This window comes from Pistacia vera, unplaced genomic scaffold, assembly GCF_008641045.1.
Source record: "Pistacia vera cultivar Batoury unplaced genomic scaffold, PisVer_v2 Contig291, whole genome shotgun sequence".
NCBI lineage: Eukaryota > Viridiplantae > Streptophyta > Magnoliopsida > Sapindales > Anacardiaceae > Pistacia > Pistacia vera.
In genome coordinates, this window is record NW_022196103.1 from 20912 (window position 1) to 142807 (window position 121896).

The window sequence follows — 121896 nt, forward strand, 5'->3', positions numbered from 1 at the left end:
AAGAATTGTATTTTGGTGTGGCTTTTTTGAGATAAGCTGGTTTTCCTGGACTCTTGACTCCAAATTTTCTTTTGGAATTCCATCGCTTAAGTCGCGATTTATTGATTGCTAGTTAATTGCCGACAAACTAAAAAATGTAAATTATGAACAAAGCAAGTACTGAATAATACCTCTCTTGTTGATCAAGGTTTCGGCCGTAAACAACCTTACAACAAATGTTGTTCATAGAAATAAATATAACCTGAGCTGCTTACTGGTAAAACCTTCGCAAGTGCTCGACGTTCTAAGCTCGCATTATTGCTTCGCCGTTGAGGCGTTCTAGGTGGAAATATCCAAGTATGAGCTTTTCAGAGATCTTGAAAGGACCTTCCCACCTAGGTCCAAGTGCCCCCAAGTTTGAGTTTTAGGTACGTTGGACGACCTTCCTAAGAACCAGATCACTCACTTCAAACTCTCTGTTTTTGACTTTGGTATTGAAATACCGCTTGGCCTGCTGTTGATAAGAGGCGAGCCTTAACTGAGATTTCACCCGATATTCTTCGATCAGGTCCAACCTCAAGCGAAGTAGGTCTTCGTTGGCTTCTTTTTCAAAGATTTGTCTTCCAAACGAACTGATTCCTACTTCGACCGGGGACTATTGCTTCACATCCATAAGACAAAGAAAACGGGGTCTCGCCCGTCGAGCTCCTGACAGTCGTTTTGTAAGACCAAAGAGCTTCCGATAGCTCGTCGGCCCACCTCCCTTTAAGGTTGTTGAACTTCTTCTTTATGGTGTGCTTGATTACTTTGTTCATAGCCTCTACTTGTCTGTTGGCTTAAGGTCGGTAGACAACTATAAAACTCTTTTTGATGCCGAACCGCTCGTAAAAGGTCCTGAAATCTTTGTTGTCGAACTGCTTCCCATTGTCAGTTATTATTGCATGGGGAATTCCAAATGATGCTCTTGTAGACAAAATCTTTCAGTTTGTTCGACATTATCGTCGCCAATGGCTCAGCTTCCGCCTACTTAGTAAAGTAATCTACGACCACAACCGTGAACTTAACGCCCCTTTTTCCCTGAGACAAGGAGCCAATAAGGTCGATGCCCTAGATCGTGAATGGTCAAGGGCTTGTCAAAGTGGTCAATTCTTGCGGGGGAGCTCACAGAATGTCTGCAAATCTTTGGCATTTGTCACATCTACGGACGTAGTCTGCCGTATCATCATAAACTGTTGACCAATAGTATCACTGGCAAGACACCTTGTAAGCTAGAGATTTGCCCCTTGCGTGGTTTCCGCAAATGCCCTCATGTATCTCTCTTAGAACATAATTTGCATCTTCGTGGTCAATACATCGCAGCAATGGTACATTGAAGCTCGCTTGTACAGTTTATTGTTGACGAGCGTGTATCGAGCTGCTTTTGTGCTGAGTGTTCTAGCTTCAGTTCTATTCTCTAGTAGTGTGCCATCTTTCAAGTAGGCGATGATTGCATCTATCTAGCTATACCTTTGACTTGTGGCTAACACCGGATCTTATGAAGCAAAAATGCTTGGTTTCGGGAGGAATTTAACTGGGATTGAATCGGCCTTCTCATTGTTCATTATAGAGGCCAATCGAGCCAGTGCATCTGCCTGCGAGTTTCTCTCCCTTGGGATGTAGTGGATAGTAAAGGATCTAAACTGTCTAAGCTCGGTCTCCACTTGATGGAGGTAAGATACCATCATGTGTAATACTCAAGATGTCAAAGGTATGTTCCTAACTCAAAATAGTCCTTTAAATGTTTATTTTATGTTAAAAAGCATAAAATCTAACTAAGGGCAAAATAGTTAATTCATTTGGAATGGTATGAATCAATTATCCATAGAAAGGCTTGGGGGCAAAATGATTATTTTGCCTATGGATAAGCATTGAAAAAGTCAAGGATGAGTAGGCTTCATTGCATTTAATGGCATTAATTAAGTAATAATTATGTCTAGTGTGAAATGACCAAAATGCCCTTATATGAAGAATTAAGGACTTATGAGTTATACAATTAAAATAATTGGGCCAATACATAACTTTTGGAAAATAAATGAAATATTTTCCTATAAATAAGATGAAATTCGTTCAAGCCAAGGGAGAGAGCATTTCTTCAACATTTCTTCCATTTTCTTTCAATCTTCCATGAAACAAGCTTTCTTTCTCTAGTTTTTCAAGGAGTTTTGCATAATTTTTCAAGGAGAACAAGATAGGAGCCTTGGATCTTAATTCGAAGGGTTTAAGGTAGGATTAAAAACTTTAGTTTTGATGTGATTTGAAGATTTGAAGTAGATATTGAAGTATAATGTTATATAGTAGGATTAAGATGTAAAAGAAGTCAAAGGCAAAGGATCTGTTGAAGGAAGTCTTTAAAAAGGTAAGGAAGAACCTCCATGACTTAGGGTTTATGCTAGGGTTTGTAGATTTTTATAAAACCTTAAATTCAGGCTTTAGGCATAGAATTAGTTGATGGCAAGTGTAGTTGAACTCATTTATTCTACTTATTGTTTTGAATTCTATACATGAAGTTATGGCATTTAGTTTTATGAGTTGTTATGTTTGATTAAAGAAAATGAAGATGTATGCTGAGTGGCAAAACTTGTAGTATGGGAGGCCACATGGTGTTGAAGGTTGCTATTAGAAGTGTTGAGATGTTGTTTGCATTTGCTTACTATGTTATAGCATAATGGACTATTATGGGAATGAGATTTTACATTTCCTTTAAGAGTTAAAGACTATTAAGGGGAGGTCTATTTGATCCATAAGTTAACCTATTGGTTAACGTTAATAGGAATTGATGTGGCTAGTTAATATGAAAATTGGATTTAGTGAGCTTGGAGGTTTTGTTAACTCTGCTTCTATATTTCGACCATAACTTGAGTTATAAAAATCGAAATGAGATGTATCTTGAAGCATTAGAAAGCTAAGACAGGCCTATATTTATGTTTATGCCAAGAGCCAATTCGTTTGAGAAAAGGATGGAAAATGGCCTGAAGCATAAACTGGTTATTAAAGTTAAGATTTAACATAATCAATCTTATGATTATGAATTGATTATTAATGTATTATTGTAATTATGCCATGTACTAATGTTTACCATTAGTTAGATGATCTTTGAAAGGTATATATGGTCTAATGTTAATGCATGATAATGTTATGAAATGGCATGAAGATGCAATGTAATACATGTGTTAGATGATGATGTGAGCAAGAGGTAATGTAAATGGGTTGATAATCCATAATGAATTAAAAGTATTAAGCTCACCAAAATATGTATTTACATGCCATAAGATGTCAGAGATGCAAATAGACATGATAGAGAGCATATAGAACGATGGAAAACGCGTAGCATATCCTCGTATACGGTTGAGGAAAGATGAATATATGCTTTAGATGCTAAATAACGCGTAAGCACGTCTCTCGATGATATGAGCTCTAGATGAAATTTGAGGCTAGATGATATGAAGTGCTTAAGATGCTAAGAAAGGTCCGATCGGCTAGACGTTAAATGTTCATATGCATTAGTTGCATTACATGAGTTATGATGTTATTTACATCATGAGATGATTTATACTCATGTTAGATGATTTTAGATGTTATGTTATGTCATGATATGTGATGTGTGTGTACTATGTTTACATACTTATTTATAGTGTACACTTGATGTTTATATAGCCATGGGATAAAATGATGAAAAGCATATGAATTAGTAATAAAAGGGGAAGTATACCTAGATGTAAAAGATAAGTGATGTGTATAGATATGTTTAAATAAAGATCAAATAGTACATTTAGAATGAAACGGTCATTCCTTACTGAGCGATTAGCGCTCACCCTTTCATTGGATTGCTTGCAGGTAGACTAGAAGCGAGGGATGCTAGAGACAGCGGGACACACGTGAGGGGAGATGATTTATTGTCATCTCGATGTTTTTATCTTGATGTAAATAAGTAAATGATAAATATTTGTGAAATACCTTTGGAAGCTTCCACCCTATAAAAATGTTTTGATTGTGTAATTTATTAAAGTTTGTAAATTATAAGTTGGATCCTGCGTGACATTTTATATGCTGTTTTGGATATTATTATTATTATCCTTATACAGATTTTTTTTAAATACAACTCGTTCTCCAGACATGTATCCTCGGGATTCTCATTGAGGGATATTCAGAGGATACCTAACTGGAGGGGGGTTTTACATCTGTATTCCTTGCCTGATATTCCTTGGTAACTTGATGGACCATGAGCCGTGAGTCACTTATATCTTGATGGACTTTGCCCCCATTTTCCTAGAAAGACGAAGACCTACGAGCAATGCTCATATTCAGCTTCGTATTGGAGGTGTTGAACCCGATTCTTACGAACTCTAATTGGATCTCCCTCCAAACTTTCGAGCAAGAGCCCGCTCTGCTCTCTTCTCATTCGAGGAACCATCTATACACAGAGTCCATAGCATAAGTCTCACTCTTTGGTTCTGTTGCTCGATCTCTTTGAGGTATCTATCTCTGGCGGGCTTGGCTCGGCTTCTGGCTGATAAGGAACTCAAATATAAAATCTGCCACGGCTTGGGCTTTGATCAACGTCTCGGGATATACTTAATGTCAGTTGACTCATCTCCATTGTCCACTAGACTAGTCTACCCGATGCCTCAGGCTTCTGCATTATTTCGGAGCCCCCCCCATTCTCTCGGAGGGGGCATCTTCTTCGCCTCTCGGGATACCTCATAGATGCGGGCGATATCTTGAGTAAGGAGTGTACTTTGCATACCGCGGGAAAGGTTGCCTATTCGCAGTTATTACTCTCTGTTTCTTTAGGAATTTGTTGCGATCCCTGTCACTGAGGTCTTGGCCCCCACGCTTATCCGATGGGTGTCTTGGCTCTTATTTGGGGCCCCCCGTGTCGAGCTCCTGGCTAGTGCTACTAACAAGCTCTTTAATTGTGGTATTTTACGACATCTAGTAGAATTTGGCTAGGCTCACATGGTCTTCGCTCTGGAGCTCTTTCCATAGCTCCATGTTAGGTTGTCGTCCCTGCGATTAGGAGAGTCTGAATGGATTCTTCGGAGGCATCAGCGCACTTTGCTTGCTCGTTTTGGAACCTCGTTAAATACGAGGTTAGCAATTTGTCTCACTTTGGTGGAATGTTGCTCAAGTAGCCGAGCGGACATTGCAAATGTCTCCTGCCTAAAACTGTGAGATATAGCACGGAGAATTGTTGTCAGGAGTTGATGGAGTTCGCCTTGAGCGTTTGTACCACCTCTTGGCATCTCCGACTAATGTGATTGCGAAGCACTGACATTGCTAAGTCACTGACTGGTGTAGTCCATAGGTCATTAAAGTTGTCGAGGTGATCTTGGGGTCTTCTGTCCTATCGAACTTGCTTTTTGGTGCCTTGAATCCTTGTGGAAGCGAGGCTAGCGAACTTTCTCCATAAAGGGGAACTTACTATTTCTTCCACCAGGTTATTCTGGCGAGCTTTTAGATTGTCGAGCATCTTTTGCATGCGATCCAAGTCTTCATTTTGGTTCCCCTAATTGTTATGTTAACATGTACCTCGAGCAAGTGGGTTCGCAAGTCTGTCGCTTGCGAAGCTCCTTCGAGTCATGATGACTGGTTGGTAGGTGCTACCATGCTCATTGGTGCATTGCTCGCAACGTCGGTTATAACCAGAATATCAATCATTGGCAGATGACGCACATGGCTCGCTTCACGAGCTGTGTGAAGATCGATCTTGTCTTGGGCGTGGGTTAAAACTGACACGTGACGCTAGGGATACCGCCGACCTTCTCGATGGTGTCCGTCGCCTTCGCTTTCCCTCAAGGCTGCTTCCCCATCGCCTCCCGGGGTTTGTTTGCTCGCAGGACTCTCGTCGTGCGTGAGGAGTTGCCTGTGAGGTTGGCAATGTTGATCGCCCCCGGCAGCGACGAAATGGACTGTCGACCTATAGAATTCATACTTGTTGGGGTAACGTTGGTAAAACGCTGCTGGTCGGGGTTTGGGAGACTGGTTGTTAGTTCCTCAGCTCAGCACGTTTCGTTGAACCACCTGTGCAACCATTGTTTTGATCATCTCCATCAACTGGCCGTTCTCGAGATTTGATGTCCTGCCCCCTGATTGTTTGTGGCATGCTGAGCCGGAGGCACTTGTGATCGGCGTCTAGCGTTCTCCTGTTGCACCTCCGTGGGCGGTTTCCATGTTCTCTTGATTTTCGGTGGTAGTCTTGATCTGGTGAACATCATTGGTCCTGAGATAGGTAAATCACGGTGAACGTTTACGAGGAGTGCCAAAATATTGATACAAAAATTACACCAACCAGCGAGATCCGATCGACCTCGTAGGATGGAACTGAGTGTGGCGTGATTACTGATAATCAGCGATGAGTGAATGATAACGCCAGAAAATAAATGACAAAGAGAACTTTTAAAGTGGGTTCAGCGAAGTTAACAGCCTACATCCACTGTGTTTTTTTTTTTTATATGTTGTGAGAGCTTACAATGTAATTTTAATCCAGAATTCATATCCCTTCTCAGTTTAGGGGGTTATATACAAGATTTACATAAAGGAATGAGCGAAATTAAGGGGATTACAAATGATTTGAATCACAATTCTGATATCCTTGCGATTGAGCGCTATGATCGCTAACGATAACTGTTGATCCAGTCATTCCCGTGATATCCGAGATGTGAAATAATTTGGGGATTGATTGATTAATCCTTGGGATTGTCTGCGACTAACTGTATTGGGCTGAGCATAACTTGATGAGCTTATGCTGAGTCGATCAATCATAGTTGCCGAGATCATTCTAAGTTGAGCTATGACTCATATTGGCCCGAGCTGGTGGAAAACATGCACAACAAACTCGAAGGATGATATTAGATATATAAATGATATGACACAAATAAAATATCAAATCCATAAATGTGGAATTAATTAATAAAAAATTGTGTCACATCATACTAATATGTACATGCAATACCACTCTAACCCAAATTATATCCTTCAATTAAATATGATCGGTTTAAGTGAATGAAGTATAATCTTGAAAGTAGTGAGTTGACAATAAAGAACTAAACTGTGGTTGAAAATAATATTTTCATAAAATATGAAAAATCTTTTCCTTCAAGCAAGAAAGAGGAGGGCTTCACTGCTTGGTTTCAAGAAAATGTTAAAGAGCAAAGTCTTCTCTTTTAACCTTTCATTTTAAAATAGCCCTTATATTTGACTCACCTGATTATTTACTAAATTCAAATTAAAAAAATCACTCTCTAACTTGGTTTTAGTTATCTATATTTGAACTACTAATAATGGTTCTTGTTTTGCACAACGTACTCAACGGCGTTCAATTATTCTCATAAAAAAGTTTATATTATTATTATTATTGTTATATGTTTTCTTTTTAAACTTGAACGAATGAAAGGTTTATTGAATCCCATATAGAATTTTAAATTATATTTAACACGATTCAGTTATCTAATTCCTGATAATCACAAATGCGATCATGTCTTAAATCTAAATTATATACAGTTATACACTTGAAAAAAAAATAACCGTTATATTGTATTGAAGGATTTTAAATTTGGTAATAATTGGGGTCATTGATATAATATGGGTAAGGGTACTGGTACTTAAAAACTAATAAAAAAATAAAATAAAAAAGAAACAGTATAAAACAGCAACCTTACCGCTCCTGCTATAAATGGAACACGACTCAAAATCTAATCAGCCACAGCAACCAATCCAACCTTGAGAAACCTGAAATTGATTCATTGACAAACGCACAGAAATGAGTTTTCTTGCAGGAGGAAGATTAGCGGGAAAAGAGGGAGCATTTTTTTCAGGAATCCAAACAGCTAAACAGAATTGTAGAGAAAACCACACCAACAAAAGATGGGCTTCACCAGCTTCTTCTTCAGCGTCATGGGTGAGCATGAATTCAAAGCTGACGTGTTCCCGAGGTGTTAAGACACTCTCTGCCATCCAAGATTTTCCGTCGACCGTCTGATCCATCATCTCTCTCCACAGGTTCCAAGTGGGTTTCACCCATTGACCCAAATGTCCTCTGTCTCACCTCATGCTTTGAATCCTCTCAGGGCTACCTTTCTTTGCCGCAGGTCACCTTGGCCCAAAAGGTTCAATTTTGCCTATCAATAATGTTAAACTTGTTCTTTTACAATATCGTTGTGTTTTTGGTATCATACGAAGATTTTGTATATTTAGTATTTTATTAATTTCTAGATATAAATAACAAAATTTGAATTTAAATTCAGATTCTTTAAATTAGACTTAATAAATAAGAAGAGACTTAACAAAAGAGAGAATTATAATAAAAGCATAAAAACTTATAATTTATTAAATAAATTGGGATAGAGAGTGACATTTTGACTCTTTAGATATAGAGAGTCAAACTCACTTTTTAATTTATATTTAAAGAATAAAATTTTATGGCTCTTGTTTTTATGGACAAACTCCTTTAATAAAGAGTTTGAATTATATAAAGAGTTTTGAGATGCTTTTAGTGTTTCTGTTCGTTAATTCAGGTGGGAATTGCCCAGTCAAGAGCACTCATTTTGGCTTCAACAGCTAATGAATTAAGGCGAGACAGATATACACCCATGTAAACCCTGAGAAGTTAAAGGCCGGGCTGAAGGACTTCAACAAAGTAGGATTTGTAATCTCTATCTTTAGCAAAATTACCTCTTCAATATGACAATCTTTTTATAATGTACCATGAGTCAGTAACTTTGTAGAGTAGCTCTTTGTTGTACAATTGAAAAGTAGGTACGAATTCTGACTAAATGATTTATGAATTTACACCGAAACTAAGTAAGATAGGCTTGATTCTGTAACGAGGTTTATGTTTTAAACCAATATCTAATTATCTGTGTGTAGCTGTCAAATCCCAACAAAAGAAAGAGGTTTTATGTAAATTATAAATTATGAGTATCAGTGGCATATGACATTGAGAATTGAGGAAAATTAAGAATTTAAGTGGTGTGAAGGAACTTAGGTTGTGAGGGCCTTAGTATTTTGGCCAACATTTGGTGACTAATGTGAAGCCACTTTCTTGTTCAGTTAGTAATTGATTTGGGAACCTACAGTAAAAGTTGAATGACTTAAGTTTTGTATGTCTGTGGTGCATTTCCCTTGCGACTATACTTCTTGGTGTGGTTAACTTTAATATCATCTTATCAGGGAGTAAATCTAGCTTTAATTTTCTTTAAATCAATCGAAGTTTTCCTTAAGCTTCCTGATGCTCAGTGTTTATGTCTTTATGTAGTTGGGAAGGCCTTTGCAGTTGCAACTGTGATTATATTGGAGGGGCTACGCTATTTTTGGGATGGCAGCCTCCAAGCTTGATGCACACAATGAAGTACAGTTCTTTTTTTCCATAATCTTGAAATTTGACCCAAGGCTGTAGTAATTATTCATGCTTTCCGTAAAGTTAAAAACCTGCTACTATTTCCTCTCATCCTTGTTTATTCAACTACCTACCGTAGACTGCAAGACAGTAACTAGCTTCAAGGTGTATGCCTTTACCTGGACCAAAAATGGTTTTGAATTCCCCCAATATGACCATGTGAAAACCAAAGTATCTATGTCTTTAGAGAAGCATTGATTGAGATCCGTAAAATTCAAATGAAGTGATAGGTTGGTTTGTGTGTGGTGAGATGGCATATACTTTGAAGATGCAGCCTAAACCAGAATTGCAACCTCCATCCATATCACGTTAGCAACCTAAATGCTTTGTTGCCACAGGCGTTAGCTTCAGAGTCTTCATCTGCTTCCCTTCGCATCAGTAATAATCAAATCTGAGGTATCAGCCTTGCCAATGTGACATATCCTGTTTCTCCCAACACAACAAACAACTATTCTTTTCCTCAAAGCTGAAGCTTAGAAGGAAGAATAGAATAGTATACATATATGATTAGGATATAGAAACATTCATAGCTGAATCAAGGAATGGGTAGGAATCAGTTCCTGGGAAGGAGTAAATTCATTCAATTCTGAATGGGTAGAAAATAAGAACACAAGCCTTGCCATTGTTTGGACCAGTCAGTCACTTAGACCATTTCTATCGATGTGAAAGTGTAAGTGAAAGTGAAAGTGAAACTGCTTTTCTTTGACGTTGATATTTGTTTTCATTCTTCTAGAGGATATGTTTGTCTCAGTTTCATAGATTTCTGATGGTAGGTGCGAGTTTACATGAATTGATCTCTCTTTTTTCAGATGATGAACTCCGTCGAAAGCAAGAGACTTGGTTCAGCCAAAATTTGACATAATTAGGGAGCAATGACTCCCATAAAAACTTGGGTATGTGAATTGAAAATTCTTACATAATGATATACTTTTTTGCTGATTGTTAGTTGCTTGTGCTAACTCAAAGCTTTTGACCACAGGCAGAAAACACACAAAGAAATGGCATTTGGAAAACCAGGAAGATTTTACGGAGAAGCCTATATAAAGGAGCTTTCTAGATTTTGGGTGCAAAACACACTTAGTTGATTCATGATTTGTATTGTCATGGAATTTTTCTGTTCTTGTACTTAAATAGGGTAAAGCAAATAAGCAATTTTGCTGGTGACTGGCTGAAATCTGATATGGAAAGGGTGGGGCGCGGGGGGGGGGGGGGGGGAGTTCGTATAATACAAATGTCAATGTGGTGTAAAATTTAGAAACAAATGTTGTGTGAGTAGCCTATTGTTTTGACTTGGGGACGGTCACATTATGTATGTTATAATATGAAACTTTTCTTTGGGTTTTTACTTTAAAATTAATGAAGTTCAGTTGAGAATAATCTGAGTTATGACATCCAGTTCTCGCTAATAATGGAGTCCTTAAGGTTACAAAGTTTTCTGATTAACGCCAACCCCCGCATTATCAGATTTTAACTAACTGGGTCTTTCAACGTTATTACCAGGTGCTCTTGATATTGACTATCAGCTCAACCTTAAGCTTATTTAAAGGTTGGGTAGCCATTTTGTGCTTGGTTGATCATAGCACTTGCTTTTATGCATTTGCATCCATTTCGATAGCTTAGACAATACAGACTTCTCAGTTCTCACCAAAGGTCAAATGCTCCCTCCACAAGTTTATCAGTTATCCAAGTCTTTTTCCCGCAAATCCACTTGTTTAGCTCTTCTCTTAACACAACAATAACCAAAAAATCATGTATCTTTCTCTCAAAAACTGCAAATCTATGACCATCTCAACAAATACAGGCACAAATCTTTCAAGTGGGGCCCACCAAAGCACAGATACACTCAACAAGCTCATGGTCTTTGCACGGACCCATCTCTTGGGAACTTACTCTACGCAGAGAAGATCTTCAATTATATGAATGTCCAAGTTTGTTTATTACAATCTCCGATTAGAGCTTTTGCAAAGAAGGTAGTTATAGAAAATCTTTTTGCTATTTTATAATCTAAGAGAACATGGGTTTTCGCCAGATAATTTTACGTACCCATTTGTTTAAGGTGATTGGGTATTACGAGAGCTTAGGAAGGTGAAAAGGTTCACGGGATGTGGTAAAAACTGGGCTGAATTTGATACCTATGTCGCAACTCGTCATGGACATGTACGCTTTATTGTATAAAATGATAATTGAAGAAGTTGTTTGATGAAATGCCTGAGAAAGATTTGGTTTCTTGGAATGTGTCCATATCGGGGCATAAGTGTAGGGCATTTGAGGATGGTTAATGTTTTTCGGCGGATGCAGCAAGAGAGTAATTTGAGGCCTGATGAGGTACGGTTGTAAGCACTCTGTCAGCTTGTACAGCATTGAAAAATTTGGAACTTGGCAATGAAATCCATTGTTATATCAGTGAGAAGCTTGAATCACTAATATAATGGAAATGTTTTATTAGACATGTATTGTAAGTGTGGTTGTTTGAGTATAGCGAGGGAAATATTTGATGACATGGCAAGCAAGAATGTTATTGTTGGACTAGTATGGTGTCTGGGTATGGAATTGTGGGCAGCTAGAGAGCTAGAGAGTTGTTGACAGAAGTCCAGTTAGGGATATGTTCTTTGGACAGCTATGATCAATGGGTATGTGCAATTTAACCGGTTTGACAAAGCAGTGGCATTATTTCAAGAAATGCAAGTGAGGGTTTAAGCCAGATAATTTATACTGGTTACTCTCCTCACAGGTTGTGCTCAGGTGGGAGCTAGAGCAAGGAAGATGGATTCATGGATACATTGATGAAAAAAGAATTACAGTGGATGCAGTTGTTGGTACTGCACTTATTGAAATGTATGCAAAATGTGGATGTACACAGAAGGCTTTGGAGATATTCTATAAGCTAAGGGAAAAGGATACAGCCGCTTGGACTTCAGTTATATGTGGCCTTGCCATGAATGGGGAGACAAACAAGGCATTGGAGTTGTTTTCAGCAATGAAACAAGTCGGGGCTAAACCTGATGATATAACCTTATTGGTGTTTTAAGTGCTTGCAGCCATGGAGGATTGGTCGAGGAAGGGCGCAAGTTCTTTGGTGCAATGACAGAGATATATCAGATTAAGCCAAAGCTAGAACACTATGTGTCTCATTGACCTGCTTGGTCGAGGGACTGTTAGATGAAGCTGAGGAGTTGATAAAAAAGATACCAGATGAAAACAATAAGATCATAGTTCCACTTTATGGTTCTTGCTTAGCGCCTGCAGAATCTATGGCAATGTTGAGATGGGTGAGCGGGTGCTGGATTGCTAGAGAAAATGAGATCAAGGATTCCTGTTCATACACTGCTTGCCAATTTATATGCCCTGCTGCCAGATGGGAAGATGTAACAAAGGTGAGAAGGAAAATGAAGGATCTGTGTGTCAGAAAGGTTCCTGGGTGTAGTTCAATTGAGATTAATGGCATTGTCTATGAGTTTGTTGTTGAGATCGGTCTCATATGGAAATGAGGGAAATATACGGCATGTGGGACAGAATGACTAAGACATGTTAGGTTCAGAAGAACATGAAAGGGAAGGAGACGACCTAGTTGCCATATAACTTTTATGAACAAAATTACCTTTACGGTGCTTTCACTTGCAAGGTAAAAGATTTTTGGTTCTGTTGCAGCTATATTTCTTGGTATGTTAAATTTATGGTCTCATCGGGTGACAATAGAAGTTTTGGCTGGCTAAATGATGAGGACATGACTGAGAAAACTGTTGTTGTAAAGCTACAACAGATCCTCTTCAATTCTGGTGGGCCGATTATGAGGAGTCGAGTTAAAAAGATGCAACATGCTTTGTCAAGCGTAATTGAAGAACTTGAAGCCAAAGAAGCAAGCATGGAGCCGAGTATGCCTCAGAGGGATCCAAAAAGATTGTTAACAAGATTGAAGCCCAAGTCTAAGTTTGAGGAATTAAAGACCGATTTTTGTTAGCCCTAATTGAGTCCAAGTTGGCATCCAAGCCTTATTCATGGGGTTTAATAATTGCTATTTATGTGGGCTATTTAAGATTTATTTGGTGTAATGGGCTGGAGCTATTTATTTACTAAAGTCTAAGTCTTTTTATTTTTTTATAGTGGTTTGAATTAGTTATTAGGGTTAAGACCTATTAATGGGTTGTTAACTATTTTTGGCTAATTAATTAGTTATATATAGTTGTAGGTGGTTTTGGCCGTACACTTTTGGGAAGTAATAATTAAATATTTGTTTTTTTTTTTAAATTGCATCTTGATCTCTAGAACTCATCAAGAACCACTAATTCTTGTGGCGTTCTTTCATGAAACTTATCAATTAAATCAATTGTTGTGGGGCGTTTTAGATTTTATACTAAGATTCTGATGATAGATTCATTGGTCATGATTCTTCAAAGTCTGATTGTTCCTAGATCTTTACGTTCTTGATGCGGTTCTTCGAAATCAAAGGAGCTCGTTTACTAAACTTCCTAATGCTACTGGTTTGTATTTTGTAGAGGGGAAGGCATTTGCAGTGACAACTGTGATTGTGTTTGGAGGGGCCGCTCTGATATTTGGAATAACAACACAAAACTTGCCATTGTTTGGGTACAGTCAGTCACTTGACCATCTCCACCAGAGTGAAACTGCCTGTTGTATTTGTTTCATTCCTCTACAGGAGAGGTTTGTTTGCATTTCATAGACGTGAAAGTAGGTGATGAGTTTACATGAAGTGATCTTTCTTTTTTTCAGACAGATGAAAATCTGTCCTAAAGGAAGAGGCTTGGTTGAGCCAAAATTTGAGATAATCTGGGACCAACTGAATCCCTTAAAAACTAGGTGTGTGAAATTAAAATTTCTGATTATAGTTTCTCTACTCTTTTCCGGACTGTAATTTTGCTGATGCTCACTCATTCCTTTGGATCGCAGGCAGAAAACACAAAAGAAATGGCATTGAGAAAGAGAGGAAGATGTTAACGAGAAGCCTATTGTAAAGGAGATTTCTAGAATTTTGGTTGCCCAAAAACCTCTAGTTGATGTTCATGTATTTTTTTAAGGGTTATAAGAAAATAATCAATTGTGCTGATGACTCTTGCTGCAGATCCTGAAAAGGAGAGGATATCAGTTTGCGTAATTATTCCTAATGAAAAATGTTGAATGTTACGACGTTATGTGAGTGCCCCATTTGTTCTGAATGTGAGACACTAGCCTGAAGTATATATTTTACGATACGAAGCTTTTCTTGGGTTTTTTTATTTTAAAATTACGATCAGCTTTCTTGGTGGCCGAGAAAATCCAAGTCCATGAACGAACCAGGAAGTCCCGGAGAGAAGATGGGGAGTTACAATATATCTTCTACTATAGTTCCTTGGATATTGAATTGACATGAAAGCAGCAATATTTTTTTCTTTTTAAATTTTATGTCTTGGTATCGGCCAGATCATTCTGTTTCTAACCCGTGAAAAAGCAGGAGCCGCAGGCTCTTTATTACTACTGTAGAGTGCAGAAGGCATAAATCCTCGAGATGAAACCCTTAAGACATTTCATTCGGGGCGTGGGGTAGCCTTGGCAAAAGGTCTCATCATCCCACTCAGGGATTGCTTCATAAAATCAAAACCAAATAAATGTACAGAATCGTTTTTATAAAGAAATTCTAATAGAAAATTGTCTGTACACTGAAAGAATGGGCTGAACAGGCAATCGCCTTATGAGAATTAAAATATAAAGTTGTAAGAACCAAAATAAGTCAAGCTCTTTAGTTAACTGCTCATATCATTACTGAGTTGTGAATGATGCAATATGGAATGAATGACAAGACTGCTGGAATTATGCATCCTGCATCAAGCAAATTACAGGATATCCAGGAGTAACTTCAACAATTGATTTTATTCAATTATTGTGTAATTATAGCTCTGATTACATTCATAATTGTTTTTTTTTATTTTTTTATAAATTGAACACTTTCTAATACAAAACATACAAGACAATAGACAGATTCAGTTGAGTCTTCTTCTTCTATTCTGGCACTCTTCAGTAACACAGTTTGCTTCTTTTGCCCTTCTTGCTTATATTCTAACATGGTATCAGAGCAAGCTTGTTAATCTCGCTTTCGCCCAGCAAATCCTCTCTAGCCAGTTTTCCAGATTCTGTGAAATAAGGCACTTGGATTCTTTTCACCCAGCAAATCTATTCTAGCCAATTTACCAGAAACTGCAAACAAAACACATCGAGTTAGCTACGTTTTTCCAATTTCCAGAACCTCCAAAATCACCAAGTTTTGAGTCAAAACTTCCCTCATGGATCCAAAAGACAGCAGTCAACTCACAACTTCGCCAACATTAAACCGATCCAGACAACAAAACCAAGATCAGAATTCTAGATCGGGTCCAAATTCTGGTCAAGCCCAATATGGCCCAAGCCCATTGTCNATGTTTTGATTGTGTAATTTATTAAAGTTTGTAAATTATAAGTTTGGATCCTGCGTGACATTTTATATGCATGTTTTGGATATTATTATTATTATCCTTATACAGATTTTTTTTAAATACAACTCGTTCTCCAGACATGTATCCTCGGGATTCTCATTGAGGGATATTCAGAGGATACCTAACTGGAGGGGGGTTTTACATCATGTATTCCTTTGCCTGATATTCCTTGGTAACTTGATGGACCATGAGCCGTGAGTCACTATATATCTTGATGGACTTTGCCCCCATTTCCCTAGAAAGACGAAGACCTACGAGCAATGCCTCATATTCAGCTTCGTTATTGGAGGTGTTGAACCCGATTCTTACGAACTCTAATTGGATCTCCCTCCAAACTTTCGAGCAAGAGGCCCGCTCCTGCTCTCTTCTCATTCGAGGAACCATCTATACACAGAGTCCATAGCCATAAGTCGTCACTCTTTGGTTTCTGTTGCTCGATCTCTTTTGAGGTATCTATCTCTGGCGGGCTTGGCTCGGCTTCTGGCTGATAAGAGAACTCAAATATAAAATCTGCCACGGCTTGGCCTTTGATCAACGTCCTCGGGATATACTTAATGTCATGTTGACTCATCTCCATTGTCCACTAGACTAGTCTACCCGATGCCTCAGGCTTCTGCATTATTTTCTTGGAGCCCCCCCCATTCTCTCCGGAGGGGGCATCTTCTTCGCCTCTCGGGATACCTCATAGATGCGGGCGATATCTTGAGTAAGGAGTGTACTTTGCATACCGCGGGAAAGGTTGCCTATCTCCGCAGTTATCTACTCTCTGTTTCTTTAGGAATTTGTTGCGATCCCTGTCACTGAGGTCTTGGCCCCCACGCTTATCCGATGGGTGATCTTGTCTCTTATTTGGGGCCCCCCGTGTCGAGCTCCTGGCTAGTGCTACTAACAAGCTCTTTAATTGTTGGTATTTTACGACATCTAGTAGAATTTGGCTAGGCTCACATGGTCTTCGCTCTGGAGCTCTTTCCATAGCTCCATGTTAGGTCTGATCCCTGCGATTAGGAGAGTCTGAATGGATTCTTCGGAGGCATCAGCGACCTTTGCTTGCTCGTTTTGGAACCTCGTTAAATACGAGGTTAGCAATTTGTCTCACTTTTGGTGAATGTTGCTCAAGTAGCCGAGCGACATTGCAAACTGTCTCCTTGCCTAAAACTGCTGTAGATATAGCACGGAGAATTGTTGTCAGGAGTTGATGGAGTTCGCCTTGAGCCGTTTGTACCACCTCTTGGCATCTCCGACTAATGTGATTGCGAAGCACTGACATTTCGCTAAGTCACTGACCTGGTGTAGCTCCATCAGGTCATTAAAGTTGTCGAGGTGATCTTTGGGGTCTTCTGTCCTATCGAACTTGCTTTTTGGTGCCTTGAATCCTTGTGGAAGCGAGGCCTAGCGAACTTTCTCCATAAAAGGGGAACTTACTATTTCTTCCACCAGGTTATTCTGGCGAGCTTTTAGATTGTCGAGCATCTTTTGCATGCGATCCAAGTCTTCATTTTGGTTCCCCTAATTGGTTATGTTAACATGTACCTCGAGCAAGTGGGTTCGCAAGTCTGTCGCTTGCGAAGCTCCTTCGAGTCATGATGACTGGGTTGGTAGGTGCTACCATGCTCATTGGTGCATTGCTCGCAACGTCGGTTATAACCAGAATATCAATCATTGGCAGATTGACGCACATGGCTCGCTTCACGAGCTTGTGAAGATCGATCTTGTCTTGGGCGTGGGTTAAAACTGACACGCTGACGCTAGGGATACCGCCGACCTTCTCGATGGTGTCCGTCGCCTTCGCTTTCCCTCAACGGCTGCTTCCCCAATCGCCTCCCGGGGTTTGTTTGCTCGCAGGACTCTCGCTCGTGCGTGAGGAGTTGCCTGTGAGGTTGGCAATGTTGATCGCCCCCTGGCAGCGACGAAATGGACTGTCGACCTATAGAATTCATACTTGTTGGGGTAACGTTGGTAAAACGCTGCTGGTCGGGGTTTTGGGAGACTGGTTGTTAGTTCCTCAGCTCAGCCACGTTCTGTTGAACCACCTGTGCAACCATTGTTTTGATCATCTCCATCAACTGGCCGTTCTCGAGATTTGATGTCCCTGCCCCCTGATTGTTTGTGGCATGCTGAGCCGGAGGCACTTGTGATCGGCGTCTAGCGTTCTCCTGTTGCACCTCCTGTTGGGCGGTTTCCATGTTCTCTTGATTTTCGGTGGTAGTTCTTGATCTGGTGAACATCATTTTGGTCCTGAGATAGGTAAATCACGGTGAACGTTTACGAGGAGTGCCAAAATATTGATACAAAAATCTACACCAACCAGCGAGATCCGATCGACCTCGTTAGGATCGGAACTGATGTGGGCGTGATTACTGATAATCAGCGATGAGTGAATGATAACGCCAGAAAATAAATGACAAAGAGAACTTTTAAAGTGGTTCAGCGAAGTTAACAGCCTACATCCACTGTGTTTTTTTTTTTTATATGTTGTGAGAGCTTACAATGTAATTTTAATCCAGAATTCATATCCCCCTTCTCATCGTTTTAGGGGGTTTATATACAAGATTTACATAAAGGAATGAGCGAAATTAAGGGGATTACAAATGATTTGAATCACAATTCTGATATCCTTGCGATTGAGCGCTATGATCGCTCAACGATAACTGTTGATCCAGTCATTCCCGTGATATCCGAGATGTGAAATAATTTGGGGATTGATTGATTAATCCTTGGGATTGTCTGCGACTAACTTGTATTGGGCTGAGCTATAACTTGATGAGCTTATGCTGAGTCGATCAATCATAGTTGCCGAGATCATTCTAAGTTGAGCTATGACCTCATATTGGCCCGAGCTTGGTGGAAAACCATGCACAACAAACTCGAAGGATGATATTAGATATATAAATTGATATGACACAAAATAAAAATATCAACTCCATAAATGTGGAATTAATATAATAAAAAATTGTGTCACATCATACTTAATATGTACATGCAATACCACTCTAACCCAAATTATTATCCTTCAATTTAAATTTATGATCGGTTTAAGTGAATGAAGTATAATCTTGAAATGTAGTGAGTTGACAATAAAAGAACTAAACTGTGGTTGAAAATAAATTATTTTCATAAAATATGAAAAATCTTTTCCTTCAAGCAAGAAAGAGGAGGGGCTTCACTGCTTGGTTTCCAAGAAAATGTTAAAGAGCAAAGTCTTCTCTTTTAACCTTTCATTTTAAAATAGCCCTTATATTTGACTCACCTGAATTATTTACTAAATTCAAATTAAAAAAATCACTCTCTAACTTGGTTTTAGTTATCTAATATTGAACTACTAATAATGGTTTTACTTGTTTTGCACACAACGTACTCAACGGCGTTCAATTATTCTCATAAAATAAGTTTATTATTATTATTATTATTGTTATATGTTTTTCTTTTTAAACTTGAACGAATGAATCAGGTTATTTGAATCCACATATAGAATTTTAAATTTATTATTTAACACGATTCAGTTATCTAATTCCTGATAAACACAAATGCGATCATGTCTTAAGTCTAAATTATATACAGTTATACATTTGAAAAAAAATTAACCATTATATTGTATTGAAGGAATTTCAAATTTGGTAATTAATTGGGGTCATTGATCAAAATATGGGTAAGGTTACTGGTACATTAAAACAATAATCCAATAAGATAATTGACATTAAAAAAATAAAATAAAAAAGAAACCGTATAAAACAGCAACGTTACCGCTCCTGCTATAAATAGAACACTACTCAAAATCTAATCAGCCACAGCAACCAATCCAACCTTGAGAAACCTGAAATTGATTTCATTGACAAACGCACAGAAATGAGTTTTCTTGCAGGAGGAAGATTAGCGGGAAAAGAGGGAGCATTTTTTTTCCAGGAATCCAAACAAGCTGTAAACAGAATTGTAGAGAAAACCACCACCAACACCAAGAATGTGGCTTCACCAGCTTCTTCTTCAGCGTCATTGGGTGAGCATGAATTCAAAGCTGACGTGCTTCCCGAGGTGTTAAGACACTCTCTGCCATCCAAGATTTTCCGTCGACCGTCTGATCCATCATCTCTCTCCACAGGTTCCAAGTGGGTTCTACCCATTGACCCAAATGCCTCCTCTGTCTCACCTCATGCTTTGAATCCTCTCAGGGCTTACCTTTCTTTGCCGCAGGTCACCTTTGGCCCCAAAAGGTTCAATTTTGCCTATCATATAATGTTAAACTTGTTCTTTTACAATATCGTTGTGTTTTTGGTTATCATTACGAAGATTTATGTTATATTAGTATTTTTATTAATTTCTAGATATAAATAACAAAATTTGAATTTAAATTCAGATTCTTTAAATTAGACTTAATAAATAAGAAAGAGACTTAACAAAAGAGAGAATTAATAATAAAATGCATAAAAACTTATAATTTATTAAATAAAATTGGGATAGAGAGTGACATTTTGACTCTTTAGATATAGAGAGTCAAACTCACTTTTTAATTTATATTTAAAGAATAAAAATTTTATTAGGCTCTTGTTTTTATGGACAAACTCCTTATAATAAAGAGTTTGAATTATATAAAGAGTTTTTTGAGATGCTTTTAGTGTTTCTGTTCGTTAATTCAGGTGGGAATTGCCCAGTCAAGAGCACTCATTTTTGGCTTCAACAGCTAATGAATTAAGGCGAGACAGATATACACCTCATGTAAACCCTGAGAAGTTAAAGGCCGCGGCTGAAGGACTTCAACAAAGTAGGATTTGTAATCTCTATCTTGCTTAGCAAAATTACCTCTTCAATATGACAATCTTTTTATAATGTACCATGAGTCAGTTAACTTTGTAGAGTAGCTCTTTGTTGTACAATTGAAAAGTAGGTACGAATTCTGACTAAATGATTTATGAATTTACACCGAAACTAAGTAAGATAGGCTTGATTCTGTAACGAGGTTTATGTTTTAAACCAATATCTAATTATCTGTGTGTAGCTGTCAAATCACAACAAATAGAAAGAGGTTTTATGTAAAATTATAAATTATGAGGCATATGACATTGAGAATTGAGGAAAATTAAGAATTTAAGCTGGTGTGAAGTGAACTTAGGTTGTGAGGGCCTTAGTATTTGGCAATAACATTTGGTGACTAATGTGAAGCCACTTTCTTGTTCAGTTAGTAATTGATTTGGGAACCTATCAGTAAAAGTTGAATGACTTAAGTTTTGTATGTCTGTGGTGCATTTCCCTTGCGACTATACTTCTTGGTGTGGTTAACTTTAATATCATCTTATCAGGGAGTAAATCTAGCTTTAATTTTCTTTAAATCAATCGAAGTTTTCCTTAGCTTCCTGATGCTCAGTGTTATGTCTTTATGTTAGTTGGAAGGCCTTTGCAGTTGCAACTGTGATTATATTTGGAGGGCTACTGCTATTTTGGGATGGCAGCATCCAAGCTTGATGCACACAATGTAAGTACAGTTCTTTTTTCCATAATCTTGAAATTTTGACCCAAGGCTGTAGTATTATTTCATGCTTTCCGTAAAGTTAAAAACCTGCTACTATTTCCTCTTCATCCTATGTTATTCAACCTACCTACCGTAGACTGCAAGACAGTAACTAGCTTCAAGGTGTTATGCCTTTACCTGGACCAAAAATGGTTTTGAATTCCCCAATATGACCATGTGAAAACCAAAAGTATCTATGTCTTTAGAGAAGCATTGATTTGAGATCCGTAAAATTCAATGAAAGTGATAGGTTAGGTTTGTGTGTGGTGAGATGGCATATACTTTGAAGATGCAGCCTCAAACCCAGAATTGCCAACCTCCATCCATATCACGTTAGCAACTCTAAATGCTTTTGTGCCACAGGCGTAGCTTCAGAGTCTTCATCTGCATTCCCTTCGCATCAGTAATAATCAATCTGAGGTATCAGCCTTGCCAATGTGACATATCCTGTTTCTCCCAACACAACAAACAACTATTCTTTTCCTCAAAGCTGAAGCTTAGAAGGAAGAATATGAATAGTTATACATATATATTAGGATATAGAAACATTCATACTGAATCAAGGAATGGGTAGGAATCAGTTTCCTGGGAAGGAAGTAAATTCATTCAATTCTGAATGGGTAAGAAATAAGAACACAAGCCTTGCCATGTTTGGCTACAGTCATCACTTAGACCATTTCTATCGATGTGAAAGTGTAAGTGAAAGTGAAAGTGAACTGCTTTTCTTTGACGTTGATATATTTGTTTCATTCTTCTAGAGGATATGTTTGTCTCAGTTTCATAGATTTCTGATGGTAGGTGACGAGTTACTGAAATTGATCTCTCTTTTTTTCAGACTGAAGACTCCGTACGAAAGCAAGAGACTTGGTTCAGCCAAAATTTGACATAATTAGGAGCAACTGACTCCCATAAAAACTTGGGTATGTGAATTGAAAATTTCTTTACATAAATGATATACTTTTTTGCTGATTGTTAGTTGCTTGTGCTAACTCAAAGCTTTTGACCAGGCAGAAAACACACAAAAGAAATGGCATTTGGAAAACCGGAAGATTTTACGGAGAAGCCTATTATAAAGGAGCTTTCTAGAATTTTGGGTGCAAAAACACTTAGTTGATTCATGATTTGTATTGTCATGGAATTTTTCTGTTTTCTTGTACTTAAATAGGGTAAAGCAAATAAGCAATTTTGCTGGTGACTGGCTGGAAATTCTGATATGGAAAGGGTGGGGCGCGGGGGGGGGGGGGGGGAGTTCGTATAATACAAATGTTCAATGTGGTGTAATATTTGCAAACAAATGTTGTGTGAGTAGCCTATTTGTTTTGACTTGGGACCTAGCTACATTATGTATGTTATAATATGAAACTTTTCTTTGGGTTTTTACTTTAAAATTAATGAAGTTCAGTTGAGAATAATCTGAGTTATGACATCCTTCTCGCTAATAATGAGGTCCTTAAGGTTCAAAGTTTTCTGATTAACGCCAACCCCCGCATTATCAGATTTTAACTAACTGGGTCTTTCAACGTTATTACCAGTGCTCTTGATATTACTAACATGCTCAACCTTAAGCTTATTTAAAGGTTTGTAGCCATTTTGTGCTTGGTTGATCATATGCACTTTGCTTATTATGCATTTGCACCATTTCGATAGCTTAGACAATACAGTTCTCAGTTCTCACCAAAGTTCAAATGCTCCCTCCACAAGTTTATCAGTTATCCAGTCTTTTTCCCGCCAAACCACTTGTTTAGCTCTTCTCTTAACACAACAATAACCAAAATCATGTTCTTTCTTCTCAAAAACTGCAAATCTATGACCCATCTCAAAACAATACAGGCACAAATCTTTCAAGTGGGGCCCACCAAAGCACAGATACACTCAACAAGCTCATGGTCTTTTGCACGGACCCATCTCTTGGGAACTTACTCTACGCAGAGAAGATCTTCAATTATATTGAAGGTCCAAGTTTGTTTATATACATCTCCTGATTAGAGCTTTTCAAAGAAGGGTAGTTATAAAATCTCTTTTGCTATTTTTAATCTAGAGAACATGGGTTTTCGCCAGATAATTTTACGTACCCATTTGTTCTTAAGGTGATTGGGTACTTACGAGCTAAGGAAGGTGAAAAGGTTCACGGGTATGTGGTAAAAACTGGTCTTGAATTTGATACCTATGTCTGCAACTCGCTCATGGACATGTACGCTTTATTGTATAAAATTGATATTTGAAGAAGTTGTTTGATGAAATGCCTGAGAAAATTTGGTTTCTTGAATGTGTCCAATCGGGGCACATTAAGTGTAGGGCATTTGAGGATGTCTGTTAATGTTTTTCGGCGGATGCAGCAAGAAGTAATTGAGGCTGATGAGGCTACGGTTGTAAGCACTCTGTCAGCTTGTACAGCATTGAAAAATTTGGAACTTGGCAATGAAATCCATTGTTATATCATGAGAAGCTTGAATTCACTAATATAATAGGAAATGTTTTATTAGACTGTATTGTAAGTGTGGTTGTTTGAGTATAGCGAGGAAAATATTTGATGACATGGCAAGCAAGAATGTTTTTGTTGGACTAGTATGGTGTCTGGGTATGTGAATTGTGGGCAGCTAGATGAAGCTAGAGAGTTGTTTGACAGAAGTCCAGTTAGGGATATTGTTCTTTGGACAGCTATGATCAATGGGTATGTGCAATTTAACCGGTTTGACAAAGCAGTGGCATTATTTCAAGAAATGCAAGTAAGAGGGTTTAAGCCAGATAATTTCATACTGGTTACTCTCCTCACAGGTTGTGCTCAGGTGGGAGCTCTAGAGCAAGGAAATGGATTCATGGATACATTGAGAAAAAGAATTACAGTGGATGCAGTTGTTGTACTGCACTTATTGAAATGTATGCAAAATGTGGATGTACACAGAAGGCTTTGGAGATATTCTATAAGCTAAGGGAAAAGGATACAGCCGCTGGACTTCAGTTATATGTGGCCTTCCATGAATGGGAGACAACAAGGCATTGGAGTTGTTTTCAGCAATGAAACAAGTCGGGGCTAAACCGATGATATAACTTTATTGGTGTTTTAAGTGCTTGCAGCCATGGAGGATTGGTCGAGGAAGGCGCAAGTTCTTTGGTGCAATGACAGAATATATCAGATTAAGCCAAAGCTAGAACACTTGGTGTCTCATTGACCTGCTTGGTCGAGCTGGACTGTTAGATGAAGCTGAGGAGTTGATAAAAAAGATACCAGATGAAAACAATAAGATCATAGTTCCACTTTATGGTTCTTTGCTTAGCGCCTGCAGATCTATGGCAATGTTGAGATGGGTGAGCGGCTGGCTGGATTGCTAGAGAAAATTGAATCAAGTGATTCCACTGTTCATACACTGCTTGCCATTTATATGCCACTGCTGCCAGATGGGAAGATGTAACAAAGGTGAGAAGGAAAATGAAGGATCTTGGTGTCAGAAAGGTTCCTGGGTGTAGTTCAATTGAGATTAATGCATTGTCTATGAGTTTGTTGTTGGGATCGGTCTCATATGGAAATGAGGGAAATATACGGCAGTTGGACAGAATGACTAAGACATTGTTAGGTTCAGAAGAACATGAAAGGAAGGAGACGACCTAGTTGCCATATAACTTTTATGAACAAAATTACCTTTACGGTGCTTTCACTTGCAAGGTAAAAGATTTTTGGTTCTGTTGCAGCTATATTTCTGGTATGTTAACTTTATGGTCTCATCGGGTGACAATAGAAGTTTTGGCTGGCTAAATGATGAGGACATGACTGAGCAACCTGTTGTTGTAAAGCCTACACAAGATCCTCTTCACATTCTGGTGGGCCCGATTATGAGGAGTCGAGTTAAAAAGATGCAACATGCTTTGTCAAGCGTAATTGAAGAACTTGAAGCCAAAGAAATGCATGGAGCCGAGTATGCCTCAGAGGGATCCAAAAAGATGTTAACAAGATTGAAGCCAAGTCTAAGTTTGAGGAATTAAAGACCGATTTTGTTAGCCCTAATTGAGTCCAAGTTGGCATCCAAGCCTTTATTCATGGGGTTTATAATGCTATTTTATGGGCTATTTTAAGATTTTTTGGTGTAATGGCTGGAGCTATTTATTTACTAAAGTCTAAGTCTTTTATTATTTTTATTAGTGGGTTTGAATTAGTTTATAGGGTTAAGACCTATTAATGGGTTGTTAACCTTATTTTTGGCTAATTAATTAGTTATATATAGTTGTAGGTGGTTTTGGCCGTACACTTTTGGGAAGTAATAATTAAATATTTGTTTTTTTTTTTTAATTGCATCTTGATCTCTAGAACTCATCAAGAACCACTAATTCTTGTGGCGTTCTTTCATGAAACTTATCAATTTAATCAAGTTTTGGCGTTTTAGATTATTTTACTAAGATTCTGATGATAGATTCATTTCGGGTCATGATTCTTCAAAGTCTGATTGTTCCTAGATCTTTACGTTCTTGATCGGCGGTCTTCGCAAATCAAGGAGCTCGTTTCACTAAACTTCCTAATGCTCTGTGTTTATGTATTTTGTAGAGGGGAAGGCATTTGCAGTGACAACTGTGATTGTGTTTGGAGGGCCCGCTCTGATATTTGGAATAACAACACAAAACTTGCCATTGTTTGGGTACAGTCAGTCACTTGACCATCTCCACCAGAGTGAACTGCCTGTTGTATTTGTTTCATTCCTCTACAGGAGAGGCTTGTTTGCATTTCAAGACGTGAAAGTAGGTGATAGTTTACATGAAGTGATCTTTCTTTTTTTCAGACAGATGAAAATCTGTACTAAGGAAGAGACTTGGTTTGCCAAAATTTGAGATAATCGGGACCAACTGAATCCCTTAAAAACTAGGTGTGTGAAATTAAAATTTCTGATTATAGTTTCTCCACTCTTTTCCGGACTGTAATTTTGCTGATGCTCACTCATTTCTTTTGATCGCAGGCAGAAAACACAAAAGAAATGGCATTGAGAAAGAGAGGAAGATGTTAACGAGAAGCCTATTGTAAAGGCATTTCATAATTTTGGTTGCCCAAACCTCTAGTTGATGTTCATGTATTTTTTAAGGGTTATAAGAAAATAATCAATTGTGCTGTGACTCTTGCTGCAGATCTGAAAAGGAGAAGATCAGTTTGCGTAATATTCCTAATGAAAATTTGAATGTTACGACGTTAGTGAGTGCCCCATTTGTTCTGAATGTGAGACCTAGCCTGAAGTATATATTTTACGATACGAAGCTTTTCTTGGGTTTTTTATCTTAAAATTACGATCAGCTTTCTTGGTGGCTGAGAAAATCCAAGTCCATGAACGAACCAGGAAGTCCCGGAGAGAAGATGGGGAGTTACAATATATCTTCTACTATAGTTCCTTGGATATTGAATGACATGAAAGCAGCAAATTTTTTCTTTTTAAATTTTATGTCTTGGCATCGGCCAGATCATTTCTGTTTTTACCCGTGAAAAAGCAGGAGCCGCAGGCTATTTATTACTACTGTAGAGTGCAGTAGGCTAAATCCTCGAGATGAAACCCTTAAGACATTTCTTCGGGGCGTGGGGTAGCCTTGCAAAAATCTCATCATCCCCCTCAGGGATTGCTTCATAAAATCAAAACCAAATAAATGTACAGAATCGTTTTTATAAAGAAATTCTAATAGAAAATTGTCTGTACACTGAAAGAATGGGCTGAACAGGCAATCGCCTTATGAGAATTAAAATATAAAGTTGTAAGAACCAAAATAAGTCAAGCTCTTTAGTTAACTGCTCATATCATTACTGAGTTGTGAATGATGCAATATGGAATGAATGACAAGACTGCTGGAATTATGCATCCTGCATCAAGCAAATTACAGGATATCCAGGAGTAACTTCAACAATTGATTTTATTCAATTATTGTGTAATTATAGCTCTGATTACATTCATAATTGTTTTTTTTTATTTTTTTATAAATTGAACACTTTCTAATACAAAACATACAAGACAATAGACAGATTCAGTTGAGTCTTCTTCTTCTATTCTGGCACTCTTCAGTAACACAGTTTGCTTCTTTTGCCCTTCTTGCTTATATTCTAACATGGTATCAGAGCAAGCTTGTTAATCTCGCTTTCGCCCAGCAAATCCTCTCTAGCCAGTTTTCCAGATTCTGTGAAATAAGGCACTTGGATTCTTTTCACCCAGCAAATCTATTCTAGCCAATTTACCAGAAACTGCAAACAAAACACATCGAGTTAGCTACGTTTTTCCAATTTCCAGAACCTCCAAAATCACCAAGTTTTGAGTCAAAACTTCCCTCATGGATCCAAAAGACAGCAGTCAACTCACAACTTCGCCAACATTAAACCGATCCAGACAACAAAACCAAGATCAGAATTCTAGATCGGGTCCAAATTCTGGTCAAGCCCAATATGGCCCAAGCCCATTGTCAAAACTTCCCTCATGGATCCAAATGACAGCAGTCAACTCACAACTTCACCAACATTAAACCGATCCAGACAACAAAACCGAGATCAGAATTCTAGATCGGGTCCAAATTCTGGTCAAGCCCAATATGGCCCAAGCCCATTCTGGGTCATGGGTCAGGCACCAACCCGACAGGTCAAAATCCCTACCCAGTATTCCAAATTGTTCCAAGCAACTCCAATTGGCCAGAACCCGGCAACCCTCTCTACTCATCGGCGTCTGATGAATCTGAACTGGTGCTTGTAAAGTAAACACTTGCTGGATCTAAAAATTATGCAACATGGGCATGTGACTTCCGGTGGTCACTGATCACGAAGGACAAAGAAAGGTTCATCTATGGAACCTTTCCTTAATCGATTGAACCACATCTCCTCAAACATTGGATACGCTGTAACACTCTCGTCCAAGCACAGATTAGCAACTCCTTGACCCTAGGAGATTGCCACCGGGCTACCACAAATAGAAAATGACCAAGAAATGTGGGCAAACATAAAAGAGATGTACGGCCAGCTTGATTTGGTCAAGTTGTTCACTTTACGGCAATCTCTTGCCGAGATCAAACATAACAACTTACCGGTGACATCGTACTTTAACCGCTTTTCGGTGGTATGGAATGAGTTGGATGCCGTTGAAGAACCCCTTGAAGGGTCGACAACGATCATTCAACAAATAAAAAGCGTAAAGGATCAAGACTGATTGATCCATTTTTAAATGGGATTAAATGACAATTTTTTGCCTTTCAGAACTCAGATTCTAGCGACAACGCTGGCATCATCGCTCTGCCGCACTTACCATTTGGTTGTGCAAGATGAGAGCCAATGCATGAACTCACACGATGGCCTCCACACCAGCGACACCTCCGCATTCAACATCACACAAAAGGGGTTTAATGAAGGGGTGAAGAGTGAAAATGGTGGAGGCGCAAAAGGAGTTCATGAGTGGCTAGGTTTTCCAGAAAATGAGAGAATGGTTTTATATGGAGCCAAATTTGTTTTGAACGGCCTAGAGTCATTTGTGCAATCCAACGACTCCAACAGCTCCAAGCCCAACTCCTTTCTTAATACCTCACATGGGCCGAGTTCATCCACATCAAATAGGCCAACTTATTTAACTTCTAAGGGCCTATATCAAAACAATGGGTCCAATAGCTCAAGGTCTAATAAATTTGGAAAAAGTGCACGCTATTGTGATTATTATAAGAGGAAAAATCACAATCGTGACACTTATTGGAAGTTGCATGGATGTCCACCAAATTAGAAAACTGGATCTACAATAAATCAAGCAAACACAAATACTCCTTTGGGGACCGGGAATTTAGCACCCACGATCAATCCTAAACAATACCAACAGTTACTCAAGATGATCAATCAGCTTCCCCAAGCTAATATGACATCGGACATCCTATGCAAGTACATCTTGTTGTTTAAATTTCATTAAAGATGATATCTGGATAATTGACTCAGTGACCACATCATTTGCAATCCCAAGTATTTTAGCCATACATCCACAAAATCATCTACATATGTCCATATGCCCAATGGAACAATGGTTCCCACCACCCAAATAGAAACGGTTCAACTTACCAAAACTTTAGTCGTCCATAATGTTTTATTTGTTCTAGCCTTTAGGTTTAACCTTATTTCAATTTCCAAAATCTGTTATGATAACAGTTGTTGTTTAAAATTCTTCCCTAACATGTGAATTTCATGACCCTTTGACTGGGAAACTAATGAGCTCGGGTAAGGTTCATAACGGTCTTTACTATTGGGTCACTGATTTTGTGGGAAAATCTCCAAATTTTCTGTCTTGTATTGTAAATAATAAATTTTCTGATCGTAATACAAATCTCAATAAAAGTTTCTTAATTTTACACCAAAGACTGGATCATTGTGCTTTTGTTCCACAACCTCATTGTCCAATTTATTCTCTTGCCAAGCAATCTCGAACCACTTTTCCACACAGCACATCACACATTACTCGCCTTTTTTCCCTAGGTTCATATTGATATTTGGAGACCATATCACACTCCTAACCATGATGGCTCGTGTTTCTTCCTTACCATAGTTGATGATTTTTCTCGAGGTATATGGGTTTATCTCTTGAATTCAAAAACTCAAACACTTACCAAAATCAAGGCGTGTATCTCCATGTCAAAACACAATTCAATGTATCCGTTCAACGTATTCGAACAGATAATACCTGTGATTTCTTTAATCACCACTACTCCTCATATTTTTCATCTCTAGGCATTATCCATGAAAGTTCATGTGTATACACACACCTCAACAGAATGGTATAATTGAACAAAAACACGATGTAAGAATTCATGCTTAGAAAGGGTAAAATTGGTGTAAAACATAGTATAAGGTCATATGCATGTTATTGAAACTAAAAGGGTGAAATTGTTACCTTTTATGCTTTAGAGCTTTTGTAACTTGAAAATGAATTCAAGATCTTCAACAAATTTGATGAAAATCCTCAAAGTAAAGTTCATCCCAAGATGAAGAAAAGAGAGCCGACCATGAGAGCTCAAGAGAGAGACTTTCGATCAAATTGAAAATTAGATTAAATTTTGGGAATATCACTTATTTATATACAAGCACCATCTTGAAATTGTTCTCAAGTCCTTGAATTAATATGAATCATGTACTAACACTTAATACAAATTCAATATTATTTTCAAGTCCTTGAAATAATTTCAATTTAATATTAACTCCTTAATATTAAATCATTATTGATCCTAAGTCTTTGAAACAATTTCAATTTAATATTAACTCTTTAATATTAAATATTTGATTTAAACAAATTGATAATCAAGGCATATAAAATAATCCTATTTAATATTTAACCCATAATTGAATCTAATTCAATAATATACTTTAGTCTATCATTGAATCCAATCCAATAATGACCAAATTATCTTATTACCCTTGATAAGTGCTAGCTTCCCATGAGTAATCATTTCTCACCAATACATAAATTTGAATGCATACGTTTACATCTGAACAACGTTAACCTTTAACGATATGTATTACTCTCTCTTCTCATACTTGGTTTTTAGGTGTGACCACTTAGGTTCACTGTAACCTAGCCGTGGGCCCAATATCACAATCCGATATGTTTCGTCATAAATTTTTATGATCAAAACTCTCATCGATCATGATAAGCATCTAGCAATGCTTTATAACCCCTAAGCCACAATTAAGTTAAACTCCAATGAACTTTTTTTTGTTCCGATCATACATTTGATGTAGTAGAATCCTTCCATCGTCTAATCCTGATTAAGTATAGGTTCATGGTATGTCAAAACCCTTAACTTAATCTTTATCCAAATTGTCAATCAATACAATGGAACGTGCCATCATGAAACTCCTTTTCATATGACTATTTTGTACTTTAGCCAGAGATTTTCTTTTTCCAATGTTTATTGACATTTGTCTGGGAACTCAGGACCAAACTATTTCGAGTCAACGGATCCCATCTTGACCATCATTTGTCCTCGCACATGAATAACATATAACCAAACCGACTTCTTACACAAAACATGACTAGTCTCGTGTATATACACCATGTGAATCATATGCATCATATGTCGAGTCCAACTATAATGTCTCAGGTCTAAGGATTATTGGTACATTAGTATGATCCTACGATGTATCATTGACCACATTCTAAATGTCCATGTGATTCATCGTAATTGGTTATATTCGATAAACAGTTCACCAACATTTTATCCATGCTAATGCCCTAGTGATATACCTCTTATAATCACCCACACTAATACCATCACATGATATTCAAGCATGCCTACTATGCAATGTTATTGCCCAATTAACATTACCTACGTAGGGAATGCTTCAATGATTTGATCTTCTAAAGATCCGTATCATCTGGGCATTTCACATGCATTATAAATAGTATAAATAAAGCAGTAAACAACATGTGAAATCAGAACTCTTTCTTCCACTCTCAAAAGAGTATTTACAAGATATAATGCCCTAAGACCAATAACACGATTGGTTCCTAGGGCATACACTAACACACATATACCTCTTAGAAGTAGCCAAGGCTCTCAAACACCAAGCTAACATACCTGTTTCATTTTGGGGTGAATGTGTGGTCACGCTATGTAATACCCACATTCAGAAATATGGTAGGGATTATTCTATAGTCATAGCGAAAATATTTAACTAGTTTTATAGTGGAATTCCATAAAAGTTTTGATAGGGGCAAAATGGTCATTTCACATAGAATCACATGTTCAAGTGAAAAGTGAGTATGATAAATATAATGTATTAAGTGTACTAGCCATGAGAATAGAGTGGTAGAAAGGTTATGGACAATACACGTGATGTGATGTCGAGATAAATACGTGTTTGTAAAGTAATATAAAGAAATTAAAGAATAAGGGTAAAATGATTTTTTCACTCACAACTAGATGAAAAAGTGGTGAGTGTAAGGAAGCAAAATAATGTGAAGAAGATGATACAAATGAGGGCAATTAGGTAAATGACTAAAGGACATAAATGAAATTTCTTAGAAAATGCAAGGACAAAATGGGAATGTACACACACACACACACACACACACATATATATATATTATTAGTTATCAGGTTTCAATTGACAAAACCCTAGCCATTCTCACCTTTGGGCACGCCACCTCTCATCCATTTTCTCTCAAGCTTCTTCATCAAATTTCAAAGAGAATTCATAGGGTTTAGCTTAAATTTTTGTAGATTTTCAATCCTAAAGCATCCAAAGGTAAGATTCTAGCACAAAAGTATGTATTTAAGTTTTAAAGTTTTGAATTCTTATGTTTTTACATGATTTAGGTCCAAGAGGAAAATAATTTTAGCAAAGGAAGGTTGAATCATTAGTGTTGTGCAAATTCAAGGTAAGTAAACCCAATCTAAGCTTTAATTTGGGTAGTATATGTGTAAGTTGATTCTTGAGTGTTTGTGTATGATGTATGATGTAAGATAAGAAGTATTGGTTGTTTAGATGCTTGTTTGATGCAAAATAATGTGAAGAAGTTCAGCCAAGATGAGTATTGTTAGTTGAGCTCGAAATCGAGTTCGAACTCGAACTTGATTAAAACTTGACAAAAACTCGAAAAAAAACTCGATTATACGAACTCGATTTCCAATTTCAAGTACCGAGTTCGAGTTCAAACTTGATTTTTCAGGCTCGAACTCAATACTGTAACAATCGAGTCGAGTTCGATTTACCAGATACTCGACTTGACTCGACTCGATTTCACCCCTATACATGCTACACGCTTTTGGTTGGCCCACAGATGCATGTTCGTTGGCATGATGTTTGTATGTTAGAGCACTCTGATACAATTGTTTCATGTAAATTGTTTTCTAAGATTTACGTTTTTAGAATTATGTTTTGATTTGTACAAATGACATTAAACATTTTGCAAATTGTTTTAAAAAAATTCACCCTCCTCTCGGGATCCTAAGTCCCTTAGAGCGCTTGGATCCGACAGGGTAAGAAATACTTGAGAGTCACCCTCCTCTCGGGATCCTAAGTCCCTAAGAGCGCTTGGATCCGATGGGATAGGAAATACTTGAGAGGGGGCGTGGTATCTCCTACTAGGGGTGTTCAAAAAAATGCAAAAATCGAACCAAACCGAACTTCCAATTATCCGAAAAACCAATTTGGTTACGGTTCAAAGAAATTAAAAAATAAATTTTTGGTTCGGTTACCAGTTTGGGAGAATATGAAAAACGGTTATTCGAAACCGGTTTATTATAAAAAATATTAAATTAAAATATAAAATAAGAAAATTCGATTAATTATAAAAATATTAAATTAAAAAATATAAAAAATATTAAATATTAAATTAAAACCGATTCAAAATCGATTAATCGGTTTTTACAAATCGGTTAACCGATCTTTTGGTTAACTGAAAAACTGGTTTTCCCCTTAACTGGTTTAGTTTCGGTTCAAGAAAATTCTTGAACCGAAAAGCTGGTTTGGTTCACAAAATTGGTTAACTGATTTTGAACACCCCTACCTCCTACAGCTGATTTGGGTCCCTCTCCAACAGCTCTAGACTTTACTTCTGTTTCCATAGATCCTCACACATAGTCTTCTCCCTCGGTAGACTCATCCCCTACTCTTCCTGACAATTCTACCGATCACTCAAAATTGGCCCCACACGGTCTACCCGACCGCCTGTTGGGACAATTGATTATGTTTGTCCCATTGTTTAGAATGCCTTAAGTACCCTTTACCCTACTTCTAATAATGTCAATTATGATTGTTCTCTTCTGCCCAAGGATCTGTGTCAGTCAAATCTATGTTGATCAAGAGCTTTCTTAGTATTCAGATGTTGTTCCTCATGCACAATGGTAGTAAGCCATGGCTGATGAACTCAATGTTCCCCATAATTATACTTGGGACATTGTACCTAGGCCTCACCATCGGAAACCTATTTGATGCAAATGAGTTTATAAAATTAAGTATCGAGCTGATAGGTCCATTAAACGCTACAAAGCTCACTTGGTTGCCAAAGATTTCACTCAACAAGAAGGGTTTGACTACCAAGAAACCTTTTTCCCTGTTGCTAAACATGTAACCATTCGAGCATTCTTATATGATGGTGCTGCTATTTGTGATTGGTCCCTCCACCAGATAGATGTCTATAATGTCTTTTCTCCATGGCGACCTTCATGAGGAGATTTACATAGATCTCTCATTGAGACTTCTCTGCTAAGAGGAGAGTACCGTATGTCGGCTGCGAAAGTCCCTTTACAACCTAAAGCAAACATCTTGTCAATGGAATACAAAAATCATAGAAAAGAATGACTATGCTCTTTTCTCATGACGCAAAGGTACATCATTTATTACTCTAATCATTTACGTAGATGATATCCTCATTACAGGGAATGATGAACCTGCCATTCGAGCTATGAAATAATATCTCAATAGACATTTCCGAATAAAGGATTTGGGAGAGCCAAAAATACTTCTTGGGAATTGAGATCGCAAGGTCTCCAATCGACATATCCCTTAGCCAAAGAAAATATGTTCTTGAGCTAGTATTAGATTCTGGATTGTCTGCATGTAAACCAAGCATGATTCCAGTAGAGCAGAACACCAAACTCACAAGTCAACAATATGATGAAGAAGTGTCATCTTCAGAAATTGATTCTCCATTAAAAAATCCAACCATTTATCAAAGACTTGTGGAGAGACTGATATATCTCACCATGGCACGGGCAGATATAAGTTATGCTATTCACATCCTAAGCCAATTCATGCATGGACCAAAAGAATTCCATATGGAGGTAGCAACTAAAGTGCTCAAATATCTAAAAGGTTACCCAAGTCTAGGACTTCTTCTACCAAGATACATAGATATAATAGCCTTTTGTGACTCATACTGGGGTATATGTCCGATGACAAGGAAATCACTAATTAGTTACTATATAAAGCTTAGGGGGTCCTTGATTTCCTGGAAGACAAAGAAACAATCAACAGTATCATTATCTTCAACAGAGGCTGAATACAAAGCTATGGCAAAAACCAAATGTGAGATTGTCTGGATTCTTGAGTTACTAAAGGATTTGGAGATACAAACAGGTAAACCCGTCATCTTACATTGTGATAACAAAGCTGTTAATGACATTGCGGCAAATCCTGTATTCCATGAAAGGACAAAGCATATCGAAATTGATTGTCACTTTGTCCGAAACAAAATTCAAGAACGGGTTATCAAGACTATGCATATCCAAACTTCAGAGCAATCAGCAAACGTTTTTACAAAGTTATTGTGTAGTCGACAACATTCATATTTGCTTCACAAGCTTAGAGTTTTTGACATCTACAAACCACCAGCTTGAGAGGGAGTGATGCAATGTGGAATGAATGGCAAGACTACTGGAATTATGCATCCTATAATCAAGCAAATTACAGGATATACAGGAGTAACTTCAGCAATTGATTTTATTCAATTATTGTGTAATTACAGCTTTGATTAATTTCCTAAATCGTTCTTTATTTTTTTGTATAAATTGAACACTTTGTAATACAAAACATACAAGACAACATACAGATTCAATTGACTCGTCTTCTTCTATTCTGGCACTCATCAGCAACACAAGTTGCTTCTTTTGCCCTTCTTGCTTAGATTCTGACAGTGAGGACTATAGAAAGCTAATACTCTTGTTGTTTTTCAGTGATCTTTACATGGCTCCTCACAGTTTGTAATCCATACCTGCTCCATATTTCCATGCCTCAAGATGCCGCTTCCACTCATACTTCATCCTAGAAGGCAATGCACTCAACAATGACCTTGCAGGAAATGCAATAAGTTTTAGTCTAGGAGATAACGTGGAAGAGTACACTGAAAAGCGTATATATAACTCGTAAAACAGATTAAGTAGTACAGAATCAGGAGATATCTGTCACAGATTTACAAGATAATCCTACCGTTACCTTATCAACGGGTCTGCAAAGGTTGATAGAAACGTATAGTAACCAAGCATGAAAAAATGTCCAGACCAGTCAACGAGCACAGGGATACCAACCTGAAAACAAGCAAATACATTTGACCATGAGTGACACTACCTTTGTCGTTGAAGGCAATAGGATCACGCAAGAAGAAAGCATACTAGCCAACAACAACCAGTTTGAGATTGATGCTCAATTGTGTTCAGTTTTAAATAAGAGAATAATGCAGATTAAGTTGTGCCACAACAGGATCTTCAATCATTAATTACCTGCTTGAATATTGATGGAAGAATTTGAGGTTTACTTAGCATTACCAGGCCTAAGGTCTTGGCAAGAGGCCCAAACTTTATAACATCCTGTGACAATATAGAAATTTTTAGGAAGTCAGCATCATTATTATATTTGATTGAGTTCGTTTATATTGCAATTAGGTTGTCAGTTAAACCAATCGAGTCAATTGATGTTGAAAAATCCAGCCAAAGTACAAGGGAAATAACCTGAAGAAATGGTCTTAGCACTGGATCACCCAATCTCTAGAGAAGAGAAATGAAAATTAATTGGGCATTTCAAGAAAAAGGACATAACACAAGTTATAGAACTCACGAAGTTCTGTATTTTCCCCAACATAACGTACCTGCATACTCTGGAAATTGACATAAAGAAGCTCATTGATAAAATCTGGTGAAATATTAGACTGCTGCTTTGCTGACATTGCACGTTGAAATAGCCATGAAGCGCTTAAGTTAGGCTGCACTACACAAATTTAGTTAAAATATTTCAACAGAATCCCCTTAACCATACAGTCAGAAAATACAAGTCACCAACCATGTATGGATTCAGCAGGGACAAGCTGTATGAGTCAACAAAATCTCCACTGATTGCCTCGTATATTCCTGTACTCAAAAAAAAAAAAGAAACATATATATCAGTAATTTTCTGTGACAACTTTCAAAAATTATATATAGGGCTTAAAATTTAAATAACATGCGAAATAAATCAATGTGGTTTTACACAATATTCCCATGAACAAGTCCATCGTGTTGAATACATTACAAATATGAGAAGAAAAAAAGAGGAAAATAAATAACAGTAGAGCAAAAAGAACCTACATATTCAAAGTGATTACATTGATTTCAAGCTCCATGATTCACAGTCCTTGTGAATCAGCAAAATGGTATAATGCCATAGTAACTGCTATAAAGTACATACCTGTTGATAATCTCCCAAGGTGCCGAGTCAAACTCCCAAAACCGCCAAATGAAACAGGTGATTGTATGCCACTAGCATCACCAAACTGCAGGGAATAAAACTGTTACAGTGGCCATCCATTTCTTACGTGCCATAAACAATTGGATGCTTTATAAGTGTGTAGCATAAACCACCTGTATGACTCGATTAAAAGCAGCTGGCAATGGACTGTCAAGCCAATTCTCCCCCGTTAAGAAAATAAGATGTTAGATTTAAAGAACATTCAGTTGCCCAACATATGCAACTCAAGAATTATAAGACTGTTTTCTGCATTTATTGAGGAGATAATGGAAATCACGTATGAAGACCTCAGACCACTTAATGCAATGTATCATTACCTGTCTCGATAGGTAGGGAAAATTCCATATACAACTCTTAGTATCTCCAGATTGTCAAGAGACACTCCCTACAAGTAAAAGGTTGGACATCATCCATTATTATTATCTGAGAGCGTTAAAAAGGAAGAAAAGGAGAGAAAGAAAATAGTAGATTGTTGTTTCTGGAAGAAGAATAAATTTATAACTTGCTTATAGCCTCAAATTCAACCGAGAAGGCAGGCAGAAAAATAAGGGAATAAGTGAGAATGGGTAATAAATAAAAGATAAATTAACGATTACTCCTATACAACAACTTAGGCAAAAGAGAAAATATGAATTTGAACAATTTTTTCATCAATTTATGAAAAAAATAAACAAGTTTCGAATATACTAAAAAGCCCCAAAATCTAGTTAGGTAGAGTTCTCCTTGAACGGAAAACTATCAAATAACATAAACACCCACACCAATAACTAACAAAAATGGACGGTCATTATAGTCTTTCTGCAAAACTTAAAGAACAATCTTTTCTTTTCTCCTCCTTCTTTCTCTTCTCCGTCTTTCCCCTTTCCATGGTATGTTTTAAAACTTCTATACCTTGTTTATGATTTAAAAAAGGTTGTCCTTCAGTTGATAATATGCCTAACCAAATGTTAACTGGATATTTAGCCTGGGAAAAAGTAGCATTTGCAAAATTCTTGACTACAGAAGAAAATTAACCTGATATTCTGGCATCAAATCCCAATAGTCTTCTAACAGTTCTTCCAGTTTTGGGGATCCCAGTTGAGGATCAATATAAGTGAACATATAAGTAGTGCGATCGGTGGGACCAGAGCCAGATGGAAATGCCTGAAATTATTGTCAAAAGAGGAAACAAAATTGTGGAAAATTAAGGATAAACTTTAAAAATTGAATACCTCCCAGAATAATTGTACTTCTGAATCTCCAACTTTCTTCACAGACGAACTGCTACAAATGACATCACTTGTCAAGTTATCCTTAAAACCACGAGCACAAGATCCAACAACAAGGCATACACCATCGGGCTTCCTACCGCGTCTTATCTATAAATGAAAAGACACTGAACTGAGATTTCAAAGGTAGTTCCAGCCTGCTTGTGGGCATGACCTAGTTTTTTAGGATGGGCAACGTATGAATTTTGATACTTGACTTTCTACATCTAAGCATGAAGTTTTTCCACTCATTTGTTCCTTCTTGTTTCAACCATTACCTTCACTAGGATAAACCTAAATTAGTAATCTGTGCATGTATATACAAAAATGAAAAAGAAAGAAAACTCAATCTTGCGTAGTATTGCTCCCTGTCAACTGTATGCAATATGCTTGATTCTGAAAGGATACTGCAACACTCTATGTGAGAGTACAATTATGTATAAGAAAGGGAACCAGACCTGTTTCACCACAGGGGAAAAGTTCCCCATTGCATCAATGATGAGACGGGATGACAGGACGTTATCCTCAACAAGTTGAATGACCTGTGAAGAAAGAAGCATTCATGTAAACTGATAGTTAATTAGAAGAGGTATTTTATACAGAGTGAATATGAATTGTTACATCTTTTGTAGGTATCCAGTAGACTGATTTAGTGAATCCAGTCAAACTCTATGGTAGGAGAAAATATTACCAATTTGCGAGTGTCAATAAACTCACCGCTGCATCTTCATATATGCAAATGTTGGAGGCACTTCTACGCTCAAAGATAACCCCGCCAAGGGAAAGAAAACGTTTCTTGACAATCTCTATAAGCTTTACAGGTCTGAAATGAAAGTCAAATTAGGTTATTTGTTGCAGAGCAAGGATCATTTTCTCAGTCATGGACAAAACTTAATTTCCAAACAGCTTACAGAATATAAAAGTGCGTTACGTCTACATGTCAACAAAATTATACAGAAGATTATGGAAATAAAATAAATTTTAACATACAGAATCAGATTTGAACTTATAAACTCTCAAGGAGGAACCTTATCACACAACATAATCCTTTGCTTTTTTCAAACCAATTATCTTCTCAAAAACCAGATCAATAACATAGAATTACAGAATCTGATGCTTTCTTCATGACAAAATAAACCCCTCAAACCAAGTATGGAAATATTTTATTAGCATTAACTCAAAAGTTCTCTGATCCATTCTTCGGATTTCTAAGCCCTCTGAGGGCATTCTTCAACTAAGTTACAGCCTGATGCAGATACTATGCATATAATTCTTATCAGAGAAATCACTGACAACAGTTCTGTTTTGAGCTAATATACATTATGATTTCGACATATGGAATAGTGTTCCTATACATCAGATGAGGTCATTTAAAACAAAGGTAAGAAACATGTAAACATAAATATTTTGATTAACGTGTTTGGTATAGTAGCCATTACCAACTGACAGAACCCATAATAACTCCTAACTGTTATGGATATATATGCACACAGATTTTGGCGGATGGGAGAGGCAAGTTTGATGAATTTCAAATCTAACATTTTACAATGAATATCATCGTCTATAGTTAGAGTAAAATGCACATTGAATTTCTTTCAGAGCATCAACATATGAAATCAAAATTAATATAACCCACAATTAAATATTCCTTGTGCTTTTTTACCATTATCGGAAAATACACAATGGAAAGAATTACTCACGATACCCCAAGATTGAGAATATCTTCAACCCAGATTTCTCCCTTCCCCTCAAATCCACATCTGTTCTGCATAGGTTAAAATAGCATATAGAGATGGTATTAGGACCAAAGATATGACATAAGCCATACTCAGTAGTGGACTAGTGTTTCTCCTAGCTGTGCAACCAGTGAAAAGGACTTCCAAGCACGATAAACTCTTTTGAAAAGCATTATGTTTGGAAAAACATTTTCAGGAGAAATTTTCTTTCAGAAACAAATTGAACTTAAACACGCATCAATTATGAAGTTTTAAGAGCTTACAGGATTAAATTTCGCAGCTATAACTTGTACAATGTCATCTTCTACCAGAATTCCAGATTCTACAAGTTCCAAGAGCTCCTTCCTTGATATATTCCATTCTTGTTCCCTCTAATCATTGGTTTCAAAATGGAATGACATCTGTTAGAACACCCGACAGTTTAAGCAATTTTTTTTTCAAAACTATCTCTTGATTAAGAATGAACTTCACAATGCAGTTTACCCCTTTCAGTATATTTCTTTCCACAATGGCAACTCGAAGACCTTTAAAACTCAAGGCTGTGGCTATGAAGATCCCCAAAGTGCCTCCGCAAACTATAACATCAAATGTATCCACTGCTTTGTTGGCCAAATCAGACTGGCTAAACAGACCTGGAATACTTGACACTACCTGCTGGGGTTCTTGCACAACTGCATACGAAAAGTTAACATCACCCCACAATAAAAGAATTAGCTGTACATCGTCTGATCATCCAGCGCCAGAGAAAGAAGTAAAGTCTTACTTGTTTGAGCAGAGCAGATAGTAGACCATACCCTGTCCAGCTTCTTTAAGGCCTCGTAAGAGTATGTTCCACCAGCACCACCAACTTCTCCACTAACTGAAATGCTTTCCATTATCCTCTAAAGAGTTGAAATGACAAAGTTCAAAATCAAATAACATATGACAAAATTTAAAAAAAGAAAAAAAAATTGTGAATACTAAAACTTCCCCACTTCACTAAATTAAAAAAGTTAATTCCTGGATAAATAAAAGACCGTAGCCCGTATAATCCCTTCCATACTACTTACTCATGAATCTCAGCCATGTACACGACTTCACAAAATTCATAATTCTAAGAGAAACATTACAAAATAAATAAAAACGAAAAGAAAATAAAATAAAAATAAAAGGAGCTATTAAATCTATATCGCACGCGTTAACAACATATATAGATAGCTGTTTTATATACTATTAATACATCCTATTTAATTTTTTTTTTTTTTTTTTTTTTTGGTATTTCTCTATAAATACACGAAGCGTACCTGGGTTCTAGAGGGAGCTACTGACTGTGCTTGCAAGCACATAATTTTTTGAGCTCTCCTTTCTCTTCTCTGAATCCAAGGATTCACTGATGGACAGTGAGAAACTCCATTAAAGTGTTTTAGCTGAAGTAACACCATTACTTCTAACTATTGAAACAAAGCAAAGTCTGAAGTTTCACTCTCAATTTTCCCATCTTCTCATCTTCCTACCATTTTATCTTCAAAAATTTAAAACAAAAACTTTACTGTTATTCATAATTATGTGTAATAGAACCTGACACGTTAAAGACCAAAACTCTCTTTTGTCTTCATTTCACCGAAACACCCGGTAACTGGTAAGTTAAAGCAAGCGGGTTAAATGTTAAAGGTCACCCACCTGTGACCAAACAACCGGGTTCTTGTGGATAATCAATTAAAACCTCAACTGCAGGGTTTTAGAATAAGCTCAGTCTTGCTCTTTCATCTTCAAACTTTTCGAGATAATCAATAGAGATTAACAACAGGTAAATTCCCCAATTTTTATTTCCTTCTCTTGATAATTATCCTCTCTTTCTTCTATTTGCTTGCTGAGAAACTGGAAAAAGTAAAATAAAATGAAGTGAAAGTTTTGAGTCTTTAAAGTTTGTTCCCTTCTTATTGTAAAGTAAAAAGTATATAATCCATCTAATTTATAGCGTCTCTTCCTGTCCTGCTTTTTTCTCGGAGACCAAACAGAAGTTAACGCTTTAGTGTCTGTTTTAAGACCCGCGCTGTTTCATTTTCCGTATAAATGATTTTTTCATATTGAATATTGCTTTATTTTCTGGAAAGTAGTTTTGATCCGAAGAGTCTAAAGTTTATAGTGTGTTCTTGAACTTAACATTTCTACAAGTAGATCATTTTATGATGATTAGAGTGATGCTTAAATTGATATCAAAATCAATTCCAAGCCCTAAAAAAACAAACCTGTTTTTTGATCCAGCCTATGCATAATTCTGAACCTGTAAACAATAAAAAAAAAAATTCAATTGCATATTAGTATATGCAGCTTGGTCAAATTTTCCTAAGTTCGCATTTGTGGACTTTCTGGGTGTTCCTACCTTCAGACTTTGCAATCATAAAATCAATGTATAGTGTTGTTGCTTGTAAGAAAAAGAATGTATGCTTAGATTTACTAAACGAAAAAGAAAAGAGAAAAGAGGAAATCGTTCTGTTATCGTGTGAAGTTTAAAAGCTTTCCTCTTTGCTTTTGAACCAAACAACCATTTTCTCGAAGGTGAGAAGTAATATCCGGCAACAAAGTTCTGAAAATAAAAAACTTCAATATTAAGTGCATGAGATGAGGTTAGAATGGAAAACATGAAGTGTTCAGATGCATAGAGAGGAATGGGAACGAGCATACTTGGTGATATTTCATTCATTATAGTTTATGGCACTGTTTCCATTTGTTAATGTCTGGATCTTAGTCTGCTGAATCTATTACTGAATGCAATTAGTTAATTTACTTGTTCAAAACTTCTCTAAGACCGGATCTACTATTCTCCATTTAGGAAGGTGACTAGCACTGAAGCCAGAAACGTTCTATAGCTATGGCAAGTTTGATTACAGCCCCAACTTTCAGCCTGTTTTCCGTGAACAAAAGCAGCAGAGGCTGTACAAAATTTAATAATAAAAATGGGCAATGTCATGTTATAAAGGCAATGCGAGTAGAGAAATCTCTAGAGGAATTGTACAGTGTGAAGGTGGAACGTCAAGTGTCGCCCGATCGACTGAAGGAGCTTGGGGTTTCAAGATGGTCAATGTGGAAGACTGGCAAGTGCAAGCTGCCCTGGGACTGGCAGGTAGATCAATTAGTTTACATTGAGGAAGGGGAAGTGAGAGTCGTGCCTGAAGGGAGCCGGCGGTTCATGCAATTTCTGGCAGGTGACCTTGTGCGTTATCCCAAGTGGTTTGAAGCTGATCTCTTCTTCAACGGTCCATATCAAGAGCGTTACAGTTTCCGAGCATATGGGGATGATTAATTGTGCTTCAGTCTTATCTTCATCTGGTTTTGCCTTCAGATCTTTCTCTTGTCAATCTAATATTTTCAGTATTTAGAAATACATTTTTTAGAGTTAGAAATATGCATCCCCTACAGACAATATTTGCAATGTCATTAGTGAATGTATCAAGTGATTTCTATGAGATGGCATATCCACTCATAATCATTGGTGAACTGCTTGGGGTAATATCAAATATTAGGAAATTGATCTGATACCTTCACATTATCGAAATCATTCAATATAAGCATATATACGGTGAGATGTGCTGCTAAATCACATACCAGCCACAGTTCAAGATTTTGGTGGAACTCTGTGCATTCAAAACAATAACACAACTGTGGTCATAAGGATAGTGATGCTGGCAATGGGGGGAACCGTAGAAGGTTCAAGTATCGTCGATTATAGTGGCTCAAGCATATGAAAAAGCTGCTTCAAATTTCAACTGACATGACTCGTTTAGTTAGCAAAACGATCCCACCTCATCATCAGTTCAGTAGTTCACAGGCTCAATTGTTTTCCAAAAGATGAGTACATAATTTGGTGAAGTATGGCCTTTAAATCTTTAGCAGTGAAAACTCTAGTTAAGTGCTAAGGCTACACAAGAGCTGAATTGATGATGGCAAACTGATACCAGCCAAATACCCAAGTCAGAAGTACAACCTGCAGCTCGCCAAAGATTTTGCTCTAATCCACTACACTTAAGACCAATGTTTTAATAAGCAACCCGGGGTGAAACCCGGCAAGTTGACAGGTTTGACCGGCCACAAAACTTTTAAAATTTAGCAAATATACCCCTAAAAATTGTAGTTAAGTCTCTACAGGTTTAAAATTTAGGAAACATATCCTAAATACAAATCGGCCGGCAACTGGTTGGTAGTAGCAACACCCCAAATGCAATCTCAATCATCCCTTGAGCCCATTCCTCAAAAAAAATATCCAAGATCTGGCTGATTTCGGCCAAATCTCACCAATGCCAACGTCGACATTCCAGGCCAAATCTCACTGACACCAGCGTCGACAACCCTCCCCATCCTCATCACCTCGAAAATACTCCCTTTTCCTCCTGACCAAAACCCACCTCACCCCACCCCTGTTAGCCTCGCCAATCGTTGGCAAAAGCCGGCTGTTGCCGTTGCCTTTTTTTTTATTTCCCATTGATTCACTCGTCGGAAATCAACTCCATCGCCACCATTGCACTCACCGACACTTTCTCTTCAAAAGCTCCAACATCCCAGTCTTCAATTGTTCGTCGATCATCCCAAATTCTAGAGTTTTAGGTGAATAGGGAAATTGTTAACCCGACCCGATGAAGCTCCTGGATCCCGGTTAAACCGGTCAAGCCAAGTTTTAAAACACTGCTTAAGACTAATCAAGAGCTCCAAGAACTACACAAGTTTAAAACCGAGGTTAATATATAACAGAAAACAAACACAATCAACAAAAGCTACAGTGCGTCTTATTGGCAAAGCTTCCCTTATCACATACTAATCATGGGTCCTAAACTCCAATATGGTTCAAGGTTCTACATAATAAAATTTGGGAGTAAACGACTTTTTCCCACCCAAAGTTTGCCTTAATGACAGACACTTTTCTACCTAAAGTTTATATCCTGTTAATGCCCAAAATACACTTCACCTTCTCAGTCGACATTTTGACGAGTTACCAATACTCTGGCTAAAATAGGTTTTATGTAGTAGAGGTCGGTGAATCTAATGGCGGTGACCGATTAAATATTTGTCATCAAAATCAACCGAAAATTAGATAAGAATAAGAAACTTTTGCTTTGCGATGACCGATATTCGACGAAAAATCAAGTGGAGTGAGAGTATTTTTGTGGAAAGGATACTAGAGATTCAAATGGTGTTGACGAAGAGAATTTTCACTTCCGAAATCGGCTTTGGACAATAACAGAATATTAACTTTGAGTGGGAAATTGGTATTTTGAAACTTTTTGGGTAAGAAAGTTACCATTAAGGCAAACTTTGGGTGGGAAAAAGTCNAAGAAACTTTTGCTTTGTGATGACTAATATTCGACGAAAAATCAAGTGGAGTGAGAGTGTTTTTGTGAAGAGGATACTAGAAGTTCAAATAGTATTGACAAAAAGAATTTTCACTTCCGGAATCAGCTTTGGATAGTAACAAAATATTAACTTTGAGTGAAAAATTGGTATTTTGAAACTTTTTGGGTAAAAAAGTTAACATTAAGGCAAACTTTGGGTGGGAAAAAGTCGTTTACTCCGAAATTAAGTCTGAACTTGAGAACCAACAACATTGCACTCAGGCCACGGGCCAACATCACAATCAGTCATGAGAATTTGTATCAGCAAACACTGGTCTGTATAAATGCGGCAGAGATCTTATGTACACTTGGGGCTTAAAATTCAGCAGCAAAAAGTTAAGGAAAGTTAAACACAACTTCGGCGAAAAAAATAAGAATCTCTTTGCATAATTGCACAGAATAAATATTATCAGGTAAGAAATCCAAAGAAAAACTACAAGTATAACCAAATCCCTTATGATACACACACCTCCATGACAGGAAGAGGAACAGGGAAAAGAAAACAAATAAGGAATGAGCCGAGAACCCAAAAAAAGGAGTGACCTCGATATCCACACACCCCATCTTCGGCTTAAAACATTTAGCTGGCAGAGTCACAAAATAAGGACCCAACAGAAGTGAGACCAAACAATCCCTATAAAGCACCAATTTGCACACTCCCTTTACGGCTCACCTTGGCTAAGGAGAATAGACTCTTCTAATGTGATGCAGCTCTCAACTACCGGCAGTAGCCCGTGGACTTGTGTTGGTGGAAATGGCAACAGAAGAGAACTTTGAGACAAGCACAGCCTCATTACTTACGACCTTGGAGGCAGCCACATCTTCCAAGCGTTTCCAGGTTGACTCTCGCTTCTGCATTATCTCTTTCTCCTTGTCTTCATGCTCTTGGAATCTGGCCAAGCATTCATCAAAGAGTGCTTGATCAGCATCAGAAAATATCTTCCTGACATTCAGTGTCAAACTCTGAACAGCTTGATTCCAGTGACCCCGTGTGTTTCTCTCCAAAGCTGGAAAGATTATAGGCAGTATCACTTTACGGTTCAGGTTGATCAGATTTCTTATGTGATCGTTGTTCCACAAAAACAATGCACGTTCTGCTACCTGGCAAAGAAAACACGATAAATCAATACCCAATTCAGCAGTATCAGACTAGGCATGCACTTCATCAACAAAAAACAGAGCCGCCCTGACCACTAATATGCCCTCTAAAGTACCACTACTTGCTTAAAGAAAATAACTTCCTAGCAAAATCATATTGCCCTCTACTCCAAAATCAAACCTATCATGTTTCTGACAATTAAACTACTACATTAGACAATTCCCAACTGACCTAAAACTTGGTTTTAAGAAAATGCAACAATTCCTTTGACTTTTCAACTATCAATTAATGGTAGTCTAGCATTCCCTGTAATATAGCCTAAAAAGCTGTAATTTGAAAGATAACTGAGGAAAATTAGTTTCTGAATCAAAACATTAAAAAAAGAAAAGAAAAAAAAAGATGTCTTTTCAGTTGCAAGCTCATGTAATATTGCATAGCAAAAGCCAAATTAATACAACCTGTAGGAATATTATCTTCATACATAGAATAAAGCTTTAGGCCAATTCCATGAGCTTCAGTTTTTTGATAATGTGCACAAAAAGTTCACGAATACTATTAGTAAGGATCAGAAGCAGTTCAAATTACATAAAGTGAATTCTTACAACTAGAAAGAGCAGGGAGCCTTAAATGACTTTATTGAGTAAAACAAAACACATTATAAACACAAAAAGCACTTAAATCAGAAAATAAAATAACGCTGACTAAAGCGACATTGTATATTTCCTTCAGCTGAAAAAACTACAAAGCATGTGTAATTGCAGCAAACTAAGTTTTGGATCAAATGGGGAGATTGTTGTGTGTTGAAGAGATATCAAGGTCTCAACTGGACAATAACAAGGTAGGATGGAAATTTGACATAAACAAATAATTTTTGATTATCAAATGAGTACATTGTGTCTGAGAAAGCAATATACAATATTTGAAAGCAAGAAACAAATTGGGCATAACAAACCACTCCTAAAAACAGTCCATCTATGAAAAATTAGAGATGGACCCTAAATATGCAGAAAAAAGTTTATTATGGTACAGCAGAGTAGATTTATGATGCAAGAATCTACTGATCTCCAGTCAAGATGAGGAAAACTGAAATAGACATCTGCAGTGATCTACATCATTAAGTAAAAGAAAAATGATATACTATAAACTTTTGATTATATGTCCTGATAACATCACCTGTGATATCAATTTGTAAAGATATACCTTGTTTGCAAACAAAGAATCAACCGCATTTCTAGACCTTAAAGAAATCATGGCTTTGAAAAATATAACTAAAATGACAAAGAAGCATCTGTGACAACAACATGAAATGGATATTAGAAAACAGTTAATAGTGTCCTCAATCTACAAAAACATCCCCTCAATAAAGGGATATATTTAGGTACTTGAAGTGACCCTAGTATTGTGCTCAGCCAGCTCAGTTTTGAAAGAAAAAGGCTAATTTGATTATTGACTAGGGTATGCATAATAATTCTCACAAATTTTGAATAAGCAGGTAAGATGGCTTATTCTCTTAACGCTGGACTCATGTTTTTTGAAGTCAACAATATGACAACCTATTATTAGTGCCGGTAAAAAGTGCCACTTCACTTCTTATAATACATTAAAAATAGATAAACACAAACTTGTCGATACTCTTAAGATCAAAGAAAGCAAGTCATCACCCATCTTGCAAACTCACTTTAATATATTAACAGAACAGATAGAAACTAAAACAAATGTTGATGATACAAGAATATTGAAAAGATGTTCATATAACTTGAAACCTCATAAAATAATTTGTCATCAGAAGTTCCCCTAAAACAGAATCAGTCTCAATCTTTGACACATGCAACTTGAAAATAATAGGGTAAATAACTAAAACAACATAAATACAGAGAAAACACACCTGATTGATACGGTTATACATAATAAATATTGCAAATACAGACAAAGGTAATATCATCAATACCTGAAAATGAGAGCTGTTGAGGCAGCGACCAATTTGGCAGAAGAGGGGCACCATGCATCGCTGAAATTCTGCAGCCTGAGTAGCTTCTAGAACTTCCTCCAACTCACCAAGGAACATAACCTCCTTGGAACTATTAGTTATGGGCCAATACTTCAAAAGACCACGAATGACAGTATCAGCCAGCTTAAAATCTTTCTCCACAAACTGTGTAATACAATACGAAAGTTGTTGGTGGTACATCGATACACACTTGGGTTTGTGAAGAGGAATCAAAGCACGGACAAGGAAAAGCTTGTGCTCTTCCTTCAAAGGTAAAGCAAACCCATTAATAATACTTCCCAAAATCTCGAGCAATTCTGCAATCCCGTTATGCTTTTCTGTCTCAAAAATAAATCGATAGAAGATATTGTTGATAGCTTTCCTGATAAATGGCCGATGCACCATGAACTTGCCATAAATCCGGTGAAGAATTGTCTTCAAATACTCCCTCTCTCTTTGGTCCTCAGAGTCAAACAAATCTAACAATCTCAACACAAATGAATGGTCAATATATCTTTTAGCAAGCTTGGAATCAGTCTCTTGTGAAGCCACAAATCTAAGCAGAATTTCATACACAATCTGCAGATGCGGCCATGCTGGCTCCATAGTTGGCTCATCCTCATCCGGGTCATACATTTCCAAACCCTTATTATCAGGATTCGAAGAGGGAAATGTTCTAAACAAATTAACAGCTACCATCTTCGTAATCTCTTGCATTGCGATCTCATTGAACTTTGACGTTACAGACGACATATATTCAACAAGCTCAAGCAAAGTTTGCCTCTTTATGTCCTTCTCTCTAAGATTCTTTGCGGGGTCACTAAAATCGAATACAACACAACACATATTCAACTTCCTAATGAACAAATTATGCTTTTCCGCGCTTGAAACATCCCTAAAACTCGGCAAAGCCTCGTAAACACCAGACCCTGCTTGAGTCCCAGTTGGAACTGATTTCTTCCCCTGATTCGACTTAGTGGTTGGGGGAATAGTCCCATTGTTCATGCGAGAACCCGACTTCAAATTTATCGAATTGGGCACTTGAGATGAATTTAAAGACTCACTGTTGGAGTCATTGTTCGATGATTTTGAGGGCTTTCTAGGCAATTTACCCAATATGTTTTTGATCATATCTACAAAACCCTAACCCTAACCTTAAACCTAAATTTTCTCAAGCAACAGGAAAATTTGTCTATCTCGAAACAACTCAAAATGTACACATTTCTGTGAAGAATAACTAGAAATTAAAAAGAAAAAAAAAAAAAAAAACCTAATTGAACGTCAATAGCGTAAACGAGTCTATGCATATACAATTCAAAGCTGCGTTTTTTAAAGAAGACCACAAAATTTGATAAAAGATGGTGAAGAAAAAAGAGAAAACCGAGAGAATGAAGGAATAGAGAAGGGAAAACAACTTACATTGACGACATGGTTGAAAAGATCAGAGAAACAGCTAGGAATGAGAGAAAAAATCAAGAGAAAACCCTAGCAATCTTATCTTCAATTGATAAACCCTAACCAGTAGCAAGCTTTGTTATTTGCCCAAACCGTTTTGAGAGAGAGAGAGGGAAATTAAATGAAAAACAAGAAAAAACAAATATACCAGCAAAAAAAAACACACACACACAAAAATTTAATCAAATTTTTGTAATTATAGTAAAGATTTAAACACTTAAAACCCTCTCTCTCTGACTGTAAATTCAAGTTTTTAAAGTGGTTTGTTTAGTTTATCAAAGTAAAAGCAAAAACATAGGATAGGAGATTGGAACTAAACTAAAATTCGCAACACTTTCTTTCTAGTTTTCACTTTTCAGATGGATTTCTTTTCTTAATTTACTATTATGTCCTTGTTTTTTGAATGTTTTTGTGTGACTAGTGATTATGATGAAAAATGGACCTACGATCATCACATATTTGTAGGTGAATGGTTCCCGTCATCTGATGTCTGTGGATTGTAGATTGTGTTGACCTGGTTACTCACTGACTTCTCCTATCCTTGTTTTCAGATTTTTTTCAAATTACAATTCAATAAATAAAAAGGGTCACACCTGATTGCTGCCTCGGTACATCATTTGATTTGGTTAAATGGTCAAAGTTGATCATAATCTAACGGTGATTACTGATTCAATAACCGTAGAGCTTAAGTGGGAGGGTAATTCGACAACATTATCGGATGTCATGAAATTATTATTCATATGTAAATTGTGATAATACCCTTACTCCTAACTAATTTTTACTTAAAAAAAAGATGTTTAAAGTCATCATTTATTGAACGTAGTTTATAATAACATCTTAAACTCCAACTAAAGTTTTCATGATGAATTTAAGTCATCATTTATTAAACGTTCAATAAAATTTCTTTGCTTTAATGGAGGTTCACTTGATATGGGATGTTATAACCTCAGCTAAATTTTTTTATAGGGACCATTCCCACGATTTAATTGAACTTAATCATTAAATCATTTCTACTCAAACTTTCGGTGCAAAATTAATTAGAGAATATCCAAAAACAAAGGGGACCCTCTTCATTTTAGCAAATCTGCCACCAAACAAAATTTAATATGCACCATTTGCATCAAATTATAATCCATACATTAATTTAAATTGAAATGAATGTTTTTGTTCACTAATTCATAAACAAGTTTGAGCAACTTGGATGTGTTGACTCTAACCATGTCAAAGGCATATAACATTGTCAACCATGCTTTACTTAAGAACATTGACAAACTTTTTTTAAGGGTAGTATGGTGAGAAATATCAAGAGGCTAATGAGCATAAACTTTTAACAAGTTTCTAGAGGAAAGAAGATGGGTTTGAGGAATTGTTAATGGTAACTGATAAAACATCAGTTAAGAATCATTCTTAAAGCTGTTCATGTCATCTTTGAAAAATAACTTTATCAGGTTCAGGTCTATTATTTCTTATACAGAAGAGAATAGATGCCAACAATTTGTGTACTTTATTCCCTTTGTTTAAACATATTTGGTTTGTTCACTGTAAATCAGAACCAGAGGGCAAAAAATTCATCATGTACGGTCTACTCAGTCTCGTCTGGGAATTCAATGTGAACCCAGTTGGGGTTATTTGAAAGAGTACAAAATGAACATTTAGAAAGTAAGGCTGTATTTAGAATAGGATTTAAAAAAAAAGTTGAGTTAGGGTTATTATTACGAGAATAAGAGTTGAATATGAAAATGTATTTGGTAAATTTTTTTAACATGTTTTGTATTCTAACAAGTTAAATTGATTTTATAGATATCATCATGCGTAAACAAGGCCAATTGCGCACACGATCTATGAGAGCAATAAGTGATCCTCAAGGGCAAGGAGAGGATCAGAATGCGGGGTTAGAGGGTGAGGCTTCTACGGTCCACGAACAAGGACCCCATATAGAAGCACCCGAAGGGGGTCAGGAGATGGAGCAAGAGATCCATTCTTCTAGTAGTGAGTCTGGGATAGAGAGAGCCATTGGGAGACTGGCCCGGTTGTTTGCTCGTGCCACTGGTGGTCAAACACAAGAGAATCCGAGGAACAGGAATACCATAGAGAGGGCTAGGAAGTTAGGGGCAGAGAAATTTAATGGAGATGGTGATCCTATGGTAGCAACGAGATGGTTAGAGGGTACTGAGAAAGTATTCAAGGTTATGGCGTGTACTGATGAGGAAAGAGTGAGATTTGTTGAATTTCTGTTAATAGGGGGAGCTGATTGCTGGTGGCAGTCCGCTCGAGGAAAGTACCACAACCCCACCTAGACTGATTTTAGACAGGAGTTCCTAGATCGTTATCAACCTAGGGTTTATCGAGAAAACAAAAGGAGAGAGTTCTTGATGTTGACTCAAGGGAGTATGACCGTTGAGGACTACAGAAACAGATTTATAGAACTTGCTAGGTTCACTCCGGGTATTGTAGATAGTGAGGAAGATAAATGTAGAAAATTTATGGACGGCCGTCCCAAAAGTTTTTTTTTTTTTCATATTTGGGTCAAGGACGGACGTCCATTATTTGTGGGCGTCCGTCCAAAAGTAATGGATGGGCGTCCATAATGGATGGACGGCCGTCCTTAATGTTTTGTAAATTTTTTTATTATATTTTATTTATGGACGGACGTCCTTTAAATGGGGATGTATGTCCCTGGTATATGGACCCCAGTCCATATAATATGGACGAGAGTCTATGCGAGTGAACGACCGTCTATATTTGATGGACGACTGTTCATTAGAAAAAAAATTGATAGAAAAATCAGGCGCCTGGTACACTTAGACCGGTACACATTTTTTGTGCAAATTTTTTGGTGTCCGTAGCTTTGTTGATATAACATTTAAGAACACCATGTTAATACATATATGAAGATGTTTTCCTAGGTGGTGATCCTATGGTAGCAACGAGATGGTTAGAGGGTACTGAGAAAGTATTCAGAGTTATGGCGTGTATTGATGAGGAAAGAGTGAGATTTGTTGAATTTCTGTTAATAGGGGGAGCTGATTGCTGGTGGCAGTCCGCTCAAGGAAAGTACCACAACCCCACCTGGACTGATTTTAGACAGGAGTTCCTAGATCGTTATCAACCTAGGGTTTATCGAGAAAACAAAAGGAGAGAGTTCTTGATGTTGACTCAAGGGAGTATGACCGTCGAGGACTACAGAAACAGATTTATAGAACTTGCTAGGTTCGCTCCGGGTATTATAGATAGTGAGGAAGATAAATGTAGAAAATTTATGGACGGCCGTCCCAAAAGTTTTTTTTTTTTTTTTTTCATATTTGGGTCAAAGACGAGCGTCCATTATTTGTGGGCGTCCGTCCAAAAGTAATGGACGGCCGCATAATGTGGACGGCCGTCCTTAATGTTTTACAAATTTTTTTATTGTATTTTTTTATAGACGGGCGTCCTTTAAATGGGGATGTATGTCCCTGGTATGACCCCAGTCCATATAATATGGACGGAGTCTATGCGAGTGAACGACCGTCTATATTTGATGGACGCTGTTCATTAGAAAAAAAATTGATAGAAAAATCAGGCGCCTGGTACACGTAGACCGGTACACATTTTTTGTGCAAATTTTTTGGTGTCCGTAGCTTGTTGATATAACATTTAAGAACACCATGTTATACATATATGAAGATGTTTTCCTAGGTGGTGAATGCGTGAAGAAAGAAGAAGGAAGATAGTTGTCAAATAGAGCGGATAAAGGTGCAAGAGACAACAGTTAAAAAAAATAAAAAAAAGTAGTGAATAAGATTTTGAAAATTGTTTTATTTGAATATTAAACAAATATTCACTTTACTTTAGTCAAAATAGGTAGTTGAATACTATTCTATATAGTAAACCAAACACACCTAAATATCACTTTCAATATGAATGTGATTCAGGTTGCATACACCATCAGAAAAAGGCTGTACACGTGAGAAGATAGTACTAAAGTTTCTTGTGATGCATGCAGTTACCAAATTCGTGATGCTGGTAAACCAAAAAGTGTTCATCAAATTTTTGTGGATATAAAACATACTCGCTATAGCCACTTTCGCTCGGGCTTGGGTTGATACACACTTTCTTTCTCTTTATCACTTTGCCTTGGAAGAGAAGAAAGAAAAGTTCTTCATTTTTGGATTATTTAGTCCATTAAGTCTTAAAACATGATTGGAAGGGAGTATGTGTGGATTGAAAGAAAGAAAGAGCCCAAATTTGTTTAAGATCAAACAAACCAATTATATATAATCTCTCTTTTCTTTTTTCTTTTTTTGGGTCTAATTTAATTTTCAGTGGAGTCATGCTGGAATTTCATTACGGCCCAATTAATAATAAAGGACTGTAAGAGAATGAACAAAATGCCACACCGACTAGCCCACAAGTTAATTTATTTAACAAGATACTTGTGGCAACGAGCCAAGCCGAGTCGAGCTTTTGGCTTATCGAGCTCGGCTCGTTTACAACAGTGTCGAGCTCGAGTCTGGCGAGTCTCAAAATTGAGACTCGAGCTCGAGCCGGCTCGATATCGAGCTCGATAAGGCTGTGTTCGAACTCGACTCGGTTAACGAACCGAGTTCGAGTCGAGTCGAACGGAGCCTTATCGAGCCGAGCTCTAAACGAGCTTTTATCGCGAGCCGGCTCGGCTCGTTTACAGTCCTAAGCAGTGCCCTGTGACCTGTACGGAGTGTGGCAAACAAGAAATGGGTTCTCTACATCCCTGAAAATGAAAACTCTATTACCACAAGATACAGCATATGAAAGAACACCTGAGGTGCAAAGTTCATGAGTCACAAAACCATACCCTTCAACTCTTGAGCACAGCACCCCGTTAAACAGTTGGTGCTTATTACAAATTCAAACCGAGGAGAGGATTAAGCAAACCTAAACAAAATTAACTGAATGTCATCCACCACTTCATCATTCTGAACCATTCCAAACTATGATCAATCGATTCTGTCAAACGGTTGGTTCACTCTATACATTACACCTTTATGCCTGTTCCTACTAGTAAAAATATGTACAAAGCTGTATATCTATATCTTAATCCACTTTCAAAGCACTTGACGTAAGCTGCAACGTTAATCTTGGAATCTTCCTGCGAATGCTGAGTGTTTTCAAGCCCAAAAAAATAAGCAGAGCCATTATAACATTATTTGCAGAAATTATGCCAGCAACAAGCACGTCAAAACAAATCCATAGTTTCCCCTAGTTTTAATGTGTTGTCATGGACTCATAGGTTTACTTCTTAAGATAGATAAGCGCACTATTATGCACAGATTCTAATCACCAAGACATCACATAACAAAAAGTCATCTCTAAAGTCTAGCACACATACAAACTTTGAGACATGGTAAATTTGAAAAGCCTCTGGTTTGTGTAAGCACAGTATCTTCTCTGCACTGTACAATTCCACAACACAAAGATGAGAACGATAGCAATGCTGGAGCTAATGTGCAACAAAATCAGTACCTCCTCATCATGCATCATGATCACTTGGTCATCTTTTTCTACGCTTTGTCTCCACCTAGCAAGAAAATCAAAGACAAGACCACATTTCATTAAAAAGAGAAAAAGCAACAGCAGTTCATTTGTAATCAAGGCATGTAAACATTTTAACACAAAATAGGACACATGTAAGATTGTTCTTACAGGAATTTACCGACCCCTTTAGTAAACAAGCCAATTCTCTTGTTTTCCTTACAATACTTAAAAATAAACATATATAAGTTTCATTGGAGCTAAAATGACTGATGCATGATTATACTGGGGTTTCAAGAAATGAAATTAACTACAACTTGAAGACACCAATCTTTTGCACAACCTATGCAGCTCCCAGGGAACTATTTCATTTCCCAGAGGGCAAAACACCAACTTTAATTTACTTGTTATACATTAGGTTTTGTACAGAAACCATACTTCAACCCAGATAACCAGTAACAGAGTAAATATAGGGACACTAATCCACATCAGCATGGTTCCAAAACCTAAATGGATTTGAATCCATATAATTTTTTTTTTTTTTTTTTTTTGATAGTCCAGAAATCCTCCGCACTTGCTTTGCAAGCTCAAGTTCGAAACTAAAGCCCCTGCTGAACCCTACAATCTTTGGGAAACGGGAAACAAGGGCATTTGGCCATGCAGGCACTAACATTCAATCGACATCAATCAAGCATAGAAATAAGTGAACAGAGATCAGTGTTCTGTTGGTCACAAATTTGTCATACAAGCTTTTTGCTCCATGCTCATTTGGCACGAGACATTAGATTGAAACATGTGTAAGCGCAAAGCTGATACAATAAAAAAAAAATTGTAAAATGTTGACTCTTTTCCATGTGACACATCTAGCAATCATGAAAGTCCTTAAGAAACTGTACTGCCCATAATACCACCAGAAGGGAAAAAAAAAGAATCACAATCAGAATGGGTATTCGTCCAAGGGGAGAACCCTTTCTTAAACTTATATATCATTAGTGCCAGAAACTGGCCTGTGACTGACCTGACCTCACTCAAATGGGCCACAAACAAACAGAAATCATCTATTGCAATCAAAACTTCCACAATAAATATGACCTAAATTTAATCAGAACCCATATTAGCTCCATCTGAGCCAACAAATCTGGGTGCCACAGAGTGTCGCAAAACTGTAAAAAAGGATCAAAATGGTGGGCGAACCAACCTAACATGTGAGAGTGATACTCATATAGTCATATCTTAAATGTTGAAATAAGGAAAGCTGGAGATAATAGCCAACTAGTTTTTGTCTTGACTACAATCAACCACAGAGAGAGGAACAACAAAATGTGGACATAAAGCGCTCACACCTTAGCCTCGACAGATGGGGATACTGGGAACGCATTCAAAGATCTTTTGGCATCATCATCCGATGAACAATCAGAGCACAGAAACTGATCCAATTTTTTTGCTTCTTCGATGGTCATGCCCATACAAGAAGGATGAAACCTGAAAATATAAAAAATGTCATCAGGAAACAAGATCACCATCAATATCTTCAACATTACTACCACAGATTATATAACTTTTGAAGTAAAGAGAGCAATGACCACCAAAAGCAGAGATATAAATCTCTCACGGGCAAACTGCATCATAAAAATCAAATTACAAAGAACAAATCCAAAGAAAAGACAAAACATACTCGGGAAATTACAGACAATGCAACACGATGAAGAACACATGAGATACATTTCTCATTCTAAATTTCAGAATAGAGTACTATACAATTTTTTAGTTTACAATAAAGCCTTCAGAACAAGTTAAACTGGTATAAAATCCCATGTTAATACATTAACCATCTCATGTGATGGTTAGTTGATCCTGGATACTATACTTAATCGTGTGTCTGTGTCTTCAAATTCTCTTGAAGTAAAATGCAAAGCCAACATAAACAACCAGTTTATCAGCTCCAAATAGCTCCTAGTAATATGTCTAAGATGCAATGAATGTGAAAGTTTAAGACTCGGCACTCAAGTTCATTAAGTTAAATATCTTTCCATCATTTAGACCAACTCTTCCTCAAAGTGGCCTAAAGATTCACCTAAAATGTATAATTCCGTCATGCAATATATAATACCAATCAGATGTAAAGTACAATAAAAAAAACATATTGTCTACAATATATCTTAAATCTAGAGCCCCTTTCACATACTTAGCTCGGCTCTTCACGTAAATCAAGGTAGACACTAATTGTTAGACAAGTATAATGCAATTAAAAGTCTCAAATCTTCATAAATGAACAAAAAAAAAACCCTCACTATGTAAGTTGAAGTGTAAAGATAGTACTGTAAAGATTTTACACTTCTCAATTCACATTTAAATTTTGATCCAAATTTCACCTCTGCCAGGATATTTTCAACTAAAGATAATGAACTTGCAAAACAAAAAAGCTGACATGAGAAACTCCACAAGTAACAGTGCACCATGTATGATAGATACAGACCAAGTTCAGGATAATTAAATGGTTAATATTTTGATTTGGAGTACAGGAGGCAGAAGAAATTACTAAATATTATCCTCAAATGTGTAACTAAGGATGCATGACAGAAATATCAGGAAATTTTGATAATACGGTAACAGTGTGGCAGCTAATTGTACCCAGAAAACAGTAGCCTTAACATTATTAAATCCTGTGCAGATTTTATATTAATTATCTTTAGTTCCTATAGAGCAATAGCATGAAAGACAAAGATTCTCATACATTAAATACAAAATCTTATAGAATACCAAGAGGACTGTTAATCAGCTTATGAACTTATGTCTTAACAAAGCACTACGGCATTCAGATAATTAGCAACAATTAAATGCACCAATTGCCATTTAAAACTGAGACACACATAAATCTCAGCAACACCACTCTACATGAAAAATTGATCGACACAATCATTAAATTCAGCAAAACATATGCAGGTTAAAGATGCAGCAAGACAAAATTGAAAGAAAATTCAGCATTAATTCCAAAAATAGTCCCTTAACAGCATCACTGAAAGAAATTAAGAAAACCAAACAGGGTAAATCATACCATTCATTTAAAACTCAAGTAACTTCTATGATGACAAAATCACTTACTCAAACATATCTCACCTACACCATTCAAATGGATAAAAACAGAACAAATTATATACCATCATTCTAATTACATAAACAGAAAAATGCAACAACTTTACCAATCCTTGCACCCCTCACACTGCACCATCAGGTCATCCGGGTTATAAGGCATCTCACACTTGCAATACCTACAAAATCAAACCCCAAATGACATAATTAGTTCCAAAATTAAATATACCAAAATCATCAAAACCAGGCAAAAACACAAAACCGTGAACGTGAAAAACCAATCAGAAGAACCACAAAACATGCAAACTCACACAGCAACACGGTCCGGAGTGAACCCTCCGGTGGCAGCCTTATATTCAAACCTACAAAAATAATCCTCTGCACCAACATTCTCAAGCTTAGTGTAGTTCTTGAAAGAGTGCACTGTACATTTCCCTTCAATTGTGTGGGCACTTTGCACATCATAGTGGTCTGATAAAAACAACTCTTTGGCTCCATGAAACTGTCTCCGCCCTCCGATGGATTCTTCAGGTCTATAATACCACCTAACACGAACTTTCACGTTGTTCCGATGATCGGCCTCGATCTTCTCAACGCGTGCCACGTATGGTGGTTTATCGGAATCCGATGGTCGCATCAACACACAATCACCAGCTGTAAACATAGAACAAACAGAAAATTAAGTAATCCCAAGTCATAAAACATAAAATAAAAAGTGGGATTATAATTCAATACTAAAAGACCCATAAACAAAAAAAATTGGGTTCGTAGAATTGAATAGAAAAACGATAAATTTAGGGTTTTTGGAGCGGAAAATAAAAAGTAAAATATGGGTTATTGAGAGAAAGAGAATATACACACGTCTAACAGTTTTGTTGGTGCCTTTGATAGAGTAAGAATCAAGGTCCTTTTTGCCAGGTTTAGTTTTTGCCATGAAAAATTGGATTTGGAGGAAAACAATGCGAGTGAAATGTATTGAAAAATTAAAATTGGTTAATTTGATTGAAAGGGCTTTGTGTAGTTTTACGTTAAGGAGAGAAACAGGGAAACCCTAGGAAGTGGTTATGGAAATTGGAAAGAGATGAAAAGGTTTAGTTGAATGTTGAGAAAGAAAGAAGTAAGAGGAACAGTGGGGATGACACGTCAGCACCATAGATGATCCAGTTAGTGAGTGATTCATGCATGCATGAGCATTACTGACTATTTAATTTATGTGTTCTGTCGTTACTGTTTTTGTGACTCTGTTGTCTTTCTATTTCCATAATCCCAAAATGTTGCTGTCGACAAAACAATCTAAATAATAAATACTAATTTTTTTTTTTTTTTTTTTTGGTAATTTGCTAAGAGAAAATTCAAATGTTAGGGATTGATTAAATTTTATTCATTTTACGAGGACATTACTGAGAAAGTGGCTCCTTTAATAAAAAATACATTTATCTATATCTGATGTACTATGGCAACGTATTATAATCTTAATTACATCATTAGAAAAGCAATTCTACTTGAAGTTGATTAACTGAAACCCATTTCTAAGTATATAGTGAGACGTAGATTGAAAAAGATAAGATATAATCTATAGTTATTTAAATTTTATATTAGATGGCCCTTTTTCAAAGAACAGTTGCCGAAGCTGCCGCAGATTCAATTTGTTTTTAATTAATTCTTTTACATGACATAAAAGAATTTCTGAACAGGAGGTTTGACTAAAATCTCAATCTCATGCTCATCTACTGGAACATTATCATAAAATTATATCAAAACCCTCACTTGTACTTTAAAATCAATATCCCATAAAATTTTAAGTAGCATCAGGCTGATCAATGTGAAACTCAAAAATGATAATAACCATTAACTTAAAGAGCACTTACAAATCCAACATGCGATTATATATCACATTACTGCATGATTAATGTGACAAACATCACGTATAATGAGGTTGAAATTAAGTAGCTAGCCAAGCACATAAGTCTGCACAGAAGCAAAGATGTGGCCACTGGAACAGCTATTTCATGACAAGATATGCGAGGCCAATCCAGTAGAAAGATGGAAACTAGGAGGCAAGATCATATGAAACCACCGATGATTTGAGGTCCAATGAAAATTACACGAGCCAATGTTGGTTAACTATGAATCATTTAATAGATCACGCATAAGCAACGTACTGAAAAATAGACATCAAGTTGTGATAGATTTGTATTATTCTACAATGTAAGGGACAACCCTGATGGGTAGTAGCAATCCCTTTCTTGTCCATTCATAATTCATCTAATTTGAATGGTACAGCTAAATACATTCCAAAAAGGTTAACATAGAGAATAGTACTGGTGTTTTGAAACACAATTATTTGAAAAGAAGAGAAAAATGTCGTCAAAAGCGTGTCGGATTGCAATCCATGGAGAAGGGATTACCCATAACATTATTTTCCAAATAGTAGTGGGGATATCCACCCTCCATCACAACAAACTGCATATCCTCTGAAGGCTTCCAGTGACGCTTCCTCTGATTGATAAACCAGTTGTTAATTTGTTTCGGATCAAGGCCAGTAGATTCAGCAAGCGCTAGCTTTTGTGACTCCTGCATCAAAATAAGATTACAATGTCACCTTGAACTAATTAAGTACTTGGTTTAAATCACCTGTGCAAAACTATAAAGTATTCATAAGTTGTGCCAATGCAGACATTAATTGTAACATATAAGAGAGTTACATTACAACAATAAGTGCATAGATGATGCACACGATTTACAAACCGAGGTCAAATACGGGCAAATACAGATCACAAACTCAACTGTTGAGGCTGTTCAAGAAAATAAACCAATGATTTTAAGAAAGTAATTAGTAGATCACCATGGTCAGAAAAGCCACAAGACAGTATGAGTTGAGTAAGATACTGTATGCAAACGGCCATTTCAGCAGTATTTTCATTGATTTCTCTTTTTTGTACGCATCTGTTCAAGTCAACAAGAGATACAGTCTTATTGTTACTGTATATTGAACAGGTTATCTTACAGCTCCGGTTAAATCCCATTGATTTTAATGACACTTTAATAAAACTGGCCTGAGACAGATACTGTATTGCAGGTGAAAGGAAGAAGACTACTGAAAATTAGTTGTATTATAATTACTCCTATGTCTATATCCCTGCAAGTCAAACATGTCACCTCTTACTCTATAAAGCAAAAGCCCTACCAGCAGACAAAAAGCAAAGAACATCTAAGCAATTAAACGTATGGGCACTAAGCATATATAAAACGGAAGAAATGTAGTGATACCGATGGATAAGGCCACTTGTAATGTACGTTCCACCAATCTAACAACTGCTGGCGCGCTTCCTTTGGCAATTTCCCTTTCTTTTTTTTCTTCATGAATTCCTGCTTGAGATTGCCCAGATATCCACTATACTTGCGCAAAAGCTGACCTTTCAGTTCCCTGTCCTCAGCTAGGGGATCAATGCAGAAGTCATTCAAATCAACCTCTTCCTCGGAAGATGTATTTTGAACTGCAAAATCAACATAAGTAAATCATAACATATGTAAATAGTAGGCAAGCATATGTTTATATGCATGCATTAGTTGATGCATTTACAGCAATACTCACAGGCTGGTGAATTCAAGGTAAATAAGTGGATTATTGCGTCAGTAGCCACATCATAGCAAACCCCAGAAGCCCCATGAACACATGAGCAAGATGCATTGACATATATTAATTAAAATGAACACAAAGAACTTAAACTATGCCATCTAATTATAAAGAATTTAAGCATGCAGAAATTAAACAGAAGTTGAAATGAGCAAACTCATTTCACATGTATAAGAGTTGCCAACTTTTACATAAATAAACTAGAAATTGCTTTATTTTAAAAAAAAAAAATTCCTCCTTTTATATTACAGTTGAAACCGATTTAGCCACTAAAAGTAGGATCTTTATATGTAGGGTTTTGATACCAAGAAATCCCTCATGTCTCACTCTGCATTAATAGTAAAGATTTAGTAATGGGAGGCACTAGATAACACAAAATGATAATTGACAAGATAATTTAAGAACATAAAATTAAACACACTTCTCCCGCCTAAATTGAAGGCATGCAAGTGAAGACAATATAGCTTCCACAGCTCCGGATATCTATAATTATTCAAGGTAACAACTCTACTATACACTTGAGGTAGGGCTGGTTCAACAGATGTGAAAGTAGACAAATTAGTATATTCAATTACTGAAAGAGCTAACACTACAGGATGCTAGACCTGGACATGCATCTGCTTTAGGAGTCTCTGGTAGGATGAGTATGTATATCATGACTCCAATTAAAACATACAACTTTATATTTTCATTTTTAGAACTACCAATTAAAGAAGTGGTTATGTTGATGATAAAGGAAAAGTTGCATGTTATTAACATATTTTTACTGAAAAAATATAAAGATTATGTGCTATGTCTATCTCAGTACTCGAAAGTTTGGTAAGTTTATTGTAAACACAATCGCCAATCCTTATCTAAAATCCTCCCAAACCAAATTTTAAGACTAATCTGGGCTGAGATTTTCCTCGCCTCCCTCATAGAAGAGTAGGCTTTTAGCTGTTCATACTAGAAATCAACAAAACGTTAATGGACTCTATTTCTACGACTATACAATCTCCAAAATGACACAAGGATGAACATATGCATGCTCATTTGAACCAAGGAATATTCACGGTGCGCGTATGGACAAAGACAAAACCTCACATAAGGTAGCCGTATTAGCTCAGTTGTCTTCAGACTGTCAAAATCAAATAGTTAGATGCCTTGAACAATATTGTTCAAGCTTGGACAATACAACTAATTCTATCTTATTATATAGCAGCAACATAGGGTTAAGGAGGTTCAAGCTGAAATAAAAACCTATGGGCCCATGGGTGGATAAGAGAGAGAATGATTTGATGTTCAAAAAATACTTAAATTAATTAAAAACAAAACAAATATCTATCTCTTAAAATCTTAATCATTAATTAAGAAATTTTGTCCCCACTAAAGAATTTTGATAGATTAACCTCGTCAAATTTAATTCAGCTGTATATAAAAGTTACTTGTCCCCTAGACAAATTAAATGTGAACATCAAATTCATTTCAGTCATCCTACTTACCATAACAAGCTAATAATTAAAAGATAAACTGAACTAACATATAAATTATTTTGTTTTGCAGTTGACCCTTTTTCTCAGATCCTTCAAAACAAGAAGCAAAGGAACAGGTTATAGGGTGAAAGTACACTCCTGAAAGGATTAAACACATTAGAAAAAGACAAAATAAGTTAGCAGCTTCTCACTTCTCAGTTCTACACACATAGAGACAAAGAAAAGAGAATCAAAGCTATAGATATCAAGCTAACCCTAATAGCACTTGTTTACCCTTTTCCGTACCCTAAATACATGCCATATTTCAAGGAGATGTCCTTTCTAACCACAGAACCCCATTAGTTAAAGGACATAAGGAAAACGAAGAAGTCGAGGGTTTCGTTAATTACCAGAGGTGGAAAAAACAGTTAGGGATTTGAGCTGGTACTCGATCTTTGAGAGGAAAAACATGGCTTCTCTGAAAGGTTTTGTAAGCTCTTGCTCATACTTGATTAACATTTCACAGTAAGCTTCCATGAACTGGTCAAGTGCTGGGTCCTCACCTAAGCACGTTGTTACAGATGAACTATTCATGGCTTCCCCAGAAACGCAGACTTCATGTAACCTAGCTACCACTTCAGGAGGTGCCCCAACCTGAGATAATTTATTCGTCCTCTCACATCAAAACAATTATAACAAACAAAAATCATTGGTTTTTAGGTGGATGAAAATTCAAAGAGATCAACTTATACATCATTCAGAGAAAGGCTAGTACAAATCTGCAATTAAGAACCATGAGAGAGAGGAGTGAAGATATGACAAAATTGACTTCCAAAGGGACACTGTTAATTTACAGAAACCAACGTACAAAATATTTGTATACAAAAATCTCAGATTTGCACACCGATTAATTGGGTAATTATGGGTTTTGTGTAACTTCAAAGTTAAGAATGGTTAATTCTTCACCTTTTGACAATTGACATAGGCAGCCAAGAGTCGAGGGAAGTAAGGATGAGCTATAATCTTAGCCTTCATGGAAGTAATGTTGGTGGTGTGAGTGAAACATCCAGTACCAGTACTGTCTTGAGGCATCAAACCAGCTGGTACCTTTTCGCTATTATAATTGTTTCCATTCAACGTAGGAAACAGCGCCTTATCACTTGTTCCTGCTCCAGAACCAGAATTATTTATCATCAACAAAGAAGAAACTCCATTACTGAGATTGGAACATGCCTTGCTACTGCTACTACAAGATCCTCTTTCCATTCTCTTTCTTTCTCTCTCTATTTCAGGCTTGTTATGCCACTGATAAAAAACCATGCAATATTTCTATCTAAACACAGGCACAGCAAATCTTTCTTTTATCTACAGAAAGACTGTTGTGTCTCCGAAGAGCACTCCCGGTTTTCTAGCTAACACAATCAGTTTTCTTTTACAAAAGACAGAAAATCCGTAAAAATTAGGTTTTTCTTTTCTTTTGTTCTCCTTGTATGATCTGTAAAAGTTAGATTCAGAAGACTTCCCTTGGAAATGGGTGGTTCAGTACTCTCTTTTCTATCTGAACAAAAACAGTATCTCGTTCATAAAAAAAACACACAAGCGAGAGGTGCACGGTGTGTTAACGTGCGCCTCTGTNCCAAGAGTCGAGGGAAGTAAGGATGAGCTATAATCTTAGCCTTCATGGAAGTAATGTTGGTGGTGTGAGTGAAACATCCAGTACCAGTACTGTCTTGAGGCATCAAACCAGCTGGTACCTTTTCGCTATTATAATTGTTTCCATTCAACGTAGGAAACAGCGCCTTATCACTTGTTCCTGCTCCAGAACCAGAATTATTGATCATCAACAAAGAAGAAACTCCATTACTGAGATTGGAACATGCCTTGCTACTGCTACTACAAGATCCTCTTTCCATTCTCTTTCTTTCTCTCTCTATTTCAGGCTTGTTATGCCACTGATCAAAAACCATGCAATATTTCTATCTAAACACAGGCACAGCAAATCTTTCTTTTATCTACAGAAAGACTGTTGTGTCTCCGAAGAGCACTCCCGGTTTTCTAGCTAACACAATCAGTTTTCTTTTACAAAAGACAGAAAATCCGTAAAAATTAGGTTTTTCTTTTCTTTTGTTCTCCTTGTATGATCTGTAAAAGTTAGATTCAGAAGACTTCCCTTGGAAATGGGTGGTTCAGTACTCTCTTTTCTATCTGAACAAAAACAGTATCTCGTTCATAAAAAACACACACAAGCGAGAGGTGCACGGTGTGTTAACGTGCGCCTCTGTAAATCTGACTGAGCTTTTCCTTCCCAATGAAAGGCAGTTTCACCTCGTGTATTGCACTGCCACTGATGCACTAGACTCTAGTAGTATACTGGCACATAGTGGAAGCAATAGAGAGAGAGAGAGAGAGAGTGATAAATTAAGTAATTAACTATGGTTTATGGAGAGCATCAAGCCATCAAGTATGGATGACAAGCAAGCTTGAAAGGATTGATGGGAAGGAAAGGTCTATCTCTGCTCTTGGTCTTGGATGACAAAATACCTGTACATGGTCTTAGCTGTTAAACATACGTAGTAATTGATGCTGATCAAATCTCAACCGTCCATCAGTTTATTATTCCCTTGGATTTTCCAGTCTTCTCCCTTTGTTTCACCTTTAGGAAGACAAAAAATAACAAAGATGACCCCAGGCACAAGAAACAGTTGGTGAACGTAGGTTAATGTAACGACGGCGTTTGAAGACATTCTCCCTTTGGCTTAGAATTAACAGCCATGTTCATGTTACAGGGGCTCATGAGGTCCAATCGATAGAAGGAGTAGTCTAGTAGCAATAATTCAGGGTGGGAAAGGTAAACTTAGGGATATGAGAAACTGAGAGAAAAGAGAAATTAAAGCTGATAAAGTTAGTGGGACACTACGAATGTCTCCTTTCTGGTCCTGTTCAACACCCTTTTTCTTTATTTATTTATTTTTTTGGACATGAGATAACACTCTGCTTTTTAGTCTTTATTTTACGCCAATGAAAGTGTTAACGATACACAAAACATTGCTAGAGTTAAGAGGTTTTTATACATGGAAGGTTGAAATTGATTGAACGGATTACAGATACAGAGAAACTGTTAGCTTCTTTTTTACATGGTGAGAAGAGATAATTTGGTTGCTATGAACCAATCGAAATTACGATAAGAGGATAAGTTGCAACCCACTCTATTCTCTAGATTTCTCATATTCCACTCAGTTCGATTTCATTACAGTTGAAAGAAGTGAATACGCAATACTTGTTTGTTATATATATATATATATATATATTTTTTTTTTTTTTTTTCCTTTGAAATTTAAAAAATACACTAACAAATAATTAATCATAATTTAAGTTTGGTACTAAATTTTCATCAGAAATTTATAAATGCTTTGCCAGCGGTCAAATTGATTAATTTTCGATGTAAGTATACTTACCTTGGCTATGACGGAGAGCGTTTCCCAATCCGTCTCGAGTTGGACACCACCAATACATGTCATAGACAAAATTGCAGAATACAGTAACAACATTAATTATATGGGACATGTATCTTCGATCAAATGGCACGTTTGCCCCATCTTAAAATGGAGTTGTGAATCATCAAGTCATTCTAAAGACCAAAGGAAAACTGAGAAATCCACAGCTAATGTAAACCTTTATCTCTAAGATGATGAATAAAATCCCATAGATTGACTAAGCAAGTATGACTGAAGTTAAGACTTCAAATGAAAAAAAAAAAAAAAAAAAGACGAGAGAGAGAGAGAGAGAGTAAAATGCAGGAGAAGAAGACAAATACACTAGAGTTTCTGGATAACCACTGAATTGGCTATACCGGCTTGCTCTATTGTTTGGTTCAGATCAGTTAGTTGCTTGGGAGGGAACCCCATTGCCTGCAATTGATAGTTCCTTGAGCCGCCAGGTCTAGATGCATCAATGAAGGCATGAATATCTCTGATTGTATGGTTGTAGTTGAAGCGGGAAACCATGCGAGTACCATCTGCTAATCTTAGCTGAATTGAAGTAGTTGGTGATGATGAATCCACAACCAGACCCAATGATGGCAATGGAGCGCTGGTCAAGGAAGTGACACCAGCACTTGGTTCAGAGACAGTTTCGGCAGGGGTGGCACTGCTACCTAAAGTTCTTCCTACACCCTGAAAAGAAGACCGGCGCTTTGGTTGTTCCTGCATGAAACAGGTGGTAAAGGAATGTTTAATGATAATGCACAGAACATAAAAATAAAAAAGACAGAATCTAAGTGGGAAAAAAGACACACAGAGTACTCTTCATCCCGCTTATTGAGCTGAACATGCACACCCCCTCTCCCATCTGGAGTAGCAAGCTCCCTTGGACACTCAGATCTCATAATGCTCTGCATTGAGATGCAACCAATTCGTATGAATACAGCAACTCTAGTAGAAGCAAGAAAATCATATAGATACAGAACTGAATGACTTCAATCGTATAAACCTTGAATAGAACTTCCTTTATTTGAGAGGAAAAATTAGTTTTCTACCCACAGTATGAGACGTGGAATACGACTACAGGGAAAATCTGAGTTAAAAGTTATTTAATTTCTGTACAACAGGTATCTACTATTTCATATAGAAGTTGAATGTAATGGTCAAGTTAAAAGTCCCTTAAAGCCCTCAACTTGCGTAAACTCATTCGAGACTTCTACATCTGTAGGCATTGGTATTTATAGGAAACTTTAAAAGCATGCTGATAGGCAAATCATGAAAGAATAAGAAAAATCAGTACCACTTGGAAAACATATTACCTCCAAGAAGGATGCATTTGCAGGATCATCCATTCTCCGTAGTGGACCATCATCCACAGTGAATCCATTCCTCCAAAAAGTAATGTTGTGAACAACTTCTTCAGGCTGAGACGGTTGAGAAGGAGCAGATGGGACCGTCTCCCCAGTGAGTAATCTTGCTGTTCCACTGAAGGCCTTTGAGCTAGAAGATGGTTGATGGTGATCCAAGGGTGGTTCTACAGCTGAGTGTCTAGCTTGATTGAATATTGTATCCACATCAATATCAGTGCCTCTGGTAGGATCCTGGACCAGCATTCCACTGTAGCCAGGATAACAATTTTAAAACAATAAATAACCAACAAATTCAATGTCTAATATGAATACTTGTTGTCTAGAAGAGAGATACCAAACCAACTTGGCTACAAACCATAAATGGGATGTGTTATACATATGTATCATGCAAAACAAATATATAGATATTCAAAAGTCAACCGCATCATGAGAAATTCTTTTCCCATCCTCAAAAACGAGTTCTGATGAATATTTGATCAATCCATCTTCCAATAAGCTTCTGCATCAACCTTTTCTTCTTTTTTTTTTTTTTAAAATTTATAAATTAAAATTTAGAAGATCATATATTACAGGAACATTTTATAATATATTCTAAATAAAATGGATGGCATCTAGCTGTCATAATGAAGCTTATAAAGTCTGGGTTCAGTGAATTCTATCATAATGAGGAGAAAGTTTTCTAAACTGTTGCAAATACAACCAGCCAATGAGGGTATTTCACATCAATGAGAGTGGAATACACATGCTTCATAATTGGCTACTTGTATGTGTAACAATGCAGAGAAGTTTTTTTTCCATGATGTAGAAAAAAAAGAACAATTTTTGGCCATTAGAAAATAAGTAATGCAGCTACTTTTACAAACTTAATTACAAATTTTAGCATCCTATAACTTTTTCAAGGATAAGATATTGTTGCTTCATCCTATCATACAAGTAGTTGTGACAAATCAATTACTACATCGATTTAAGAAGCAGTTTGAGTCCCAATACTCTGAAAAAATTTAATAGCCACCAACTGTGGTTCAACAAAAAATTGTTTTGTTCCACGAAACATATCATAATCAAGGCAAAGACGCCTCTTCAAGAGAATGTTTCTCAAGAAAGAATAAATTGATTATGTAAAAGCTGTGTTTCCCAAAAGCATTAGCATAGATTCCGACCATTCAAACTGGAACTTACAAAATTTTGTTTGCAGAAGTTATACAGATACAAGAAAATATTTGTATATGCCTTGGACTTTAGACGCTAACCCTAATACATAAAGCATCATAAATTCTCATTCTTTAAGCAAGATAAACATTGATAGCAAACCACATTGATTGGCTAAACCACAATCCTAAACAAACAAATTCTCGATTTCGCAAAATTAAAAACAGAATAGAAAATTAGAGACAATTAAAAGCTAAGCATTCAATATACCTCTTCTCACCACCAGTATAATACTGCTGTGGCTCATCGTCGTCACTACCGGAGCCACCAGGAGGAGTCCTATTGAGATCAGCAAGTGTCCGAATCCCGCCACGCGTTCCCGACGCCTTTTTATCCTCCTTCCTCTCCGGTCGGCGGCGCGAGCGCAGTTGGTAGGGTTCGCGAGCGGGAGCCGGGGAGGGAGAGCGAGACCTCGACGGAGAGCGAGACAGAGACGCAGAGGGAGACGTAGACGGCGACTGGTGAGACAGTGACGGCGAGGGAGAGTTAACGGCAGGGAGATTGAAGGCGTCGGGTTGCGAAGTAACAGCGGCGGCGGCGGTGGCAGTGGCAGTGGCGTCGTCTAAGAAAGTTGAAACGGCAGCGTCAAGGTCCCACTGATGAGACTCCAAGAAGAAAAGAGCTTCTTGTTTAGTGGATGACGCGATCTCCATGAAAGAGTTGATTAAGTTCGTGTTGGTTTCTTCTTGTGTTGAGTTCTCCATTGATTGATTTGTTGATCCAACTCTGATCTGATTCGATTCGTTTCGCTACAATTGGATTGTGAAAGTAGAAATGGATCGATAATATAAGCATGCGTGAGCTTGCGGTGACTCAAAACGACAGGGTTTTGGAGTCGTAGAGGTGGAGACGTGGCCTTGCGATAATACTTCGTGCCGTATAAACATAATTTTTCTCCTCCAATTAAGTTAACAGGAATCTATATCGATTGCTTGTAGATTTAATCCTCCATTAAATTAATGATTTTAGTTTTTAATTAATATAAAAATTAGTATTAGATTTTAATATCTGATATACTAGCGTATTGGCATAACGAAAGACGTCAAAAAAATAGTGAAATGATTTAGTTGAAGGAGATATATTCAAGAAAATATAATCGTTAAAATTTAAAAAAATTATAAGTTTATATCCCATAAAGAATTAAATTACTGAATAAAACTTAAAGAAATTAAACTCATTCATATCCCAAAACCTTGCTATTACACACTGCATCGTGTGCTCTCAGATAATCATTCTCTACCACCGAATAAACAAGGATATAAATTTGTTCATAAAGAGTTCAAATTGTTCATTTATTGCGACTGGTGAAGTCTCCAACGTTTGTGAGGCGTGGGACAACAATGGGTTGACCCCGTACCCTTTGTAGAGCAAACCTTATCCTTAATGGTCGACCCATCAATGCCTGCAACCAAAACCATCTCAGTAATGCAGTAGTTTTCAATTTTGACAAAAATGATATGAGAAGATTACTTCAACTTCAAGCAATCTTTATTCTTTGCTTATCCCTTACTTTTCCATCCATGGCACTTTTTGCTGATTCAGCATCATTCTCTTTAGAAAAATGAACAAATCCGAAGCATCTTGACCTCCCAGTGTCTTTGTCATATATTATCTTAACTGAAACACAACATTTGCTGGAATTAGTAACTTTATCAACTATCGTATTCATATAGTTGGCACCATAGAAAATCCAACACACTTGAGTCCAGATTAAAAGTAAAGGACGATAATAACCAAAACAAAACAAAAAAAAACCCTTCAAGTGATTCAATGCTCTATAGATAGATATTAAGAAGTTAACATCTCCTTGCTTAGTTCGGATATATTCAACTCATTTAGTCAATTAATAAATGATTCAGTGACTGCACACCAAATATGTTGCAAATTATTTGCAAACTCATGCCATGGTACCCGTCTCATTGTGACCCATTATGAAGTTATCGCAATGGTTGAATCAGAAAAGAATACCATACACGACCAAAAAATATGCAAGGGGTCAGTTCATGAACAAAAGTGGTGACTGCTAAAGTTTTTTGAGTGTATAATTCACGTTAGAAAGTCTAGTTTGTATGCACAATAATTATAATAAATGACAACCTAGTGACTCTTATTGAGTTTTTTCTTCTAATGAAAAATTTAATGCCTTTCAGTATTATAATCAAAGAACAAAAACACAAGAAAACTCTATCCTGTTTAAGTTTAAAAACATTGTTGATTCAATTTAAACTTAAATGTTTGGGATAATTTAGCATTCCAGTATGCATAAATTGTAAAAGAGCATTTTGTAATAAAGCCAATACTTGGTATGATATGATATCAAACCCTTTGACCATGATGCCTTTGTTTAGAACTATCAAATATGGTCATTCAGACAATTGATCAAACACATTGACGTTGTTTAGGTTAAGGCGCGGCCATATTACATGTTGAGGTGTCAAGATATTAATTTACCTTCTTCGACGTCTCCAAAGGAAGAGAAAGCGTCTTTCAAGGACTTCTCATCCACTGAACTTGACAAACCTTCAATACCCAACAATGCATTGAGTAAAATAATCATAATAATCATATATATGTAAATATGCAGAAGGTACCTGCAACAAAAAGTTTAGGGCTAGGAGGAGGAGACGGGAAAGAGGAAGAGGAAGAGGAAGATAAAGATGATGAACAGTAGCTCCGCAGGTTAAGAGTTGAGCTATTGGTGCTAGTGAGTGATGTTAAAGCTCTTCTAGCAATCCAAGTGATATTGTTCTCCATTGTTCGCTACAAGTCAGCCACTAGTAATGACTCTTGTTTTCTTCTTCAATAAGGCAGAACGAAGGTTTGCCTAAACAACAAATTGGTATCTAAAAGGTTTTAAAATGATAAATAGGTACCTTCCATCATGTTCTGTTAGTGATTTTCCTTTGATAATAGTAAAAAGACTAAAATACCCTTAAAAGTTTAATATTTTAGCTTTTTATAAATTTAAAAATTAAAACCCCCTAGGTTTGCTAATTTGACTAAATACCCCAATATATACAAATTTTATAAAATAACAAAAACAACCCCACCACAGCAGTGCCAGATTCTGGCCTGGCCGAAAAATTGTGTTACGACACAGACCCGTCGGATCTATGTCGTAACACGTCGATCTGGCCTTTTCAGGCCAGATCAGCCACGGATCTGGCCGAAAATTGCCAGATCGACGTGTTACGACACAAATCTGACGGGTCTGTGTCGTAACACGATTTTTCGGCCAGATTCCGGTCTCGACGGCCAGATCTGGCCGTAGATCTGGCCTTTTTCGGCCAGATCAGCCATGGATCTTGCCAAAAAATGCCAGATCTACGCGTTACGACACAGATCCGACGGGTCTGTGTCGTAACGCAATTTTCCAGTCAGATTCCGGCGGTGGTGGCCGGAATCTAGCACTGCGGTAGCGGGGGTGTTTTTGTTATTTTATAAAAATTTTATACATTCGGGTATTTAGTCAAATTAGCAAACCTAGGGGGTTTTTTAGAAATTTTTAAATTTATAAAAAACTAAAATATTAAACTTTCAAGGGCATTTTAGTCTTTTCACTATTATCAAACGAAAATTACTAACAGAACCTGACGGAAGGCACCTATTTGTCGTTTCAAAACCTTTTGGGTACCAACTTGTCATTTCGGAAAACCTTGGGTATGCATACGTCGTTCGGCCCTTCAATAATTAAGAAAAATGCTACTAATTGAGTGATTAACTAGAGACCCTAACTCACTCTTGGAACAGTAAAGGTAAAAGTTTTTTTTTTAAATTAATAATCTAAATGTATATCATTGATCTAAGTATTAGAATTTTATCTCACGGAATATGTCCATCCGGGTGTGTTTGTTTTAGTATTTTTGAAATATTATTGGTAAGTAAAGTTAGGTGATTATTACATGGTAGAATTTAAAAATTAACAAAAAAAACCCTTTAAATTTGTTAATTTAACTAAACACTCCAATATATAAAATTTTTATAAAATGACAAAAACACTTCCATCTACCCACAATTGCCAGATTTCGGCCACCACTGCCAGAATCTGGTGTTACGGTGCACGATCAATCGGTCGTGCACCGATCTAGCCAAATCGAGAAAAAGGTCAGATCGGAGCATTACCTACCAGTTCCGGCTGGTAGTGTGCCGTTGTGAAAAAATTCCTGTTGAAACTGGCAACTAGGGTGGGTGGGAATGTTTTTGTTAATTTATTAAAAAAAAATTGTTAGGGGTGTTTTTATCAATTAACAAATCTAGGGGGTTTAAAAAGCTTCTTAATTTATGATATATGATTTTGAAAATAGGGAACAAATGTGTATCTGTATTTGGAACAGGGACAGGATAATGGTGAAATAATGAAACAAAGGCAGCCAGTTAAAAGAATATCTTCCACAAGCAGATGACAACGCATCTCTCTGTGTGTCCAATAAATGGAATGAAATTTCTCAATTGATTACAGAGATAAAATGTTTGATCCTCTAATAAATTACAATCCAACGGAAGACTAGATTTTTAGTAATATATACTAAGGTTTCACTCCCACCATCCTTATTTCCTTGACATCTTTTTTGTTCTGGGGAAGCAAAATTTTAGACTTTGCTGAGTGTTACATATAGTAATTAACTGTATGCTTCATGTAAATTGGGATATATTGCGACCGAATATCAACCACAACTTCTGTCCTACGTTTGTGCTCCAAGTTCCAGCCGCAGAGTATGATTGAGATCATCCGCTGTCGACCCAACAAATTGAATTGGACCTGATCAAAACACGATAGTAATGAAAGATATAGTAAATCCATACATATAAAGCATATTCTGCAGATTCAGTTAAGCATATTTAACGAGTCTCTGAGTAATATAGCAAATATGTCCAAGAAGAAACTAGGCTATCAAAATTAAAATCATTAGTGGTTTTTCAGAAAGCCATTGTTCAATAAAGTTGCCACCATCTATGAATTCTTCAACTGTTCCAACTCACGCTGGTAAAAATTTTTTAGTTGTTTGATAAAAGTACTGGTTAATACATCTAAGATATTCAAGTGAAACTCCATCATTAAAGAACAAAGCCAGAAAGATTATATTAGATAAAATATCTATAATATTAATATACCTGGACTGACATATCGATTCTTGAGGGCCCATTCATCCCGCAAAGATGCAAATTTCTTGAATGGTGCACCTGATAAATGTATTAACAATTCAACAAAACAAATAAATTTCTTGGCTGTCCAGGAAAATCATCACGTTCTTATTGCAGCAGCCCAGGCACTACTAAATTAATGTCATTTCATTGCCACTGAAGGCAATACAAGTGATAAAAAGGAAAGTTACCTTCGAGTTCCACCGTTGCCTTCTTAATCACAGGCTTGAACTTCCCTGAAAGAGAAATTATAAAACAGAGTTTATAATTGGGTGCCTAATGACATATACAAGTACCCAAGTTACTCAACTATACGAAAGTTTAACATATCTTATGTCAATGTTTTATTTATGAATCCCTAGCTCAACATCATCAATTTATAGTAAATTAAGTTTATGTTTAATACTCTTTCTCTAATGCGGACATCTATATGATAACACTGTTCTATGAAATAAATTAACCAATGTCAATGAACTCAATTTATATATCTTTTCGTATTTTAAGTTGGATTTTAAGTTCAGATTAGAGAAAAAAAAAATATGTTGGTATAAAACCTCAACACAAACTGCACCTCGGCAATACACTTTCTCACAGTTCTGGTTAGCCTTGAGTTAGTATGTTAACAAAGGGGAGTAGCGGTGTACCATGTCTCCTCTCTACATCCATTAATGAAGTCAATGCTGTTCCTCCAACCGTCCATTCTTCAACTCGAGCACCCAGATTTCCCACCTGTATATGCCCATCAACATATTCTCACTAACACAAAATCACTATGAAACGAGGAATTTGAAAAAAAAAAAAAAAAATGTAAAGGATAACAAAGAAATATTGAAAATAAGGAAACAAAACAAACCGATGAAATCAATCCAGTCTTTCCGGAATGGAGGAGGGCTCCAGCAGCATATCCCAATGCATAGCAGTAGTTTGCATCAAAGTTTGTTGGGAAGCCACATCTACCTTCATAACTGCGTATTGAACAAATACTATATTAGCTTTCGTAAACATCATGGAACAGCTGATCCAAGAACTAACAAGATGAACAAATTTTTAGTTACCCAAAGAAGTGGGACCGTCCTTGGAACTCCCCTTTATATGCACCACCCTGCTTCCTTTTTTCCAATTCAGTTTCCACCATTTCGATTAGCATTTTTTCTGTTTCTATCTTGGCAACCTGCACATTCCCGTGTGGATCTCTTTCAAGCATTAGTTGCTCCTGAATAGCTTTAGGTAGCAACTCTAATAGCTCCCGGGATTGACTTTGAAGTTTTTTTTTCCACATCCCAGCTTTATCGACAGCGTCATGAGCTAAGATTTCATTTAGCTCTGCGATAAGTTGTTGTACCTGCAATGTGGGATGGTATACAAGCAACATGATAATTTAACTGCATCTATTGAGGAAATTGTATGTATGAAGAAGATATTTAGCAACATTGATCATCTTCTATTTGAATCACACCTCAGGGATGAAGTCAATCAGGCCTTCAGGTATAAGTATAACGCCATAGTTATAACCAAGCTTTGCACGTTTACAGATTATATCAGTAATATAATCTGTAACATTCTTCAATGTTTGATTCTTGGCAGCAACCTTCGTCAAGATACAATCTTGTCAGAGCTGACAAAAGTTGGAGGATTTATAAAAACATTCAACATGATGATCACATGAACAACTTATCTCTGAGTTGCATCATCTATTGTTTTCATAGTCATGCTTTAGAGTGTAATAATAATTACAAACGAATCTATGGCACACATGTGGTTGACCAAATTGAAATTGAAATGAACATAGGAATCAGAAGGGTACCTCTTCCCCGATAATGGTAATATTTGGATGAGTTTGCAAAGCACACTCCAATGTTATATGAGAAGCTGCACGGCCCATAAGCCTGACAACTGTAGAAATGGATAATGCAGCAAATATTCAACAAGTGAAATTTTAGAAAAAGTGTGGATTAACTTCAATAATATGGTACTTGTATTTATACCAGAATTAACTTACGAATTGATAAGATCGATATCGTTGCCGGATTACTAATTACTAGTATTGCTATCCACATATGACATAATTGATGTTACTTTTAAAACCTTGTAATTTTTTCTTATTTACTTTGTTAAGCATTGAAGAGGCAATAAACATAAGGCATAACCGAATTTGATAAATTTATAACCAGAGTACTCACAGTGATAGTATTTGCCGGTAGAACGAGCATCTACCATCACATTTCCAATAATTTCAGCATATATCTGCACCTTGAGGGCCAGTAAACATCATCAAGAAATTCCTATTACAACAATCATACGTTAAATTTTCCTAAATTAGAACAAAGTTTTATGAGGATTTACATTAAGCTCTACAGAAACTAACGATCGAAGATTGCAAGTCTGGAGTGAAAATAAAAAATATATATATATATATCAATTACCCTGCATGCAGTGTCAAATCCAAAACTTATGGGAACCTCTTTGCATTTTAAATCACCATCAATGGTCTTTGGGCATCCAATAACCCGTGTCTTCATCTTTTTACCCCTGAAAATTTTGATAATTTAACCAAAAAAATGGAGTCAACAGAGCAACCTAAGATTACAGACAATGGCAGAAAATTAATTGCCTTGAAGTTGTGCACACTGTACCTGAAATTTTCAGCAAGGAGACAAGCGTTTGTGTTTGAGTCATCCCCGCCAATGACAACTAGTCCATCCAAATCAAGCTTCACTGCCGTTTCTTCAGCTTGCTTAAACTGAAACTCATGATGACCATACAAAATTAGACATCTGAAATCAAGTAATGCTATGTTTTTCCTAGAATCAATCTCAACAAGACTTATTAAGGGGTACTGGGGTACCTGTTCTGGAGTTTCAATTTTGTCTCTGCCGCTACAAATCATATCAAAGCCACCCTGTAGAAAGAGTCCACATTATATAAATACAAATCCTCAAGAAAGAAGTTGATATCATGAATCAAACGCTCTCATTAAGTAGGTTTATTTATGCTAAATTATTGTTAATGCAACTTCACCTCTACAAAAATGTTAGCAGAAATCAGTATTTACTGACTGTTTTGCAATAATAGCACTCAAAAGCCTTACCTGGTTTCTATATGGGTAGATAAACTCAGTAGACAGCTCAACATATTTGCACTTCATGATCCCTGCTGGACCACCCTTAAACCCGTAAAGCTTGCTTCCGTTGACTCGTTCCTGCAAATAATCTAACCAAAATACGAAACAACCATTTCAAAAAGAACAAATTTTACAAATCCAACTTAACTAAACTTGTTTAAAAATTAAAAAATAGAACCCTCACCAAAAATCCCGCATATCACATTGTGGCCACCAGGCGCCTGCCCTCCTGACAAAACAACTCCAATCTTCAAACTCTTACTCTCCAAGCCACTCCCCTTAGTGGGATCACCTTTCACCACCTTTGCTGATGGCTGTCCAAACATGTTTGGAAACAACTTCGATATCTCTTCTGTAATAGCAAGTTGTATTTTATATTAACATTTCAAGCTACATAAGTATGATTACACAAGATTTAATTTTACCAAAAGTTAATAGATTTAAAGTTACAATTGCAATATTTAGCTTAATTTTTTACTCTTTTTTAAAAATAATTTACAAATCTTGATTTAATGAAAATTTCGTTACCTTTACGATAAGTTTTATAGCTAGTAATCATATCCTATAATCATACATCCAATATAAAAGGAGTTCCTTGAATTCTCCAAATGTGTTCTTTACTAAAACTTGTGTGTCACACAAATATCAAAAATATATTCTCAGTGAACCAATTATATATACACACCTGGACAGGATCCAAAAGAGACAAAATTTAATCTTAAAGACATATCGCATATTTCAAGCTTTTCTTATAACTACAGAAAGTCAACCATCATACTAAGATAAATATTTCCAACAACTAAAACTAAACGATACGTTGTAGAAATAACATATTTACATTCATACGAACAAGCGCGTCTTTGTGAGCATATACAATACAAGTTTACTTACAATCAGTTTTTGAACGTGAAGCATGTGCATATAAATACTACTAAATATGTGATATAATTAATGATTGTATAGTAGAACAAATGAACTATGGTATTAGGAAGCGTACCGGGGTTCCCAGCGGCGGAGCTAGGGGGGCCGTCGACAATGTGGAAGGAGTTTTTGAGAACTGTCGGGAGAGGTAGAGAGACGTTTAATCTCCTAATTTGGAGTTCACTGTAAAGGGAGACAAAACGGCCAGGTTCGTCGTTTTTCACCGCGACGAAACCGTTTGACATGGCGGAGTGACGTGATTGACGTGAAGAGAATGTAAGAAGGGCGAGTTAGGACAGGAAGACAAAGAGCACTATTGTGTTTGACTGTATGCCGTGCCTGTGTTGGATTTTTTGGCTTTATTGAGTGGTTGGTTGGTTTGTTTTTGTCTAGTTCTGTGGGTGTTTTCAGAGTTCGTTAAGAACAAGGGCAAAAACGACATTGACACGTTGTAGACTCCGCCAATCTGTGGTTTACTTTGTTAGTTGGAAAATTGGATGGTGAAATTGGAAATTTGGAGTTGAAAGGGTTCAGACTCAGTTTGATGGGTTAATCTAATCATAGTAGTGTCTCCGGTAATCACCGATATTAAGGCTTAAGAGAAACTTAGGAGTTTATGAAACTCCTTTTTACTCTTTTATCATTTTATCATCGGATTACCAAATGATAATTATTTCATATGTTAACCTAAAATTCATAAAAAATTGGTTAGGTAATTAAGGGTATTTTTCAAGAATGTTCTTATTTTATTTCATAACATTTCCTATAAAACTGATTTGACAGCAGTTTGTTTATAATAACATATACCAAAACATTGAATTAATCTAAGCTTTTGACAATAGTATAATCGAATGAATAGTGGTTGAATTCTGGACATGATTTATAGTATTTATTATTATGATTTCTTTTTATCTTGTAATTTCTCCTAATTTTTTGAAGAGGACAAGCACCGGATATATGATGCACAAAACAAACAGCTCATGCTACTTTAATCAATTACTTTATTTTTCACATGGTTTAAACTGAACCCGTTAAACACTTAAAATACATAAGTCATAAGTCCTAAGTCATAACCCAGGCTTCTTTTTCTTTCTTCGCAGGAACCTTCTGGTTGTTGATGGCATCCAGTGAGTCAAAATAGCATTTGGTCTGGGCTCCAATGAAATGGGCCTTAGCCTGTCTAGATAATTTTTAGTATAGAACCTTTTATTCAGCCTCAATTTGTCCAGAAACTAGTAATTTTGCTCAAATAGAATACCTTGTGTCGCTAAAATTGAATTGAAAGTCCCCATTTATACGCATTTAGGTGCTCAGTTGATTTGATTATGTGAACGTATGATTCTTGCAGAAAACACAATATAAATAGATGGCCATTTACCCAATTTTTAATCAAATGAAATGAAAAATTGAGTTGAGATCGTATGACTTAACACAGGACACAAACTTCACTTATAAAAATAAAGATTTTGCACAGAATCAACCCTCACTCAATATATAGCGCGGTACAGAAAAGAATGCTTAAAACACAAATTGACTATTTTTACACCTGAGTACCGACAAATAACAATACCACTAGACCTCCATCTCCGGTTTTCCTTCTGTAATCCAATGATTCTCTATGTCTTGAAGCTCTTTCTCTCCAGAGTTACTACCCTTAACTGTAGGCTGTATTTTGTACACATGTCTCATTGCAAACACAAGAAAAACCAAGAAATTTATAACTCCTAATACCGCTAGCACCAAGTAGAAGTTTTCTAACTTGGCTTTATTCAAATTGCTTCTTAGCCAGCTCTTCTGGGTTACTTTGTCTATAAGAGACACCAACAAACTGCTCACAAACATCCCCATTGAAATGGCGCTTAGGAAAAGCCCTGTGCTCATTGATTTCATCCTCTCTGGTGCCTCCCTGATGAAGAACTCAAGTTGTCCAACATAAACAAAAGCTTCTCCAGCACCCACCAGGAAGAACTGAGGGACTAACCAGAAAGCACTTATTTTTATGTGTTTATGAACATAAATTTCCCTCCTTTCTTTTTCAACAATGGCAGAAACCACCATAGCTATTACTGAAAATACGAGTCCAATACCAACCCTCTGAAGACTTGTCATTCCTTGGACATTGTGGGTGATTTTTCGAGCCAGGGGAACAAAGACTCTTTCGTTTAGTGAAGTAAAGAGGAGAATACTGATGAAGAGAAAAGTTGATAAAGAACCTGAAGGGACAACGAAGGAGCCAATTTGGCGCTCCATGAAGGTGGCTTGTTCTACAGTGAAGGTTGTCATTTGAGAGTAAACCGTCCAGAAAAGGATACATGTAGACCAAATCGGAATGAGCTTTAATACCATTTTCACCTCTTCAATTTGAGTCACAGTAGAAACTATCCAAGAACTAGTTTTGTATTCATTAGCAGCCTCATCTTCGCCCAAAATTGCAGCCTTGTCAAGGCACCTAAACAATATCACACAAACAACATTTTTTTAGTTTCAGGAAAGTTTTTTATAAACAAAAAAGTGCATGCTAGCTCTGATGTTGAACTTGTTGTAAATTGTGTGCTTAAGATTCAATTGTTCTGAACTGGGTACTTACTTGAATCTTTCGGTGTGGGGGACCTTGGCATTGTGGTACTCATTCAAAAGGCTAGGATAAGAAGGATAAGGTTGAGTCCTCTTCTTCCAAGCTAAGAGTAACACTCTCCATATGACAGTTAAAGGGCTGCCTTGAGGCTTCTTGAAACGGTACCACCGCGTGCCGCATAGCAATACAGCAACTGCAATCCCCATTGTGCCTGCTGAAATGCCATACCCCCAACCTCTTCCTACATTATCTTGCACATACACTAACACTATCACAGCAAACAATGATCCAATGCTGATGGCAAAATAGAACCTATTGAAGAAGAAAACCATGGCCTTCTCCTCCTTGGGGTCTGATGAGTCAAATTGATCAGAACCAAAGCCTGAGACATTGGATTTTATGCCACCACCACCAAGTGCTATGGTGTAAAGAGCTGCATAGAGCATAGCCAGTTGCCGACCATTGGCCACAATGCACTCATGGTGCTGTCTTCTGTAGTCACTGCATGGAGGAGGAATCATGCTAGGAATGCTTGCAGCCAAGGTTAACAAAGTCACCCCCTGTTGCAAGATTAACAAAATAAAACAGCCACCGACCACTCAGTCTCATTTCTCTTTAATTAATCATTTGCACAAGATAATATTTGCTGACTGGATGGCCTAATTTATTTTATTAGTTTTGGAGCAATTTAAATTGATTAATTAATAGATAAAGTTTAATTGTAGCAAGGGTCAGTCAAAACGATATGAAACACTAGAAACAGAGTATTATATTAGATACTCCATCTGTATTTAAGCTAGGCAGTCTACATGGATCCTGGAATGATTTTTGGTTTAACGAATGAAAACCTACCACAGCAGTTATGGAAGCAAAGATTGCAACTGTCAAGTAGCGGCCAAGTTTGGCATCTGCAAGGAAACCACCAAGGAGTCCAAAAAGGTTAAGGGTTCCCATGAAGTTGGTAACAATAGTTGCAGATTTTGCAGAAGGTAAATGCAAATCTCCAACCAAGTATGTAACCAAATTCATTGATATGCCCATAACACATATCCTCTCTGAAAGCTCAGTTCCTGCAACAAAAGTTTGATATATTTAACTGAATATAAACATATAAATGAACATGAAACAACAACAAACACATTGGTTTATGTTACTGAGAAGCACCTAAGATGAGTCCTGCGGCAAGCCATCCACCAGTTTTGGACTTATCCACAGGATTCCCTCTAAAATCAACGACAGGTTCTTCATTTGCACCATTTTTTTCTCCATGAGATGAAACCAGAACCTAGAAAACATAAAACCATTAACAAAATAATAAGTATTGAAGCCTGCAAATTATGAAGTACTTTGTTAAAGGAAGCACTCACCATGGTCAAGCTGGGGAAATGAGAGAGAGAAAGAGAGAGCGAGAGAGAGAGAGAGAAGTGATTATTGGTGTTAAGAGCTTCCAAGCTTTTATAAGCAATTAAAGAATAGAATTAATACAAGTGGATTATTGGAGTTGGCAAGGAAAGGAAAGGAGTATAATAATTGACAAAGCTTAAAGGGTGGAACGTCAGCAGCCTGCTGTACTCTCCACATGTTTAAGTGGTGAACAGTAGATGGAGTGTAGGAATTTTGTGTCTTTTCTTTTTTATTTCTTTGGTACAATTTTGGAACCATTATTGCAATTATACTTGTGGCTTTCTTATACAATGTTGATAAAGAAATTTGAATCTGCACCAACCAGAGAATTTTGATTGACCCTGTTGGAACCGGAATGGATGTGCTCATGATAACCAGCAGTGGATGAATAATAAATGCAATAAAGTAAATGGCAGAAAGATTTTTAAAGTGGTTCAGCAAGTTAGAACTTGAGCATACGTCCAATGTTATCTTATTATTTTTGAAAGTTTACAAAGAATAGTATAATTCCTAGGAAAATTTGTTTAGAACAATTGCCCAACCCCCCTGAAAACAAGTTATGATGGATTTATATAGCACCAATTTACATGATAGAGTTGAGATAAGATTCAAATACATAGAATTAGGAAGCTGCATGATCTTCGGCTACTTTAGTTGGAGTCTAAGTCAATCTAAATATCTTCCTTCCAAATTGAGTCAATCTAAATATCTTCTCTCCTAATAAGGAATTATCCTCTCAGGATTGACCGTACAACAATAGCCCCCCAGTTTTTGGAGTGCGTAATCGCACTTCAAAAACTCATGTCTTTGATCTGGATGGCTGTCGCACTATAGGCTGCAGTCTCAAATTGAAGATCTTGAATTATGCTTGTCGCGATCTAAGAGATCTTGAACACGTAATCTCAAGCAAATGAGCGAGCTTATGAGATTAATCAAAAAGCATAAAGAGTTTGATCTGAGAGCATAGGGAGCTTGATCTGAGAGCATAGCTCGATCAGAAAGCATAGAGAACTTGACCTGAGAGCATAGCTCGATCAGAAAGCATGGAGAGCTTGACCTGAGAGCATAGCTCGATCAGAAAGCATGGAGAGCTTGACCTGGGAGCATAGCTCGATTAGAAAGCATAAAGCGCCTGATCTGAGAGCATAGCTCGGTCAAAAAGCATGGAGCGCTTGATCTGAGAGCATAGCTCGGTCAAAAAGCATGGAGCGCTTGATCTGAGAGCATTGCTCGATCAAAAAGCATGGAGAGCTTGATATGAGAACATGGCTCGATTAGAAAGCATGGAGAGCTTGATCTGAGAGTATGGCTCGATCAAAAAGCATGGAGAGCTTGATCTGAAAGCATGGCTCAATCAAAAAGCATAAGGAGTTTGATCTGAGAACATTGCTCGATTAGAAAGCATGAAGATCTTGATCTGAGAGCATAGCTCGATCAGAAAGCATAGAGAGCTTGATCTGAAAGCATTGCTCAATCAAAAAGCTTGGAGAGCTTGGGAGCTTGAGAGCTAGTGAGCTCTTTCTAATCTGAGAGATTTGAGCACGCGATCTGAGTGATCTGGCCACACAATCTAAGAACTCTGATTTGGAACAGACTTCAGTATTTTGACGATAACTTGAGCTGTAGACCTCATATTTGGATGATTCTTGACTGTCGGAAAGCTAACTCGAAGGGCTACAATTCTTGTGTTTACCATTTAGCCAGATTTAGACTTTGTCCTGCTCAGATTTTCATATTTGATGACGTGATTCTAGATTAAGAAGCTGGGATTTGTTGAAGAAGTTGAGACTTGAGGGAAAAACATGGAGAGCTGTTATGAATCGGGCTCTCCTTCTAGCACCAAAATGTTGATACAGAAATCAGCACCAACCAGAGAATTCTGATTGCCCCTGTCGAAACCGGAATGGATGTGCGTGTGATAACCAACCGTGGATGAATAATAAATGCAATAAAGTAAATGGTAGAGAGATTTTTAAAGTGGTTTGGCCAGTTAGAACTTGAGCCTATGTCAACTGTTATCTTATTATTTTTGAGAGCTTACAAAGAACAGTATAATTCCTAGGAAAATTTGCTTAGAACAATTGTTCAGCCCCCCTGAAAATAAGTTATTATGGGTTTATATAGCACCCATTTACATGATAGAGTTGAGATAAGATCCAAATACGTAGAATTAGGAAGTTGCATGATCTGCGGCTACTTTATTTGGAGTCTAAGTCAATCTGAATATCTTCCTTCCAAATTGAGCCAATCTAAATATCTTCTCTCCTAATAGGGAATTATCCTTTTCGGATTGACCGCACAATATAGAATACAACAAAATACGGAAAGTGACTGTTTCTCACTTCCAAATCTACTTCTTATCTCTTTATTGATTATCATATATAGGAAAACACTAGTTTTTTCACAAGTTGAAAGCCAAGTGGATCTTCATGATAATTTCTCAGGAGTCCATTGCTGGCCCTGCACCTGCAATCCTGCATTGTTTCTAATCTTGTTACTACTCAATTCAAAATATATACAAATTGAAATTTTAATTATAGGATTTGTTCATGTAATAATACAAACCTTTCTCTTGTTTTTTAATCCAATTTTAATTTATTAAGAATATAAAATATTAAAAAAGTTTTAAGTAAATTGATTGATTTGTGTGTTTGTGATGATAATGGGATGAATGGGGCCATGGAACTCTAATTATGGCATTCACCAAAACAAAACCGTGTAGTCTTGAAATTTTCTTTCTTGTAGTTGACAAGACAATGCTGCCTACTTTGCAATCAGCTGGGACATGATAGCATTAAAGAAAGTATTAATAAGTTATGGTTATCGCAACAAAAAGTATATATGATTATGATTGAAGAAATCTGTAGATATCTTGGAGTTGGAATCTATATTCCAAATTAAGGCATTAATTCATGGTTATTAATATCCTACGATATGCGATATGTATCTTATGATACGATTCGATACGGATCGTTAACGATACGTATTAGAGAGTGTATCCTAAACCTTTCAATATGTTGATATATATCATATGATACGATACATATGTATTTGTATCCTTAAAAATATCGATACAATTTTATTAAATTTGGCCAAAGGCCCAAAAAAAATTTTGGATCGGATCCAAGTCACCCAATCTGGTTCACTAAAACTTGTCCAAATTTACCCATTTTGCATGGAGAAATTGAAGAGGAAGATGTGTTGCTCATTTTGTGTGATAATAATAACACTAGTGGAGATACATATATTGATATTAATCTTGTAAATGATATAAATGGTTGAGAGAAAATAATATTTATTCTTAATTTTGTGATTAATTTTGATTATGTAATACCATAATTTAAAGCTAATAATACCATAAAATTCATTAATTAATCATAAGGATAATATTAATTTTTAGAAAAATTTTATTATTATTTTTTTAAAAAGTATATCGTACAAAATATGATACATTATTCGAAAAATTAGGTTTCGATACACGATACGATACGCAATTTGTCAAAGTATTAATTTAATTATGTTCACTTTTAGATTTGAGATTTGTTCAATTCTCTTTAGGGGCTTATAATTATTTAGGTTCAAATAGCTAGCCTTTACGCGGCAATTAAAGATAACTTTCCAAGTGCTTTACGAAAGGCATTTTCTGACTTAAAATATATCTTATAATACTTGAGGATATTTTCGACTCTGAAACTATATGTTAATCAATCATATTTCTGTTTGAAAAAGCATTTATGAAAATATCTGTATGCGGGCACCGCTGGTATTTGATGAGAAGATGATCCTAGCCCTAAGGCTGTAAGTGTACTTTTTTTTAAAGCTGATTTAATAAAGAAACAAAGTGAATGGAGAAAGTGCCAAAGAGATAATGCCACATGGAGTGTGTAACCTAAAGGACATAAATTCAGGCGTCGTCATTTTGGATTGTCCAAAACTGTAGTTTTCATGGCGATATCAAATGGGCAAAAAGAGATCATTGGAAGGCGTCGTCATTTTGGATTGTCCAAAACTGTAGTTTTCATGGCGATATCAAATGGTCAAAAAGAAATCATTGGAAGATTTAACTATCTTTTTCCGTATACATGCTTTATTTCAACTTAAATTCTTCATCTTCCATTAGGTAGAGTACAACTTCTACGTATTTTTATACACATACCTTTTGTCTATAAGTTTCCATTCAGCCAACAGTAATAACACACTTCATTTATATCTTTTTCTTTTTCTTTTCTTTTCTCATCTTTATTCTTATGCGTGTTTCATATGCCAAATGATGGTGATAATTTCGAACCTCTCTACAACTGAGGATTATAAGTCTGAACCCAAGTTTAAGTGGTAGTCATTGTCTAATAAAAGAGAAACCACCTTGAGAATTCATTGAAAAAGATCAGAACCCGAATCCACTTATTTTTCTTGGTATAGTTGCTGCTAAATAACGCCTTCCTCTGAAAGATATTAGATCCACCACGGATACAATCTCACCCAGTAAAGTTGGTCGATTCATTGGTGAAATTTGCTTTTCCGAACGTGGATTCCCTGTTTCTTCTTTTTCTTTCCACTCAAAATATTTTAATTTAAAACAAACCAACCAAGGAAAGTAATGAATCCCCCCCCCATATACCTTGGAATCAATATGTTTCTTACCATTGTCTTTGACTTCGTCCATGAGATCACGAAAGTGATTATCACCATGATTTATATATCATTTTTATCCCAGACCAAATAGTGGAGTCGAGTGCCTGAATTTAATATACATCAAAATCAAATCAGTAGTGCTAAAGCCACTAGTCTGATTTCTGAAGATACGATAAGAAATGCAGAATTATCTCTTAGGAGTCATTCATCTTTGAAATGTGCTACGTATATTTTATCATAACAAGTTTAAACTTGAATATGGGCATTTGACACGTACACTCGAGCCCAAAGACTACTTTGAAAATATAAACAAATCTACATCAACACATAGAAAAGTTTGATGCCGTAAAAGTTTATTGCCACTTAAACCAACTTAGTCGAACCTCAAAGACACATTTGATTCAATAATAAGAAATACAATAAAAGCTTCAATGAAAATAATATACAGAAAAATATAAGAAAATAATAGTAAACTTACTAACTTAAAAAGCAAGAAAAAGAAAATGACTACCAACAAAAAAAAAAACAAGAACATGAGAAGCCACAAGACGATGAGTCGTAGTAAACAGTGAATCAATATATTATAAAGCATGTGAAAATACTAATAAGAACTTACAAAATCAAAATAATATGAGAGAAAAAAAAAAAAAAAGGGTAATACTCCGTCAGTTATAAGCCATGTATAGAAACTTTTGAACATGACATGATTTCATTTCATTGTCGTTAATTGGAATAACCTTTTACTTTCAACTTTTAATCATCATGTGTCACATAAGGTTGTATACAAAGCCGAAAGTGTAGAATTATTCAAAACTAAAATTAAAAGATAATAAAGTATTAAGAGCATCCAGTTCCAAATAGACAATTATGATGCATTATCCAAATCAACTGCGAGCTCATTAAGTTTCCTTATAGATCTCTTAAACAAATTCAAGGATTGTCCAAAAAAAAAAGAAGAAAAAAAGACGATAGTGAAATCAGTTGTGACCGAAGCAAAACGTTCTGGGTTCAACAAGCATATAGCACTTCTTAAGACACAATAGTAATTGCAAATGTTGAGCATATAGGGGGGTAGAAAACGTAAGGAATTAAAACATGGCGATTTTGACCTAGAATTTGTACAATGTTGCCGTTCCAACATGAAAACAACCCGAGGATCTAACAAGTTTTCTATTGAGGGTATTGTTACAGTCACATGATACTTCATGGATAGAACTGTACTTCAAGATAACGGCTGATGTAGGGCAACATATGTGTTGCTTCATGCAACATGACCAATGATAGTTATCGACAAAATATGGAATGCATCTTTACTATTATTGATTTCTCTTGACCTTTGCTGGCTGAGATTAAGGAGTGATTAAAGCTTCAATCAATCACCTTAATTCATGTGATTGATTGAACAATTACAGGGATTTGTATTTATGGTTTTCCTATTTTACATTTACAAAAATTGTATAAATTAGTTATTATACATGCTTACAATACACTGAAAATATATACAAAAATTATTCTCTCTTCTTTTCTTTTCTCTTTAACATACTCTGGCAGTATCATAGTCTTGAATTGTTTCTCTTTGCCTCTCTCTTTCTCGATTCCTTACGATTACCATGAGGAATTCAAAGGCAACAACAATTGTTATTATAATACGACCTCTTTTGGAGCAAATTAAACACAATTTTGATAGAGGATAGCTTAAGCAAAAAAAGCTATTATATTATTAATATCAAAGCAACAATGTTGCTAAGGATCCTATTAATTCCTTACAACAGCCCCCATCAGTTAAGACTTATAGTGCCTTAAAAGGCAACTACGTGATCTAAGCGCTAGCCCCAGGACAATCAAGGCAACATTAGTTGACACCAAAAGAAAAAATTGTTCTAATGATGAAGACAAAATGAAAAGTTTAAAAAAGAAACAAAATGTCATTATTTTAAATAAAACAAGAAAATAAGAAACTCATAAAACAAACAATATAAGAGAAAATAGAATAGACTTGTATATACAAGACACTGAAACATGTATCCATGAGGCTTCACTCATCAAATCAAATCAAGAAACAAAGCCACTGAAGCATGTATATATCCAATGAAAATGATGTTTGAAAATGGATATATGAGTTGAAAAATACGAAATAATCAAAAATAAGTTTTCAAAAGATATAATCACATCATTCTCAAAACAGAAGCTGCAATATGTTTCTACTAAGGGACAATTTTCCATCTGAACAGACTTGATTGATGTGTTGAATGCTTAGGAAGATACACAATATAGATGAATGAAATAAAAATAATGTTTGAGAACAAAAAGATATGAATTGGAAAATATGAAATAATTAAACTAAGTCTTCAAAAGATATAAACACATCATATCAAACAGAAGTTGTCATACGTTTCTACTAAGGACCCTTTTCTATCTAAACAGACTTGATTGATATGTTCAATGCTTAGGAAGACACACGAAATAAAAATAACGTTTGAAAACAAAAAAACTATGAAATGATTAAAATCAGTCCTCAAAAGATATATAGGAAGACACAAAATAGATAAGCCTTCTATCAATTCACTTATTGAGACAACCATTATAAAGAGATTATAGCACCATACAAAGTGAGAGAATATAACAGTCTTGTATGCCTTTCTACTTACCCAAAAAAATAAATAAAAGTCCTGTATATCAAGAGTACTACAATGTTTACATGGACTTTTATATAACTATCAAACCATGTACGAGTTAACTTACTAGTAAGAGAATGCAATAATGCTTCTGCCAAATTTTGATTACGATAGAAGTCACCTGAAGGACCAAAGGCAACATAATAAAGCAGCCATTTGCTTGAACAAATGTAGCTAAGCATTTCAAATGGACGCTAGCTGGTAATCATCAACTGTAGCTAAGCAGCAAAGCAATCTAGAATCTTACTCCAAGATATCTCAAGGCAAATCAAGCCAAAACAGGTTAGAGACTAAAACATACGACTGAGGCTTATCAAGTAGAAAAAAGATTATTCCAAAGTAATAAGCAAGTGATAGTTGAAATTCTTCCATCAATGCAACGAGGCAATAATATGTACTGAATCAATTCAACTTCCAAATAACATCAAAAGCAGTAGAAATTTGAAAGGACGGAATTTTGAGTAGCCAACTCTCAACAAAAATGCAACCAAATATCTTGCTGTAATTAACCACTTTGTAAGCTTTTATAAATCTTAAAATAGGCGATGGTTCTGAAATCTCAACTTAGGCAATGCTACGTTCCAAAAGTAAAGCAGTTTAGAGACCTAAAAGGTCATGTATTGAGATATTATCATATATCGTGGCAAAATTCAACAAATAATTCAAAGAGAACTAAAAAATTTCAAAATAAAAATTAGAATTTTAAAAACAACTGTAAAGTCAGACAACTCTTCGAAAATATAAACAAATCTTTATCAACATATAGAAAAAATTGATCCTCTAAAATTTCATTGCCACTTGCACCAACTCAGTCACAGCCCAAAGACGCATTTCATTCAGTAATCAGAAAAATACAATGAAAGCTTAAAAGAATATAATATATACAAAATAATGGTAAAATTATTAGCTTTAAGGGGGCGTTTGGATCATATAATGTTTTATTATAGGGGTATATTATATTAATGGAAAGAAAGATTACCTTAAAGATTACTGGAAATGTCTAGAAAATGTGTTTGGTTGGTTCGAATAAATTGGTAAATAATATGTTTGGTTAGGAGGATAAATGAGTAAGTATATTATATAGATTACTAAATTGTCCTCTTGTTAAATATTAATACAATAGTATTTATTATTATTATTTTTTGAATTATTTTTTTTTAACCCTCTACATTTGAAATTTTGCTAAAACACTCTAGCCATATAAAACTTTAATTTGTAGCAAAATCACCGCCACCACCCCAAGCCATTGCCAGCAGCCAGCTACCATTGCTGGCAGTCGATGGAATGGCACACGGCTGGCAGTATATGGCCGGCCGTGCACCGGCAAAGCCAGAAATGGCCATGGATCACAAATCCATGGCTAGAAAACGGCCAAATCTATAGCCATTTCACGGCAAAAAATGTGGCCGTGAAAAGGCCAGATCTTTGGCTGTGCCATTTTCACGACCAAAGATCTGACCTTTTCACGGCCACATCTTTGGCCGTGAAACAACCATAGAAACACCAGATCTCAGATCCAGGGCCGAAAAAGGCCTTACCGATGCATGACTGGCCAGATCCCGTCGGTCGTGCACTATTACAACAATTGACGCTGGCGGCCGGCGGTGGTCTTGGGTGGTTTGGGGTATTTTGTTAACTTTTAAATTTTTTTGTGGTTGGGGTGTTTTAACTAATTTCTCAAATGTGGAGGGGTTATGTAATTGTTATTTGGTAGACATTTTAAGGCAATTGTGTCTAAAATAGTTTTTAATTAAGGGCAAAATAAGTAGAAAAACCAGATTACCCTAGTAATGTTTTAATAACACCTCTAACAAGGTAATAAGATTATCCACCACATTACCAACAGTAGACACTATTTGCAATAAAAGATTACCGTAATATTTTATTACATGCAAACCAACACATGATTTTTGCAAAATAAATGAAGAGTACCCCCGTTATCTTATATACCCCCGATCCTAGCGGCCCCTAATAGCAATAAAAAGAAAATGACTATCAACAAATAAACAAAAATCTGTGAAGTTACGAGTCTCTGATCAGATAAAATAAATGTTAAATTGTAGTAAAAAGTGAATCTAATCAATATATTATAAAGCATGTGAAGGTACCCAAAAAAAAGAACTTAAAAAATCATAATTATATGATCAAGAAAAAGTGGATAATACTATGACACATATAAAATAGTATAAAAACTTTTGAACATGACATTCATTGTCATTAATGAATTGGCCTTTTACTTTCACCTTTTAATAATCATGTGTCACATAAGATTGAATACAAAGCTAAAAGTGTAGAATAATTAAAAAATGAAAAGAATAGATAATGAAGTATTAAGAACATCAAGTTCAAAGTAAACAATAATGATGCATTATCCAAAGCAATTGCAAGCTCCTTCATGAATGGGTTTTGTTTCCATATAAACCTGATAGGCCTCATATACATAAGGTTTACAAATTGAAGGGGGAAAGGGGCACTAGGGGCAGAGAGTGAAGAAGAGTTAGTTAGGGGAATCTTATCCACGTGGCTGAATAATATGAAGGGTGTGAGGAGTGTGTGAGCAAGGGTATTTTGTGGGATACTTAGTATAAATTTAAGTGATTAGCCTTGAGGAGGGTTAAGCACATTTTTAAGAGAATTAACAGTGGAGGCACCTACCTCCTCGAACTGGTAGGATATTATATGGTTACAATTGTTTCCATTTACTCTGTTCTTTTGTTCCATTCTTCTACTTAATACAATACTGAATATATTCTTTGAATTGTTTGTTCTCTCTTTTTCTCATGTAGTTGCAATTTGTGTTAGAATCGGTCTGTTGTAGCAGGTGGGCATATCTACTAGTATTAGAGCTTTTTTTTTTTTTTTTTTTTTTTTTTTTTTTTTTTGGGTATGTTTAAGTCAAAAATGGAAAACATAATGGAAGGGATGGAGAAGGAAATGGGAAGTGTGAGAGAAGATTTGGGTAATCTCAAGATAGATGTGGGAAACCTCAAGGACTATCTCCTTGAGCTACGGGAATGGATGAGAATAAGGGATGAGAAAGAAAATAATCAGAATCGAGAGAAGAATAAGATAATGATAGAAAACTCTAATAGTAAAGAGAGTGGGATCTTTAACGAATTAAGGAAAAAGATGGCAAAAGAGAAGACAGGAAGTACAAGAAACTAGAGCTACCAGTTTTCAATGGTGAGGATCCTTTTGGGTGAACTTTTCAAGCTGAATGATATTTCCAAATCAACCGATTTGAAGAGGAGGAGAAGGTGGAAACAGTGGCAGTGTGTATGGAAGGGAGGGCTCTCCACTGGTATCAATGGGTAGAATCGAGATCGCCAGTCTTATCCTAGGGGACATTCAAATCGGCATTGATCGATCAGTATAAGCCGTCATTCAGGGGATCATCCTACGAAGCTCTCATCACTATTAAGCAAGAAAGGACTATGACGGAGTACAGAGAGCAATTTCACACAATGGCAGTGCCTCTACAAGAGCTAAGAAAAGATTTCCTAATGGGAGTGTTCCTAAATGAGTTAAAGAGGAGATGGGGGTTGATTTATGGTTGATCTAGCCCAATTCACTTTTTGGGTTAATGGATCAAGCCCACAAGGTGGAAAAAGGCTATGGGCCTTAGAGAACAATAAGCGTAGGGGAAATAAGGCCCAATTCAGAAGAATAGACCAATATTATCAGGTTAGCCCAATACTAGAAAACCCACGCCTAAATTGGGAAACAACCAATTCACGACCCCCAGATTTAGGGCAAAGCTTATCAACACCCCACAAAAGTTTTGATCGCAGAGAGCGATCGATGGAGACAATAGCAACCAGTTATCGTGGTGACAACTTCCGGCGATTGTTGGATGCTGACATACAATAGAAATGCGAATGGGGGCTGTGTTATTGTTGCGATGAAAAGTTTGGGTCAAATCATAAATGTAAAAACAAATCCCTACAAGTGTTGGGGATCATGGACGACGAAACACCAGAACAACCAGAGCTAGAGGCTGTAGTTGACGAAGAGCTCAACAATGAAGGTAACCCTCTACTCCTTTTAATGAATTCAAATGTGGGTATCTCATCTGATAAGACCTTAAAACTTAAGGGTCAAATTGGGGATGTGAGTGTGGTTGTGTTGGTTGACAGTGGGGCATCCCACAATTTCATCTCCCACGAGATAGTTCAGAAGTGGGGATGATGGTAGAGAAAGGGAAAACCTTCAAGGTAATGGTGGGAAATGGTTATACAACTTGGGGTGAGGGTATTTGCAAAGCAGTTTAATTAAAATTGCAAGAGATTGAAATCCAACAAGATTTCTTCTCATTTGAGCTGGATGGGGCAGATATGGTGTTGGGAATAACATGGCTAAGTGCCTTGGGAGATGTGTGCTCAAATTGGCGAGATTGACCATGGAATTCGATTATGAGGGGACAATGGTAGTTTTGAGAGGGGATCCATCCTTGGTGAAAGCATCAGTATCTCTAAAGGAATTGCTCAGGTCCTTACAGGCTATAGGCAGAGGTTATGTAGTCGAATTTGGCTCTATAGGGCTTAAGGAGGAACCAAGGTTGGAGAAGATAGATCTCAATATGACCAGAGTGATAGAAGAGTATAGCCAATTGTTTGACTAAACCACCAAACTACCTCCCTACAGAACCCATGACCATGCCATAGAACTTCAACTAGGATCCAAACCCCCAAACATCAGACCTTACAAATACCCATACTTTCAAAAGAATAAGATTGAAAAACTGGTAGGTGAAATGTTAGTAGTGGGAATAATACATCCCAGTACCAGCCCTTATACTAGTCTTGTCTTGTTAGTTAAAAAGAAGAATGATAGTTAGCATTTTTGTGTGGACTACCAAGCCCTAAATAACCTCACTATACCTGATAAATTCCTAATCCCAACAATTGACAAATTATTAGATGAATTGGCAGCAGCTACGGTATTTACTAAACTAAACCTTAAATCGAGGTATCACCAGATTCACGTGAGAGAAGTAGATGTTCCAAAGACAACCTTTAAAACTCATGAGGGACACTATGAGTTCCTGGTCATGCCATTTGGCCTTACTAATGCCCCCATCAACCTTTCAAGCATTAATGAACTCCATTTTTAGACATGTCTTGAGGAAATTCATCATAATTTTCTTTGATAACATCCTTGTCTATAACCTAAACCTCGACACTTACCTTTAACACTTGAAACAAGCCTTCTAGATTTTGAGAGATAATGAGTTGGTTGTAAATAAAAAGAAGTGTTCTTTTGCACAGAGAAAACTAGAGTACTTGGGACATTTGATATCAGAAAAATTGGTAGAAGCAGATTCGTGTAAAATCGAGTCCATGACATCTTGGCTAACTTCGAAGAATGTAAAAAGCCTAAGGGGATTTTGGGGGTTAACGAGTTATTACAAGAGATTTGTCCAACGATATTGGGCCATTGCTTAACCCCTAACCCAATTACTTAAGAATGACTCTTTTAGTTGGAATGCGGAAGCTCAGGAAGCCTTCGAGAAGCTCAAAATAGCAATGTCTACTGTCCTTGTCTTGGCTGTACCATATTTTCCCTTCCTTTTGAGATTCAATCCGACGGTTCTGATTTGGGTATTGGGGCTATCTTGGTACAAAAGAGCATACTTGTGGCATTCCTCAGCAAGGTATTTTCTTCACAATCCAAACTAAAATTGGCGTATGAGAGGGAACTAATGGCTATAGTCTTTACAGTGCACAAGTGGAGTCATTACCTCCTTGACAGAAAATTCATCATCAAGAATGACTAGCGCAGTCTATAATTTTTAATGGATTAGAGAGCCAAAACCCCAGAATAGCATAAATGGATCTCCAAACTCATGGATTTCACTTTTGAGATTCAATACTACCTTGAGGATCGGGTGGTAGATGTTCTATCTCAAAGGGAAGAAGGGGGTAAGTTTGTTGCCCTATCAGTAGTTCAGTTTTTAGAATACAAAGACCTTGCATCATAGGCACAAAAGGATCCCAAACTTCAGGTAATCATCCAGGATCTCCTTTTTTATTCATCCAGCAGACCTCATTACAAACTTTGCAGGGGTTGTCTCTTTTACAAAAATAGGTTGGTGCTTCCTAAAGGTTCCAAGTTTATTCCAAAATTGTTGGAGGAGTTTCACTACAATCCCAATAGCGGACATTTAAAAGGGTGTCCAATGTCATATTCTGGGAAGGAATTATGAGAGATGTCTAGGAGTTTGTCAAAACATGTACCACATGTGAACTCAACAAACACTCATCCTTGAAGCCAGTTAGCCTTCTTCAGCCAATGCCCATTCCAAGCCAGGTCTTCGAGGATACTTCCATGGATTTTGTTGGGGGATTACCTAGATCAAAAGGAGTGGCTACTATACTTGTGGTAATTGATCGCCTAATCAAATACAGCCACTTAATTAGTCTTAGCCACCCCTACAATGCTAAGGAAGTTACAGCCATCTTCATCAAGCTCCATGAGTTCCCAAGCTCCATTGTTTTTGATAGGGATAAGGTGTTCATGAGTCAATTCTGGCAAGATATATTCAAGGCAACTAGGACTAATCTGAAATTCAGTTTTCCTATCACCCACAAACAAATGGCCAAACCAAAGTGGTTAATCGATGTCTCGAAGCTTACCTTAATTGTTTCTGCAGATCCCAACCCCAGCAGTGGCCACATTGGCTCCCCTGGGCAGAATTTTGGTACAACATGACCTATCATAGCTCCACTCAAATGACCCCATTCAAAGCCCTCTATGGGAGGGATCCTCCCATCCTCCTAAAGTTTACAGATTATCCCTGACATGACCCGTCCTGACCCTTCCTATACCATAGGCTCCAAGCACACCTATGAGACTCAAGTGACCAAGACATGTCATATGGGAAAACTATGAAACCTATTTATGAATGAAAAAATCATAAAACTCTTCTAGCTAAAACATTTATAAGCACTTCTTTTTATTTCTCACAAATAAATATAACATCATTTGCAAACAAACTAATGCAACTGAATTTTTACAAAATGAAACATATGGTATCAGATTTTTCCATATCTTTTACAATCCAAAACATGAAATAAATACATGATGAAGAAACATAAACTTTGCAACAGAAAATAAAACACAACTATGGCACATATGATGAAATGAAGTCGTGTGGCCCAACCTTGAGTGTAATTCACTCCTCTACACAATCTCCTTCTTGACCTAGTGGGGGGAAAGAAAAACATTTGAAAACGAGGGGTGAGCTAAAAATGCTTAGTGAGTGGGGAGTGGGTTAGTATGCAATAAAACATTTCAATATACAAAAAGCATTCATGCTTGTAAAATCTCATTTCCATAAACACATTTTATAATATAAACCATCTTTTGTAACCAATGTTGAAATCTCTCATTGCAAAACTTCTTTTTGAAAACTTTTATGGTAAACAAATCAATACTCATATTTCTCTAAAAATATCATTTCTAAAAACATTTCATGTACAAATAACATTATTAAACTCAATCTTCCCATTTCAGTGTAATCTCATGCCATTACACTCAATTATAATCAACACAAATCAAATGAACTAAAACTCATCAAAGAAAGAAATTTTAAGCTTTACTCACCTTTCATATGCTTGATCTTCCTTTACTCTTTCCTATCACCAGAATTTTGCTCACTGGCGACCACTTTTCCAGCCACCTGCATCGCTCTCTTCTTGCATCTCTCTCTATATTCTTGGTTTCATCTTTCTCTCCCTTCATTCTTTTCTTCTTCCCCTCTTCTTCTTCTTCTTTCTCTCTTTTCTTTCTCTCCATTTTCTTCTCTCTTTTCTTTCTTCTTCTTCTCAATTTTTCTTTTCTTTGAATGATCACTGTTCATCAAAATATTGGGAAAATTTTAATTTAGTCTCCACTTGTTTCGGCTATTACACTATACTCACTCAAAAATTTTAAATTCTTACACTTTACCCCTCAAAATCACAAAATAAAATTTCATACAAAAAAATATGGGGTATTACAATCCCTCTGCAGTAGAGGATGTTAACCTCCAACTGACTAAGAGAAATGAAATGTTGAATGAGCTCAAACATAACTTACTTCTAGCTCACGGGTACATGAAGGGAACTGCAAACCTACATTGCAGGGATATTGGTTTTCAGCCTAGGGACTATGTATATTTGAAGTTGCAACCGTATAAGTTCAAGACCCTGGCCAAGAAATTGAATGAGAAGTTCAGTCCACGCTTTTATAGGCCTTTCGCTGTCTTGGAACGCATTGGTCAAGTGGCCTACAGACTTGATCTTTCTCCTATAGCACGAATACACCCAGTTTTTCATGTGTCTCAGCTCAAACGAAGTTTGCATCGCTCTGTTCTAGTCCAACCCCTACAAGAATTTCTTTTTAAAAATCTGAAGTTTCTAGTTCAGCCCATTGTTGTCCCATCCCCACATACCCTCCTTGATGGCTCTAAGGAGGTTCTCATTCAATGGAATGATTTACCTTCCTTTGAAGCTACATGGGAATCATATGATGTAATACGCACTCAATTTCACCTTGAAGACAAGGTGGATTATCGTGTGCGCGCACGAGGAGGAGGAGGAAGAGAGAGGGGGGGGGGGGGGGGGGGGGGGGGGTTGGTGGTTATTAATAGGCCTCCTATACATAATGTTTATAAATTGAAGGGGGAAAGGGGCACTAAAGGCAGAGAGTGAAGAAGAGTTATTTAGGGGAATCTTATCCACGTGGCTGAATAATAGGAAGGGTATGAGGAGTGTGTGAGCAAGGGTATTCTGTGGGATACTTAGTATAGATTTAAGGGATTAGCCTTGAGGAGGGTTAAGCACATTTTAAGGGAATTAACAGTGGAGGCACCTACCTCCTCGAACTGCTAGGATATTATCTGATTACAATTGTTGCCATTTACTTTGTTCTTTGGTTCCATTCTTCCACTTAATACAATACTAAGTATATTCATTGAATTGTTTGTTCTCTCTTTTTCTTATGTACTTGCAATTTGTGTTAGAATTGGTCTGTTGTAGTAGGTGGGTGTATCAAAACCCCTCTTCGACAAGCTTAAAGCTTGCAAAAGAAAAAAAATGAAATCAACTGTCATAAAAGCAAAAACGTCATAGTTTAACAAGCATAAAGAACTTATGCAACCTTTGTAATGATTCTCGCAAACCCACCCCCATAAACAGAGCAATCGATTGAACCAAAAATAATTTCACTTTGAATATGATAAAGCATAATATATGGAATTCAAATTGAAAATTTGAAAAATCAAACGCTAGTATAAGCAATTCCGACCTTTGAAAGGACAAAAACTGAAAATCAAAATCAATAGGATCAGGATCAGGCCTAATTTCAGCAAGTAGGGTTTTTCCCTTTTAGGGAAAAAAAACCTCTGAAATTTGAAATAATTCAAAATTAAACAATTCCTTTTTTAATTTACATCAAATTTGCATCATAAGAACTTAGGTAGCTTTACTAAAGATTCTCACAAACCCACCCCATAAATAGAGCGATAGATCAAATCAAAAATATATTCAATTCTACTAGTAAACGAAAAATATATGAATTTAGAATTCAAATTGAAAACCCAAACACTGGTATAAGTAACTCCAGCTTTTGAAATGACAAAAAATTGAAAATCAAGATCAGTCGGGTCATGTTAGGGTCCAATTTCCGAAATTAGGGTTTTTCCCGTTCAAGGAAAAACATTCCAAAATTCGAAATAACTCAAATTAAACAATTCCTAGTTTAATTTGCATAACAAAAACTTAGGCAATTTTACAAATGGTCCTCACAAACCCACCCAATTAACGGAGTGATAGATAAAACCAAAAATATATTCAATTTGAATGGTATATGAAGAATATATAAATTCAGAATTTAAAATTTAAAATCAAATGCTAATATAAGAAATTCAGTCCTTTGCAAAGAAAAAAACTGAAAATCAAGATTACTAGGGTTGGCTCCAATTTCAGATTAGTAGGGTTGGCTTTCTAGGAAAAAAAAAAATCCCCAAAGTCAATATATAACTAAAAATAAACAACACTTAATCTCAAACAAAAACATAAATCTAAAACGCATAAGAATCCAAACCAGGAACAATCACGACAAATTTCTCCAAATAAAAAAATCATTGGAATCGAAAATCACCCCCAGTTACTCCTTGAAGAGATTGAAGCAATTGAACTTCAATATCGGAGATAATCACCTAGGTTTTGTAGCTCGTTGAGAGGCTTTGAAAGGAAGTTGGCACCAATTTCGTTGCTCCTCCAGGGACTTCGAAAAATAAATTGGCGGGTTGGGATATAATTTATAAGGAAAAGGGAAACACTATCTGTATCATCAAAAAAGGCTACGCGTTTTAGGGGAAAAACGCGTAAAATTTAAAATTAATAACCAATAAATATTGTGAGATCGGGCTACTATGTTTGGGTTAAGCCCATGTCACAGATCGGGCTAGTATGTTTGAGTTAAGCCCATTTGACATTTTATTTCAACTTCCAAATATCTTGCCAGATTAATCACACGACTGAGGTTAGTCAAGCCAAAAAAAAAAAAAAATTATTCCAATATAAAAGCAACTGTTGGAATTCTTCCATGAATGCAACTAGGCATATATGTACTGAATAAATTCAACTTCCAAATAACATCAGAAGCAATAGAAATTTGAAAGGACAAAATTTTGAATAGCCAACTCTCAACTACATAGCAACCAAATATCTTGCCAGAATTAATCACATTTAAACCTATACAAATCTTAATATAGGCAATGGTTCTCACTTCTCAAGTTAGGCAATCCTACATCCCAAAAGTATAGCAGTTTCGAGACCTAAAAAGTAGCGGATCCAAAAATTTGATTAGGGTGAGCCAAAATGAAAACTAATCACATATTAATATTTTTGTTAGGATGGACCAAAATACAAAAATTATACATATTAGTTTTTTTTTTTTTTTTTTTTAAATTTGAGGGTGGGCCATGGGCTAGATCCACCCCTGCCTAAAAGGTTTAAGTATTGAATTTATCATATGTCGAGGCAAAAGGCCCAAAGGGGTTAGAGGGAACGTTAGTTATATAACAAGCAAACAAAAGTACCCTTAATTAAGGGCTTTTGAGTTTTGAGGAGCTACATATACACTATCCTCAAATTCTTTTTTTAACCATGAAAGCAGCTTTTTCCACGCAGCCATACCCAATTTGTTCACTTTACTTTGAATTAGGGGACATTACAACAACGCAAAGAACCATAAAATTCTCTTTAATTCCTTTACACTGACAAAAGAAAGAGAAAGAAAATAAGCGACAATAGTAAGGTTTTTGATCTATTAACACTAGGGAAAGATCAAAAAATAATAAAAATAAAGTACATATGGAGGCTAGAACACCTTCGTTCAGCCAAAAAAAAAAAAGAAAGCAATTATAAAAATTCAATACTATATTTATATTTCTCATGTAATATATGTATAATAATATATTATTACTAATAAGAAGCAACCAGAGATTGCGAAGGATTTTGGTCCTGTAATTGCAGCATTTTGGCAAAAACTCCCACCAATGGTGCTGTATTGTATGTGCAGGCCTCAGTCTGCATATAGTTATCTCTTTGGTCCATGAAATTATCTTGACAATCGGGTCCTCCCACCAATGCCCCAACTAAAACATTCGGGTTAGGCTCTGGCCGGCTGTACCAATTGTCGTACCCTTGGGTGCACCCAATGAACCCCTTATTCTCTCTGTATGACACAATTGAAGCTCCTCTGTGGTGCACCCTTGTGGGATATTTGGACCCATAACCCACTAAATAGCTCATGTTCATCGGGTTAGAGCCCAAGATATAATCAACTTGAGATTTGGCAAAACTTAAGATCTCTTCATGATCCACTGTCCCTCCATGACAATTCAGCTTTTGATTTGAGTTAACCAGAAAATCCGAGTAAACAGTGAGAAGAAACGCTGCCGTTGAAACATACTGCATGTTGTTCCATTGCCGAATGTATAAGAGACCTCCCGGAGTCCGGTCAATATTGCTACCATTGTTCATGTTGAGGCATGAACATAAGTAGTACTCGGCCTTGGATCGATACTGCTCGAGTATGTGCGTATGTTTCTTGTGTTTATCTTCCGCGAGTAACTGTTTAAAAACAAAAAAAAAAATCAATTAGAGGGAATTTTGAATTTATGAAAAGGTGGGAGACATGATGGGAGCTATGGTGTCTGTTTTATGAATAACAAAACAGAGGAGAAGATGGGATAATTGCACTCATTATTGGCATGTTATTGTTGTGACCCAATTTCTGGAATAGTGGACCTAGGACCCATGTGCAGCATGTGGAATTATTAACTATTACAGTCAAACACTGAAAATCTTTTCAACTTATAAGAGAGAATTACTGCAACAAACGAGCCAACAGATACAGATGTGGGTCTTAATAAGTAAATAATTAAGTGTGTTTGTTTCACTACAGTTGCATTGCAACCATTCATTGACTTCATTTTAACAATGGAACCCACTAAAAAGTGTAAACTGGCGCCACCTAAGGCTCCAGAAACCAAACATCACTATACCTCTGTAATATAATGTGCAATAATCAAAACAAAATTTTTTTGGGGCAGATTTCCCAATCTCTTAACATATTGTTGTCTTATATATACAATTCATATTTAAGTAGAGGGGTACTGGTGAAGCACATATGTATGTGGTACTTCATCGCTTTAATGCCTGCCATGCAAAGCATCAGATCCACATGGTTTTGTTCTTCTTGAGAACCTATTTAGTGTATGTTTTTAATGGGCTGTGATGGGTACCTTAATTAGGGCTTACTCAATCAGTGAACACTTTATTCTAAAAAGTGAAACGGTGTGAGTTAAAGGTTACAATATACTATAATTTCATCGTTGAATACAGTGACAAAGCAAAATCCCCAAAGTATTTGAAAGAGTAAACATCAAACCATTAAAATCCCAGACAAGTCCCATCTTTTTCCTACTAAAAACCAAAACAAAACAGAGGAAAGTATGCAGGCAGTGTTGAAAATTTGCATACCCACCAACCAGTCTTTCAGTAAGAGATACAAGAAAAATAATCTTTACCTTTGAAGTCATAAGTTGAAGACCAGCGTACTTAACATCCCAACTGAACTCTGTAATTGCCCAACCAATCCCACCAAAGTAATGAGCCTTGTTGATAACGTAGTCCAAGTAATTGTCACTGTCGGTGGCCTTGTACAGCCACATTGCTCCCCACAACAACTCATCCATGTAGCCACTCACCGATGCATAGTAGCTCTTCACCACCCCCACACTCGCATCATATCTTCCTCTATATTTATCACCAAATTCAAACAACTGCACCAACCCAGAAAAACAAAAAACAAAATTACTTTACTTTCACTTAAATGTTAGTTACACCACTTAACTCACTTTAACAAATACCAAATGTGTATATTATACTTTAAGTTCCCTAACTGTACTTAACAGAAAACTACTCCAATTAGTTCAAATTTTAAGTGAACCTCAATAAGATCACATCAATAATTTAATGTTACCTGCTGGGCATGGTGCAAGAGTAGGTGCGAGTAATGTGGGTTTGTTTTCTTGAAAACTATTGAAGCTGCAGCCATGGCGGCAGCCGTTTCTCCGGCGAGATCCGACCCGGGATTGTTCTCGTCGATCTTGTAAGCATGTCGTGATGTTGTCATGTCCTCCGGGCGTTGCCAGCAATAGTGATCAGTGTCTCCATCACCCACCTTAAGACAGCACAAAAATACCATCATGTTACAAATTAATTAATAATTTGAAAAACTATTGAGTGCATTAAAGATAAGGACTAATGAAGACTATTAAGTACCTCAGCCCATAACACATTTGGGCTAGTGTGTGCCTTAATGAAGTAATCTGTGCCCCATTTGATTGCCTCCAGCGCATGTTCCAATTCCCCTGCTTCAGCGATCTGGTCTCGGAATTCAATGACACTCCATGAAAGCATTGTCACTGTGAAGGCCATTGGCAGCCCAAATTTTACATGGTCGCCAGCGTCATAATACCCTCCAACCAAATCCACCTACACACAAAGAAACATAACATTTTAATCAGTTTCAACAAACATATATACTTCATTTTGGCTACTGATCCGTAATGATGTGAGTTTACTGACTCCTTGTTCTAAGCCGTCAGTGAGGCCGGAATTATCCCGCCAAGTGACGCGTTGATTGTACGGTAACCGACCCGAACGTTGTGATTCGAAGTAGAGAAGGCTCTTGGTTAGAGCATCGGCATAGTCGAAAGCAGAAACTGTAGTAGCAGTAGAAGTGAAAATGAAGGTGAAGATTGGAATCACAAGAGGAAGGAGAAGAAGAGAATTACTAGGTAGAGAAAATCTTGGGATTGTTTGAAGTTGAAGTTCGTTTAGAATGTTGTTGTTGTTCTTCTCCATTTGTTTTGTCCCTTCCCTCCTAAAGAAGCTAGCTTTTTAGGAGTGAAAGGGGGGATGCAATGGAAAAGAGAGAGAGAGAGCTGAAGTCTTAACAGTCTCTTTCGCAGTTGTGTTGTTTGAAATGTGCCTTTAGTCTTATGTGGTGTATATGTTTGATGCGCATGTGACTTTCACATGAGATGGGCGAAATTCTCTTCTTTTTCTTCCAACTCAAGCGTGATTTGTGCAATGTTTACTGCTTTTGTTGTGCTAATTTTGGAAAAAGAAGGTGAACTCTGATGCCATGGTTTTTGTTCTATCTATATCACCTTAAATCATGCACGTGCTGCCGATTTTGAATGTTAACACACCAAGAAATTTTGGTGTATCATGTCTTCTTATAAAATCTATTAATAAAATTAAACCAGTCTTCATTTTGCTATTGAGTGTCGTTTTTAATCAGGCATTAAACTTTTTGATATAGGAAATTAATGATTAAAGATTCTATGAAAACAGAATTAATATATTTGACAAATATGTACAGTGATTTGTGACTAAAATTTCAAAACTAAGAAATTTTTATGTATTTATTTTAATGAAAACTTTTCGCGGCTATAATCAAGAAGTAAAAATAATATTAAGATGGCCCAAATACTTATGCTATAATTATAAAGGGCTCCTTTGGTTCATCATTTTTATAATTATAATTAATCAAAGGTTGCTGGTCCCACAAAACAATAAGAGATGCACTGCAATTTTATAATTAATTGAAATTGGGTCACATAGATAGAATATTGTATAGGAGAAGAAGAAGAAGTTTCTCTTGGGGAAGACTGTGCAGAGTTGTCTCCAGAAATGGCTCGGCGGGATTCTACATTTTGTCGGTAATAAGTTGTAGCATATATATGGTTAAAACTTGAAATAGTCTTAGTGTTATGTATCAATCTTAGGTTAAAACTTGACTTTTTCAATATATTAACCCAACTCACTCTAGCTTCCACTTGCTTTATTCAATTGATTTGTTTTCATCAGCTTCCTGATTTTGTGTTTGGATTGACTGCGGTACAAAATTCTTTGACCACTGCTCCAAAACAAATTGACTTTCAGGGAAGGATTAAAGAGTTAGATACTTCAATGCCAAATCAATAATCCAGGTAAAATTAAACTGAAATTTTTTTATAGATATCTTTTTTATCATGGAATGAAAGATGAATTTGATGGACCCACCTCGTGAACAAACAAGAAAATCATCATGATATTATGCATCATATCATAATCAATGGCCTTGATTTACTAAAAAGTAAGTTAATAATCATAGCAGATGAACGATAATATAGAAAAATTTCAAAAGTGAATGAACATGCAAATGAAAAGTTGTGGATTATTGCTTCATTTCGGTAGTTAAAAATGAATAATAATTGATATGGTTATATTTGATACCAAACATTTGTCCGTGTGGACTTCCTATGACTCAAATGCCCCACCAATACCATAATTTATACTAATAGTTGACGAGTCATAAATCAACTGAATCAACGAATAAATTTATCTAATTATGGGTCCTTTTTTAGGAATATGATATGTCTGATACAAGTCATATACAAAATCAAAACTACACATCCATACCCGTCTTGATTATATGTTGTTATTTTATATTTATAGTTTCTTACCATAAAATAAAACCATGTTTTCATTAGTTATAGCGCCGCGACTTTTGTTAGACCATCTTTAACTATAATTCTACAAATAATAAATTGGTGTGATTTTTGGTGTGAAACAATATTGCATCTCTAATTCACAAAAAGAGAAAAATTATTTAGAATATTAGCTTTCTCTTTCTTTTTATTAATAATCAATAATTAATCTATTTCACTAATTATTTTTATATATATTAATTAAATATTGAGAATGATATTTTTATTAAATAATAATTACTTTGAAAATTATTTTTAATTTAATAAAATTAAACATTTATTTAATCAAATAAACATTACATTTAATATAGAAAAATATTACATCTAATATAAAATGCTACAAAAAAATATATATATATATATTTTATAGTGTTCCACTAGATTATAAAATATATATTTTATAATCTACCGGAATACTAAATTGTTATTTTAGTTTATGTTGTATTTTCTTTTAATTTTAGTATTTTTAAATTAATATTAATTTTTATTTTGAGTTATTGTAGTTTAATATTTGCATTGAATAAAGTTTTGTTTTTAATTTTTTATTATTTTTTGAATTATATAATTATTATAAATAATAATCAAAGTAACGTAAATATAAATAACAAAAATAAAAATAAAAAAATTTATAGTATTTGAACATAATCATGCTAAATTCATGTACATAAATAGTGTTACACTAAATTTAACGTGACATTATATATTTACATCAAATTGGTTTAATGTTGAGTAATGCTATATTTACACCACTCTTTTACACAATTTTTATTACATCATGATGTGATATATACCACATTCACACAAATTTTATTATAATATTAAAAAATTTAAATAATTAAAAATTTATGTGATTGTGACATATGCTATATTATGATATAGTAAAAATAATGTAAAAAAGTAGTATAAATGTAAAATTACTTGGATGGAATGTCATTTTTCACGCCATTTTAATGAATATGACGTGAACTTTAGTTTAAATTATTTAATTTCCCAAGGTAGCATGGTAAGTGTCGGTGCTACCTATACGTGTAAGAAACTTCATGGTTCAACTGCCGAAAACCAGAGCCAGAGGTGAGCTCCAGTATTTGCGACTGGCACTTTAAAAGTAAGACCTGTTTGGCTGTTGGATGTCAAGCACCGACTTCAATTGTGGACCTGCCCTGTTCCCTGGCCGACATTCCGTTAATTGGACTGTAATTTTTTTTTTTTCAAAATTTCAAAAACTTTTACAAATTTGAATTCGTTTACTATAGCGTTCTCTGATTTGACTCCTATAGAATTTGAAAAGCTGGTGTAAATTCAGATTTTATTTTTTAATTATAACTGTCCAAACAGTATCAACTTTTTTTCCCGAATTTATGCGAATGTTTCTCAGTACGATGTAATTGAAAAGTAACAAATAAAAATATATTTTTCTTTTAAGCATTTCTTAATAAAGTAACTATTAAATATGTAATTAAGCCATTCAAAGGATATTTAAAAAAATTATATTTTAAAAACGAACGTTTATTATTGATGGTGGAATTAGAATTTAGATGTGTGTGGGATGTCCTTGTCATTGTCAATTCTTTTTAAGCACAACGTGTTTATCGATTTCAAAATGGTGGACCAAGTGCCTACATGTCCATAGCCTAACCTAATATGTAGCCCGGACCATCACAAACTAAACTTAGCCCATTAAATATTCATTATATAAAGTGAGGTTATGCAATTATATAGGAAATAAGCCATAATCATGTTTCTAATCCTCAAACCTAGTAACCTACCAACCAAAACTTTGATCCCTCTGTCAGGTCAGGCTACGAAATTTGAATGAAAATGCAATCAATTGATTATACACTACATACCTTTTTGATTCAAACATAAAGTTAGCTCTACTTTTTCGTTTTACTCTAAAAACAGAATTGTTTCTACTTTCTACAAGTACTAAATGCACTCCTAATCGTAAATAACACTGATTTTATTTTAACCCTTTTCCGATAAGTGGATTCATTTTAAAATTAATAACTATTAATATCAAAAGCTTCATTGGCTATTCATCTTATCTTTAAAATAACCTGTCGGTGCACACTTCAATTTCATACATTATGTGCAAATCTCAACCACATAATATTGAAGCATGAAGCCATATAACAGCTAGGAATTTGGCCTACACGGAAATTTAGTTATACGGTGCGAATTAATAGTTGTTGGTACACCAAATGAATTATTATTTTTGTTCATGTATGGTGGAATTAATAGCCCTATAACATCTATGTTTGTGATGTAAAAGTATCATAAATTAAGAGTTTAATTATTATTCATCATAGATCTGTCCCTATTTTGAATTCAAATTCATCTGTTTCGTTAATGTAACATATGCAAATTTTATGACCTTTGTCCATTCTGAAAATTTCATACAACGTATAACGGTTTAAATTTGATTTCAGTAACATTTGAAACTTATAAATCTCGTATGGAGGAGATCATAATTAAAACTGATGAGTGATGACAGTTACACTTATCCTCATAAATGCCCACACTTGGTATAAGTTCAAGCTTTTGTTCTATTGCGTGAATTTATTAACATTCACCCCAACTCATTCCACGTGGCGAAGAAATAAGTCCCTATCCGGGCAAGGCAATCAATAATGAAGCACTTATCCACTATGACACGTTCAAAGCCGTTAATATTACGGGATCCGCCCAAAATTTCTTGTAAAGATAAATTAGTAGTGATATATTCTGTTAGAAATTTTCATCGGCTAAAGGACAACAATGATAGAAAATATTGAAATGTCTTTGAAAGTTTGATATCATATATTTTTTTAATCAATTTATGGGAAGTCAACTAATTTAATTATATAAATATCCACATCATTACAATAAATAACAATTATGCCATGAAGTTTTTATGGGTTAGTGGAATAACCAGTTTGTCCAATGAGTTTGTAAAACTTAACGTTGGGGTTTTTGAAGATTAAGACCAATTTATCCCTGTTGTGGTAGCAAAATTACAAAGTGAAGACATACAAAGAATGCGACACAATTAAAATGTTTCATTTGCAACTGACGCAATTTGTATTGACATTCTTCATGATTTAAAAGAAATCCTTCCTTCAAAAGAACATAAAACTTGTAATGAAATTCTTCTTTAATTACAAATAACACAAAATATGAATTCAATACAGCAAAGGGAGTTTATAGTGAAGAAAAAAAAAAAAAAAAAAAAGAAGCAATTTCAAAATGGTTCTGTTAGCAGCTCTTAAATACTAGCATAAATCTTCTACAACATTGTATTTGTTGAGTTACATCTTTGAAAGTTCTATTGCTTTTTAAGTCTCGCATGTCGCTCTAGAACAATAAATCTGTCGTGATGTGATCTAGTGCTCCGCATTATAACCAGATAGATCGCAACAGTTGAATTTATTTCTGGTGGTCGTGATATATTTTTAATGACTTTGATCGGTTGAAATTTTTTTTGGTTTAATTCAAGAAAGAAGAAAGAGTGAAATAAAAAGATGCAAGAAAAGAGAGACGAAAAATAAAAGGGGAAGTGAAGATAAAAACAAAAGAGAATAGAAGAGAATCGATATGGACAAAAAGATTTAAAATTAAAATATTTAGATGAAATTATTATATTATCCTTTAACAGACGAAAATCCCTAATAAAATATAATGAAAAGGAAAAATGATAGAGTTATCAAAAAGTTTACACCGAATTTATGCATCGAATAACATGATAAAATCCTGACTGTTGATTAATATTAACTGATAATAAATCAATGGTCAGGATTATGTTACGTCATTCGATGCACAAATTCAGTGCACATCCGTCGATAACCGTAACATTACTCGAAAGCCCTAACGATTAATTATCCTCAAACATTGCCTTTGCCACGTGCTCTTCCCGCCTTATAGCGGACCCACAGCTCCAAGCACGTGGCGTTATCACAAACGATTTTACGATAATTTCTCTCTCCTCTCTCAAAAAGGGCAAAAATATCCGTGATCAGATGCCGGTGGCTACCGTAGTTCACCATCCGGTTCCTCTGGTTCCATCGCTTCTCTCGGTTCCTCCGCCGTATCTTGTTTCTTCACCTTTCCCCAAACTTGAAACCCTGCGTTTTAGATTTAAGCATCGGCCGATTAATTTCAAAATTTCGGCGGGAAAGAAGCAAGTTCCCGCGTTACAGTCTCGGAAAGAAGAGCAAGGTTGTTAACTTTACTCAATTTAATCATCAATTTATACGAAATTTTGTTTATAGTTTGAATTTGATTTTTGAGTAAAACTGAATTACAGGTAGTGAAGAATTGTTATCACTAGATAATGAGAAGGCTAGTGAAGGACATGATTTGGGATGGTTACCTGCTTTTCCGCACGTGTTGTTAGCTTCTATGTCTAATTTTCTGTTTGGTTATCACATAGGGTGAGTCTCCGTTTATCCTGTTAATTTTACTGTTTTATCTCTTCGTAATTGTGCATTTCGAGAGAACTTTAGTAGAAAGTGACTTTGAGAGTTTGAGTACGATCTCATTTTCACCGTTCAAATGCTTATTCAAAATTATATGAATAAATAATTTTTTATCGCATTTTTTACCTGAAGAGCACTTTAAGAAGATCACCTATAAAGTGAAACGTTCTAATTGTGGTTGGGAATGGGAGTGCTTTTGTAGAAAGCATTTTAAGTAGAAGCACTTAAAGTGTCTTTATGAAGAACACTCGTAAAATTTTTAAAAAGAACTTCAATCGTTTGGAAAAAAATAAAAAAATATCTATATAGTAGATATCCAAGAAACACTTCAAATACTAAAAAATTTATAAAAGCACTTTTACCTGTCCGGGAACACCTTTAACGATGTCAAAAGCACTCAAGCACTCCTAAACATACTACAGTAACATAATCAGAATTTCTCCTGGTGATTGTTTGGTTACCAATAAGCTAATTTAAAGAAGAGGTGATAAAAATGATAAATACATGTGTTATAGGGAAATTTAATTATGACTTAATTTATTATATTTACTTTAGATAATTGGACTTTACAAGTTTTTGCATTGAAAAATTCAGGAACATCGATGAATATTTGCAGTTATCTGTTAATTTTGGTTTTAAAGTGAAATTTTCTGGAGCTACAATGTGTGTTTTGCAGGGTAATGAATGGTCCTATTGCTTCAATTGCTCAAGAGCTTGGGTTCAAAGGAAATCCAATTCTTGAGGGACTTGTAGTGAGCATATTTATAGCAGGTGCATTTATTGGAAGTATAAGCTCAGGTTCTCTGGTAGATAAACTTGGTTGTCGGCGAACTTTTCAAATTGATACAATACCGTTGATACTTGGTGCAGTTATAAGGTAATTCACATACATATTACAATGGTGTGCTCCATCGAAATCCTTTTGTCTGCTTCATCTCCCTCTGAATTTCTTTTTTGGGATTGCGGTTTTGGGTGGGGGTATAAGCACGTGGTTACTTTGGTTTGTACATGAGTTCATGTATTTTTCACTCTGCTATTGCTGTCTCCACAAATTATGGCTTCTTGATCTTATCATGATTTTGCTTTAAAGACATTTCTAAATTTTGACTCCTAACTTTAATCAGTGCACAAGCCCAGTCCTTGGATGAAATGCTATGGGGAAGATTTCTAGTCGGCCTTGGTATTGGTGTGAACACAGTTCTTGTTCCAATTTATATTTCAGAGGTACTGCTTATTAGCAAATATGCTGAATTTACTATTATACTCACATCACATGATGTCAAGAATTTTCATCCTTTTTATGCCTTCTAGTAATGGGAACGGGTGAAAATTTAGCATCTTCTTGCCTGTTCATATCAACTCTTGTTGTTTATTCAATTTTGTCTCTTGTCGGTATAGGTAACAGTAATTTGTTTTAGTGGACAATATGACAACTCCTAAGTAATCATCTAATTGTAATTCTCACTAAACATCTATTTCTCGGTTTGTTTTAAGTTTTTTAGGTTGCTTCAACAAAATATAGGGGTTCACTGGGAACCTTGTGTCAGATTGGTACTTGCATTGGGATTATTGCATCACTGTTTCTAGGAATTCCTGCAGAAGATGATCCACATTGGTGAGATTCTTTTCATTTTTATTTTTTAATTGTTTCCTCCTAGTTGCTGATGAGATATGCTGTTAGTTGCATTTAGATCTATCACTACAGATCTAAGCTTACTCTTATGCTTGTGTGACGTTTATTTATGTTCTTGTGATATCCTGCATGCATTTATGGACAGTTCCTTCTGCCATGTACAGTGTAAAATTCCTGATATTTTTTTACGAGAGGATCCCGGAACTTTACATTTAATTAAACAATGTTTTTCAGGTGGAGAACAATGTTCTATATTGCAAGTGTCCCTGGTGTTGTTCTTGCACTTGGTATGGAGTTTGCAGTGGACAGCCCTCGCTGGCTATGTAAAGTATGACTTGTTTCACCTTTTGATAGAAAAATTGAATAGCTTTGGGTCTCGTTTGAAAAAGCTGTCTTATGGTGTTTTGTAGGTAGGTATGTTGAATGATGTCAAAGCTGTTATCAGTAATCTTTGGGGAGAATCTGAAGTTGACAAAGCAATTCAGGAGTTTCAGTCAGTCATAAAAAATGACGGTAGTGATCTGGACAGCCAATGGTTGGAACTCCTTGAGGAACCACACTCAAGAGGTTGTATCAAGGTGGCTTTTTGAGTATTGCATTTATGGCATATTGATGTTGCAAAAATGTTTTGCTTTATGAGATAGCTACTCATTTCATGTACAATATAATATTCTTTTCTTCCCCTAACCCCTCTCCTTTTTGTATATTACGTTTTTAAGTAGTTGCATAATGCCTTGGCTTGGAATTCTATCCTAATAGTGATTTTAAATTGTAATTTAGCTATATATGTCGGACGAGCATACAAATCAAAGTTTTATGATAGTTTTCCTTCGTATGGGTGCAGTTACATTCATTGGAGGTGCCCTTTTTATGCTTCAACAATTTGCGGGCATAAATGGAGTCCTTTATTTTTCATCATTGACTTTCCAAGATGTTGGAATTACAGATGGTGCTTTGCCAAGCTTATTTGTTGGAATTACAAACTTTGCAGGTATGAGATCTGGGAAATTTTTTTAGTACATTCGTAAGTTGAATTATGCTTGCTTGTTTGGCAGCCACTGATTCTTGCTGTCTGGTGGACATGTTCAGGTGCACTTTGTGCATCTTACTTAATGGATAAGCAAGGCAGGAAGCAGCTTCTAATCGGAAGTTACAGTGGTATGGTGAGTCAGTAAAATGCTTTTGCCAAAATTAAACTTATGATGGAAAATATCAATAAGCATTACCATGTGCATTAGAAAAAGGAGAATCTTGTGGGAGGGGCACTATCAGAACGTATCACCACAAACACAAATAAATGGGGGTTTGATGGTGTCAAGAAGTTCATTCATTATTGGGTAAAAGAGGTGTTTTTTTTTAACGGTTCCAGGATCTTCTTTTTCTTTTTTTTTTTTTTTTTTTGGGATTTGGGATCGTAGGTAAATGGTGCCATCAACCACCCTCTGATCTTAGAGAAAAAAGTGTGAACTCTAGTTGTACTCTGCTTTTGATTTCTAATTTTCTTTCTTTGCAGGCAGTTTCAATGTTTCTTGTTGTCTGTGCTATCAGTTTGCCGTTAGATGAAGATTTGGGTCACAACAGGCTAGTATGTTTGGGCTAAGCCCATTTGACGTTTTATTTCAACAACTATTTTAAGTAAAATAATTTTCTCAAATATAAACATTATATTACCAAAGAACTGTTTTATGAACTAAACAGTATTACAAAAAAAAAAAAAAAAATTATTATCAAACCATTATTATGTTACTGAGATTTAAAATAAATTTTAGATATTTATATTTGCTCAATCTAAACATTAAATTTGTTTTAAATATTATTTCCATAATAATTGGCTTCTAAAAATGACATTTGGACAATAAGTACGAAGTTTTTATCATAAGAAAAAAAATAAAAAACTATATCAAATACCCTTATTTCATTTATGGCATTAATCACAAAGACCAAGCATAAAATTAATTCATTTATTGGCTTCAATACCCAAAAAAAGATATATATATATATATATAGAATAAATAAAAATTATTATACTTTATTAATTTGTACCTTGCATGGACATGGTACTGATGGTAGAATATTATTACAGAGAAAAACCCAAAAAAAGGAAATCACACTTAGAACAAACATATTTATAATTTCAAACAAGCACACAATATTTCATTATAATTTTCTCAACCCTTGATTTCTTCAATCTCAATCACTTTCTTCTCTGGTTTCTTCACTTCTTGTTTAGGAATGGTCACCACAAGCACTCCATTTTCCATTGACGCCTTCACTTCATCCGTCTTGGCATTTTCAGGCAGCCTGAACCTTCTAAGAAACTTGCCACGACAACGCTCAACTCTATGCCACTTATCGTTTTTATCATCTTTTTCGACGTTCCTCTCCCCGCTTATTTGCAGCACTCTGCCTTCATCGACTTCAACTTTCACCTCCTCTTTCTTGAGCCCTGGGAGATCGGCTGTGAACACGTGGGCTTCTGGGGTCTCCTTCCAATCCGTTGGAGTGTTGAGGACTGGACATTGGTTAACCATTGAGAGGAAGGGATCAAATGGTTCATCACCAAGCAGTTTAGGGATAAGCGACATGATGAATGTTAATGATCGATGAAACTTGTGTTGTACGAAAATGGAATTTATTGATAATATGTTTTGGTGTTTAATGGTATGTATATATAAGAAACAAGGGGTGATTCTTGAAATTTCTCGGGGCTTCTTTTCATTGTAACTGTGATTTGGAAAGAGGAATGTGGTGTGTTCTAAGACCTTCGGTTAGGTGGAATTGTTCAACGTTTGATAATATCATTGATTGATTGAATATGAAGTTACATGGTATTTTATATTTTTATATTACTAGTTTATGAGAGTTCCAGAAGAGTATAGATTAAATGCTTTTGAGTCATCATCTTTATTTTTGTTTTTTTTTCCTGGGTTGTGAATCATTATCATATTGACATTACTACAGAACAGTAGAACACTAACACGAATGAAAAGACAAGTAATATTTGAAGGCAGAAGGATACAGAGAGCCCATTGTTCACCCTGCAGACTTTAATTGTAGAGGCCCATGCATGATATATGAATATTTCTCTCTCTCTCTCTCTCTCTCTCTCTCTCTCTTAGGACTTCGGTTTTTATTAATTGCAGGCAGCATTATCATTAATTGGGTAAATATATACCAACATTAATTCATGATGCATGGTTTTGATGATCAATCTTATCATCTGATAAATTAATTACCATGAAGAAGTAAATGCTCAAGAAGACCTGAAATTTCTTGATTCATTAATTATGATTGATGAACATTAAAACAAGTGATTCTCATCAAATCAGCCATTTGTTTTAAAATTACTTTTATTCAAATTCCAGCACCTCCACTATATCAACATCTTAGTTTCTCTCCAAAATTTTCTCAACTTCTCTACTTGGTTTCTATTTTCTAATACTAGAACTTCTCCTTTTTTTTTTTTTCCTCAATCTGATGTTAGTTCTGATGGTGATTATGTTTTTGCATAGAGAGCACAAGCTGCAAAACTGAACATAACCAAATCGATTCTGTATGAAGATTCCTTGTGCTCTTTTTTTCTTCAGCCACTGAAAATTTCTGATAGAAAATATCTAAAGATTAACTTCGTTCTCTCTTCGCCATAACCACAGAACAATGTAGTAAGAGAACTATCTATCTTAACACTTAAACAGCATTCTGCAACTCGTAACTTGTAGTATATTATCTAATCTGTCTATTATTACAAAGTTGGCACTTCTTCTCATTAATTTACACCAGTACCTCCACAGTAGTTTATATCATTTGTTTTTTTTTTTTATTTCTTTCTTTCATATTGGGTGGGAACAAAACTATGCTTATGCTATTTGACATGCATGCATAATCGAACAAATGAGAAAGAAAGAAAGAAAGAAAGGGATAAAAGAGAAGAAAAAGTTTGTAAATAAGCCCGAGTACCACTCTCTTCTAAGCAACAACACTATATCCATATAACTACACTTCCGATCTTTTCACGAATCGACCCTGCAAAGTTTCAATTAAATTTATTTTAATTACACTTGAATATGAAATTAAAGGGTAGATATTACGGTAAAAAAACAAATAAGATCAATGACAAGATTGTACTTCAATATTTACACATGGATGACGGATTCCTTTTAGAGTATTCACATCCAGATTTCATTTGCCTTTTGCTAGAAAGTTTAAGGATGAAGAGGGATAGACAAAACCTATAAAATTCTATACACATAACTACAAAATAAAAACTAAATTGAAGGAGAATTTGTTAGCTTCTCGGAAACCTTAAAATGACTCTAAAGGAGATACTATCGAGTTAGTGGCTTTGTTGATGCAATGCAAGGGAGTCCTTAAAACTAAGGTTACAACTTACATGATCAACAATGAACTCATGATATTTCTAGCTCAACCTATATATATATATTTGACCTAACTCTACATTAGAGAAAATGCGAACATGGAAATTTGAAAATATGCAATCATACCACTGAATTCGTAATTACACAGGGATCTTGATTACTAATAAGCAAGAATGGAGCAAAGGGTACCTTCATACGAGGGCGCTTCTCAGCATTTAGCTTTCGAACTTCATATCGGATGCGCTTGATGAAAAGCCTATTTTGCCTTTTCTCCTTGTATCTCAAAACACTTGCTTCTCTATGCTCTCTGTTCCAACCTTCTTTGCCTTCTACTGAATCGCTACCGTCAATACTAGCCCTTTCAGGCACACTCCACAAATTGCCAACATTGCTCCAAGCATCCGTTGGCAGCTGGCCCAGCACAAATACACACTCAATCAATTGCCATCCAATACAATTACTCAAACATAAATCATCATCAAGCCCTCCATTGTTTTTTATCAGAAAAAAAATAAATAAAAAAATAAATTGTCATGGCATGTTTATCATATCATCTTTTCGTCATCCACCAAAATCCTCATTCCCATCATATATGCTGTTGTCTTATGTGAAATAAGCATAATAAATTTCAGCACACATACATTCACTTTTAAACAATAAGAACATAGTAATGAGGCAGATAAAAGAGAACTAGCCGAGGGTCTGAAGACTTCCAAATATAAAATGATTTTATTGAAGAGTATATGACTTTTTTCCCATCCAAATAATGGTTTAATGACACTTTCCCACCCGCATACTCTTAAAATATCACTTTACTATCCAAATTTATATTCCATTTTTAATTTCAACATCGTTGAGATGTCACACCACCACCATTCTCTTCCCCGATCATCGCTTACCAAAACCCTTTAAACCATACTCTCGTCGACCCCGCCAATCGCCAACAATAGAACGATTAGGGTTTGTACAGCCGTCCCTTCTAAGTCAAATTCCAATCAATTCTAACCACCAAAATCCAATCTTCCACAACTAAAAGACTCATCGACCTCCCCTCTCCAAAAGCCCCAACAGTCTGGAACAAGTTTGCTCCTTGTTCACAGTCAAAATATAAATTTGGATAATAAAATAGTATTTTTAAAAGTAATAGGAAAGACGTTATGCTATCATTTGGGAGGGAAAAAGTCCTTTAACTCTTTATTGAATGTCTTTTATTGTATGGGGCGTTTGGATGGGATATACTACGAGCCACACTGAGTTGGGCCATAAACAGCTGGCTAAAAGTGCACTGGGCCCCCAAAAGAAAGGCAAAAGGTGTCTGCCAAAAAAATTCCCACGATTTACCCCATACACTACTCAACAAAACCACTCACTAAAGTACTGATACTTACAGCAATCCAAGCATACAACCAATTTAATTACATGTTCATCATCATAATTCCAAAAAAAAAAAAAAATCAAATGCATGCATGACAGCATACCTACATACATACATCCATACACATGCATGCGTATATATTCTATAGTATTGATTGATTGATTGACGATAATGGAGTGAGATGGATCTTACAGTGGCATCGTGCAATTCAGGAACAGTTTGTGGGGACTCTCCGTCAACATAGAGAGGACCTTTATCAGACCACGCATTCAATATCTCCTGGTAATCAAGTTTCAAATCCAATAACAATTTCTTCTTCTGCCCCTGCACCTGTTTCATACACCATGCACCTTCATCCACATCATCATGATCACGATCACGATCACGATCACGACCATGATCATCAATACAACTACTACTCATCACCTCCTCTTCCTTAACGACAATCTTATTATTCTCCACAACCTCACTGTAACTCACCCACTTCTCCTCACTGGCGTCCCTCTCTTTACACCTCATGGCCGTCCGTACGAGCCCGTAATTACTATCCCCACAACGATCTTCGCCGTACGCAAACGTCAGCGATAGCGGCGACACTGCCGGGCTCTCCTGCTCGGAGGTGGACGAAGTGAGCAGACCGTTAAGAGTGGTGGAGCTATCTGTGGCGGTGTCGAACAGGAAGCTCGCGACAACGTTGTTATCTTCATTATCATGTTCATGCATGTGATCTTTAGTGTCTTCAACTAAGTTTTCGGGGTGAAGAGGGAAGAGAGTGAGCTGCTGATGCAGCTTGTTCGTCATCTTCGTCTTCTTCTTAGAGGTTTGCGGCTTCTTCTGAGGGCTAAGCTTCAAGTTAAGACTGAGGTATTTTGGTTTTCTCCGTTTGGTTCTGGTTTTACGAGATGGTTTTAAAGAAACGGAAGTTGAAGTAGTCGTAGTTTTAGTTGATATCCTTCTCTTCTTCTTGACGGTGGCAGAGCGGGTGTTGGGTTTTGTAGCATGGGGAACAGGAGTGTTCTTGCGGTGGTGGTGGTGGCACATCCTCCTGTAATCAAGAGTGTGTGAGAGAGAGAAGAGAGTGAAATGTGAATTGGGAAGAGGAAAGAGAAGATGGAAAGGGGTTGGGTGTTTCAGGTCTCGTACAGAGGGGGGGTGATGGAGATGGGTTACTTTTATCAGACACGTGGGATAATGATATTGGATAAAGGATTAGATTGTGTTGTTATCTGGATTTCGTTTGGGTATGGATGGGAAAGCGATGGGATTGGAAGCGGTAATTGTAATTGCTCTTGCCCCTCTCTCCTTTCAATTATGCTTTTATTTGCTATTTCCCTGCGCTCTCTGCCCTCTCTTTCTTTTATATCACTCACGTGATGCTTACACTTACACGCTCTGCCTTCCTTTTTCCAAACTCGAAAAACAAATAACAAAAAAAAATCATTAAAAAAAAAAAAAACCTAATTTTAATAATGACAATTTTGTAGTTTGACTAGTTACCTAAACCCATTAGTTTTACTGTCTAAATCGCTATAAACTAATGAGTTTGACTTGTACCAATTATCACATATTGTTATTAGTAATGGCTTGAAGAAATAATAAACAATTAAGCTGTGTGTACTTTACTACTTGTGATGATTGTGAAGCCTAATATTCAATAATACAGTGATTCTTTTTTATTATTCAATTTATATTAAGTAAAAAATGTATAATTGTATAATATTTGGGGTTTTGGTCTTTTCGCCGTGAACACTTTCTAGCTTTTGAAATGCACCCCAAACTCCCATGCATTTACAATTTTTTATAGTTAGTACTAAATAGTTTAAAAAATATGACCTTAATCTCCATTTTTTTACTAGATTGTTAAATTATTATATTTAAAATTTAAGGAAATAATGTTTTTACTATTTATTCAAATTCAATCAATCTAACATTCAAAATCTGTAAACAATATTAAAAGATTAATATCTTTTTCCGAGTACAAATGATGAAATTATTGATAAACTTGAAGGTTTAATTGATGATATTTTTAAAACCAACCGATACTCACTTAAAAAAACAAAAAACATAACTCGGGGATTATGTCGTATTTCTGAAACTAACATATACTTACTAAAAATAAATCAAACATACATGATTTACTATAGGGGTGGTCAAAAGAACCGATTGGAACCGGAATCGATAAGTACCTAGGGTTTGGTTCGAACCGGCCATCAACAGGTAGGTTCCAGATTCAAATTTTTTGAACCATCACTGTGCGTTTCGGTTTCGATTCATACAGTTAGGAACCGGAACCGAGAACTGTGACTAATATAAAATAAAATTAAAGAGTAGAGGGGTTAATAAAAACTTTTGTAGAAAAATTAATGTGAATATATTTATACAATAGAACCTTTATATAGTCATAATGTTGAGACCAACTAAATTTATTACTATGAGGAGGTTATAACTTAATAGAGGTGTAGTTATAATAATTATTTTTTTATTCAAAAAAATTCTTACTTTATAATGTTAGTGATTGATCTCAAGAAGGCAACAAAAAAATCACAAATTAAAACAGAAATCAATCACTTTCTACGCCAAGATCCGAGTATAGATCAAATTGCTTACAGGTTAATAAACAGAAAATCTGTACAATATAAATCATAGTAAATAATCCATACAAGGATCAAGAACACATTATCAACGTTTGGAGGCTCCTTCAATACTTTGATTTCGCTTGTCGATTCAAGAAGAGAATTGCACGAACGTCGTCCAGACGAAGATAACCGTAGAAATAACGAGTTGTTCAACCACCTCCGAATGTTATCTTCCTCCTTGCAACCAACACACCCTTTATGGTACTTTAATTTTAATTGATTATTAATATAATTAAAATCTATTAATATATATAATTAAATACAAGCAACAACCTCAGCAAATTTAATTGCACTATGAGATTACCAAAATACCCTTTCGTCTTAAAAGACGAAAATACTCCTTTCACAAAAATGATTCTTAAATTATCTTCCAAGTGTGTGGCCCGTAGGCTCTTTATCACATCGGCAGTGAGTAATATCGCGATTAACACCAATTAATTGTCTCACTACTCACAGACCAGGATTGGCCCCTAGCAAGGCATCATGGTCACCCGATAGATTCAGATTCAGTGAAACAGCTACCTGTCAACGATATGGTTATCGTGCAATCCAATCTTTTCATCATTTTTTATGTCATCGAGACTAAGGTACAGAAATAGTGTCAACCTCAGTATCCTCGATTTCTATGTATTCAGTTACTGGACCAATGACCGGAATAATAAATTAGATTATACAACAACTCAATCC

General features: G+C 36.1%; 14 protein-coding genes, 1 long non-coding RNA gene and 2 pseudogenes across 20 annotated transcripts; 5 read left to right on the top strand and 12 right to left on the bottom strand.

Moving 5' to 3' along the window:
* Window positions 1-11191: 11191 nt before the first annotated feature.
* On the top strand, window positions 11192-12991 carry LOC116134737 (annotated as a pseudogene).
* Window positions 12992-19619: 6628 nt separating this feature from the next.
* LOC116134815 lies at window positions 19620-20871 on the top strand. Its single transcript, XM_031420466.1, has 2 exons — window positions 19620-20078; window positions 20502-20871. The coding sequence occupies exons 1-2, from the start codon at window positions 19717-19719 to the stop codon at window positions 20653-20655; spliced, it is 516 nt and encodes a 171-aa protein (XP_031276326.1). The 5' UTR covers window positions 19620-19716; the 3' UTR covers window positions 20656-20871.
* Window positions 20872-23253: 2382 nt separating this feature from the next.
* LOC116134738 lies at window positions 23254-24977 on the top strand (annotated as a pseudogene).
* Window positions 24978-35757: 10780 nt separating this feature from the next.
* On the bottom strand, window positions 35758-42072 carry LOC116134819. Its single transcript, XM_031420470.1, has 18 exons — window positions 41826-42072; window positions 41306-41423; window positions 41026-41213; window positions 40806-40913; window positions 40507-40571; window positions 39524-39629; window positions 39265-39348; window positions 38771-38917; window positions 38574-38702; window positions 37877-37944; window positions 37673-37706; window positions 37500-37584; window positions 37116-37183; window positions 36925-37038; window positions 36788-36823; window positions 36560-36646; window positions 36276-36367; window positions 35758-36131 (listed from the first exon to the last, which is right to left on the bottom strand). The coding sequence occupies exons 1-18, from the start codon at window positions 41961-41963 to the stop codon at window positions 36035-36037; spliced, it is 1764 nt and encodes a 587-aa protein (XP_031276330.1). The 5' UTR covers window positions 41964-42072; the 3' UTR covers window positions 35758-36034.
* A 155-nt stretch (window positions 42073-42227) lies between these two features.
* LOC116134812 lies at window positions 42228-44035 on the top strand. Of its 2 annotated transcripts, none has more exons than XM_031420463.1 (2): window positions 42228-42328; window positions 43355-44035. In XM_031420463.1, the coding sequence occupies exon 2, from the start codon at window positions 43394-43396 to the stop codon at window positions 43823-43825; it is 432 nt and encodes a 143-aa protein (XP_031276323.1). In that variant the 5' UTR covers window positions 42228-42328; window positions 43355-43393; the 3' UTR covers window positions 43826-44035. The 2 variants fall into 2 exon arrangements, with proteins under 2 accessions (XP_031276323.1, XP_031276324.1); XM_031420464.1 differs by having other exon boundaries at window positions 43359-44035.
* A 2236-nt stretch (window positions 44036-46271) lies between these two features.
* On the bottom strand, window positions 46272-50555 carry LOC116134784 (serine/threonine protein phosphatase 2A 59 kDa regulatory subunit B' gamma isoform-like). Its single transcript, XM_031420430.1, has 2 exons — window positions 48953-50555; window positions 46272-47006 (listed from the first exon to the last, which is right to left on the bottom strand). The coding sequence occupies exons 1-2, from the start codon at window positions 50120-50122 to the stop codon at window positions 46620-46622; spliced, it is 1557 nt and encodes a 518-aa protein (XP_031276290.1). The 5' UTR covers window positions 50123-50555; the 3' UTR covers window positions 46272-46619.
* Window positions 50556-55120: 4565 nt separating this feature from the next.
* LOC116134799 (chromatin remodeling protein EBS-like) lies at window positions 55121-60217 on the bottom strand. Of its 5 annotated transcripts, none has more exons than XM_031420445.1 (6): window positions 59885-60216; window positions 59335-59677; window positions 59134-59202; window positions 57277-57415; window positions 55925-55979; window positions 55121-55550 (listed from the first exon to the last, which is right to left on the bottom strand). In XM_031420445.1, the coding sequence occupies exons 1-5, from the start codon at window positions 59955-59957 to the stop codon at window positions 55953-55955; spliced, it is 651 nt and encodes a 216-aa protein (XP_031276305.1). In that variant the 5' UTR covers window positions 59958-60216; the 3' UTR covers window positions 55121-55550; window positions 55925-55952. The 5 variants fall into 5 exon arrangements, 4 of the variants coding, with proteins under 4 accessions (XP_031276305.1, XP_031276304.1, XP_031276306.1 ...); XM_031420444.1 differs by having other exon boundaries at window positions 55121-55559; XR_004128798.1 differs by having other exon boundaries at window positions 55127-55172; window positions 55257-55979.
* Window positions 60218-61378: 1161 nt separating this feature from the next.
* Window positions 61379-66078, bottom strand: LOC116134739 (homeobox protein knotted-1-like LET6). The gene is made up of 6 exons (XM_031420398.1): window positions 65832-66078; window positions 65078-65277; window positions 64522-64765; window positions 62619-62621; window positions 62294-62520; window positions 61379-61597 (listed from the first exon to the last, which is right to left on the bottom strand). Exons 1-6 carry the CDS (start codon window positions 66076-66078, stop codon window positions 61391-61393), a joined length of 1128 nt encoding a protein of 375 aa, XP_031276258.1. The 3' UTR covers window positions 61379-61390.
* Window positions 66079-67756: 1678 nt separating this feature from the next.
* LOC116134805 (plant UBX domain-containing protein 4-like) lies at window positions 67757-71025 on the bottom strand. Its single transcript, XM_031420451.1, has 4 exons — window positions 70380-71025; window positions 68910-69207; window positions 68406-68501; window positions 67757-68313 (listed from the first exon to the last, which is right to left on the bottom strand). Exons 1-4 carry the CDS (start codon window positions 70871-70873, stop codon window positions 67927-67929), a joined length of 1275 nt encoding a protein of 424 aa, XP_031276311.1. The 5' UTR covers window positions 70874-71025; the 3' UTR covers window positions 67757-67926.
* A 266-nt stretch (window positions 71026-71291) lies between these two features.
* LOC116134718 (glycine-rich RNA-binding protein 4, mitochondrial) lies at window positions 71292-72960 on the bottom strand. Its single transcript, XM_031420378.1, has 4 exons — window positions 72761-72960; window positions 72621-72689; window positions 71680-71786; window positions 71292-71571 (listed from the first exon to the last, which is right to left on the bottom strand). Exons 1-4 carry the CDS (start codon window positions 72921-72923, stop codon window positions 71458-71460), a joined length of 453 nt encoding a protein of 150 aa, XP_031276238.1. The 5' UTR covers window positions 72924-72960; the 3' UTR covers window positions 71292-71457.
* A 1869-nt stretch (window positions 72961-74829) lies between these two features.
* On the bottom strand, window positions 74830-79688 carry LOC116134789 (pyrophosphate--fructose 6-phosphate 1-phosphotransferase subunit beta-like). Its single transcript, XM_031420434.1, has 15 exons — window positions 79430-79688; window positions 78617-78784; window positions 78400-78521; window positions 78157-78210; window positions 77945-78051; window positions 77735-77840; window positions 77492-77555; window positions 77116-77204; window positions 76768-76899; window positions 76367-76653; window positions 76165-76276; window positions 75956-76040; window positions 75503-75547; window positions 75282-75350; window positions 74830-74928 (listed from the first exon to the last, which is right to left on the bottom strand). The coding sequence occupies exons 1-15, from the start codon at window positions 79596-79598 to the stop codon at window positions 74852-74854; spliced, it is 1686 nt and encodes a 561-aa protein (XP_031276294.1). The 5' UTR covers window positions 79599-79688; the 3' UTR covers window positions 74830-74851.
* Window positions 79689-80895: 1207 nt separating this feature from the next.
* Window positions 80896-83376, bottom strand: LOC116134802 (protein NRT1/ PTR FAMILY 6.4-like). The gene is made up of 5 exons (XM_031420448.1): window positions 83296-83376; window positions 83093-83213; window positions 82781-82998; window positions 81941-82488; window positions 80896-81802 (listed from the first exon to the last, which is right to left on the bottom strand). Exons 1-5 carry the CDS (start codon window positions 83296-83298, stop codon window positions 80926-80928), a joined length of 1767 nt encoding a protein of 588 aa, XP_031276308.1. The 5' UTR covers window positions 83299-83376; the 3' UTR covers window positions 80896-80925.
* A 14269-nt stretch (window positions 83377-97645) lies between these two features.
* Window positions 97646-100989, bottom strand: LOC116134814. Its single transcript, XR_004128805.1, has 3 exons — window positions 100783-100989; window positions 98245-98492; window positions 97646-97842 (listed from the first exon to the last, which is right to left on the bottom strand). It is a non-coding gene; the product is annotated as an uncharacterized LOC116134814 (long non-coding RNA).
* Window positions 100990-101908: 919 nt separating this feature from the next.
* Window positions 101909-105168, bottom strand: LOC116134792 (endoglucanase 11-like). Its single transcript, XM_031420437.1, has 5 exons — window positions 104784-105168; window positions 104478-104690; window positions 104176-104376; window positions 103721-103975; window positions 101909-102761 (listed from the first exon to the last, which is right to left on the bottom strand). The coding sequence occupies exons 1-5, from the start codon at window positions 105060-105062 to the stop codon at window positions 102111-102113; spliced, it is 1599 nt and encodes a 532-aa protein (XP_031276297.1). The 5' UTR covers window positions 105063-105168; the 3' UTR covers window positions 101909-102110.
* Window positions 105169-110590: 5422 nt separating this feature from the next.
* LOC116134740 (probable plastidic glucose transporter 1) lies at window positions 110591-114422 on the top strand. Its single transcript, XM_031420399.1, has 10 exons — window positions 110591-110929; window positions 111018-111144; window positions 111866-112066; window positions 112314-112413; window positions 112692-112804; window positions 113057-113150; window positions 113233-113389; window positions 113667-113813; window positions 113912-113985; window positions 114336-114422. Exons 1-10 carry the CDS (start codon window positions 110731-110733, stop codon window positions 114420-114422), a joined length of 1299 nt encoding a protein of 432 aa, XP_031276259.1. The 5' UTR covers window positions 110591-110730.
* Window positions 114423-114855: 433 nt separating this feature from the next.
* Window positions 114856-116318, bottom strand: LOC116134808 (class I heat shock protein-like). The gene has a single exon (XM_031420453.1). It carries the CDS (start codon window positions 115405-115407, stop codon window positions 114991-114993), a length of 417 nt encoding a protein of 138 aa, XP_031276313.1. The 5' UTR covers window positions 115408-116318; the 3' UTR covers window positions 114856-114990.
* A 65-nt stretch (window positions 116319-116383) lies between these two features.
* On the bottom strand, window positions 116384-119706 carry LOC116134787 (zinc finger protein CONSTANS-LIKE 6-like). Its single transcript, XM_031420432.1, has 3 exons — window positions 118766-119706; window positions 117388-117609; window positions 116384-116845 (listed from the first exon to the last, which is right to left on the bottom strand). Exons 1-3 carry the CDS (start codon window positions 119612-119614, stop codon window positions 116816-116818), a joined length of 1101 nt encoding a protein of 366 aa, XP_031276292.1. The 5' UTR covers window positions 119615-119706; the 3' UTR covers window positions 116384-116815.
* Window positions 119707-121896: the final 2190 nt, after the last annotated feature.

Bases quoted from the DNA above. Each gene is read 5' to 3' on its own strand.
- LOC116134815 (XM_031420466.1), top strand. From the start codon at position 19,717: ATGAGTTTTCTTGCAGGAGGAAGATTAGCGGGAAAAGAGGGAGCATTT. The intron at 20,079-20,501 runs GTTCAATTTTGC...TCGTTAATTCAG, and splicing joins GTCACCTTTGGCCCCAAAAG to GTGGGAATTGCCCAGTCAAG.
- LOC116134819 (XM_031420470.1), bottom strand. From the start codon at position 41,963: ATGGTGTTACTTCAGCTAAAACACTTTAATGGAGTTTCTCACTGTCCA. The intron at 41,214-41,305 runs GTAAGACTTTAC...TTTCGTATGCAG, and splicing joins TATCTGCTCTGCTCAAACAA to TTGTGCAAGAACCCCAGCAG. The intron at 36,647-36,787 runs GTTATTTCCCTT...ATATTGTCACAG, and splicing joins TGCTAAGACCATTTCTTCAG to GATGTTATAAAGTTTGGGCC.
- LOC116134812 (XM_031420463.1), top strand. From the start codon at position 43,394: ATGGCAAGTTTGATTACAGCCCCAACTTTCAGCCTGTTTTCCGTGAAC.
- LOC116134784 (XM_031420430.1), bottom strand. From the start codon at position 50,122: ATGATCAAAAACATATTGGGTAAATTGCCTAGAAAGCCCTCAAAATCA. The intron at 47,007-48,952 runs GTATTGATGATA...TTTCTTTGCCAG, and splicing joins TCAACAGCTCTCATTTTCAG to GTAGCAGAACGTGCATTGTT.
- LOC116134799 (XM_031420445.1), bottom strand. From the start codon at position 59,957: ATGGCAAAAACTAAACCTGGCAAAAAGGACCTTGATTCTTACTCTATC. The intron at 59,678-59,884 runs GTGTGTATATTC...CTATGTTTACAG, and splicing joins CACCAACAAAACTGTTAGAC to CTGGTGATTGTGTGTTGATG. The intron at 59,203-59,334 runs GTGAGTTTGCAT...TTGATTTTGTAG, and splicing joins ACTCCGGACCGTGTTGCTGT to GTATTGCAAGTGTGAGATGC.
- LOC116134739 (XM_031420398.1), bottom strand. From the start codon at position 66,078: ATGGTTTTTGATCAGTGGCATAACAAGCCTGAAATAGAGAGAGAAAGA. The intron at 65,278-65,831 runs GTACTGGATGTT...GTTCTGGAGCAG, and splicing joins GATGCCTCAAGACAGTACTG to GAACAAGTGATAAGGCGCTG. The intron at 61,598-62,293 runs GTATCACTACAT...ATTTTGATGCAG, and splicing joins ACAAGTGGCCTTATCCATCG to GAGTCACAAAAGCTAGCGCT.
- LOC116134805 (XM_031420451.1), bottom strand. From the start codon at position 70,873: ATGGAGAACTCAACACAAGAAGAAACCAACACGAACTTAATCAACTCT. The intron at 69,208-70,379 runs GTATATTGAATG...TCCTGGCTACAG, and splicing joins TATACTGGTGGTGAGAAGAG to TGGAATGCTGGTCCAGGATC. The intron at 68,502-68,909 runs GTAATATGTTTT...ATCTCAATGCAG, and splicing joins CAAATGCATCCTTCTTGGAG to AGCATTATGAGATCTGAGTG.
- LOC116134718 (XM_031420378.1), bottom strand. From the start codon at position 72,923: ATGGAGAACAATATCACTTGGATTGCTAGAAGAGCTTTAACATCACTC. The intron at 72,690-72,760 runs GTACCTTCTGCA...TGGGTATTGAAG, and splicing joins CCCTAAACTTTTTGTTGCAG to GTTTGTCAAGTTCAGTGGAT. The intron at 71,787-72,620 runs GTAAATTAATAT...GTTGTGTTTCAG, and splicing joins CTTTGGAGACGTCGAAGAAG to TTAAGATAATATATGACAAA.
- LOC116134789 (XM_031420434.1), bottom strand. From the start codon at position 79,598: ATGTCAAACGGTTTCGTCGCGGTGAAAAACGACGAACCTGGCCGTTTT. The intron at 76,277-76,366 runs GTAACTAAAAAT...TTCAATACGCAG, and splicing joins GGACGGTCCCACTTCTTTGG to TTATGAAGGTAGATGTGGCT. The intron at 74,929-75,281 runs GTATATTAATAT...TGTTTTGATCAG, and splicing joins GAATCGATATGTCAGTCCAG to GTCCAATTCAATTTGTTGGG.
- LOC116134802 (XM_031420448.1), bottom strand. The intron at 82,999-83,092 runs GTGCTTCTCAGT...CTTTTGTTGCAG, and splicing joins TGCCGCAGGACTCATCTTAG to GAACTGAGCTTTCAGAGAGG. The intron at 81,803-81,940 runs GTAAGTACCCAG...GATATTGTTTAG, and splicing joins CCCCACACCGAAAGATTCAA to GTGCCTTGACAAGGCTGCAA.
- LOC116134792 (XM_031420437.1), bottom strand. From the start codon at position 105,062: ATGGAGAAGAACAACAACAACATTCTAAACGAACTTCAACTTCAAACA. The intron at 103,976-104,175 runs GTAACATTAAAT...GGGTTGGTGCAG, and splicing joins TCTTGCACCATGCCCAGCAG to TTGTTTGAATTTGGTGATAA. The intron at 102,762-103,720 runs GTAAAGATTATT...GTTTTTAAACAG, and splicing joins TTCAACTTATGACTTCAAAG to TTACTCGCGGAAGATAAACA.
- LOC116134740 (XM_031420399.1), top strand. From the start codon at position 110,731: ATGCCGGTGGCTACCGTAGTTCACCATCCGGTTCCTCTGGTTCCATCG. The intron at 112,067-112,313 runs GTAATTCACATA...AACTTTAATCAG, and splicing joins ATACTTGGTGCAGTTATAAG to TGCACAAGCCCAGTCCTTGG. The intron at 112,414-112,691 runs GTACTGCTTATT...TAAGTTTTTTAG, and splicing joins TTCCAATTTATATTTCAGAG to GTTGCTTCAACAAAATATAG.
- LOC116134808 (XM_031420453.1), bottom strand. From the start codon at position 115,407: ATGTCGCTTATCCCTAAACTGCTTGGTGATGAACCATTTGATCCCTTC.
- LOC116134787 (XM_031420432.1), bottom strand. From the start codon at position 119,614: ATGTGCCACCACCACCACCGCAAGAACACTCCTGTTCCCCATGCTACA. The intron at 117,610-118,765 runs GTAAGATCCATC...GTGCTGGGCCAG, and splicing joins CTGAATTGCACGATGCCACT to CTGCCAACGGATGCTTGGAG. The intron at 116,846-117,387 runs GTACCCTTTGCT...GAAACTTTGCAG, and splicing joins AGAAGCGCCCTCGTATGAAG to GGTCGATTCGTGAAAAGATC.